The sequence below is a fragment of the Stenella coeruleoalba genome (genome assembly GCF_951394435.1).
Source record: "Stenella coeruleoalba genome assembly, chromosome: 8".
Taxonomy (NCBI): domain Eukaryota; kingdom Metazoa; phylum Chordata; class Mammalia; order Artiodactyla; family Delphinidae; genus Stenella; species Stenella coeruleoalba.
In genome coordinates, this window is record NC_137154.1 from 28,356,890 (window position 1) to 28,501,068 (window position 144,179).

At 36.6% G+C, this 144,179-nt stretch overlaps 1 pseudogene across 1 annotated transcript; it reads left to right on the plus strand.

The window, feature by feature from the left end:
* Positions 1-60,920: 60,920 nt before the first annotated feature.
* Positions 60,921-115,795, plus strand: LOC307190374 (homeobox protein NANOG-like; annotated as a pseudogene). Its single transcript has 3 exons — positions 60,921-60,988; positions 111,337-111,394; positions 114,578-115,795. The product of its transcript is annotated as a homeobox protein NANOG-like (transcript).
* The last annotated feature ends 28,384 nt before the right edge of the window (positions 115,796-144,179 follow it).

Below are 144,179 nucleotides of genomic sequence, written 5' to 3' on the forward strand. Positions count from 1 at the left end.
GTGCTCTACTTTGGAGTTTACCTCATTGATTTTCACCACAACCCATACAAGTATAGAAATTTACCCTGATTTTATGCATTAGGACACTAGGGCACATACAGGCTAAGTGTTCCACCTAGAAACGAAACAAAGACAGTAAGGAGCAGGTCTGTCTGCTCCTTTGAAGGTAGCATTTGACGGTTGATGTGGTAAGAAAGAAAAATAAATGTAGAACAGTATGGTAGACAAACTCCAAGGCAGTCCCCAGATATTCTCATATTCTCTACTGTGGTCGCTTACACAACTTTTCCTTGGAGCCCTGGACTGCCAAGTGAGCAGTCTACTCTGAGAGCCTGACTACTCTGAGACCACTATGCTGGGAACACATGGAGAGGCCACATGGAGAGACCATGAGAATAGTTGAAGAGAGAGGCATGCCCAGTGACTTCCCATCTATTCCTGTCCCTAAAAGGTCTACTCATCTCAGTTGAAGCTCTAGATGTTATGGACCAACGACCAGTCCAGCCCAATAATTCCTAACCACATTGAAAATTCTGGAGCAAAATAAATGATTGTTTTTATTAAGGCACTAAGTTTTTGGAGCGATTTGTTGACACAGCAATAACAAATAACGAGGACAGGGAAGCCATGCATGTTACTTATCTATTGCTGTGTAATACATTACCCCCAAAGTTAGAAGGTAAAACACACGTACTTTTATTATCTCTGCTTCTGTGTGTCAGGAGTCTAGTCATGGCTTGTCTGGGTCCTCTACTTCAAGGTCTGTCACTAAGCTTCAATGAAGGTATTGGCTGAGACCTTAGTCATCTCAGGGGTCAATTGGGAAGAATCTGCTTCCTAGATCACTCATGAAGTTGATGGCAGAATTCACTTCCTCACAGAGTGTTGGACTAAGGCATCCATGGCTCACAGGCTTTTAGCCAGAGGACTCTCAGTGCTTTACCACACGGACCTCTCCATATAGCATCTCAACTCAAAGCAAGCAAGAAAGCAAAAGAGAGCACCAGAAAAAGAACACTACAGAAGTCACAATCTTTTGGAATCTAATCATAGAAGTGACATCTCATCCCATTTACTGCATTCTATTCATGGGAAGCATGTCACAAGATCCAGTCCTCATGCAAGAATAGGGGATTACTCAAAGATGTGAATACTAGGAGACAGGGATCATTGAAGACCATTTTCAGAGTCTACTTACCACAGTATGATAAATCCAAATACTTGTTAGAAGCAGTTCATCCTTTCACCTTCTAGAAAAATAAACAGAAGGGTTTTTTTTTTGTTTTTTTGTTTTTTGAGAAATAGTATTAGCCCCAGGTTTCAATCATGATTCCAAACTGTAGTGGATGTTGGGCATAGGAAGGAAAATTATTTTAGCTTCTCTGAGTCTGTTTGCTCATCTTTAAATGCCAATAATAGTTTTTTCTTCACAGAATTGTATGAATATTAAATGACTGAATGTAAGTGCAAATATCTCTTAGAGCATCTGGAATATGTGAGGTTCTTTAAAAAAAATTTGTTAGACCTGATGATGAGACTGTGTGTTAGATTTATTTGAAGAAGAAATCTAAAAGTGGACATTTAAAAGTATAGACATGGCCTAGAATCCATGTAGTCTGCATGTATGTTCAGGTACCTGCTAGCATGGTAATCAGAAAATATTTTTTTTGAATGTAGAGACAAGAAAGAAATCAGTTCTAGTTTTTCAGTTTTCAAGAGTCCTCTCCATTCTATTGTGTGTCTTGTGGAAAGTAAGTTACTAAAAGATGCTATATGGTGATTTCTTGGTCTCAGAATTTAACACTACAGGTTGTTAATGGTGCCTTAGAGGAAGTACTGAGCCCATTCAAAGGAGAATGAAGTGGAAGTAACTATGAGTTCTTCTAACATTTGAGCAGCCAATGATCTTCCATAGCATGAACATTAGAGTCTAGATAGAAGATTTTTCTCTGTTGAATTCTAGAGTGAACCAGAAATCAAACCAACAGTGCAGGGCTCTATGTCCCTTATGTTGTCCTCTTAGCTTGAGTTAAACCATGGATGCATGGAATAAGGGAGTCTCCTAGGGTCTTTTATCCATGCTGGTGAACCAGGAGAGCAAGTGAAGGTTGCCAAAGAGGCCAGAGGTACTGCCTTCAGCCAGTTAAGCAAACTACAGATACTTGAACATCAACCATGTGTTAGAAATCTGGGACACAAAGGTTTTACATAGCAAAGAAAAAAAAAAAGATCATCAGCAATAACAAAAACTGTAATAGAAAGTAGTATGGGCTGTAGTAGAGAAAGAGTCTGAATGAAGTGATGTGAAAACATACATGGGAAACAGTTAATTCCACCTGAGAAAATTCAGAAAAAAAGGAGCCACATTTGACATGACAGTTGAATGGAAATTTGCTGAGTCTGGACTGAATACATCAACCTGTTCCAGATCACACCTGCACTGAAGATATATTATCCATCCTTACCTCCAGTCCTGTACCTATAACTATTCAGTGATTTGCATGGGAGTCTGGAGCCTCCTGGCAATGAATATATGAACTTCAGTCCATTCATACTTGGGGGTAAGAGACATATGAAAACGTCTGGAGGCCTATGGGGATGGTGAAAGGAGGACACAAATACAGAAGTCTCAGTAGAGGATTCATCCAACTCGAGAAAGGAAGGATTTAGCTCAGTGAGCCAGACTCCACAGTAGAGCCAGAGGGTCGTATGGGAAAAGTGTCTCTAGGAAAAGTGCATTGCTTTTGTACATGAAACCAGCCAGAATCAACCATCTGAGTAGAGTCTATGCTTCTTAGGAAAAGGAAGTAATATATCTATAAATATTAAAATACTTTTAACACCTAGATGATCCAGCCAGCTGGCTGTGGAACCCTATAAATGAGCAGAACAGTGAGATCCAGGGAAAAAGGAAGAGAGTGTGCTGAAGTAGATAGAGAAGTGAGCACCAGAGGTGTCAGAATTAGAGATGACAGTGGTGCCAATACCAGCCAAAGGGAATGTTAGTGTCCTGGAAATAGGTAATTGCATGAGTAAGGTCCATCATAATGTGAGATTTCATTCCAGAAGAAGACACACAGCAATGCTACAGGAAAAGACACAAGAAGGAGCCTGGACTGAGTACTGGAGATAGGGTGACCAACTATAAAAGTTTGCCCAGGGACTGAGAAATGTTTTAGAAAGGGGGACTTTCCATGCTAAAATGTGAAAGTCCTCAGCAAACTGGGACAAAGTGGTCACATAAACCAGAAGGATTTGTAAATATAGTGCAATACCAATGGGAACCTTCTAAGATTTAAAGGAGGAATATGACCTCAAATAATTGAGGGACAGGGTTGTTGCTGAGAGCCAGTATTTTGCAGATGGAAGATATCAAGCCAATGAAGGCCAGGGACACATGAAGTGTGACCTCATTTCTATACTGACTTATGAAATCTGGGATAATTCAATCCATCTTCAACTTCCCTCTTCTCAAATCTAAAGAGTTGGTCCACTGACTGGGCTGAGCGTGTAGTCAAAACATATGAACACAATTTTTACCTAAGACTATGATAAATGCTGGTCCAAATGCCAGGCCCCGCCTGGATTAGTAAGGAAAAATAGAGGCCCAGATGTTATGGTAGGTGAGGATGAGGTCTAACCTGAAGCTTCCAAAGCCGTGGGTTCATGATGGGGGTCATGAACTTTGAGATAGGGCACTGATCTAGGGAAACAAGATGAATAGCAAGCAGGCAGAGACCAATTGTCATGGAAGGAGGGGTCAGTCATGGGAAGACTGTTGATAAATTACAAGAAATGAACCAGTTTTTACTTAAGTCTCTTTTAACAGACCGGCTGTGGAAGGTAAATGAATAGGCTGCCCTGTCTTAAAGAGCCAGAGGTAGGGGTACAATATGAGTCTACTTTGGGGGAAAATCTGCAAGTATTAGCACAATGTCTGGGCACAGATTAGGTCTTTAGTAAATGCTGACTTTCTGTCTTCATTCTTCCAGAATATGAAGGAGAGCATAGCATTTTCCTGAATTAGAGACCTTGTACCTAGCTGATCTGATTCTAGTCCATTCTTCATGCTCTTCCAGAACTATCATCTTCCAAAAATAATAGATGACCTTTTAAAAATCACTAGGCATTAATTGTCGTTTAAAAAATAAGATTCAAAATTCATAGCATCCAAGGCCCTTTTAAACCTGACTCCGATGTTCTCCAGGACTGACTCCACCACTCCTTATATGAACTGCTAGTTACAGACACACCAACTCTCCTTCTTGCCTTGAAAATACCCTATTTTCAAGAAAGGAAAAACAAGAATGAAACAAGAAAGAACATGAAAGAATAAACTTAACAAATAACTTGGAAGATTTACATGAGAACAATGAAAATACTACCAGGGGACACAAAATTCAAAGCAAATGAAATGAAATACTGTATTCTTGGAAGGACTCACATAATAATGCTAACAACTCATTAATTCATTCATTCCATAAATTGAATATGATATTAATACAAATTTCATCCATTACTTTCTTGCCGGATAAATTTCATATGAAAAAATAAACAACAATGTCCATGACATTGTTTGATTGATTGAGGGAAGGGATGGTCCTAACAGACATTAAAACATATTGGAAAGCTAGAATAATTAAAACAGTGTAGTCCTATTACACATATAGACCAGAAATTCCAGAAACAGTACCAAATAGATATGAGCTTTTAAGTATGTGGTAAATGTGACATTGCATCTTGGTGAGGAACTGATGGCTTATTCAATAAATGTTGGACTAGTCACCTATAAAATAATAGAATTGGATTCATAGTTTACTCCTAAATGAACTCCAGATTTAAACATGAAGTATAAACTGCTAAAAATATTAATCAAATAAATGGAGAATAATTAAAAAAATATTTTTCTTAGTATTACACAAAGTCCAGAAGTGAATTGGAAAAAAGATAGATAAATTCCACTAAAATGTTTTTGAAATATTTATTAGAAAAGCACAATAAAGGCAAACGTGAAACTCTGGGAAGCATTTGCTAATCATATCACAGAGAAATGGCTGTGAGATCTATAAATCTGTAAGAAATAGTCTAAAGGTTCAATAAATAAATGAGCAAAGGAACTGAACAAACAGTTCACAGAAAAAGAAATACGAATGTCTCTTAACCATATAAAAACCTGTTCAACCTCACACATCAAAAAAAGAATGTAAACTAAAACTCTCCTAGTCTTCATATTTACCTCTCAGATTGGAAAAGGTCAAAGAGTTTGATTACACACTGTGGGTTTGCCAGAGTGTAGGAAAACAAACCTCATAATTCTCTAGCAGAAGTGTAACTAGGTCTAACTTACATGAAGAAAAAAAAATTGGCAATCTCTAATAATTTCATTGCTTCATACATACTTTCAAATTTACTAAAAAGAAGGCTTGCAAATGTCCATCGAAGGGGCTTCCCTGGCGGCGCAGTGGTTAAGAATCTGCCTGACAATGCAGGGGACACAGGTTCAAGCCCTGGTCTGGGAAAGTCCCACGTGCTATGGAGCAACTCAGCCCATGTGCCATAGCTACTGAGCCCACGCGCCACAAGTACTGAAGCCCGCACGCCTATAGCCCGTGCTCCGCAACAAGAAGCCACCTCAATGAGAAGCCCCTGCTCGCCGCAACTAGAGAAAGTCAGCACGCAGCAACAAAGACCCAAAGCAGCCGAAAGTAAATAAATAAAAAATAAATAAATTTTTTAAAAAAGAAAAAAAAATCCAGTTGAATCTATGCAGAATCCTGTTGCAGCTCTTTTATGTCTTTATTTTTGTTGGAAATTTAACGTAAAGAATCCAGTTATTTCAGAAATGGTAGAAATATGATTCACGCATGAAATCTCTTTGTAACAACTTCACCACCTCCCCAAAGGGCTTGTTCTGTGCATTTTAACTGTTAAAATTCTCTTCAAGTTGATCTCCAGATTTCTGGCCTTTATTCTGCCCTCTGAAGTTGTCACAGATTTCTAATTCTACCAATTCAAAATGGTATACTGCTAGATTTCAGGTTATCAATCACCTGATTTAATAAATAGACTTTTTTTCTTTTTTTTTTTTTTCAGTCTTCACTCCAAACAAACATAGCTAAAGTGAGTTTTTCTTTTGGGAAGGTGGGTGCAATCACAGCTCTCATCAGTCTTGATTAAGCACAGATCGTTATTCCACATGCCCTTCCTTGCTAGAGTCTGCACAAAGCTTGTTTCCTTTTCGAAGCTCCTTTATGCATGGCACATACAGAAAGCTCTAAGAAGTGGAGACTCACGTTTCACCTGAGGATGAATGAGCAACTCACCCAGGGCAGTGCCTTAATCAGAAATTTTGCTATTTAGCAAAGGAAATGTCAGCTCTGCAGCTACCCCAGGAAGAAGCATATAATGAGCAAGTAGAAGGATCTCCTTTTGGTGATGGTTACACAAGTGTCTTTGATGATGAGAACAAAGAGATGCAAATGAAAACTAGGGACAGCCTTCTGTCTATAGATGTTTCTGGCATCTGGGATCTTTTTCCTCAGCTTTAGTATCAAAGAAGTACATCGAACAAGAGCCGCACAACCAGGTCCCTCAGGGGCACCTGGTTACCTGTTGAAGTGACCAGACAGATGCTCAGAGAAAGATGGAAAATGTAAGAAGTTGATTTTACTGGACCTCCATGGAGATGGGGGGAAACGTGGTCATATACGGAAGGCTGGCGATTCATTCTCTCCACATGACACAGTTGAATAACTGAAAATGCTAATCAAGAATGTCCTTGGAAAGGAAGATCTATTAGCAAGTGGTGATGTCTTCCTGAACTCATTTCTACTCCTAGGGGGAATTGTTTAAATAGGTCTTCATCATACGAACAACTGTCCAGTCTGGCTATAGTAGCATTGAAAGTAGCAGTGAAACAGGACACTTTTTTCCTTGGAATCGTGGATTTTAAGTCTCAGTCCTGGGCCTCAGTAAGTGTTCAGTTCAGGCAAAAAAAAAAAGACATTCACGATTATTGCAATAGAAGAAAAAGATTGAAATCAACTCTACGGAGACAAAAGGCAAGAGAGGTTGTAGGCACTGGGGTGAGCTCTTGGAAGGTAAAGAAACTTTTTAGTGGGGGGATTAGTCAACGTAATGAGGCCTCTGAGTTTGCTACTCGGTACTTATCAAAGTTAGGCTCCTACCCTCCCCCAGAGACTGGAAAACCAGAGCACTATCTTTCTTGATGATTACGTTTCAAAGGGGTGGCTCCCAGGTCCTTGAGACTCAAGACATTTCTGGGTTGTAAAACTGGAAAGAGGCTGGGAGAAGATTTATATCTCAAAGGGGCAGAGAAAGATTTACAATTGCAAGTTTTCTGAAATAAATGCTCTAAGCAAGTGGAGGTCAGGGACCTATGTCAGGAAGGAAAGCACCTGAAGTCTAGTCAAGCCGAGGAGAAACTTGAGGCCATCTTGTTCACTGTAAGGCATAGGGAACTCTATTTTCAAATTCCTGATGGGACTAGAGAGGAAAACAATTCTAATTTTGAGGAACTCAAAAAAAGTCAATCTTCCTAACCAAGTATGGAGGATCCTGTTTAGCTCAAAGCTGGACTGTGAACATTGTCTAGAACAATAAAGATTCTGAGAATGAGGCCTCCCACCTCTTGGCAGACAACAATTTCTCACCAGGTTCCCCATCCCTGACTCTGTCACCTTACCTAAAACAACTCCATGTAAAGACAGTTACGCCTTAGAGACTGGCCTGAAAAGAAAGAGAAGGAAAGGGAAGAAACGATTGGTGGGCATCTAAAGTTAGGTGCCTATGCATACTGTCTCATTTAGTTCTGTCAGCAATCTTAAGAAGTATTCATTACTAACCCAGGCAACAGATGAGGATGTTGAGGTTTGGGAGGGTAAGTATTTTGCTCATGGCTACACAGCTAATACATGCCAGAGCCAGATATTAGCTCAATTCTTTCTGGCACTTAAGATATGTCTGTTTTTTGAGCAGGTGTGTGCGTGTGTGTCCTGCGAAGTGTGGGGCAAAAGGCAGGTAACAGTCCTGTGTTCTGCCTTAAGCATAGTGATCATAGTATGAGAAGGGAAGTATGGGCCAATCCAATGTCGGTCTAGTCCCTGCTTTACAGCCAGAATGATCCTTTTACAATGCAAGGCACAGTAGGTTTCTCCCCTAATTAAAAACAAGGTGGCTTTCCACCTTGTTCAGAATGAGACCCAAATTCTAACCTGAGCCTACAAGGCGTTCAACATTCCATGCTCTTGTCTCTAACTACCCTCCCCCTTGCTTCCTGTGCTTCAGTGTGTGAAACCAACACATATTTCCTTGGTAACACTAAACATGCTCCTGCTTCAGGCCCTTTGTATCAATACTTGCTATTCCCTCTGTCTGGAACACACCCCAAGATAGCAACATGGCTCACTCCCTAAGCATTTTATAATATGTAAAGGCTATTTTATTTCTTTTTTCTGTGAGGTGTCTATATATTGTATTTATTTAAACTGGTTTTTTTTTCTTCTTTTTTGTTTTTAGGAGCTCTTTATGTATAAGGATGTCAGCTCCTCCCCTTTTTATATAATATATAAATTTTCTGTAATATTCTATAAGTTAAAAAATATGTCATTGAGTATATTACTCTTTTTTATAATTATTTCTAGATCAAATCTCAGTTAAGATCTCCTTACTTATAAATTGTAAAGGAATACAGAGTTATCTCTTCTATTACAGTATAGTTTTATTTTTATAGTTAGATTTCTTTCTTTACCTTGTTTGTGGTATAAAATATCAGGGACAAATCTAGATTTATCTTTCTCAAATGACTAATTGTCTTAATACAATTTCTTAAAAATTTCTCTTTCCCCCCTTAATTTGAGATGCCACCTTTATAATATCAAATTGCCACATGCACTTTGGTTTATTTCCGATTTTCTGTTGTATTTCATTGGTATCTCTTTTTGATCAAATAACCGATGCAGAGTTAAGGTATTTGACCGCATCTGCTGAACAGTGAAGAAGTCAGCAGCATCTGTTCCGAACTGGCCTGGGATTCCCTTGAGGACTGAGCCTCAATGCACATTTTACGTCAATATTATACTGGATGTTTGTTAAAACTTTGGATTCCCGGGCTCTGATTCCTAAGAAAGTCAGAACCCTTAGGGGCAGGGCCCAGGGGGCCACATTTAAAAATAAGTTTACCAATCATTTTCAGGCAAGGTTTGGAGATGGAAAGAAGACAAATTCAAACATTTTTCTAATGGGTATCTATTTTATCCTTTGTCTACCTAAATGCACAGAAAAGCATTTTGTTTCACCATATAAGCTGCAAAACCAGGAAGGAACTGTTATAGCTCAAAATGCAGCACGTTTTGACTACCACCCAAATCAATAGGTATGATTTCCTTTGACATCCCTTAATGACGTACTAATAGGAGAGATAGAGGTAGGCCAGGCAGGAGAGTTAGCCAAGTGGGCAGAGCCAGGAGGATTAAGTGCTTAATTGAATTTCTGTCTCAGTTCTGGCCAAAGTATTTTTATCAGCATCAACACATGAAGAGAGCCTAATCTGTACATCCAGAAGACCAGTGCCAGATGGGTAGCGGTCATGGTGCTAACATGTTCACCAACCATATTTACAATTAACAAATTAAGATAAGTTACTTTGCTTGTAAAATCATAACAAAGGTGAAGACAGAACCAATCACAGGAAGCCAGTTCCTCACAAAAGGGCTTATGAGTCCAGTACGTCCATAGTTCAATGTCACTTACTCCTGCTGCAGGATACATAAAGTCTCTCTGCTTATCTAATGCTTGAAGTCTGGCTGAAGCTTCTGGACATTGCTCTAGCTAGAGGCCCAATACAGGAATCGATCTGCAGTGGCTGTCTAATCACTGGGAGGAGGAGAGAGATGATCCTTCCTACGTGATGCTTAATGAACCAATTTAGAGACACACCTAGACTAGACGTCAGGGTTCTGTAGCCTTTTCTCATACCCTGGAAGAATGTGTAAATGGTTTATTTATAATAGGAAAACTTAGTTTGCATGAATTGAGTAATTTTATATTCAATCTTTCAATGGTGAATAATTCTATAATAATTACAAGCAATTTGGGGTTACAATTATATAGAAACCAGTAGACTAAATGGAAAGCAAAAGAGGGTAGTTTTCAAGAGTTACAGAAATTAGATAGAGTCATAGGGCAAATTCTCTCTTGTCCTCCCTTTAAGAAGCAGCTAGCATTTCTTAGAGGGTGTAATGCCAGATAAGACTCTTGCCACTAAGAAAGAATAACCTCTCATCCCCAACCTTCTTCATAGAAATGGACGTGGTGATACTTACAGTGGACTGCAGTCAGAGTAGTCAGACTTGAAGAAAGTCTAGAAGACTTCCAAGTATAGGTCAATAACATGGCACTAAAGTGGGCTAAAGGTCCAAAACTTCTGTGTGAGGAGAGGAGGACCCAGAGGGACTCAGAAGAGATAAAACTGAGGACTGAAAAGAGGAGATTTATCCTCAGGGTCTCAGTACCATGATTGCCAAGGGTCAGTGGAATGGCAGAGGGTGTGAGACCAGCAGAAGTCAAAGCAGTTGTGGAAATAAGCTGGTGGTGGTTTTCTATGATATATTGGGGAGAAATAAGGACAAGAACTTAGACACAGATATGTAAGGGATGCGACTATTTAGTAAGAGGTACAACACAGGTACTGATCAAAGAGAACAGACTCCAGCACTAGGGCCAGTTGGACCTTGGAAGCACAGATGTGCTTGGCTGCTGGATTGTGGGGATCTGTAGGGGATGTCAGGGGCAGGGTTATAGGGGTAGAAGGACACTTAAAGGCTCAGGGCAGTAGCTAGCTCTTTACCAAATGTACAGCAGTATTTCAGTAATTATTTTGGTCATTGATGTAGCTCTATTGATACATACAGACAGACTATCAGAGTATCAGAAGATATGCATGCTGTTTTGTGCTGGTGTTTGCTGTGTATATGAGTATACAAGGCTGCAAGGAGGCTGAGGTATTGTTACATCTGTGTGTTTCAGAAGATGTTGGCTAGAGGTGGGATAGATGAGCCATTTGATTTAAAAATTTCCAGATTAAAATTTAATTTTATTCTCCAAGAGCGACAGTTCATACAGTTCTAAAATGTGTGAAATACCAGATAACAAGAATTGACAGAAAAGAAGTTCTAAAACAAATTTAGACACACCACTTGAGTTTGTGCAACACTCCATTTTTCAATGACACTTAATATATTCAAAATCAACTTAGAAACTCAAATCAACTTCCATGGAGTCTCAGTTCTCAATCACAAGTAGCATATGGGTATTTACATTTGTCCTTTACTACAATTTCTAGCCTATCTTTATATTGTGCTGTTTATTTCCACACAGTTTGTCTCCCTTGATCTTCTTGAAAACACTGTAAACTATTTCAAAAATAAGAAAATAAAGGAACCTTATTGAAACTTTCTTACTCTGTCCCATTTTATCATTGGAATAACGCACTGAGGTGGACATTTTACAGGTGAGAATATTGAAGGATTTGAAGATGTTTTGTAAATAAAGGGAAGAACGGGGTTGGCAACCTGCTTGTCTGATTCTTTTTCTGTTATTCTCCGCCAGAAGCTAGAATATTTCAGTGTTTTGTGACCCATGAAACCTAGCTAGTTAAAGTGAACTGGACCTAGAACTGTTCAGGTGCTCCAAAATCTAGAGCATTTACTGTAAAGAGGAAACTTCTAGAAACTTCTCCATCTTCAGGGAAGCTTCTGAGCATTTTGGTGTTACTCTTCATTGCTCATTGTAAATGTCCATTCTATCATCCCCAGGTACTACGCTTAATAGATCATCTGTTAGTCTATAAACTGAGGAGGAACATAGCTGTAAAGAATGTACTTGTACAGGTGCCTATAAATTCCTCACAGAGGTGAGTCCTTATGACTGGAGTGCTTCTAAGGAGGGACAGGGAGAAATGCTTCTAGTGAGAGAGACATTGAAAACATAACCAAGGTGACAATCAGTATTGGTGGGTGTACCAGTGAGCATTCCTTGTTGCCTTACCATGAAATATTCCTGCTGAATAATGAAAAAAATGATCAAGCTTATGTAGTGTTAAATTGCAAAGGACATATGACATGATACAGACTTATATGAATTAATGTAAAACAGGCCTGGCTCTCTATATAGCTGATTATGTTACCTGGAGCACTGAGGTAGTACATTTTGCACGATTTAATTCATTCACTATATGTTACATTGTGGAGAGCTATGACAGAAATATTGACTAGTCACCAATATTTAATAGCTGGCAATCAGTAGTTTTCTCTGGCGTGGAGGTAGGGGATGGGATCTATTTGAGCAAATTCGTCCTCCTCAGCAAGCTTTTACCTTATGTCTGAACCTTAGTTTCTCTCTCTGTTCTTATACTTTCCAAAGTGAAACTGACACAAAAGCGACACGAAGCCCTAGCCCCCTTCCTCTGCCCAAGCCCTGTGGATCCCTTTGAATTTCCTTACTGCTGCCTCATTTCACAAAAGGTTTAAAAGATGTTCTAGGGAAACAACCTTCCTGCCACATCTTGTTGCCCTGCTCTCGTTTTGTGGCTACACTTTTCAAAAATCATCACCTCCTGTGGAAACAAATTCATCATAAACCTCTTGCAATATACCTCCAGTCCATGACACTCTGGGGCTGACATTTATTCATAGATTGACTATAAATAGGCAGCGATTTACACTCAATTAGATGTGGAGGGAAATCTGGGGTTGCAGGAAAGTTTCCACTCACTCAGTACGCAGGGTCTGTGTGATGGCTGGCCAACTGATGTTGCTGCCATTTGTTAAGATTCCCCCTTATTTGCTTTCTATTCAGACACTCCTAATTTGTGCAGAGTCTAGGGAATAACTTAAGACATGGTAATTAATTGGAGCATAACATTTTGGAGAAAAAAAGATGAAATTATTTACTTCTTTCCTTTTCTTTTTAAAAATGTCTGAAAAAATGAGACCATATTCTCATCTTTTAACTTCCCCTAAATTGCAATAGTCTGATTAACTTAAAATCACCAAGGATATGTCTTCCCTAAGAAAATGAAATCCAAATATTAAGCTGCATGCTTTGGTCACCCCTAAGAATCAAAAATTGATTTCAACCTGGGCTGGGTAAAATGAGCTTGTGGCTTTGGAGAATGGGAGAAAAGGCATGTAATAGTCAATGGGGGACTTTGATTATATAGCGTCTAATCACTTCTGTTCAAAAAAAATCTCATTTAAAATGAGAATGTTGAATCCCTAAGCTTCCACAAGACCTAATAGTGATTAGCTCACATGAATCTAAATTGCTGCTAAGTATTGATTATTATGAGGAGAAATCTAAGGAGAGTTTGATTAAATTAAGGCAATGAATGGTGTTATTCAGCCCAAACAGGGGACATTTACTTAATCCAGTAGTTTCAAATAGAATCACATTTCTATATACACATATAGATCATGTGCATTTTTAGTTTATGAAGCATTAAAATGGCAAGAGAATTACTCAAATGGCCCTGAACCTAGTTTTATCATGGCAAAGACATTTTGAGATCTTGCAGAACAGTACATTTCAAATTTTAATGTCTATCTAATCACCTGGGGATCTTGTTAAACTGAAGATTCGTATTCAGTAGGTCTGAGGTGAGGCATGAGATTCTCATTTCTAGAAACTTGCCTGGTGATGCAGATGATGCTGTTTCTTGGACCAACCATACTTTGAGTAGTGAAGTTTCAGGACGACTCGTTCATGATTCTGAAAATCAGTTACCACTGTATGAGGATAAGCTAGTTAATACTGTGTGCTGAGTTATATAATGCCTGATAACTATTGGTATAATATAACCATTTATATAGAGAGAGAATGTTTCAAAAGTAAAAGAACTAGGAGACAGCAGAGACTACTGTTCTAGTCTTGCCTCTGCTACAAACAACCATTCCTAATATGTGTGTAGTACTTTGCATTTTACAAAGCAAGTTTACATAGTATATGTCACATGGTTTTATATTGATCCTCTGAACAGCCCTGTGAAGTAAGTCAAGCAGGCATTTTATTTTCATTTTCCTCATGAATATCCTGAAACTAAAAGTTGATGTGATTTGCACAGTTTCACATTATTATTTGGCAAGAAAGCCATGACTCAAACCCATATTTCCTGACCACAAGTCCAGCGTTCTTTCTACTAGCAGTGATTTTGCATAGATCATGTAACTTCTCTAGTCCTTCTCTTACTTATGAAACGGGTGATCCCGGTTCAACTGGATCAGTGGTTATCAGCCCTCACTGTACAACTAAATTACCTTGGAAACACAAGAAATCATACCAGTGAGCGTCCCCTCCCAGTGCAGTTGAACCAGAGCCTTCCTGAGCTGGGCCAGGTTACCATTTCTTTTCATCCTCTAAGCTGATTCTGATACATAGTGACGAATGAGAACCAAAACCATTAGATATTCAGGAAAGCACTTTTCAAGATAAGTTGTGTTCCTATCTTCTTCAGGAAAATCTCAATGGCCATGGACTCTAACTTAGTAAGTATGGATACATCTATCACTGACTTTGTTAAAAATGTGAAATTGTGGTTTAGCAAGCTTTTACTTTTTGTCTTATTGCACAGGCCTTGAAAATTTAGGTAGATTTCACTTGATGCTTTTGAAAAAGGTCACTTTCACTCAAACAAGTGAAGATTTCCGTTTGCTCCCTGTGGCCACACTCTATGCAACACCAGTATTTCGGAGTTTTCTATTTTTCCTTTGAACTTGGCACTGAATATGTAGGCTTTTATTTGGGCTTTCGTTGGAGTGGGTGTCTAAACCCTTCTGATTGCTTTCTGGCATGACTGCTGTTCTCCTTGTGGCTGCTGTGATTTCAAGGAGGATTTGGACACAAAGTATGCTTATCTAGATGACCTAAGATTTCTATGTCAGAAACTGATCATGTAAACGGTTTAGAAATAGTCTCTTCTCAGAGTTAAAATTTCAGTACTAAGTCTCCTTGATGTAAATTTTGGAAAAGTTCAGGTTGTTGGAAGCAGATGGTTGTTCTCTCTTACAGAATCTTTTGCTTTTCTCTAGTTGTCACGAGATCAAGAGGACAGAATTTTAGTCAACAGCTTTCCCTAGTAGATTCCATTCTGTTGATCATTTTTCAAAGTTGAAGAGACAGGAGGAAAATGAAGGCTTTGAACCCTTGGGAGGATCCAGGGGGGATCTGGGCCTTTCTGGGGGGTAATCCTTGATCCTGTGGCCTAAGAGGGTTCCCAATAAAGCCATCTCTTCTGGAAGTATCCTAATTCTGAGTGATGTCACTGGGTCAGTGATGAGCCTCTGAGTTTCTCTAAGAAGGGTTCAGACTTTGAGGTAAAACAGATAACACAGCTCATTTAATTTCAGTAGTGGAAATTCAATCACATATATAATATCCTTGAAAGGATATTATGCAATCCAAGTCTTGATTCCCAAACTTTCTGACTTGTATTTTCTATAACTAGGCAGTTTATTCAATAAGGAAATAAAATGCATAATGCTCAAAAGATGACTACAATATCAGTTTACTTGGGCAGAGGGTGCAAAACGGTCTTTTTTACAGCAGACCATCAGTCTTGACGTTCCTTAATGTTTTACTCTGACCACCTAGTCTTTCTTATAGTGTTTGTTTCAGGGGATTCATGAGGTCCAGAGATACTTTTTTCGTTCAATTTTACTGTGAGATTTTTAGACCCTGTGTAGAATTATCTGATTGTCATTATAAAATACACTTTTATTCACCCCGAGAAGAATTGTCCTGAAACACCCCATTGCCTTTTCTAATTTCTAGATTTTCCTGTTCATTCTTACGATGTCTTTAGTAACATCGCTCCTGAGCCCCATGGACCACACAGAGAACAGAATCTTTTTGTCTGGGAGATTCCAGGTGTATTTCCTTCATCTCCCTCCCTGATAAACAGCTTTGTCTGAGTCTAGCTGTGCCTGGCCTCCCACAAAACATGTGGCTGCCACTGTTCTGGGGAGATGGTTACTGTGTTCACAAGGTATTGGAAATTTCTGCTGCTCCATTAACTCCCCTATTTGTATCTTGGAACTTTATTTCCTAGTGTTCTATCTCTGAAATTGGTTGCTGTTTCCCTACAGGGGAAAGTATGGAGTCAGCGACTGATATTAAAAATATAAATGGTAACAAAGCAATTGCTCTCATTTGGAATTAATAATATTTTATTAAAATTTGTAAGAACACTCAGCTGGTAGCGTCAGAGCCAATTACTCATGTGTACGTCGAATGTGCCTTTCCAATTCAAAGTGTGCAATAACTCTTTTTGAGTTAAGGAAAATACATCTGTGTAGTAAGTTGGAGGATCTAAGTTTTAACTCTTCCTGTGCCAGTCTGAAGCCTGGAGTGATGTGAAATGTAATAACGGTTTAAACATTAAAAATAGTAGCTGGGCTTCCCTGGTGGCTCAGTGGTTGAGAGTCCGCCTGCCGATGCAGGGGACACGGGTTCGTGCCCCGGTCCGGAAAGATCCCACATGCCGTGGAGCGGCTGGGCCCGTGAGCCATGGCAGCTGAGCCTGCGCATCTGGAGCCTGTGCTCTGCAACGGGAGAGGCCACGGCAGTGAGAGGCCCGCGTACCACAAAAAAAAAAAAAAAAAAAAGTAGCCATTTAACTTTTCTAAGGGAAACATTTAGATAGAAGGGTCTGCTAACAGATGGTGTCACATATTTATTTCATTCTTGGAGTATTTGCCCTTTTGTAAGGGTTTAAATCACAATACAACCTAGGTTAGAACATTCATAGATTTGTCTAGAATTAAATATTTGATAGGAGAATGAGATAGAAAGAGACAAGCTAGTTGTATCAGGTATATACTTTCTGTCCTTTCAGATCTACACTCCAGCCATCTTGAGTCCCTATTTTGTTTTAAGGGTCTGAACTTTATGAACACCATGAAGGAGGCCCTATGCTTTCTGGCTTCTGATAGCATTTGACCAATAAGAAGTTATGGCAAGAGATGAGAGGAAGGGATGTGGGCTCTGAGCAGGCTGTGTTTTCCCAAGGAAGGTCCCTGTTCCTTTCAAGATGGCTCTCCCTACAGGACTCTCTCCATTCAGTGCTGGGGACCCCTTTTCCCCTCCTTCTTCTACCCTAGAGGTGATAGCAGCTCTGCAGTTACTAGTTTCATGGTTCTGTACTATCCCTTGTAATTTTCTTATACACACGGGGGCGCTATTTTCTGCAGGGACCTTGCATGATTCACCAGAGTTAACATAATACAGGTTTCAGTGGATGAGATATCTGTTTATCTTATCTCTAAGCTTAAGATAGGGGAGCCTATTAACCACACAGAACTTCCAACCTTTAAGAAAAATGGACTTGCAATACCAGTAGTGACTAACATGAGTGGTGAGTGATAAATAGAGGTAAGAAAGTATATATTTGTAACATTTAAGGACGATATGCTGTTGCTAGGCATTGATAAAACCATATAGTTGCTTATAACTGGTTTTCATTCTAATTGGCCAGGAATTTGTATTGAGAAGTATTTTGAATATCACCCTGGTTTCACTGATAACGTATTATTATTCATGTGGGTAAATTGATAACTTGGTAAACTGTTTTGTTTTGTTTTTCCACCTGAAAATTGACAGAGAAAAGCTTTAATCAAGCCTCAGGAAGCTATAGCTTTCAAAAACACTCAACTTGGTTCAGCACCCATCTGCAAGAAACAATCCATTTACAAAATACATTCATGGGAATTGAAAAAGAAAAAAAAAGTAAGCCATAATTATAGCTTTATCATGAAACTCCCAATAGCTAACATTTACAGAGAGATATCTATATACTAGGCAGTCACTCTGTATCCTTCATGAACAGTATCTTATTTAATGCTTCTCAGCAAATATGGAGTACTATTATATTCTGCGTTTTCAGTTCAAGAATATAGAGCTTAGAGAGGCTTAACTTGCCCCAAAACATGCATTTAATTGGCATCTAACTGGACTTCGATCTGAGGACTCTCCAATTTCAAAGCCTGAGTCTCAACCATTATGATGAACTGCTTCCTTGAACTTTTCTATAGTTTAAAGCAATTCTTATGTTTTTGTACAACAGTGATCAAGAAAATTTTAATGATCATTAATTAAAGTAGGAAGGATTACTTGCAATTATATTAGTATATACTTATTTCTTGACATTGTCACCTATATTGGCTCAGTAGATACTTTTGCGTTGCTTATGAAATATAAAGTATGGAGTAGAATAACAGTCCAAGCACGAACTGAAGGTGCAGCTGTGGGAATGTTGACAGAACACATGTGAGGGTAATCATAATAAAATAATTGACAAGATTATTTAATTAAAATCTAGACTCAGAGGGGAAATTAGATATTGTTTGGTATAATCCCTTCTTTTATACAATAATGAAATGGAAACCTAAGATAGTTCAGTGGCCTCCAAAAGGGCACTGTGGAAATATCTGAGGACAGTTGGTAAGAAAAGGCTTCCTACAATGATTCCATCCATTCCAAAACAGAAGCCAACATATTTTAGTAAGTTTGAAAAAAAAAGTGATTTTAACTTTAACAGATGAGAGTAAATATCACTAGATAAGTGTCTTTGATCTCCCCCACTTTTATTGAGATATAATTAACATATTGCACTATATAAGGTTAAGGTATACAGCATAATTTGACTCACATATATTGTGAACTGATTACCACAATAGGTTTAGTTAACATCTATCATCTCATATAGGTACGAAAAAAAAGGAAAAGAGAAAAAAAGTTTTTTTTTCCTTATGATGAGAACTCTTTAAGATTTACAGTCTTAACAACTTTCTATAAATATACCATACAGCAGTGTTAACTACAATCACGGTTTGTACATTACATCCTTAGTACTAATTTATCTTATAACTGGAAGTGTATACCTTTGACCACCTTCATCCAATTCCCCTTCCCCTCACCCCCCACCTCTGATAATCACAAATCTGATCTCTTTTTTTTTAGATTTCAAATATGAGTTAATACAGTATTTGTCTTTCTCTGACTTATTTCACTTAGCATAATGTCCTCAAGGTCCATCCATGTTGTCACAAATGGCATCTGTTGATAGACACTTAGGTTGCTTCCATGTCTTGGCTAATGCAAATAACCCTATGATGAACACTGGGGTGCAGATAACTCTTAGACATAGTGACTTTGTTTTCTTTGGGTAAATACCCAAAAATGGAATTGCTGGATCATATGGTAGTTTTATTTTTAATTTTTTTTGAGGAATATCCACACCAATAATGTGTGGATATAATGGCTATACCAATTTACAACACCACTGTAAGGGTGCAAGTGTTTCCCTTTCTCCAGTCTCAGCAGCATTTGTTATATCTTGTCTTTTTTATGATAGCCATTCTAACAGACCTGAGGTGATATCTCATTGTGGTTTTGATTTGCATTTCCCTAGTGATTAGTGATGTTGAGCACCTTTTCACATACCTGTTGACTATTCATATACCTTTGTTGAAAAAATATCTTTTTAGGTCCTTTGCCCATTTTTAAATTGGATTAGTTTATTTTTTGTTATTGAGTTGTATGAGTTTTTATATATCTTGGATATTAACCCCTAGTCAGATATATGTTTTGCAAATATTTTTTCCCATTCTGCACTCTGTAGGGTTTTTTTTTTCATTTTATTTGTCATTTCTTTTGCTGTGACTAAGCTTTTAATTTGATGTAGTTCCACTTGTTTATTTTTAATTTAGTTGCTTGTGCTTTAGGTATCATATCCAAAAAATCATTGCCAAGTCATGTGAAGGAGCTTTTTTCCTGTGTTGTCTTCTGGGAGTTTTATGGCTCATAGTCTTATTTTTTGTATACAACCAAAATAGCAGACCTGGCCTTGGAGCAAGTCCATTCTATTTCTGTTGCAACAAATTCTCTCCTTCTCATTCCTGCCAGCTCTTACGGGATTCACAAAGTATGTTTCATATTCTGAGCAGTGGCTCATAAATATAGGGAGAAAAGGAAGTCAGTAGATAGCAGGTCTCTTCCAGGGGCAAGACCTACTGCCCGCAGGGGCACTCAGTCAGTCATTCTGACTTTGGTAATTGAATGCTGTATCCATTTCATTGCCACATTATCATAAAAAAAGAGTACCTAAGGAAATGTAGTATACGAGCCAAACATTTGTTGGATGAAATTGCTAACTTTTTAAATAGACCCTAGTTTTGTTCTTCATTATATTTTTATTTCTGAAATGGTAATTTCTGTATTTTAACCCTGTTCCATTTATTATTAATGGAAGTGACAAGTGGGAACTTGGGTTTTTCTGTCAAGGACATAAGTGGTTCATTCTCTGCAATTAAAAAAAAGTGCTGGTATACATTTTTCTCTTTCATGACATTATTGAAACCTGTGTGCCTAAACAAATTAATGTCCTATTCTCAACAGACTCATTTGGAAGATAGAGCATGTTCACTGAGCAACAAGAAGCCCATGGGGAATAGAAGCTGCAGGGATGAGAGAAGAGGCATTTTATAGCTAATGTTATCAATTGTTAAATATCATATTTTATAGAAATAAAAAAATAAGATATGTTTTCCCACTGTAACAAACTTACCTTCCTTCCACTTTATCCTATACCTCACCTCCCTCTTGCAATGTATGCCCTTGGTCATGAGAAGAGGTAGCAGATAGGGCTTGAATGCACAGTCTCTACAGATTGATGGTAGTGGTGGGGCAGAATTTTTGAACTTTTTGGAATCCCACATAGAAACATAAAAAGGAGCTAGATAGCAAAATCAAAAAGCCATGAACACTTAACAACAAATCTAGGTACAAGTTATCCTCATAAACCTCAAAATTGATGGTAAGAGAAAACGACCAATAGTTATAAATTTTATTTGGTATCAGAAAGCAGAGGACTGCAATAAGGAGTATAATAAACCTGAACACGAGAGAACCCCTAAAATAGCCAAGAGGAGTTTACTGGGAAGAATGGTGGGCTAATTGGAGAATGACAGCTGAAATGGAAGAAATTTTGCCCTGTCTGATAATGAGTGAGACGATAGGATCCTCAGGAAGGCTTGAAGGAGCTGAATCAGTCTAAGGTCTGTGAATTCTCAAAACTGACCAAGCAGGGCTCCCTTGTAGGACAGGACCCCATACCAAGAAGAAACTGCTGGAAGTGGAAAAAAAAAACTGAGCAGGATAGGGGAGAATAGAAATGGAGAAAAGAGAAGTTGCAGATGGGGAGAGAACAGAGACAGGAAAGTTCAGAAAGCAAGCTGCTATATTCTTTTACTCTGCATGAAAATAAAAGTAGGTGGAGCTATGTGAAGTTATAAAAACTATCTTGCATATGTCTTCAAAAAGTTCAGGAGAACTAATTTCACATAAAAATGAGCATTCAGTGAGTATCAAGGTCAAATTCTATATAAGTTTATTAAAAAAGAGAATAAGGAGCAAAATATCTTTACAGACTGTGTGAGATACAGTCATGATGACAAAACAGATTAAAACTGAAACCTGTTCCAAAATTACTAAAAGACATTAAAAAAATGATAGACAAGAAGTCACACTATAAATCATAGTTACAAAAACTCTGATATGAGATACTCAAACATGAGGAATGAACTAGAAATAAAAGAAAAAATAATTTCAGAAATGAATACTAATGTAGTAGAAACACAAGACTGAATAAAGACAAAAGTAATTCCTGTATTAATTATCTACTGATGCCTAGTAAATCATCCCCAATTATAGCAATTTCAAACAAAACACTTGTTTCACGGTGCCTGTAAGTTGGAAATTGTGCATAGTTTAACTGGATGCCTCTAGGTCAGGGTCTCAAGGTGAAATTAACGTGTCAGCCTGAGTGAAGTCATCTCAAGGCCCTGTAGGGGAGAATAGACTTTCAAGCTTATTCATATGTCTATTTCAGGCCTCAGATCCTCTCTTCTGGCTGTTGTCTAGAAATAGATACCTTGCTAGGTGGGCCTCTCTAAGTAAACAAATGAGGGAATGAGAGGAGGAAAGGAAGGTGGAAGTCACAGTCTTTTTATGACCTAACCCCAGAGTGGCATCCCATTGGTTTTGGTGTATTCCATTTATTAACAGTGATTTCCTAGATCCAGCCCACACTCCAGAGAAGCATGTGAATATACAGAGGTAGGGATCATTGGGAGTCATTGATATCATAATGCCTTACAACAAATGAGAGGCAAAAAATTAAAATAAAAGAGAAATGAACAAAGAGATAAAAAGAGAAAATGACAAGTATTGAAGATAGGCGATGAAGAGTCAACATATGGCTTACAGGACTCTGAAGAAGAAAATCAAAGCAAGGGATCACAACAAATACCAAAAACGATAATTTAAGAAAACTTTCTTGAATTAATGGGTATAAGCTTTCAGGATTTACAGCTTCTCACCTAATTAAAGGTAAGATAAGCATTCATTATATTCCTCCTGATGAACACACCACAACAACCATTGTCAAATACCCATCACTTATACTATTATTTAGTGTTTTCTTTTTATCTTACATTAAATCCTGAATTTAGAATGCCAGCTGTATTTTTCTAAAATACATTAAAGTAAATAATTCATAGATTTTTTTGTAAGTGTAGATATGTGCTACCTAAAACCAAATAGTATACTAATGAAATAAGAGTACCACACTTTGGGAAAGTCTTGTCTAGCACATAGTAAAGGTTCAATAAATGTTAGGTTATTTTGACAGAGACTAGGTAGTAGTTATAAGTGGTTATGTTCGGAACTATTCCTGACATTGGAAAATCCATGTCAGAATTAATGTCATAAATGCTAAGCTAAGACATTCAGAAGTGCAGATGTTAGCATGATGATGGAAGGAACAGACTATGCAGGTGAATTTTGTGGATATAATTGTGTTTTCATGCATTCACTGTTAAGAATAGAAGTTTCTCTCTTAGCCCTTAGCTTGGCTTTTGATATAGTTTAGTGAGGATAAATGGTGTGTGCTGAAGTCTGGCATTTTCAGTTCTCTCTAGCTTTGTGTCAATTTCCAATGTGCCAGACAGATATATTTATATGCAATACTCACTCATAAATTATTTCAGAGTGTTTTCTATTTCGGAATAAGTCTTCAATGTATTTGATACTGATAAGGATGAGGATGTTTCTGTTAATAGGTGCCAGCATACACCACACTTTCAGCCAGTTAATAGGTGACCATGTAATCATTTGTCAAGCAGTATCCTTCACCAAGCTGACATTTGCATCACCAATAATTTTGCATAATTAGGTTGCAATTTGTCTTATGTGGAATTAGGGCAATGAGTAAAGCTTAAAGGTATATGAATATATACATATAATTATTTCATTGAAATTAGTCCTAAAGAAAAAAGATAACTGGTTAGAAATGTAGACAGAAATGTGATGCTTGGGAGAAAATTATCACGTCTTCCAAGAATTCTTAGTAGTGAAGAGAATGAATACAGACATAGAAAATCATAGACTTTAGACTTCAGAGAACAGGTAGAACAGAGAACAGTTACAATTTGTCTTATGTGGAATTAGGGCAATGAGTAAAGCTTAAAGGTATATGAATATATACATATAATTATTTCATTGAAATTAGTCCTAAAGAAAAAAGAAAAAAGATAACTGGTTAGAAATGTAGACAGAAATGTGATGCTTGGGAGAAAATTATCACGTCGTCCTAGAATTCTTAATAGTGAAGAGAATGAATACAGACATAGAAAATCATAGACTTTAGACTTCAGAGAACAGGTAGTAGTGATAAAAAGTAACTTGATTAGGGTAGAAAAATCCTGTCCCCCCCCCGAATACAGAAGAAACTAACAAGGTGAAAGAGGCAGAAAAGCTATGGTCCATGGTTTTACTGTAAGAGAACAAAGGGAAAAAATTTTTTCCATTTCATCAGTTGGCACCTTTGCAAGTCCCTGATTATTAGAATTTCTGGGTCTTTAGTCCTTGACCAGGTTATAAAGTGAATAGGTTAAAAAGATTCTAATTTAAAGTGTGTGTATTTTTTATACTTCTTTTGGACTGTAGCTTCATTTTCACTCCTTTTTGAATTTTCTCTCTATGGAAATCCAGAGGAAATTAAGTCTTTACACAGTATTCCAAAATTCTGCAGCTAGGTTATTTATCTCTTCCCATTTCTCCGTCTCTAGGCACCACAACAGACATCCATATAGGAATGTTTGCGATGGCAGTGTGAATTACATATGAAATTTAAAATGCCTCTCTGCTCAGAGGGGAAATAGCTATTCCAGGTAATCACTGCTCCTGGGTACAGAGAAGCAGATCAGTATAACGGAGCAGTAGATACGAGAGTGGCTCTTTGGAAGTGAACGTGGAGCCGAGCTTTTCTCCACGTATAAGCATGGCCTAGCGCCTCACTCATTATAGACCACCAACATTTGACTTCACTAATGTACAAAGATCTCCTCTAAGGTATGAGGATTTTGTATGAAGTTATTTGTTCTTCATGAAAAGATTCTGTCCATCCCTGTCTGGGTCCCTTTGGGCTGCTATAACAGAATACCATAGACTGGGTGGCCAATAAACAATGGAAATTTATTTCTCACTGTTCTGGAGGCTGGGAAGTCCAAGATCAAGGTGCTGGCAGATTTGGTGTCTTGTGAAGGCCAGCTTCCTAGTTCACAGACAGCCATCTTCTTGCTGTGTCCTCACGGCAGAAGAGGTGAGAGAGTTCTCTGGGGTCTCTTTCATAAAGGCAAAATCCCAATCATGAAGCCTCCACCCTCATGATCTAATAATCTTCCAGAGGAACCATGTCCTAATACTTTCACATTGGAGGTTAGGATTTCAACATATGAATTGTGGGTCCAAACATTCTGTCCATAGCAATCTTAATTTCCTAAAAGTATATACTTGTCACTAAAGTCTTAAATGTTCCTTGAGGTTTCTTATCATCTTAAACAAAGTTAACTTCCCCTTTGCATATATTCATGTAACCTACATTTCTGTTTGAAATAATTTATTAAAATTGTAAGTGAATGATTCTTCATACAACTTTCGATTTCAGGTATTTTGCCTTTGCATGGTCATATTTAACACCTGAACTACAAGAAGAACTCAACAAAAAATTTTTTTTTGAATGAACATGTAAATAATTAATTAAATGACATTCACTGGTTCAGTGGCAGGCAGGAGCCTTCCTCTTTGACCAATGAACTGCTACAATAAATGGAAGCAAAGTATAGCAAAAAAAAAAAAAAAAAACAAAGACGTTCGATCTGGGGTTGGAACTTTTGGGTTCAAGTGCTGGCTCTGTTAATTTTTAGCTTGTGCTGGGAAAAAGACACTCTGAGGGTTAGCTTCAGCTGTAACATGAAGACACTTTCCCACACAGAGGCTTCCCTGTTTTTAAAAACTATTCAGATATCCTAAAATGTAGACTAGGGCTCTTTACAATGGAAAAAAAAAGTGTATGATATAATACAATATTGTCCATACAGCCAGTGACCTGCACACAGTTTGCAAAGGTTTCTTAATATCCCCCAAATGTTGTTGACTAAAACATAGGAGAAAAATTATGAACTTTTGCTGTCTTAAATATTAAAATGCATAGCATAATAATAATAATAATAGTTACCAAAACTTCAAGTTCACAATAGCTTCACATGGCCCTTAACGGAATTTCAGAAAGAATACTGCTAACATTTAGGTTTCTGAGCTCCTCTGTCTTCCCAGCTTGCTGTGCACAATGCCAGTGTTGAAGGCCAGAGATTAAAATTAGGTTTTATCTGAGATAAAATGGGGAATTCTATTTATTTCAACAAACAATTCTTCAATATTGCCATATGGATAACTCTATATGAGACGGCAAACAAGTTAGTGAAAAAGTACAACAGGCACTACTTTGAAAAGGATCTATATATAAACAGTGGTACAGAAATATCTATAAGGTAGGTAGAGGCTCCTTTCTCAAGATAATGATCCCAGCCCCGCCCATCAGAGAGTCTCAGAGAATTTTGGCTGTCTCTGAAAGTAAAGATGCTATAATGGCCTTGGTGGAAATCAGGGAATACTGAATTCCAAGCTCTGGAGAGTAATCTACTTTCCTTTCTAGTCTGTTCTTCATCAAAACTTACTTTACTAATCTTGTTCCCTCACAGGATGCTATTCAAAGATAGTTTGTCGGTTCAGCTAAAACAGATTCCAGAATGGTGACTCTTGAGGCAGATTCTGGAAGACCTGTTTGGTTTGACTCTATGAGTGTTAAAAATAAATGGAGGGTTTCCCTGGTGGCGCAGTGGTTGAGAGTCTGCCTGCCGATGCAGGGGACACGGGTTCGTGCCCCGGTCTGGGAGGATCCCACATGCCGCAGAGCAGCTGGGCCCGTGAGCCATGGCCGCTGAGCCTGTGGGTCCGGAGCCTGTGCTCTGCAACGGGAGAGGCCACAGCAGTGAGAGGCCCGCGTACTGCAAAAAAAAAAAAAAAAAAAAAAAATGGATTTGATAGGCAAAGAATACACTCTCAATGTCACAACATTTCCCACGATTCTCTGATAGTTCTACTCACAATGTTACACATTTGTTACCTGCCTTGACTTTAAGCCAAGTATTGCTTTTCCTGATAAATATTCTCAATTTTAACAATGACTGTCTATTAAAGGGGGAAAAATACCTTAATCAAAAGAGGGTAAATTGAAAGGCAGAACTAAAATTTCAGTGGCTTATTGATTAGGGGAAGTATTTTTGTCTTGAAACAACATTTGTATTCTCAAATGTCACATCAAAATAGGTGACCATCTATTACTACAATTGTCCAGATCTAAAGAAATATTTAGAGTCAGGTCAATAGTGTGGGCCAGGTACTAGACACTGGGAAGGAATATGAGAAGAATGAGTAGACTAATCAGTATTTTTAACTTCTAATCTTTCCTTTGTTTACCTTCAAAAATCAATAGGAAAATAAATATGAAACAGTTCTGTTGGGTAAAAGGACTGCCCATGACTAATTCAGGCAGAAGGGCCTAGAGCAGAGAGCGGGGACCCCATCTGTACATGGTGAAGGTAAGCTGAGTATAGATAAGGATCTGCATGAGAATCACTTTGATATTTTATCACCAAGTTTGAAAAACATTATAAAAGGCCACACAAAAACCTACACATGAGTATTTGTAGCAGCTTTATTCATAATTGTCCAAACTTTGAAGTAACCAGGATGTACTTCAGTAGGTGAATGGATAAGCTGTGGTACATACAGCCAATGGAATATTATTCAGTGCTAAAAAGAAATGAGCTATCAAACCATGAAAAGACATGGAGGAAACTTAAGTGCATATTAATCAGGGAAAGAAGCCAATCTGAGAAGGCTCCACGCTGTATGATCCCAAGTATATTGCATTCTGGAAAAGGCAAAACTGTGGAGAGTAAAAAGATCAGGGTTTTCCAAAGGATGGAGAGAGGGAGGTGTGAGGAATAGGTGGAGCACAGAGGATTTTTATGGCAGTGAAAATGCTCTGGATGATACTGTATGAGCTGGATCTCCAGTTATCTTTTTTTTTTTTTTTTTTTTTTTGCGGTATGCGGACCTCTCGCTGTTGTGGCCTCTCCCGCTGCGGAGCACAGGCTCCGGACGCGCAGGCTCAGCGGCCATGGCTCACGGGCTCAGCCGCTCTGCGGCACGTGGGATCTTCCCGGACCGGGGCACAAACCCGTGTCCCCTGCATCAGCAGGCGGACTCTCAACCACTGCTCCACCAGGGAAGCCCTCAGTTATCTTTTCTCATGTAAACTCCTCTTTATTGGCTTTGTTTATCTTTCTGCTAGAGCAAAAGTTTCAGCAACTTATTGAGACAGGTGTATAAATGGTACATTTTTTGAGCTTTTGTATTTCTGAAAATGCCTTTTTTTTCTATCCTTTATTGTTTTTCACCTGGTTATAGAATTCTAAGTTGGAAATAATATTACTTCAGAATTTTGAAGTTTCTCTCTCTCATCCTCTGTCTCTTTTCTGAAAGCATATAGAATTTCCTCTTTGTATCCAGTGTCTTCAGATTTCACAGTGATAGGCCTTGGTATGGATCTATTTTCATCCATTGAGATGGGCACTTGATGTGTCCTTTTAATAGTTCAGTTCTGAGAATTTTCCTTAAATTATTATTTTTTTGTTTATTTTAAAAAATTATTTATTTTTGGCTGCATTGGGTCTTCGTTGCTACACGCAGACTTTCTCTAGTTGTGGTGAGTGGGGGCTACTCTGTTGCGGTGCGCAGGCTTCTCATTGCCGTGGCTTTTCTTGTTGCGGAGCACAGGCTCTAGGCGCGCGGGCTTCAGTAGTTGTGGCACGTGGGCTCTAGAGCACAGGCTCAGTAGTTGTGGCGCACGGGCTTAGTTGCTCCACGGCATGTGGGATCTTCCCAGACCAGGGCTTGAACCCGTGTCCCTTGCATTGACAGGTAGATTCTTAACCACTGTACCACAAGGGAAGTCCTTTTTCTTGTTTATTTTATATCCTCTGTGTTTTTTGTTTGGTTTTTTTTTTTCTGTTCTCTCTTTCTGAAATTCCTATTATACAGACCATGGACATCCTCTACTGATGCTCTAATTTTCTTTCTTTTTCACTCCTATTTTCCATTTCTCTGTTGATTTTGGAATGTTTTTTCAAATTTATTTTCCAATCCTTTTATTATTTAAAAGTATTTTCTTTTCAAGTATCATGTTTGTAAACTCCAAGAGTTCCTTTTTGTTTTCTGAATATTCATTTTTTTCTAGTATCCTATTCCCTTTTCCCCAAAAATGCAATATCTTCTCTTATCTCTATGGGAATACTAATAATTGACAAGATTTTTAAAAAATTATTCTTCCTGCATTGACTTCTGTTCTTTCAAGTCACTTTACATCCATATGTTTTGGTTCTTATTTTTCATATTAGAAGTTTTCATCTGCTTTTTGAAAAACAGGTATGAAAATTAGAAAACAAACCATAACAGTAAGAAAATATTTACAAGTCATATATCTGATAAAGGACTTCTATCCAAAATATGTAATGACCTATTAAAACTCAATAATAAGAAAACATAAAACAAAATTAAAAGTGGACAGACTCTTTAAACTGACACTTCCCACAGAGAAAAAATATGTATCAATGGTAAATAATCCCAGAAAGAGATGCTCAACATTCTTGGTCATTAGGGAGATGTAAATTAAAACCAAAATGAGGTACACTGAACACCCGCTGTAATGAGTATAATAAAATAGGTTGACCATGCTAATCTATTTCAAGAGAGTGTGGAGAAAAATCCACTCGAATTTATTCTAATTTGGAAAATGATTTGGTTGTTTCTTAAAAAGTTAAACATTCACCTACCGTATGATCCAGTTACTCAACTCTTAAGTTTTCACCCTGTAGAAATGAAAGCATACATCCATACAAAGACTTATTGAATAGCCGAAAACTGGCAGTGACACAAATGTCCATCAATGCATAAACAGAAAAGTTGTAGTACATCCATACAACAAAATACTGCTCAACAATAGAGATAATTGACTACTGATATAGGTAACACTGTTGATGAATCTCTTATCCTGAGAGAGACCAAAAAAGAATACATGTTGTATTGCTCCCTTTATATAAAATGCTTGAAAATGCAAACTAACCTGTAATGATAGAAAGGAGATCATTTGATCTAGAAGGAGAAGGCCTTGAGAGTGGATTAAAAAGGAAGAAGAAACTTTTGTGGGTTATCACAAAAGTTTATGATTGTGGTGATTACATGGGTTTATATAAATGTCAAAACATCAAGTTATTGCTTTAAACACATGCAATTTTCTATGTAAAATATACATATGTGAAAACATAAAGCTGTTTAACCAAAAAATTTTCTGAGTCTCTACCTCTGCTCCACGTTCTTATAATATTTATTTCTTTCTGTACCAGTATTATCCTGCCTTAATTATTATAACTTTATAAAAAAATTATAACTGTTAGGGCAGACCATCTACCAGACATTTTGGGTATTTCTGGATGTTACACATTCAGGTTAAGTACAAAATTAGCTTGTCAAATCTCATAAAAAATTAATGAGGTAGGTTGTACTTTAATTTTGGAAAAACTGACAGCCTTACTGTCATGAATTTTCCTATTCATAATGAGATTTTCATTACTTGCTTTGATTTTCATGCATATCATTCAGTAGTATTTTATAATTACTTTTTATAATGATTTGCTTTCATCTTGTTAGATTCCTAGTTAGTTTCTTAAAGGTGTTTCTGATATAATGAATATTTGTTTTCTAACTCTACCCTTTTCGTTATTATTTCTGCTGACTCTGCTATTTCATTGACCTCTGTATATTGATCTAGTTTTCCAGCAAAATAATGGATTCTCATAATGATTTCAATAATTGATCAGCAAATGGACAATCTTATAATCAAAAAAGAAAGCCAAAAAATTTTTTAAAAATGAAAGCCAAAGTAAAGTTTGTTAGTTTTTCCTCTTTTTATAATCTGGAAAGGTGATAATATATAAGGATTATCCATTCCTTGGTAGTTTGGCCAGAATCACAATTAACACCATCAGGTGAATATTGGGACATTGAAAATTGATGATTTTGATTACAGATTCTTTATAGCATTTGATTTATTTAAACGGGCTGGGTTTTTTTTCTGTTATCATTTTTGATAGTTATATTTTCTCTAGAAAAAAAGCTCATTTTATCTACACTTTGAAGGTCTTGAAATCATAAAGTTGTTCCTAATATCATCTCGTAAAGACAAAAGGAAAGCACAAAAATATCATTTTTCAGCATTCACTTCAGTAAAATGAGATATTTAAAATCTTGATTTAATTCCATTGACATTTTCAATAAAACAGCTCTTTTGGTTAAATAATTTTAATATTTGCTTACTGTATCATTTATTCTATTGGCAGTTATTTTCCTAGATTCTTAACAGCTTTTTTCCTAATTCTTGAATTTAATGCTTAGTTATTTTCTTTTACTCTCTTTTAAAATGAATGCAGTTAAGGTGAAAATTTTACTTGTGGCCAATTGTGCTAAGGATAATCTTAAAACATAGATTTGTAGTATCATTTGGCCATGCTTCCCTTCTTTTTCATAGCCATACCATGGTAATGGCAAGGATTAATACTCCCATCTTACACAGGGTAGACATGCTGTGAAGGACTTGGTACTTCACATCACTCACACATTTGTGAATGTTCAACTGGAAAAACGACTGTCTGACCAGTGCTCTGAATATGAGTGTGTACTGGGAGTACAATTAGGCACAACAGCAAAGTCTCTGAGGCAAGGCCATGCCTGGAAATACTCTTTAGGATAATTCAATCCCAGCCCTTCTTGGGATTTTGGTTTTGAGCAAGGGCTTTGTGATTAAAAAATACTCTTCAGTGTTTAATTCTGTCTTTGAATCTCACATGACGTATGTTGTGGAACACAATTTAATCTTTCTTCTTGGATCAGGCGAGCTGTGGACGGGATGGAGTCCTGACTTGCCTGTCTACCTTGTTCTTCATGTGCACAATATCTGAATTCACTCTGAGAACTGGATAATCAGAAACTTAAAATTCAGGAGAAAGGATCAGGATGACATTATTAGTTTAAGCTTGAACTTCTCCATCAACTCTAAACACATCAAAGGAAGACAATTTTTAAAGAACATGAAAATGATTAAGATATGCTAAACTGAAAACAAGAAAAATATCTCCATGGACCAGAAAGGGAATAGAAGATCAGAGTAGTAAGTTAGTAATCAGGGACTGGAGCCAGGACCTGCTGTGTACTCGGGGTCTGGATGCAGCTAGGCTTTGCCTCCTGCACAATAATGGGAACCAAAACTCCATGTGCATGGCAGGAGAGCCGGGTCAAGCTAATTGCACGAAACCTGGGGTAGGGGCAGGGCTCACTAGCCTATGAAATATGGTCAAAAGAAAGTTGTGGCTACTGCCTGGCACTATGGCTTGTGTAAATGTGCACGCCTGCAATGTTGAAGAATTCAAAGTCTTCTAACAGGATCTGAAAGGAAGTTACCCTACATTCAGTGACTGATTTTCAGATGGACCCATGTTTATGAGAGAACTGGAACCTTGAACCATTATAAAAATTGGTCCTGGGCTAGAGTTCCCTTGGGAACCAGGTTGTGTCTCTGAAAGAAGGTGGGATTTCTATGGCAACCAAAAAAACTGATTCCCCCAGATTGAGGTAAGAGAGATGGAAGGAGTCTTTATCCAGAGAGTAAGGTTTTGTGCCTTTTCCCCAGGCAGAGTCCAGGGAATAAATAGCTGTGCAGCTCATCAAGGGCCACAGAGATGAGTTCTTAGATAAGATATAGATATATCCAAGCCTTCATCTGTGTTGTGGACATAGCAGAGATCTTCCAGACCCACGGAGGACAGAAAGACAAAAGTTACCTTGAGATTAGTGATAGATGATTATGTGAGATGGTAGACATCTCAAAGGATACTGACGAACGGTCTCATCCCCATCCCCCCATGCCTTGCCTTGGAACTAGGTAAGCACCTTAGACACAATCCAACATGAAAGGAATGCTTCCATTTGACTGACATTATTTTCTGCTGCTCTGAAACATTGTGAGTTCAAAATAGAAATTATGTTGTATTACAGAAAAATGTTATCTGCCTTGCCTACTAAGATTCATACCAGATTCCAATACAAATAATTCGGCCAAGTAAAATATGATGTTATGTTAGTAGGAGGTTAATGAAATGAACAGAGAAGCCTTTGAAGCTAAACAGATAGGAGTGCCATGGGTCCAGCTATGCCATTGAAAGTCATCTCTGTCCTGGCTGGAGTTTGGCATCATTTATTGATGGTTGTTGCTCTGACTTAAGCTTTTATGAGAATGTCTCTGATCCTCTGGCTAGCTGAGATTTCCAGAGTGGTAGCAATGGCAGACATTCCAGTTATGTCCTCCTGGTGAGATCCCTTTTTGTTTTTGCAGGGAGCAATTTTTTTGCATCTCCTTCCCCAAGAAAGCAGAGGTTTCCTTCAGATTAGCCCATCTCTCACCATCTTTTCTGAGGTGGTGTAAGGAGATAATAAATTTGTCATCATATTTGTGGTATTGGGAAAATTTTACTCAGTACAAAAGCAACACTTTATCGCTGAAAGCTGCAGATGGAGTATAACTGAGCCTCCCTCTTCTAAATCCTTATATCACCTTAGATATAAACAAAAGGTGCCCAGTATGAAACCCTCAAAGGGCTGATGGTTTCCTGGGGTGCCTTTCCCAAGTAATTTTAGTAAAAAGGAGACACTAATTATACTGCCATTAAACTTGACACAACTTTCCACTCTCCTATTTCAGCCTACGTCCAGAATCCCTTCTGCCCATGTCCAAGTTTGCCTAGAAGAAAAATAAAATTGGTCTCCCTAGGGAGCCTTACAGATATTTTGATATTTATTTGACAATTGTAATTTAACAAACCAACAAACAAGAGGGAGACCAAAGGAGCTCAGAACAATTTGTAAAATCTTGAGTCATCTTATATTTTCATTTTCATAAGATGATGTTCAAATAATTAATTGGAAACATAGATCGTTAAAATATGTCAGAAGCTGAACTTTTTTTTTTTTTTTTTTTTTTTTTTTTTTTGCGGAACGCGGGCCTCTCACTGTTGTGGCCTCTCCCGTTGCGGAGCACAGGCTCCGGACACGCAGGCCCAGCAGCCATGGCTCACAGGCCTAGCCGCTCCGCGGCATGTGGGATCTTCCCGGACCGGGACACGAACCCGTTTCCCCTGCATAGGCAGGCGGACTCTCAACCACTGCGCCACCAGGGAAGCCCCAGAAGCTGAACTTTTAAGGAAAAAATTCTGGTTTTTGTTTTTCAATTTCTTGTGCTGTTAAGTCATCAGGGAAAAATAAACTTTTTTTTTTAAGCCCCATATTCTTTTTTTTTTTTTTTTTGATACAAACTGCTGATTTTATTCACATTTTCCCAGTGCAACTTTTACTCATTTGTGCATGTATGTGTGTGTTTATTTATTTTTAAACTTTTTATTTTATATTGGAGTATAGCCAATTAACAATGTTGTGATAGTTTCAGGTGCACAGCAAAGGGACTCAGCCATACATATACATGCATCCATTCTCCCCCAGACTCCCCTCCCTTCCAGGCTGCCACATAACATTGAGCAGAGTTCCCTGTGCTGTACAGTAGGTCTTTGTTTTAACCCACATATTCTGGGAGAGGAAAGACAGTGGTATATTTCTAGGGCCTGAGCAAGTGTGTGTACAGTGGAGAGGGGAGCAAAATATTTTGCATTTCAGGCTCAAAGAAAGAATTTAAGTTCAATTGGTCAGAAAGATGGGGGATGAAGATTGGTGTTTGGAGTTGGGGGCTAGAGAACAAGTTCTCAATTCCCAGGGTGGTCAGGTAGGGAGTTGGGTGTTAGGCATTAGAATGATCCATGCAAGCCCGGGCACGTCAGCAGTAAGCATGATTGAAGACCAGAAGTCTAACTATAAATTTTCTGACAACATAAACCCCGGGATGCTTGGACAATCCTGGAAAGGGAGAGGTATTCACTAAGAGTGACTGGTATGGATGACTTGTCAACTTTGGCAATCAAGGGCACAGAGCTAGATTTTGGAAAAATAGATTTAGATTTAGAAAAATAAAGCAACATAAATATTTGTGCACATTCATACCTAAGACAAACAGAAAATAAAGTATCAAGTAAATGTTATGAATGTCTAATGAAAAATTTTTTTTTTCCAAAACCAAATTTTATAGCTATAATTTTTATCTCAATGACATGTTAATTTCCCAGCTCTCAATTTCTTGGAAAAATTGGGGCTTTTCTTTGAGCTTAATATTTATCTCTGACTTAACCTCCTTCAATCATACTTACTTTTATTTCTGTAATATTGCTGTAAGCACTGTTAAATCCTCATCTTTCTTAAAAACTTCTGAGGTCTTAAAATTGAATAATAAACCACCAAGGGTAATTGTATATTCACAGTGCCTTCTATGCTAAAATCTTTGAATGTGTTTATTTAGCAATGGATACCATAACCGAAAACTCTAAAACACCTAAAAGAAAACATAGGGGAAAATCTTCACATCATTGGTTTTAGCAATGATTTCTTGGGTATGACACTGAAAGCACAGACAACAAAAGCAAAAATAGACAAGTGGTACTACAGCAAACTAAAATGCTTCTGCATAGCAAAGGAAACAGTCAATGAAGTCAAAAGGCAACCTATGGAATGAGAGAAAATATTTGCAAATCATATATCTTATAAGGGGTTACTATCTAAAATATATAAGAAACTCCTACAATTTAATAACAGAAGACCCAGTTAAAAAAATGAGGAAAAGACTTAAATAGTCATTTCTCCAAATAAAACATACAAAGCCAATAGGTATATGAAAAGATGTTCAACATCATTAATCATCAAGGAAATGCAGATCAAACCCACAATAAGATATCACCTCACACCTAACAGGATGGCTGTTATCAAAAAAAAAAAAAAAAGGAAAAGAAAAGATAACAAGTGTTGGAGAGAATGTGGAGACATTAGAATATTAGAAATGTAAAATAATAGCTACTATAGAAATCAATATGGAGGTTCCACAGAAAATTAAAAATGGAACCACTATGATCCAGCAAGCTCACTTTTGGGTACTTCTTTAAAAGCATTGAAATCAGGATTTCAAAGAGCTATTTGCATTCTCATGTTCATTGCAGCATGATTCACAATAGTCAGGATATGTAAACAACCTAATTGCCCATCGACAGATGAATAAAGTACCATACATACAAACAATAAAATATTATTCAGCTTTAAAAATGAAGGAAATTCTCTTATATTTGACATGTATGAACCTTGAGGACATAATGCTAAATGAAATAATCCAGTCACAGAAGGACAAATATTACATGATTCCACTCACATGAGGTATCAAAAATTAGTCAAACTCATAGAAACAGGGAGTAGAATGGAGGTTCCCAGGGACTGGAGAGCAGAGGAAATAGGGAGTTGTTATTTAACAGGTATAAAGTTTCAGTTGTGCAGGATGAATAACTTCTAGAGATCTTCTCTACAACATTGTGCCTATAAATGACAAAACTGTGTTGTGCACTTCAAATTTTGTTGAGGGGATAAATACTATGTTAAGTGTTCTTATCACAATTTTTTTAAAAAAGAAAGAAAAAAAATGAATAGCAACTTGAGTAATTAGGTTGGCCTTCTAATTCATTTTCCACATTATCTGTGTGGACTTTGTTTAACTACCAACCTCTTCCTTGAAGACAAAATTGTCCCAGACACCCCATGGAAATTTTTTCTCACCTGAATTCCCCCTGGCCCTTGTTATCTACAACATTCATTGTGTGGTATTGTTTACTACATTTTCAGTAGCTTATTTGTCTACATATATATATATATATATATATATATATATATATATATATATACTTTTTTAATTCTTGAGGAATAGAGTACCAAGAATCTTGCTTTTTTACCTCTTCTTTATTGGACGTTGCCTGTATGGAGTTGCAACATTTTGTTGGTTGATTAATTATCTAAACAATTTCTATTCAATCTCTATTAAGTTACAAACCCTGACTTGGATAAACCTCAACTAGATAGTAGAAAAAACATTATTCATGATTAATAACAAATTTTCACATATCTTTAAGTTAAAGTCCTATTACTTATAACAAGTTTTATCTCTTATGGGGAAAGAAGTATATGGCATAGTGGTTTGTTGCATTAAAAATTCATGAATAATTTTGGAAAGTAACATGACTTCTCTCTGGGCTTGGGATTCCTCATCTCTCAAGTGAGATATTTATATCAAGTTGGTATCTGTTATATTAATACTCATAAAATGAGTTGGTGAATGCTTTATTTTTATGAAGTATTTGTTAGAAGTTTTTATTCCTTAATATTTGGGGAGCTCACCTGTAACCATCTGTTTGTGGTGTCTTGTTGTTAGATGATTTTTCACTACTGATATATTTCTGTAATGACTCAGGTTTCTTATTTTTCCCTGATTCAGTTTTGTTGCTTAAGGTTATTCTGGGTATCTATCCATTTCACCTAAGTTTTTAATGTTATTTGTCTAAAGTTAGCTCAGGATAGTGGATGCGCAATAACTTTTTGGTGAATGAATGAATCAGTGAATGAATGTTAGACTCAAGCATCCAGAATGAAGCCTGTATACATCAAACCATACTTCACACTTTTAGAACTGAAACAGGATAATAGTAAACTAATATTTAATAAGCAAAAAGTAAAAGCACAAGTAAATGCACGAAACACGGACAAACATTCATTTTCATTGATACTAAGTGCATTTTACATTGATTTGTTCAGTTCCTTTACCAAAAAAAATGTTCTCACAATTCCTTACTTTTTCCCTCTCATGCCTCAGAATAGGAATTCAACATCAGCATAATCTTTGTACAGGGACAGGATGGTTGTCTATTCTGGACATAGCTTTTAAAGTAACTTATCTATTTTTATAATCAATCCTACCCATCATTGTACCTGCAATTCCTAAATTCCATACTTCTCTAGCATTTCTTGAGGCAAATTATTTTGCTCTTTGGTTATAAAATCCCTTGTACCTCAATTCTCTGTTTAAGCTTTCTCTGATCTCCTGTGTCAGATTCCTGTCTTCCATCCACTTTCTGTCTTGTCAAAATTTGTTAAAGTATTTCATCTTTTAGTAGCCCTCTTCTCTATTTTGGCTTATATCTGTTTTATCCCTTTATTATTATTTAGTTGAGTCTTTACAAAAAGAGGAAAAAAATACATACAGTAAATTAGCCATCTTCTCCAAAAAGCATAGTTTATTCTTTAGTTATTATTTTTTTAGCATTTGTATTGTACTCCATAGAATGGATATTTATTAACTTTATTCAACCACTTGCTCCTATATTCATATTCTCCATATTTTGTCCACATTTTCAGCTACAAGTGTGTGTGTAATTTATATATATATATATGCATATGTATATAAATATGTATATATATAATACACATGTAATTTATAAACATATAAAATATCTCATTACTTCTGCCTATGCACTATTGGAGAGCATCCCCTAACTGAGGTTGTTTTTTCATTTATCTTCTGTAATATTACTGTGACCAGCCATAAACAGACTACTTTGGCAAAATATTGTATCAATTCACATTCCCAACATAAACGTATTAACACATTTATCCACGTCATTGCCAGTAGTGGGCGGTACTACCCTTTATAATGATCTCCAACCTGATAAAAATGTATTTGTTTCATTACTTTAAATTTTATTTACCACAAGTGACACTGAGCACCTTTGCACATATTTTTTGGACATTTTTATTTCCTCTTCTGTGAGTTACCTATTTGTATCCAATGACAACTTTATTATAAGGTCATCTGTCTTTTATGAATTATTGGAGGAAACTTTTCAAATAGTATGCACAAAAACTTTTTGTCATATTTTTTACTGTAAACATTTTTTCCAATGCCGTGATCTTTCTTACAACTTTTATAAGGTGTCTTTTGCATACTAAAGGTATTTTTATAAATGTCTACATATAGCCAGTTTCTAGATGTACTGTCACACTCAAAACAGTCTCTCCCTATAAGTTTTATAAAAAGTCTATTTTCTATAAACTACAAAGTTCTATTTGGGCTTAAAATATTTTAAGTATTTATTTTCATTTTTTCTTTTTTGGCCACACCACACAGCATGCGGGATCTTAGGTCCCCAACCAGGGATCAAACCCATGCCCCCTGCAGTGGAAGCGTGGATTCTTCACCACTGGACTGCCAGGGAAGTCCCTAGTTTCAATCTTAATAATCGATGTATGTAGTTTTTACATTTTGTATATGATGTGAAGAAGAAAATCAAGCTTTAATTTTTTTTCTAATGAGAAATCATTTATTCCAGCAAAAGAACTTAAATAAATAAATCTTCTTCCTGTGAGTTAAATTGCCATCTTTGTCACATGTTAGGTTTTCATATCTACTTTATTCTATTTATTGATTCTGATTCTGTTACAACACTATTAAACAATTTCTGAGCCAGCATCACAGGGTTTTGTATGTAAGGCAATCGTCTAGTTCATGTAGTATCAAAAAGCACATCCTTCTTTAGTATTCTTTCTGTTTTTAGTATCCTTGGATATTTGAGGATGTTTACCTCTCCATGTTAACTTTATTTTAACCCATTTTTTTAAATTGAATTTTGTGCAGAATTGCATTCATTTATATTTAGAAATAATACATTTAGAGGACAGGCAGACCTTAAAAGCCTTCATAAAAACATCAAGGAATTTGAATTTTTTTTCTTGAGGTCAGTGAGTTTAAGTGCATTTCCTGAGATCCAAAATAAAAAGGCTCTGGGCTTCCCTGGTGGCGCAGTGGTTGAGAGTCCGCCTGCCGATGCAGGGGACGCAGGTTCGTGCCCCGGTCTGGGAAGATCCCACATGCCGTGGCGTGGCTAGGCCCGTGAGCCATGGCCGCTGAGCCTGCGCGTCCAGAGCCTGTGCTCCGCAATGGGAGAGGCCACAACAGTGAGAGGCCCGCGTACCGCAAAAAAACAAAAACAAAAACAAAATAAAAAGACTCTGAGAAACAGAGAAAATATAGTCATATTTGAAATTTAGAGGCACTACTTCGTTTACAGGGTGATGGGTGGTTGAAAAAAGGAAGCAAGATCTGATTCAGGAAGCCCAGGTTAAGTAGCTGTGGTTATCTTCAGGTGAAATAAACAGGAAATGAAGATCATCTCAACAAGGGATGCAACAGTGAGGATAGATAAGTGGATAGTAGAACTGAGTGTTGGGCAGGGAATAAGTGAAGCATTACGATTTCTAAATTTATTGACTTGTTTACCACATCGTGTGACCAAAATGCAATACACTATCTACAGTGTACGGTATACAGTGTAGCCACAGGGCATGAATGACGTGTAAACATGTTTATGACAGAATACTACATTCAAAAGGCAGCAAGCAAAATGTCATGAACAAAATAAGTACAACTATGTAAATAAAAACAATATACAGAAATATTAAGGGAATATATCGAAAGCTACCCTAAATAAAAGAAAAATGCCTAATTATGTATGTAGTCAACTGTTTCACAGAAAACGATAAAATGACAGGAAATTAGAATATGCTCTTTTTACTATGGCTCACGATACTTATTTTTAAAAGATATAATTTCTTGAGTATTTTTCATGTGGCTGACACCCTATGGAACAACTACCAATGTTATTTTTTCATTTACTCCTCACAGATCTCCTTTCAACCAAGACTGATATCAGTCTCCTCTTTTGTAATTTATTTGCTTATGAGTTGAGGAAGCTGCTGCTTACAGATATAAATTACTCGCTGAAACTCATTCATGCACTAACAAGTAACAAAGCCAGAACTGATGTGCCAGCTAATGTGGGATAACTTTCTTGTTTTGTTTTGTTCTGTTTTTCTTGAATCCTTCCCCTGTACTGTATACATATTCAGTCTTAATTACTGTCAATGTCATCTTTTGGTACCTCAGAGAGGAGACAGCAGTTACAGAAGGATAGAAGAAGATAGTTTTAAAAATACACAAAAGCAAAATACAGCATTATTTACAAACATACAAAAGCAAAACAAAGCATTATTTATAAGGGTCACGCACTTTAAAGAACCCTAATTACTATCATGAACAAGAGCACCTGGTACCCAGTGAAGGTTCAAGGAAAAATTTCATGGTTTTATATATATCAAAATCTATGAACCTACCTGGGTAAAGGCAATGTTCATTTTGGTCATAAACATTTTAATTATAAATGTGAATGTCCTCACCTTCAACCATAAATCCACCGTTATCTTTGCTCTTCAGTTGGGGTTATTTGGGTCATTTGGAAAGTGCAAAGTAGAAGGAATCACATTTCTTTTCATTCATTTTTTTTGTATAATTCTGAACTGAGCTCCACAGGATGTTTTTCAGTATCAGTGAACCTCCAAAATCCCTTCTAATATTATACTTAGTGACCTCTTTTTCTCTTTTCAATAAACATGGATGAAATGACTTTTCAGGCAACTGAGTTATTCAGGGAAGCAAACATGATAAATAGAGCAAAGAGTATAATGAAAAGCCAGAGGATTTAAGACAATCATCCAGTTCATGCAAATGTACATGAGACAAGGCCCTATCGTCCACCTTTCAATTAGAATGAGCTGAAAGTCAAAAGCTGTGCTGAGTGCTGTCAGCCAATTAGTATTTGTATTTTCAGTATTAGTCCAGGCTCTGTGAATAGTGCCCGTATCACTTAAGATAAACCTGCTAGTCAGTTAATTTGTGCTAAAAATAGTTAACTAAAGAAGAGCAATTTCTCTTTTCTCTTTGACATGCAGTCAAGTACCTTCTAATACAAGGTGATGGGTTTTGGGCAGGAACATGGTAAGAGAAAAGTGCTCAGTAGTGAGCTCAGTTGGGCTCAGCAAGTGGGAGAAAAGAATTATGATAGGAGAGAGGGAGCCAGGCATTGTGGCAGAAGGATTTTGGACACCATAGAAAGGCCAGCTCTGCCTCTGGTTAGCTGAATGAGCAAGTTTTTAAACCTATTTTAGCCTCAGTTTCCCCATTGGAAAGTGGTGTTAAAAACATCTACTTTACAGGGTTACTGTGAAGGAAATGCCAGAACAATACCTGCACGTAGTACCTACTGATAAACACTGGCTTCCATCTTCATCTTTCTTGCTCCTCCATCATTATCCTTCTCTCTCTAATTAATTATATTTCTGAAGAAAGAAAAACTACATTCAAATGATAGGAAGTCACCACGTGCGTGCATTGTTACTCTTTCTCTTGCTCTGTGGTTTGTCTCCTAGTTCTTTCTTTCTCAGTGAGCTCTGTTCACACTCCCCTCCTCCAGTTCTTCTGCCATTTGCTACCCATGACATTTTCCAAAAACTCATCATCTCATGATAATATACTTGTCCTGGTCCATTTCTCCATTAATTGTCTTCAGATAAATTATCTAGTGCCCCAGTATAATAAATAGTTTGCATTTTGACCATGGCCTTGAGGAAATAATTCCTTAACTCAAAAGCTCTGAAGGATACTGTCTTCCTTGCTCTTAGCTTCTGGGACTAGGAAGACTTTGAAATCCAAGAAGCCTGCTTGTGAATTCCCAAATTGAGTTCCAAGATTGGGAAACTCCCAGCCTGAGAGGAAGGCAAGAGAAGAGCTAGTGGCATCTTTTCCACGGCTGACAAATATTGAAGGTGCAATGCAGATTGGGAAAAGTTCTGGAATAACCGTTAAGAGTTGGAAGTTCTAGCATTCACTCTGCCCATATTTTACTGTGTGACCTGAACAAGACAGTTTTCTTCAAAGAAAAAAACGTGCACTTGGATTCAAGGATTCCTAAGAAAACAATTCATATTTTTATGATTCCATAAATACTATTGTCAGGTTTATTTTATGTAAAAGCACAACTATAGCACTTGTCACTGTGCTAACCAGTTTACAAATACGAATTTATTTACTCCTCTTAATGGCTCTATAAAGTAGGCACTATACTTATCTTCATATTATGGATGAGGAAACTGAGGCCCAGAGAAGTGTAGTAAATTGACCTAAATCACACAGCTTTTAAGATGTGGAGCCAGGATTTGAAAACACCAGATTGGCTCCAATATTCTGTTCTTAACCACTATACTTGGCTCACTTAAAAATAAAATATTTATATATCCTTTTACATATATTTATATGTGCATCATAATCACTATGCTGTACTATACTGAAAAGGAACACATTTTGAATCCATTCTGTCACCTGCCTACTGTGCTCATGCCTGGAGCTGCCCCTGACCCTAGGTCATCATCAACTCTGAAGAGGAACGTTGACAATTCTGCTATCTTGGTCAGTCCATATGGCTGCCTCATTCTTCTTTTCTGAAAAGTGGGAGGAAATATAACATTTTAAAATAATTACCCTGTCTTTTCCAAGATCGCAAAGACCTTGTAGGCTGATAGTTAAATGCTTTTTTCACCACAGTCTTAGAGAATAAAGCACATTTTTAAATGTCTCTGGGATGACTAGCAGATGTTTTTCCTTCAAAGAAGCTCTTTTCTAATTCGTTCCATGAAGCAAACCTGCTGCTTGGCTTTTGTCTCTTGGGAGGACACTGCCCAATATGTCACCAAAACCAAGACTGCCCTGCCACAGACATGTAGTGGCTGCCAGCCAGTAATTTATTTTAAATGTGACCCTTGAGTTTCTGTACAGAATCCAAAGTCGTTTTCTTACTCTGCTCCTCAAAATATTTTAAAACATGACAATGAAAGAGCTGAGGGAGCATAATGTCATGCAAGGACATTTACTCCATACAGTGGCCCTGCTTATCCACAGCTTCACTTTCTATGGTTTCAGTTACCGATGTTCAACTGCAGTCTGAAAGTATGAAATGAAAAATTCCAGAAATAATTCATAAGTTTTAAATTACGTGCCATTCTGAGTAGCATGGTGAAATCTCACACTGCCCCACTCCATACCCCTGGGACATGAATCATCCTCTTTGTCCAGTGTGTCCCGCACATTAGTCACACTTAGTAGCCATCTTGGTTATCAGATCTACTGTCACAGTATCTCAGTGCTTGTGTTCAAGTAACCCTTATTTTACTTAATAGTGGCCCCAAAGTGCAAAATAGGGATGCTGGCAATTTGGATATGCCAAAGAGAAGCTTTAAAGTATTTCCTTTAACTAGACAGATGAAAGTTCTCCACTTAATAAGGAAAGAAAAAAATTGTATGCTGAGGTTGCTACGGTCTACTGTAAGAACAAATCTTCTATTGGTGAAATTGTGAAGAATGAAAAAATTTATGCAAGCTTTGCTGTCACACCTCAAAAAGCAAAAGTTAGGGCCACGGTGCATGGTCAGTGCTTAGTTGAGGTGGAAAAGGCATTAAATTTGTACAGTAAGATATTTTGAGAGACAGAGCACATTCACAAAACTTTTATTACAGTATATTGTTATAATTGTTTTATTATTTGTAGTTGTTATTAATCTCTTACTGTACCTAATTTATAAACTAAACTTTATCATAGATATGTATTTTAGAAAAAAACATAGTTTACATAGGGTTTCATACTACCTGTGGTTTCAGGCATCCACTGGGGGTCTTAGAACATATCACCCACCTATAATTGGGGGACAACAGTACTATTTCTTCAAGAAACTCTCTGACACTCAATTTCCTGATTTTTAAATTGGGAATAATGACTCAACTTAGAGAATTGCTCTGAGTATTAGAAAAGATTACATATGTAAATTGCTTGATGCAGTATCTGGAACATAGTACAGTGGACTCACACAAGACTAATTTGGTAAACCACAAAATTAAGACTATTTTACACTAAATGATGACCTTATTCTTAGGATTTTTTTGTTTTTAGTCTCTCCTGAATTTGAGAGTCAACATTCATAAGGCATACCTTGCTTAATTGCACTTCATTTTTTTTAACATCTTTATTGGAGTATAATTGCTTTACAATGTTGTGTTAGTTTCTGCTATATAACAAAGTGAATCATCTATACTTACTCATATATCCCCATATCCCCTCTCTCTTGCGTCTCCCTCCCATCCACCATATCCCACCCCTCTAGGTGGTCACAAAGCGCCGAGCTGATCTCCCTTGCTATGTGGCTGCTTCCCACTAGCTATCTATTTTACATTTGGTAGTGTATATATGTCCATGCTACTCTCTCACTTCGTCCCAGCTTACCTTTCCCCTTCCCCATGTCCTTAAGTCCATTCTCTACATCTGCATCTTTATTCCTGTCCTGGCCCTAGGTTCTTCAGAACCATTTTATTTATTTTTTAGATTCCATATATATGTGTTAGCATACGGTATTTGTTTTTCTCTTTCTGACTTACTTCACCCTGTATGACAGACTCTAGGTCCATCCACCTCACTACAAATAACTCAATTGCATTTCTTTTTATGGCTGAGTAATATTCCATTGCATATATATGCCACATATTGCACTTCATTTTATTGCTTTTTGCAGATAACTGCGTTTTTTACAAATTGAAGTTTTGTGGCAACCCTTTGTCAAGCAAGTCTATCCATTTTTCCAACAGCATTTCCTCACTTTGTGTCTCTGTGTCACAATTTGGTAATTCTCACATTTCAAACTTTTCCCTTACTATTATATTTTTTGTGGTGATCTGTGATCAGTGATCTTGGATATTACTATTGATAAAGATTATGACTCACTCAAGGCTCAGATGATGGTTAACATTTTTCAGCAATAAGATATTTTTAAATTAAGATATGTACATTTTTAAAGACATAAAATTAGTTTCCTAGGGTTTCCATAACAAAGTATAACAATTGGGCAGCATAAAACAGTAGCAATTTATTTTCTCACAGTTCTGGAGGATACACACCTGAAATCGAGGTATTGACATGGCCATGCTCTTTCTGAGATCTATAGGGGAAAATCCTCCCTTGCCTCTTCTAACCTCAGGTATTTGCTGGCAATCCTTGATGTTCCCTGGCTGGTACATGCATCACCCCAATTTCTGCCTCCATTGTTACATGGCTTTTTTCTTCCTGTGTGTACCTGTCTGTGTGTCTGTGTTCCTTTCTTATAAGGACATCATTCATATTGGATTAAGGGTCCATGCTACTCCAGTATGACTTCATTATAACTTGATTTCATCTGCAAAGACCATGTTTCCAAAAAACATGACATTCATAGGTACCAGGGATTAGGACTTCAGCACAGCTTTTCTAGGGGGACATAATCCAACTCATAACAGAGACCATTATCTAAGAGATGGGAATGAGCTCTTCACAGATGAACAGAAACACAGCACGCTTTACCTAAAGCTGAGGCCTTCTGGAAGTGCCCCAGTATTAGTTAAACATTTCTGAGCCCCAATCCTATCTTCCACTATTATTTCTACTTTTGACGTTTGAGTTTTAAGAATAAAGTATTTTGCTAGAATAAAAAAGACATATTTATATGCAGATTTGAATTTGTGCAATAGTTTCACATTCATCATCACATTTTATTCTCACAACAGAACTGTGAATCACAAATTATTATTGTTGAGTTTAAATAGAACTTGTCTTCTACACCAGAATATGAGATATTGAAAAATGAAAATTCTAAGCAGATCTGCACATTATTGCCTTATCATCTTATTTATTGACCTTGAAGAATATCATCAAACTTCTTAACACTCACTGACTCACCCGCCTGTCAATCAGCTCTTCGGTGGGTCCTCCCCATGGGAGGGCCTGCCCCTCTCACAGTTCTTTCCCAAAAAGAAAAGAGAGGAGCGAAAATGGAACATCCAGGTTATTCTCCATAAATTTACCATTCCAATGAAGTCATTCCAGTTTTTTCTGGAACAGAACAAATAAAGGGATAGAAAGAAGCCAGAATTATTACCTTAACTATGTTCCCTTCACCTGGAAGGAAACATCAAAAGTAGCAAAGAAATATTTGCTCCCAACATTTATTACCCACTTTTTTTTTTTTCAGATAAGAAAAATGAGGCTCCATGTGATAAGGTGATTTATTAAGTTTTTCGGGTTATTTCCAACTTTTGTATCTCTTTCCATTACATCACAGTTGTCTTCTCTTTGTAATAAATATACTTATTAAACATAATCTGGTGTCTTCATTTTACACATGTGGTATGGATTCTATCAGTTTCAATTCTTAGACCAGCAGAACCTGCTGTCACATATCTCAGATGATATAAGTAATTCTTGGAAATTAAGCTTTGCCATATTTTTCTGGTCAGAATATATCAGGTTGGCATTTTGAACTGCATTTGAACTCTTAAGTGCTAAAAATAACTGACTCTTGAGAAAATAAATCCTTTCTATTATCTTAAGCACAAAAGTTGAACTTTCTCAAAAGAAGTTAAGGATGTTGAGTTGCCCTTTCATAGCAGGAGTCTAAATGTATCCAGCAATTAATTATGCTCCTCTTAATACTAGATTTACTTCGTAGCACTTTACAAGATCATAAAGTGTAAAAATTGTATTAATTTTCTTATCTATATTTTCCATTAGAATCTGAGCTCAATTAGGACAGGAATCACATTTGTCTTGTTTACCCTTATTTCCAAGCATAATTTCTAATAAATAAACACAAAATTAGCTGAAGAAATATATATACAAAGCAGTGTGATTGTTTTTAACACGTTGGACAATATAATATTTATGTTTTACACAGGTGATTCACTTATCTTTGACAGTCTTTAGACACTAAAACATTTCTGACCGTTTTAATGTTCTCACTCTCAGATTCAGAGCTTATTAGTAAGAGCGATGATGCAAATGTGGGGATATATGTCCCGTCTCCATGACCATTCCCATTGTATTTATCTTCCAATGTACCATGTTCAGTTTTGTTTGTTTGTTTTGTTTTTTCAACAGTTCTTAGGATCATGTCTGTCCTATTTAGGATTAATCCATTCATGCCTTAAAACAAGTATTTGGAGATACTTGATTAAGTAAGTTAGTGAAGTGTATTGAATTTCTGCAGTATTCTAAGCACTGGAAATAATTATCTATTAATATTAAAATAATGTTTAAAAAAGTGGAAAATTTCTTTTTGCCTTAATGATTTAATGTTATTATGCCTTAGATATTATCATTAATCCATTTGAAAAGTTAAAAACAAAAAACTAAAATTAAGAAAAGTTGGGAAACTTTTCTGATGTTTCACAACCTTCTGTTCCTACTTACTGGCTCTCATTTTATTATGAACAGGAACCTATACACATATAATAAGCTGATTAACTGAATTGTCTTTAGAGGTTAAGTGATTTGGATTTGCACTCTAGCTGGCATCAGTACTTGTTTGTTCTATGACTTCTCTGAACCTTAGTTTCTTCATCTGTGTGTTGGAGAAATAGTGCTTTAATCATGGCCTGTTGTGTTGGGTCTTAGCATATTGACATCATGTATTTGTAAAAGAAAGTTAAATTCCTATAGGGTCATCCTGCTTCCCAGTAGTGGTAATAAGTCAGTAGTAGTGATATGAGAATTGGGGAAAGTATGTGAATCAAGGGCAAGGACTCTCATAGCAATTTCTAAGAATTCACTTTCTTTCCATATGGATAGTTTCTTGTGAATGTAGCCTGCTGTCTTCTGTGGATCATTCTTGTAATAGCATCTGTGACCTTTTACCTTGCAGAAGTCCCTTTGTACTTGGCTGCTCACATTTCCCACTTCAACTGGCCATCCACAAGCATTTTGCTGCACCACTTTCTGCAGATACTACTTTTCTTAACATGACCTTTTATGCTTTCCTTGGCAATGTATAAAAATCCACTGCCAGGGCTTCCCTGGTGGTGCAGTGGTTGAGAGTCTGCCTGCCGATGCATGGGACACGGGTTCGTGCCCCAGTCCGGGAGGATCCCACATGCCACGGAGCGGCTGGGCCTGTGAGCCATGGCCACTGAGCCTGCGTGTCCAGAGCCTGTGCTCCACAACGGGGGAGGCCACAACAGTGAGAGGCCCACGTACCGCAAAAAAAAAAAAAAAAAAAAAAAAAATCCACTGCCAGGTGAGGATTTAATCTTCATGTTCCATCAACAGTGCTGCCCACCAGACACAATAGCATTATAAAATATCTTGCTGTCAAGAGGTAATATTTTATAGCTTCTTGAGTTTTTCCCAGATTTCTAGTGTACTTGTTTGCCCTTCAAACTTTTAGTGAATGATAAATACCTTCCTAGAATAACCAATAAACATGCAGATATCCTACTGAGCAAAGAGACAGTATCAGTTCATTCACTATGGGAGCCATGATGTTTGATTAAGTGATCATTGGGTCCTAAGATCTAAAATATAGGAATGGGTAAGATGAGATTACTCTCCTAGACTGGGACTTTGGAGTGCTCTTCAGAACTCTCTCTGTCACTTCTTTTTCTTCCTCTCGTTTTTTCTTTTTCATCCTCAATATCTATTGCTTTTCTTCTGGCTAGATATAGTTGGAGGCACTCTCAAGATAAAAACATCAGTTAGGAAAATAAATTCAAGTCTCCAGTAACTAAATGCAGACAACACAAAGACCAAGGAAAGATGCCAGCAGAGGAAGACCACAACAGAGCTCGTGATTTCCAAAGGTTTTCAATTATGTCCCATCAGTCTTAGCAACTTCATTCATTGCCCCTACTAGTTTGTTATTGGCTATATTTGCAAGGCCATATTTCTTAACATTTAAAAGCCCTTAAAAGTATAATCTCTTTGCCTCTGAAAATAATAATCTTAATATATGCTATGAAGAACATTAAATTTCGTTTTCCCATCTGTTGACCCTTTGCAGTAGGCAGGATAGGAAATTTTGTTTCAATTTTCCAAATGAGACTTGGAGAAGCTAAGTGACTTATGTAAGGCCACAGAGCTAATAAGGGCCACAGCTGTTCCTTGTTTCAGTTCACACACTGTATGTTCTAAGGACACTCAAGGGGGTTCCCATGAAGCTCCTTAAAGTGGTGTTGATATTCAGATATGCATCTAGGGAGCCACGGTCTCATAGATTGGTCTAGGTTTCTGTATCTAAGTGTCTGGAAGAGCCTGATATGCTTTGGCAAGCATATGTAATGCAAGCATATGTAAAGCAAGTAATGGTAGCATTACTTTTGCTCTGCATCTTCTTAACTGTGCAACACCCAGGTAACATCTGCATCAGGAAGCATCCCCAGGATGAAATTGCAGCCTGGGGGATGATTCATTGTCACAGTCCTGCCTGATGTATATCAGAGCTCTAGGAAGAGGTGTTCAGGCCAGCACAGCAAAAAAGACTTGTGTCAGAAATTGTCTTTCCTGTTTTAGATTTTTCTCACTGCCTAGCATACTGAGGCAGTTGTTTTAACATTCAATATATATCTTCAGGGAGAGAATTTTATTCTAGAGTTGCTATGAACATTTTAGAGGGGCTATAATTGAACACCCACTGGTGCCAAACACTTGGCTAGGTGCTTTAAAATCATTATTTTATTTAATGTCCGTAATAAAACTATGAGGAAGTTATGTTTTGCATACAGTTTATCATATGAAAATTGTACCAAGGAAGTGACTAACTACTTTGTATAAGTAAATCAAGTTTAGGGTTAGCAAGGACAAAATTCTAACATAACCTAAATGCAAGGGCTTGTCCCCTGTTAACCTATAATGGTTTATTAATCCAATTGTTCTTAAATCTAACTTTATGTATATATCTAATTTCCTGTCATTTTTCCCTATGAAACATCTTTTTTCCTTCTTATTTCAGCCTCATAGCTAGTGTTATAATTTTGAGGCCCCAAATTCATTGCCACCAATCATGTCACCATCTTTTCTCTAGTTTATCATTTTTTAATGTTTGAGCTTTCAGCCAATGCATCAATGCAAGAATCCATAGTTGGACAAGTGTTCTTGCCATCAGTGGACTCTATTAGTACAATACTTCCAATACTGGGTTCTGCAAAATGTTAACATCTTAATGTTGACTTTTTATGTTATAATATTGGAATTCACATCACTAGACAATGATGATGATTACTAAAGTTTAAATTTATTGAACGTCTGCTAAATATTTTCTAAAATTACATCATTTAATATTTGCAACAAGCCTACAATTAAGGAAGATTATTCACAGTTTTCAGAAGTGTAATCTGAAATTCAGAAGAGTTAACCAGTACAGAGTTGGGCAGATAATAAATAATGAAGCTTCCGTTTGAATAGAGTTCTGTCTGATTTTAAAGTCCATGCTGCCAGGTCCAGTGATGCCTTCAGTTCTCAAAATCGAGCAGTGTTTTCATGCAAGGATGTGTCACCACCTTCTTTGTTTTAGAAATTTCAAGTTCTGATATAGACCTAAGCTATAAACAGAATGTTAGCTCTGAGGAGGTTTTAAAATCCAGAAAGATATATCATTTATCTAGTTTTTAATATTAAAATATTTTTGGTAGATCAATTCCATTTTTTATCAGGAGCAAGAAGTAGTCCTAAAGGAACTGGTACAAACAAAAAATTGGCAGCCGAGGCAATTTCTCACCCTTTCTGAGTAACCCTACTGCATCCAGTATGTTTTTGAGGCGGCACAAAATCTCTAGCAATGTAGAGAATACAAATTTACATTAATAATCAGGGCCTCAACCCAGTCTATTCATACTCCAAATTTATCATAGACATATTTAATGAATGCTTACTCTGAGGAAATTGGCTTTCCAGCAGAGAATTCTGCCTCAGAATTTCAGGATCTATTTGAGAGCTTAGCTAATGTTTATGTATTTCAAGACAGGCATCAGCTATAAATTCTGGATTAATATACATGGGGCAGAGACAGAAACAAGAGTGAAGAACACAGCAAGCTCATCATTATTCAGCTATAAAAAAAATTTACATGCTAGAGTTGGAAAGGACCTTAGAGAGAGGTGGGTCTGACCCTCTTATCGTATTTCTATTCATTATAACAGTAATAAATTCTTAGGAAAGAAAATCTGAAGACTCAGAAAAGCAAACCAGGAGAAAGAATTTACCCTTAGTCTTAACACCCAAACACAAACGCTGGTATGCTGGCAGAATTTTTATCCTTTCCTTTATTTCTATGAAAAGGTGATTTTTAACTCAATTTAAATCAAATTATATATACAATTACATTCAATATGTATATTATTTTTTACTTAATATTATGCCATAAACATTATTCTATGGAATTATACAGTTTTTCAAATAACAATTTTAATGCCTAAATAATATTCTACTTGGTGAAAACATCATAGTTTACTTAGCTAATCTCTTAGTATTTGGATATTTCTACTGTTTTCCAATTAGGTCATCATACATAATTCTACAATGATCATATTCAAACCCAAAGCTTTTAGATTCTTCACATTATTTCCAAAATTAGATTCTGAAATGTGTAATCACTAGGTTAATACATACATATAGTCAAATTGCTCTTCAAAGAGTTTTACTACTAGTAACGAAATGAAAACCTCAGTGTCTACATTCTTAGTGGTATCACAGAACACACATACACACACACATGCAAAACACACAAATTTAATGGTCAAAAAAAATTGCTTTACTGTTTAATATTACTGTATTACTGCCTTTAGACTTAGCAAGGACAGCCCTTGAACTCTATAGGACCACCCTGGCCTTCCTCTAGCCATGCCACTCTCCAAGAGACAAAGATTTCACAGGGCCAAATAGACTTTGAACACCAAACTCAAGTTACCCCTTTTCGACTATGCTGTGGGTGCACTACACTCTGAAATTTCATGTTCAGTTGAACCTAAACTCATTTCCAAAGGCTTTTGGGACCTCCTTTCCAGGCCAGTATTCCTAAGGACAAACTGCTCAAGGAGAGGGCAAGAGACAGCTCTTTGTGGAGACAGTGAGGTACAGAAGAATCTAGAAAAAGCTTGATCATGGGGTCTCGGATGTACACGCATGCATATGCTGAGTGTGGTTAGAAAGAAGAGAGGAAAAGCTCTGCTATCATCTCTCTCCGTGCCATTATGATCCAGAACAGAATGGTGAGGAATATGATAATTCTAAACTCAAATTTGGTTTTACAGGTCCTTATGGAGACATTTTCGTCAAAGCAGAAGGATAAAATGCAATTATTTTCACAGTTTGTTTGCTGTGTTTAAAGCTCTGAACTATGTAGACATACTATGTGGATCTCCGTTTGTCTTCTTACCCTGGGCTCTATAGATCACAGGGGCTGACCTAACTTTTTAATTTTATAAATTAAATGGATAATATACTAGAAATGTCTATTGTCCCAAACATTAATTTCTCTAAAAGAATAAGAAAGTTAATGAGCCCTAGGTGAATATATAAGGAAATTCTACCAAACCTTTAATGGTCAGATAAAGGCAGAACAAAAAAGAAAATTACAGACCAGCATCACTCCTAGTTATCTCCATAGAGGCTAGAGGAAAAAAATCTTTGGCATTCTGTATTCATTGCTGATTTTAAAATAAGGAACACACAAGAATGTGGGAATTGGGATCAATGGATATGTTCTTGGCCTAGCGAAAACTATATAAAGTCAAAAAATAAATTAAAAACTAGGAAGAAACATTTATAATATACAAATGGGCTAATAATGAATCAGTATATATGGACTATTAGCCTTTTATCCATGATATATTTTGCATATTATGTATATGTATATATACATATATATACATAAATTATTTCTTTAAAATTGAGAGGGAAATGACCCAAACCTGATACAGTAATTAGCCAAATAAATGAAAAAGTAATCCACAAAAAGCTATCCAAGATGGCTCCAAAACATGTGAAACTTCACTCATAATAAGAGAAATGCAAATTTAAACCACACTGAGATATCATTTTTCACTTCTCACACAGCAAAAATTAAAGCTTGACAACACCTTCTCTTGGCAAGGTGGTGGGGAAACAGGCATTCCCATACATTGCAGGTGGTACACCTTTATGGAGAAAAATTTGCTAAGTCTGTCAAAACTATATATGTGTTTGACCCAGCAATTCAGCTTCTAATCATTTACCCTGTAGACACTGCAAACAATGTGGAAATAGATGTATACAAGATTATGAATTTCATTGTTGTTTGGAATTACAAAACATCAGAAGAAACCTAAATGCTCATATAGAGGAATTTGGTTGAATAAACTATGGTCCACCCACACAATGGATTACTATGATGATACAATAATTAGAAATAAAATGATGTTATTTTTAATATATTGTTAAATTGAGAAAAGCAAAGTAAAAAGCAAAATGAAACATATATTTAATGCTAGCTCTTTTGTAAGAAAGAAGGGAAAATGAGAAAAATATATATATATTTGCTTATTTCTTTCAAAAACAAAAAACAGCACCATAGACACATGTGTGAAAGATAAACCAGAAACCACTTTGTAATTATCTTTACGAAGTTTTTGAAAGCAAGGTGGAAGGCTTTAAGGTAGAGGCCTAATACATTTCTATCTTTTTGTATTTCAAGACCATGTTTATACTTTATATACTCAAAAAATCAATCAATCAACAAAGATGTGGGAAAGAAACAAATGGAATACAAACAGAAACTCATAAATTTAATTGAATTTCAAATGAATAACATAACTACACTTAATGAGAGTGTGACAACTAATACAAAAGGTAAACTTTGAACTTTTTTTTCACTCTGTACTATCAGACTCAAGATTTAAAGAACTGTAAATAAATATTAAACTCCAGTTGCTAAATTTGTTCATAGATACAGTATGGGTTTATATTTCTGAGCTTACTTTTTCTATATTCTAGAATTGATGAAATAAGTAAAGAAGAATGTTAAGCATATGGAAAGAGAGAAGATGAAATTTAAGTATATGGTGTTGGATTTGAATTTGGGGTGTCAGTATAAATTCTTGGTTTTAAAGATAGGTTAGATAGATATAGATATAGTAGATATGTGTATATTTGTGTGTGTGTACGTTACATTTATTTTCCAACTATGTCTCACCTCAAAATCCTAGAAATATGACACCTTAGTAGCAATGAGCATACCTTGCACCCAGGTCTAAGTTTCATGATAATAAACATAAATGGGAGAAAAAGAGCAAAATAAAAAATAAAACAAATATAGAATAAATAACTGAGTTTGAGGATTACTCAAATTTGGCAACCAAATTGAATTGGCAACCATCACAGTAACAACTGAATTAGGTGAAAATCATCAAGCTACTGGGTAAAATTTGTTGAGAAACAGGACATTTACATACTCTCAAAGTATCTTTTCAAAAGGTTTTTATTAATTACAAGGGAAATCCAGTAACTTTGCCATGGAGATCTGGCAGACATCACCTTAAGGAAGCAATCAAAATTATCACCATTAATGGGACAAACCAATATCATGTACCTCCATATATTATGCACTAAAAAAGTCACTTCACTTTTTAATATTCCTCCCAAAACTGAGTCACCTAAGTCTTATCACAAGGAAACATGAACCAAGCCCCAAATGAGAGACATTCTAGAAAATAACTATCCTGTACTTTTCTCAAATGTTAGTATGGAAGACAAAGAAAATCTGACAACCAGTACTTGGTCCTGGATTGGACCCTGGAAGAGCAACAAAGGATATTATTTCTGAAGATTCATGGAATGTGAATAAAATCTATAGATTAGATAATATATTGTGCTACTATTGGCTACATTATTTTGATAATTGTGCTATGATTACATAAGGGAATATTATTGTTCTTAGAAAATGCATGCTAAATATTAAACAGTAAAGCAACATTATGACTGCAACATTTTGCCAAATTATTCAGAAAAAATTATTACACAAACATATACACACATACGATGGTGAAGCAAGAATTACAAAATGTTAACAACTGCAGCCTCTGGGTGAGGGTACCATATGTTTTTTTGTACTACTCTTACAGCTTTTCTGTAAGACTGAAATTATTTGAAAGCAGAAAGTTACAGTAACAATGGAAAGAACAGATCAAGATGATATTGAAGTCTTCCAGGAAAGAACATCCTTCTTTTACTTCAGGTTTCTGAAACTTGGGTTTTAGCCTCACTGAGTATCTGCAAATGCTGAAATGTGGCACCCCAGAAGTGAAAGAAAAAATAATACCAATGTCTGGTGTGATGAGAAAGGTGAGATCATTGCCCAACCCCATTAATAACTGCCTTTCTTCAGATGTTATTTATATAGGACAGCAAGAGAGAATATCCTCTCAGATAAAGGCCTATTAAAAGCAGAGTTAGATCTAATTAGTGGATCTAATTGATTGCTCATCAGCCTACACATGGCAGCCCATGGGTCATGACAGAGTTGGAAGGTATATCACCTGAAGGAGAATACGATTTTGTTTAGTTACCTCAAATGACGTTTTACCGTGCATTTCATTTATATGCTGTCTTTTGGGAGCCACCCTTTTATAATTACACAGTGCAAACTGGGAAAGGTTGAGTCATGGCTTTCTATTTGAGGTCTCAATATGCCACCGTGTTTAGAGGACTGTGTATCTGGGGGTCTGTCTGCCTTTGAGGAAGTCCCAGCCTTATCACAGTTCTAGTACCCCAAGACCTTCTAAATAGGGTCTATTGGGGCCTTGCCCGGGCTGAGTTTCTGACCCTAAACCAGGACAAGATTAAGAACTTTACCACTTTAAACATTAAAGCCCTAAGTGTACTCCTGCCATCTTGGCCACATGCAATGTATTTCAAAATGAAGACAAAACTACACTGTAAAATAAACATAAAGAAGTCAAACAGAGTTCTAATTTTTACTATGATTACTAAGACAATACTTTTTTTTAGTTATCAAACATGGAATAGTTCATTTCTTTTCTTTCCACTGTGTCCGTGCTTGTCATTGACCTAAACTTAACTTACCGTTCATCTGCCTGTGCATAAGATAGCATCATACCAGCCTGGGAATACACAGCTCCCAGACAAGAGCTTCTCAACAGGGGAACTGAGGAAGGACAGAAGGATGCTTATTTCCCTGAGATGTATCAGAATCATCTAAAGTGCTGTTTCAATGTACCCATGCCTAGCTGAGACCCTGATGCATACATGTCAGAATGAGTAAACCCTCCAACCTCCATTCTCTGTTAAGAAGGACTGCAACTTTTGAGGCACCATTACCAATGAGTTTATATGTAATATCTCAGCTCTGTGAATGCTGAGGGATCAAATGGGGAAAAGGTTAAGGTCTGTTATCCTAAAGATCCTCTTTTAATGCCAAGGAGAGTGTAGCTGTGCGTTCTTATAGCCATGATTCCTTTGTGGGACCTCTAGTCTGGCCAGAAAGTACAGTAAAATGAAAGTGATATCTGAGTTCCAAAAATCCACAACTAGAATAAAAGAGGTTGAGGTTTCTTTAAGAGCTGAGATATTTGGAAACAAAGGAGTATATCTAGGCTTTAATGATAAAAACCTCCTCAGATTTAAGTTCTCTCCAACCCACTGCCTACCTTCTCCTGTAACCTGCTGTCTCTGCCAGGCTTGCACTTGGCCTCTGCTCTCCAGAAACCCTAAGGCTGGCTTCCCACCCCTTCCATGCCTAGCCTGACTTTTGAATCTCTGTGGAAATCTTGTTTTCAAGAATTAGAAAATGACTTGACATTTACTAGGCTATAGTTCATTGTTTGTCTTTCTGAGTAAGTACTATTTAAGTAAAATAACAATGACTATTTCCCCTAAATTTCCACGTTGTTGATGTTGAACACCATAGTTAACATTCCTGGATCAATTAAAAGAACTCGATGGATTCTGATATAGGCACTGACTTTTTTCCTTAAAGGTACTGATTGATTCACTGGCCTGTGCTCTCTTGTGAGCAAGTTATATCCATTTTAAACCAGAATTTTTTTTTAATTGAGGATTTCAGTGCTTGCTGTAGTGCCGACTTAACAGATATGAGTCTTTTATTTGACATTCTTCTAAGAAAAGAAGTGTATTAACACACCACATAAGGAAATCAACCTAGCACACCAGGCTTTGTCTTTAATGCTGTGAAACTGTCTTTACCTCTAAATCATGTAGCTGAAAATTACTCTTTCCAAGCAAAGAAAATGCAACTTCATTTATATTCACAGGCATTTTTGTTGGGAAAATTTATTCATCAGCAACTCCTAAATCACTGGTAAAGATCCTGCTAATGTTCATTTGGGTCAAGTGAGTACTACAAATTCTTATTAATATGTGACAAAGCTAGAGTTATATAAAGAAACAAGAGGTTTTCTGCAATTTGACTCATAGAATATAGGGTTAGTGCAAAGATCCAAAGTTCCAGTAGAAATATTACCATGACATCATTCTCATCCCGAGGTCTATTTGACATTAATGAGTAACGCTGGCAGCCATTTTGAATCAGGAGCATCAAGGCTATGACACCCTGAGCCCTCCCAGCTGTGACCTCCAGACTTCAGCCTACTTCAGATCTGCTTTGCCTACAGCAGCTCTATATATGTTGTAAGGGTAATTAATAAAATTATTATTTTTTGCTTCTCTTTTTCCAGTGTGAGCTCCTCACCACAATGGAACTGCTGTCAAAATGTCCTAAGAGCTTCTTTTTTCTCAAAGCAAGGTTTCTTGTTTCTAGGTCTCCCCTGAGTTTCTGAGACAAAATTTATTTTTTTAATTGGAGAATCCAAAAAGTAGAATATAATTTGGTTCTAAGTCCATTCTGAATTTTGACATCCCAAAATGGCCTTGTAAATATTTGCACATAAAGACTTGGTTTTATTTTGGGTAAGTTGTGGGGATTTTATTTATTTAAAAAAAAATTCCAATACTAGTAATAATACCTACATACAGACTTTACATTTATCTGAAATTTATATTTGTTCATTGACACAATCAAGTTCCCCAGTGAGAAATTCCTAATAAATTGGCAAATTTTTTTCTATCTTTCACGCACCTTCAACTTAATAGATTCAGGAAGACATTTTTCTATAACAAATATCTAAAAATTAGATGGTATTTTAGGAAAATGTTACAATAGCAAATTTTTGTAGATAAATGGCGTCCATAAATAATTGATGTCATCAATCCACAAATCTTTTGAGAAAATCCTGGCTAGTGATGCACTACTTCTTTATTTGCCTATATAATTTTATTCATGCAATCCATTTTCATAAAATACCTTGTATCCCTACTCAGCTTCTCCCATCCTTCAAGACTCAGTTCAAATTCCATGTCTTCAGACTTCATGAAATTCCATTTTACTGCCTAGACTCACAGTGGTACAATGTTTTTTCTGTCTGAGCCATTCTCTTTACTTTTAGTACTAGACTCACAAGCTCTGGAATCAGACTGATCTAAGATTTGAAAGTTCTTCCGCTCGCTGATAGGTGAACTTGGGCTTTTAAACCCTTCAAACATCTATTTTCTCTTCTGTAAAATGATGGTGGTAATACTTATTTGAGGATAAGTGGGATGACGGGTGTAAAGGATTCAGATTCATCATAATGCCTGGGCCATAGAAAATAATAAATGTTGCCTTATCATTATGACTGATAGTCTGACTTTACCATAGTTGGAATAAAATATGGGCACATCTTTTTAATATTCAAACTAAGACTCCAAGATCTCTATCTAATTTTCATGAGCTTGTCTTTCTTTGTTTCTCAGTCCACCACTGTCCTTAGTTTTATAGTTTTTACAATTCACAATAGCCATGTTAACTCAGGAGACTTTCCAAGCTCACTGCAAGATCTGCCTGGAATATGCCCTTCCCTGGTATTAGAGAATAGTGGTAGTCACCCTCAGTCAGGCATGAAGCCCACCATTTCCCACTAATGATATTTTAAATTTCTTGAAGATAAAAGCCCACCTTGAAACACTATTAGCAAGTAGTGCTAATTAACTTTATAGCTGTAATTTGTTGCTTTCTTCCCAGATAATCTGTAATAACTGTGATATCCCCATAATCCCCCATTGCCTTGCACATAGTAGTTGTACAATAAATATTTTACTTTCATGATCATCAGCCTGCAAACAAGGCCTTTCTTCACTTTTACTTTCTGTCTCTTCCATTTGTCTACCCTCTTGGGTGAAGTTGTTAATAAGCAGTGAAATGTCCATAGCTGGGACTCAGCCTAGGGCTTAGAAAAGCCATATGGCAAAGGAGAAATCCCTGAGTGATTCACAATTGGGCTTGTTTCTATTATGACTCAGCTTCTATTTTATTTATTGATTCTGGGTTAGGATGGAGTTCTACCTCAGGAGAAATACCTCAACTTTTAAGGATAAAGTGATAGTATATTTTTTTCCTTCAGCCCCAATATTAGACCTAAGGGGTAAATTCTATTTTCTACCTTGAAGCAAAGACAACAGAGTTCATGCTCATGTATCATTGATTGTGGGTAGTACACTTTGCTGGTCAGAGATAGAGGCTCAATTAGAAGACAAGTACACAAAAAGGGTCTGAGAATTTTTCTTGAGTTAAACTGCCATGCAGTTGCTACCAAAAGAAATTTAAAATAATATTTTAAATATCACCAAATTTTACTAAAAAGGAAGGATAGAGAGAAAGAGAAAGAGTTTAAAAAGACAGGTTGGCAGCCTGCTATTTTTTTCCTACAAAGTCATAAAGTTTAATTCAAAAATTTCCTGGAATTTATAGTGCCAGAGGCTAAGCTAAAAATAATTTTCCCTCATTAGATCTTGTAGTTTAACCTCTGAAGTGGAGGGTTTGTGACAGCTACATCAAGACTCCAGCTCACAAAAGCACTATTCAAAAAGGAAAAGAATGAAGAGGAACTGTTGCTATTAAATGACCCAGAGAGAATCGAGGAGACAATGAAGACTATTTCTGTAGCTTTCTGGGACCAAGCATAGGGTGGCTGGGCTGTTCCAGGTGAATCACTTCTGTCAACTCCAAAGGTATCATGTGCTAAATGAGCCTGAAATTCTATCTGGGAGCAAAGCATTGGAAGTTAAACTTGACAATGACAGGAATCTGAGGGGGCAAAAGAAGCACAAGGTTTGCTCAATAACCCCAGTGAAAATTAATAATCAGTCATTGTCTCCCTGTCACCTCTCCCAAACACTGAACAAAGCTTTTGTATCATGCCCTTGGAATGGAGAAAAACAGTCACAAAGACTTAAACTCCAAGTTACTCTTGAAAATCTGAGACTAGGGGAGAGGGGTGGTTTTATTTTTGAAATAAAGATTTCTAAACCTTAATATTGTTTCTCTCTGTCTTTCTTTAATTTCATGGTCCCAAAAGGTAAAATGCTTATTACATTATTCTGGTCAGATTCTAAGATTCTATGCTATCTCTTCAGTCATATTTATCTCATGCTACTAATAGGGGAAGAAGAGAAGAAGACCACTGTATAAGTTGGATTCATTCAGGTGAACCTAGCCACTTTGAGTGATATAGAAGAAAAGAATTTAATATAATGGGAATTACACCATACACAATTGTGGAAGCAGGTGAAAAAGTCTATGGATATTGCTTCTATGTCCGGTAAGAGCCTAAAGATGCCACAGATACACAGAACCAGTAATTGGGAAGAAAAAACTGGACATAAAATTAGGGAGAGTGAGGACAAACTGGAATCTATGAAAACAAATTGGAATTAACACCTGTATCTCAAAACCTTGAAACTTGATGATGTAGATAATGTGCAAAAGACACTGGTACTCTTGAACTTGACCCAGGATTCAGAAAAACTGAAGGAGAGACTTGATGGAAGCTGAAGGAGCTGTGGGTTTCCAGATACTGCCCCTCAGCAACAAGGTGAGCCAGCAGATTAATAAAGATGTGTGTCATCTGTCACAGCTCCTGGCCCTACATCTCTGCTCAGAGCAGAATGGCTGGTGCTTTACTTCTGCCTTCCAGATATCATACAAGTTTCTCTTGAAGCCAATTCTAATTTTTGAAAAACCATAGAGGCAAGGAGATTCTAGGAAACATAGTCTAGCTTAGCTACATAGATGCAATTCAAAAACCACCACAGCCCAAATGTTCAATATCTGGTTTTCAAGGCACTGTACCAATTTCTAGCTCATCTACCTTTTATGTTAAAACAGTGAACTTCTCTAAAACTCTTCAAAATGACAGAAATCAGATTCAAACTAGACCAAGTATTTTGACTTCAGGAAATTAATTAACCCTTGAATTTTCCTTCATTAACATTAGACTATGCACAATTGAATACTTTTTACACTATGTATCAGTCAGGGTTCCAACAGGAAGCACATGGCACACTCATCATGAGCTGTGAAAGAGAGCTCAATAAAGGAACTTTTCAGAAAGATTCGTTGGCAGGGATTAGGAAAATCGGTGTTAGTAAAGCTAGTAAATTCCCCAGTACTGGCTGTAGTAGGGCTTCATTATGGTCTCTAAGTTTGAAGATGGAAAGAAGAGAAGAATGTTGAAGGGAGCAGAGAGAGTAAATACTCCAACCTCAATCTCTTTCAGCCTCTTATTTCTTGTGCTCTTCATTCAGTGACCCCTGTTCACTCAACTCAGTTGGAAACCAATGAGATGAGGTGTCCTTCTATGCAGTCAACAGAAGTCAGGATCCTGGAGGACACAGCAGGATGAAGGGTGGAGATTGATCCAGAGGGGCAAATGGAAAATATCTAGCATACACAAATTATTCTAGGAGTTAAGCATTAATAATATTTTAAGAAACTATTTTGCTTTTATACAGACTCATAAATATCCACTAAATTTTTTTCAAGGTCATGCCTAAACTTTTCTTAATTACTATCTAATAAAATATTTCTATGCTTTCCATCATGGACTAGTTTTCAAATTCTGGATATATAATGAACCGATAAAAAGAACCAAAGCAAGACCACAGCTTTACCAGCTTCTAGTGGGGATGTTTGACAAGGGATGGAGGGGGGGGTATTGATTGGCAGAGGTACAGTCCCTGGGCCACGAGTAGATAATCAAAGCATTTGCTTCTTTAATAAAATATCAAAGGCTGCTATATGCTTCAGGTATTCCTGAGACTAAAACTAAAGTGAACTGCAAGTGCTTCACAGCAGAAAACAGGGAAATAATTTTGTGAATCTTTTGGATTCTTCCTGGTAAAACTTTCCCATTCTTTTTCTAAGTATCCATTTTCAGGTTTTCTACAATGTAGAAAGATCTACTCTAAGGCCTGGAAATTCAGATTTTCTTATCTTTTATTTTGGTGGTGCAGGGGGAGATTTGTTAGATGTTTAATCAGGATCTCAGTAGTACCTTCCTCATGCCTATGGTAAGTAGGCCTTACAGGTAGCAAGAGGAGGAAGAGATAGCATCTGTCTTCTTACCATTAAAACTGAGGTTTAGGCTCTAATCCCTCAATGAGTTGATTGCCAGGAAAAGAACGTATTAGCAAGGATGGATATTAGTGCTAAATTAAGCCCTTCCTTAGGCTCCAGGTCCAGTTCAAGACAGTATCTATGTCAGATTTTAACACAACTACACAACACAAATTCATGGCATATAGTAGAAAGAGAATGAAGAAACTGAAGCTTCTAGGTCTGGGTCCAGCATTTACTATCTGTGCAACTTTGGGAAAATTGCTGAACTTCTTTAAACTTTTGTTTGTCATCTATAAAATATAGATAGATAGATAGATAGATTGATTGACTGATAGATAATTGCTTCACCAGGTTTCTGTGAGGAATAATTGAAATAGCATGTATAAAACACATATCAGAGTATAGGCAGTTAAGATGGGAGCTACTGAGGAATTCTGGAAAGGTGGGGATATGGTATCCACGTGCTGGATACTTTTTCCTGTGCTTATAATGTTTATCAGACAGAACTGCTGTCTAGAAGAGACCGCTATGTTACATGTATGGTAACAGAATTAGTGCAGATGGTCCCCGACTTATCATGGTTTGACTTAACGATTTTTCAACTTTACAATGCTGCAAAAGCAATTCACATTCAGTAGAAACCTTACTTAGAATTCTGAATTTTGATCTTTTCCTGGGCTAACCATATGAGGTCCAGTACTCTCTTGTGATGCCGGATAGCAGCAGCTTCCAGTCAGTCACGTGATTGGGAAGGTAAACAACTGATACACTGACAACGATTCTGTACCCAAACAACCATTCTGTTTTTCACTTTCAGTACCGCATTCAATAAGTTACATGAGATATTCAACACTTTATTATAAAATGGGCTTTGTGTTAGATGATTTTGGCCAACTGTAAGTTAACGTAAGCACATTTAATGTAGGCTAGGCTAAGCTATGATGTAACCTAGGTGTATTAACTGCTTTTTTGACTTAGAATATGTTCAACTCATGATGGGTTTATTGAGACAAAACCTCATCGTAAGTCAAGGAAGATCTGTATGAACTTCTAGCTCAAACTGTTTAACACCAAAAATAAGTAGGCCTTTCTAGAGTAGTTGATCCAAATTCTGTTCTTCCTACCTGATGTTTAAAAAGTCTTCAGGACTAAATGTGGGAAATGTAAAGGGCTTATGCATGATAAATTCATGTGATGTGTGTGTGTGTGTCCTTAGACTTTAGCAGATGTGCCTAAAACACTCAGGTTTAACAAGCATGTATAGCGCTAAGACAGTGATTTAATTGATTTACTTAATTAACGAAAAGGAACAAAAGCCTCTCTATTATAAAGTTAATGCCTAGAGCTGGGGAAGAGAACCAACTCAATGAAAATATTAAATACCCAAAGACTAAGTAGATAGTAAAAAATGGCCCATGCCTACAGTGCTGTCTTTGGGAATTATTTTCTCAAGACACAACAGAGGATCTAGAGGGTTTTGGAAAACATGTTTTAATTTTATTTCAGTATAAAAGCAGTGAATGATGGGAAGTGAAATGAATAGAAGTCATTTGATTAAGGTAGAGAAGAGGGTAATTCCTTAAAAAATAAGATATTAGAACCAAGCTAATGATATATGAAATGGAAGAAAATGGATCTTATAGTACAGGATAGTTAGTGATGATAAATCAAAATTATAATTGAGTAATCATAGTCCAGGCATACAAAAATGCTGGTGGGTGGCCATTGAGGACCTGGTCTCAGACTTGTCTGCTCCACTGAGAACTTGAGCTATACCTAACACAAGAACTCCTGCTGCTTTTAAAAGAGCATCTGCTAGCTACAACTTTGTATCTCAAGGTTGTTCCCCCTTGTAACTATACAACCATTTCAGACCCCAACCAACACTTGCTTAACAAGCACTCTTGGTTCTCGCCAGCTCCAATTATAATTCTTGATAAACAACTCATGTAATTAACCGTGGCCTTGCAGATCTTGCCTTTATAATCTTCCTCCATTTTGTAATATGGTGGAACACAATTCAAGTGCTTCTTGAATCTGTGTCTCCCAGGCTGCAGTCCTAACAAGCCCCAAATAAATGCCTCTTTATTCCAATCAGGTTTCTGTTCCTGAAATTTGTTTCACAATAGACATTGAGAGGAAGGAAGAGAAAATTTGTTCAGACCTCAATAGGGAAGACCAGATTAGCATGAACTATTGAAGCAATATTAAATGGGATTCTATGTAACATGGCTATTAAGGTGGAGATTTAACAATTGTCTCTGTCCTCAGGGAACATATTCAAGAAAGTTACAGAATTAGGATATTAAGGAAAGTCACAACAAATTGGAAATATATCAGCAGACAGCTAATCAGTCCAGTTCTAGAGTTGATGTTGGAACCCTTCAAGATAGGGTAAACCAGGTCAGGGAGGTGAAGAATGAAATGATTTGTCTGAACAGAATTCATCAATTTCACGTACCTTTTTCTATGGGAGACTACACATTTCGAAATCTAGAGGAGCATTTGAAAAACAAACATCTGATCCAGAAAACCATTGGAAAGTAAAAAACAAAAGGGCTCTGAGTTCCAGCAAGCAGTGTGAGTTCTAGGTATGTTTGAGGAGGAATGGAACCAAAGGAACAAGCATATGAAACTGCTATAAGTAGGACCCTTCTGAAAGAAACAGGAGAATAGACCCTACACTAGCCAAAAGGGATACAGCAGAACAAATGCTACTCAAGGCACATAACATCAATAGCTGCAGTAAGCACGTGAAGTGTCTTTGGAAGTGCGTGCCAGATGTATGACTCTTCAGGAGGTGCCTAAAATACAGATTTCAGGAACAACTGCAGCTTTTGTCCAAGAATCTGTGGAGGGTGATTCTCTAACTGAAACAAATGAAGAGATGATGCTAAGAGCTAATTTCACAGTCCTAACAATCACAAATTAAATGACCGTGTTGGTAGGCACTGTAGCAACCAAGCAAAAATCCTCGCTCACAGGGGAAGGAAGAAGCCAAGTGTGTTATCAGGACGAGCTAGATTATCCTCTGCTAACAAATTAACTCCTGCATCTCAGTGCCTAAAAATAAAAGGGCTTAATTTGTATTAATATACAATGGAAAGGGCCCTGTTCTCCACATAGATATTCAGGAATTCTGGCTGATCTTACTCGTTGAAGCAAGAGGAAGGAGTTGCTGGAGTTTGTCTCAGTGATGTTTTTACTGCTTCAGGCTGGGAAAGACTCATATCACTTTTTATTGTCCATATTGTATTGGCCAGATCTAATCACATGACTCCCTTCAACTACAAGGTAACTGGAAAGCATCAGTATCCATGTGCCCAGGAAAGAGACAAAAGTTTTGGTGAATACTACTTATGTTTGGCACACCATGTTGCTAGGATCATCCCATATCCAGTGCAGCACTGGTGAGCTAGAATCACAGAGCTCAAAAGGAAATGAAAATTAAGAAATTTTGAAAATGGTGGATGGGAAATAAAAGACACATCAGTAAATAATCTTGGTGATGAAGACTACCATCATTGCAAATCATCACATACCCCTCTGAGAACAGAGAAATTATGGCTAGGTGGATCTCCTCCCTCCCAACAACCATACGGGTAAACACATTCTGCCAAAATTAGTTTCTTGGCCGATTTATTTTAAATACACAGATGATGGACTCCACACAGTTATCATAAATGACAGAAGTCACAGGGAGATGAAAATCAAGACTATTCTCTTTCCGCTCTCCTTCACTCAGTAAGGAGTCACTCCTCTGGCCTTTGTGAACATCAAGTATAGGGCTTCAAAAATATAATTTCGCCCAGAGCTGGGGACTGGTTCATTTTTAATATTGTATTGCTGTGGGATTTGTGGCATGATTATTCAATGAACTCTGGGTTCTTTAACAAATGAGACCTATAAAAGGCTGTAGTTGTACTAATTCAGTTTGGAGTTGCTAAAATAACCATAAACTTTCTCGTAGTACTCACCTCAGATTGCAGTTTCTGAAGAAATTAAGTCTACCCAGGCTTAAAGAAATTTTTTGCCTAAGATTAAGTAGAATGCTACATATTTTTAACTTTAGTTTTGAAAAAACTTAGTGAGCTATTTGTCACCTGTTAGTTATTAAAATTTCCAAACTCTGAAAGAATCTTGCAATGAGCAACATACACTCACTATTAATAGATCCATTCAAAACTTGTTAAAGCTTCTCTCTCTCTCTCCATTTTTATCTCTAACTTTATTTGTCTCCCTCTCAATCTTCTTGTTGACCATTTCAAAAAAAGTTGCAGACATCATGATAATTAACCCATTAAAATGTTGCATATATAGGGACATACTCCTCAATAACCAAAATAACACTATTATATCTATAGGAATTACAAAATAATTTCCTAATATTTATTATTGAGTCTTTTTCATGGTATCAGGTTTTATGTTGATATTTCAATCAACTTCATATTTGATTGAAATATCAACATCTCTTTTAACATAGAAAACTTTTCCTCCCCCCTCCTTTTATTTTTAATGGCAATGACTTTTCAAGATATGAGGCCAATTTTCTCTCATGTATCTGATTGTTTTCTTACAGGGTTATTTTATGTATTTCTCTGTCTATATTGTTTCATTTCTTTTAAAATGAAAGTTAGATATAATAGCTAGTTTATGCTCAGGTTAAATATTTCTTTTGTCAGGAATATTTCATAAGAGTTGTTTACTTCATATTACACCACATCAGGTGAAACATATTGCCAAGTATTTTCACAATTAGTGATTCTAAATTTGGTCATTTGTTGAAAGAGGTGACAACCAAACTTCTCCATTATAAAAATAATATTTCCATTTGCAATTATCAAGTCGTCTGTTTGGTGATTTTGGCAGTATGCAAATATCCCATCCACATCGGTTTTTGCCTTCTTTTAGCATCCACTGATGATCTTTGCCTGACACAATTATTCTATTTGATGTCCAAATGGTACTTTAAAAAAATCTATTATACATTATTTCTTAGCTGTCATATTTCTGTAAAAAAAGGTTTCCTTTTCAATTGTTAATGAACTATATTTCCTCATAAAAGGCAGAAAAATAATTACAATTTTTCTTTTTTTTTTTAGAGAAGGAAGTTAATGTAACACAGTCACCTTTGGTGATGGAAAATATGCTTTTGCTGTTCCTTTTTTGATTACTTTTCAAAGAATCCAGTAATTCATGTGTCTCTTTATTAGTCTGTTATCTAAACTTAATTTCTATTTTGTTATTAATGAGTCTTTATAATGCTTGTTTTTTAATCTTTTTTGTTCTTGTTGGATGTTTATTTTTATTTTCTTATTCTTATTGATATAATTATTTAAGGCTATGCAGTTTCATCTGAGCAATTCTGCTATATTCTGTATATTCTAAAATATATTATTTACATTAAAATTATTTTCTAAAATTTTAGAAATTTTGACTTTTTAACTTAATTTTTATCTTATACAGGGGTACAGTTGAGTTACAATGTTGTGTTCGTTTCAGGTGCGCAGAAAAGTGGTTCAGTTATACATATATCCATTCTTTTTCAGATTCTTTTCCCATATAGGTTATTACAGAATATTGAGTAGAGTTCCCTGTACTATACAGTAAGTCCTTGTTGATTATCTATTTTATATATATTAATGAGTTTATGTTACTCTCAAATTAGTAGTTTGGGATTCACATATTTTAATTTCCAAATGAAAGAGACTTCTGTTTGATTTTGCCATTATTTTCTAGTTTTATTACACTGTGATCAGAGAATTTTTGGTATTATTTTTTCTTTATAAAATTTATTGATATTTTCTTTGTGTTATTATGTGGCTAATTTAATGATCCATTAAAATTTATGGATAGTATCATGAAACTTTTAAGCAGCTGTATTTTCTATTTATTGAGGGTTTGCATTTTGATGAATATCCACCTTAGATCCTCCTTATCGATTATGTAATTAGGTCCTCTATAATCTTACTTATTTATTTGCTCATTTGACTGACTTGGACCATAAAGGTATGTTAAAATCTCCTTAGATTAGTGTGTTTTTATTTTGCCTTTCATGTTCTGTATTTTGTTCTATATGAAGGTCACAGCTGTGTTATTTAGTGCATAGATATGCATAATTTTATCTATAATTTTATTGTGAATTGTAAACTTGAGTATTAGAAAGTGTATGGTTGATCATGTTTAATGCCTTTTGGTTTGAAATCTACCTTTTAAAATATCAAGATAGTAACCTCTCCTTTTGTTTTTATTTATAAGGTAGGCATTTGCCCAACACTTTATCTTGTCTTTTGAATCATTTTGTTTTACTTTAGACTCATACACAGCTAGGCTTGAGCTTTGTTTTATGAGCCAATTGGAAACTCATTTTCTAATATATATGGTATAGTCATTTTGGGGATCTCTCTCGTTTTGTCAGATACCTTTATGATATACTTAGTGTGTATTGTGTTATAGTTACCCTGTTTCTTTGTCAGTGTGATCTGTTTCATTACTATTTCTGTCAGCTTTTTTCTTTTATTTGTTTTGGTATTAGGAAGGTTTATATTTTTGTTCCAGTTATTCCTTTTACATAATAATTTTATAATATCTCTTTGTTACCATTTACCTTACTTCAGCTTCTACTACTTGGTTTGTCAGTTTTCACTTATATCATTGGACTGTCACCTTTTCCTCTGAAAAATTCTGACTCATATTCTATTTTCCCTTCACTCTCTCCCTTCTCCACCCATTTTTAGTGGTATTATTTCTAATTTGTCAGAACATGTAAGATTCATATATTACCCTTCCGCTGTTATCCTCACTTTGGTTTTGATCTTACTCTACAAATATGTTCAATTCTTAAAATTTTCACTTATTTTCCTAAAAAGCTATTGGTTGAGTGGAACTTATTTTTAGTAGATTCCATAGGAAGGGCTTGTGGGTATGATTTTCCATAAATTTCCTACATTTGTCCATGCTTAGATCAGTTTTATTGTACCATTAATACTTGAAGAATAATTAATATTTGGCTGAGTATAACACAATTGTCTCAGAACATTTTTCCTTTGGGTTCTTAAAAATGGTGCTCCACTATTGTCTTGCTCTATATTGATGTTGAAAAGTCTGACACCAAACTAAATTTTTGTTTTGTTTTTTTGCCCCCAAACTTTATTTATCTTCTAATTGGAACTTTGTACTCTTTGACCAACATCTCCCCATTTCCTCCACCCCTCAGCCCCTAGTAACTACCATTCTATTCTCTGTTTCTACAAGTTCAGCTTTTTCAGATTTCACATATAAATGATATCATGCAGTATTTGTCTTTTCCTGCCTGACTTATTTAACATAACTTAATGTCTTCAAGGACCGTCTGTGTTGTCATAAATGGATATTTTGTTCTTTCTCATGGCTATCCATTCACCCATTGACAGATACTTAGATTGTTTCCATATTTGGCTATTGTGGAGTAATGCTGCAATAAATATGGGAGTGCAGATATCTCCTTGATATCCTGTTTTTATGTCCTTTGGATATATACCCAGAAATTGCTTGATCATAATATAATTCTATTTTTAATTTTTTTGAAGAACCTCAATACTTTTTTCCATGGTGGCTATAGCAATGGACATTCCCAATAGTGCACAAAGATTTCTTTTCTCTACATCCCTGTCAATGCTGGTTATCTCTCTCTCTCTCTCTCTCTCTTTTTTTTTTTTTTTTTTTTGATGATAGGCATTCTAATAGGTATGAAGTGATGCTTCATTGTGGTTTCGATTTGCATTTCACTGATGATTAATGATGTTGACCATCTTTTCTTGTAACTGTTGGCCATTTGTGTGTCTTCTTTGGAAGAATGCCTATTTAGATCCTCTGCCTATTTTTAATAAGATTTTTGGGGGGTTTTTTGTAATTGATTTGTATGAGTTCTTTATATATTTTGGATATGAACACATTTAATATTAACATAACAAATATATGGCTTTCTCATTCTGTAGGTTGCCTTTTCATTTTGCTGATGGCTTCCTTTGCTGAGCAGAAACTTTTTAGTTTGATGTAGTCCCACTTATTTATTTTTTGCTTTGTTGCTTGTGCTTCTGGTGTCATATCCAAAAAATCATTGCCAATACCTATGACAAGATTTTCCTATATGATTTTTACTCAGAGTTTCATGTTTTCAGTTCTTACAGTTAAATCTTTAATCCATTTCAAGTTAATGTTTGTGACTTGTGTAAGATAGGAGTCTAATTTTATTTTTCTGCATGTGATTATCCAGTTTTCCCAATAACACCTGTTGAAGAGACTATTCTTTGCCATAGAGTATTTTTGCCTCCCCTGTCAAATATTAGGTGATTGTACATGCAGGGGTTATTTCTGGGCTCTTGATTCTGTTCCATATGTCTATTTTTATTCTGGGACCATATTGCTTTGATTATTATAGCTTTGCAGTATAGTTTGTTGGAATTTTGATAGGGATTGCATGGAATCTATAGATGGCATTGGGAAATATGGACATTTTAACAATTGTTCATTCTTCTGATCCATGAAAATGGAATATCTTTACATTTGTGTCTTCTTAAGTTTCTTTTATCAGAGTCTTTAGTGTAGAGATGTTTCACCTCCTTGGTTAGATTTACCTCTAAGTATTTTATTTTATTTTATTTTTACACTATTGTGAGTGGGACTGTTTTCTTTATTTCTTTTTCAAATATTTCATTGTTAGTGTATAGAAATGCAACTGATTTCTGTATGTTGGCTTTATATCCTGCAACTTTACAGAATTTGTTGATTAGTTCTAACAGATTTTTGGTTGAGTCTACAGGATTTTCTCTGGATAAGATCATATTATCTACAAATACAGACAATTTGACTTCTTCCTTTCTGATTTGGATGCCTTTTATTTATTTATTTTGCCTGATTGCTCTAGCTAGGACTTCCAGTATTGTGTTGAAAAGGAGTGGTGAGAGTGGGCACCCTTGACTTGTCCTGACTATAGACGAAAAGCTTCAACCTTTCACTCTTGAATATGATGTTAGCAGTAGACTTGTCATATATTGCTAAGGTAGTAGCAATGGGTGTGGTGACAAGAGGGATCATATTTTACATAAATTTAGGAGATCAAACTGACAAGATTTGCTGATAGACTTTGGTATGAGGTGTACAAGAGAGAAAAGAAAAGGAGGCAAGAAAAACTTCAATTATTTTGGCTGTGCCAGTGGAAGAATGGAGCTGCCATTTAATGAGCTAGGGAAGCATGGAATAGAGCAGGTTTAAGTTCAGAAACTATTTGGTTTTGTTGTTAGGTCTTAACATCTACATGTACATGCCAGCTACACAGTTGGATATAAGATTCTGAGGTTCAGGAGGAAGGTCAGGAATAGAGATAGAAATTTGATAGTTTTCCTGGCTAGACAAAAGAGGTGAAATGAGTATTATTTATCTCACTTAAAAATTACCAGAAATAGGATAACACTATTTTTACTTTTTCAATATTTGGAGGAAAACTCCTTTAGGCGAATACTCTTTAAGAGAAAAGATTATTCCATTTAGTTTTGTGTCTCCACCTCCTAAATATTGAAATTTCTGTTAAATATATCTTGAAATAATAAATACATAAAAGAATTTTGAGTCTACTGACTTTTTAATGTCAGCAGGTTTTTTTTCGTTTGTGTCTTTTACATATACATTTATCTATTCTTTTTAAAATTAATTTCCCATTTAGGTTATTACAGAATATTGAGGAGAGTTCCCTGTGCTATACAATAGGTCCTTGTTGGTTATTTATTTTAAATACAGTAGTGTGTACATGTCAAACCCAAACTCCCCAAAACTGATAAACAATCCTCTAATATTCAGGTGTCATGAGAGGTACAAAAATGATTCAAAAGCAGATCCTGATTTTAAGATGTCTATATCATCCCACAGTTTATATGGCATGAATTTCATTCCATGGCTGCATGAAGAGATGATTAAATTGTTAATTAGGCAGAAACAGAGAATTTTTTTTTACCACATATTCAGGGGTTTATGTTTCTCTGTATTCTTTTAGTCATGGATCAGAGATTCAACCTGATGAAACTTAGTGTGTTTTATTAACAAACACAACAAAATTATTGAAGTAAATGAAGTAATATGCCAAAATCATGTCAAAGCAATATGCATTTACAAAAGCTCATGTATCCCAAGACTCTTTCAGCTTTGTAGTCATTTTCAAATTATCTCCATCTTAAACCTATATTCTTCTCACCACCATAGCAACCCAGATGATTCAGAATCTATTCTCTTAACCATAATGCTATAATGTTTGTCAGTGGATATGGGTTCACATGATTTTGGTTTCAAACTCTTAGCCAGATTAAATATTAGTTTGTTTATATGTGATGTGAGTATAGTTATAGTAGTTACCTAGTGATGTTGGTAAGAACATAAGTGGGAAAATTTATGTAAAACATACTGTCATATACATGGCAGCCATATCTTAGTAATTATTATGAATAGTCCAAATTTTTTCTTTAAAAAGTTACAATTTGAGACTTCCCTGGTGGCGCAGTGGTTGAGAGTCCGCCTGCCGATGCAGGGGACACGGGTTCGTGCCCCGGTCCGGGAGGATCCCACATGCCGCGGAGCAGCTGGGCCTGTGAGCCATGGCTGCTGAGCCTGCGCGTCTGGAGCCTGTGCTCCGCAACGGGAGAGGCCACAACAGTGAGAGAGGCCCACATACTGCAAAAAATATATATATATACAATTTAATTTTACCTATATTGAGGCTTATTTTCTCTTTTTTTGTTCAAATTATTTACTACGTTAACAGCACATTAAGAATACGCCAATTAGGGCTACAGGTTTCAAACAACTGAGTAACTTACATCACAATGGAATTAATAGGAAGAATATCAGGTAGCTCACAGAATTGACAGAAATGTTGGTGAACCAGGTGTGGAAATGGGCATGAATTAAGAAAGGACAGGCTATGGAAAAGTCTGCCATGACAAGGTCACAAAAAGAGTTAGATTAAGAATGCTATTACTGGAGGGGATTCCCTGGTGGCTCAGTGGTTAAGAATCTACCTGCCAGTGTAGGGGACACGGGTTTGAGCTCTGGTCTGGGAGGATCCCACACATTGTGGAGTGGCTGGACCCCTATGCCACAACTACTGAGCCTGCACTCTAGAGCCCACAAGCCACAACTACTGAAGCCCATGCACCTACAGCCCGTGATCTGCAACAAGAGAAGCCACTGAAATGAGAAGCCCACACACTGCAACGAAGAGTAACCCCTGCTTGTCACAACTAGAGGAAGCCTGTGCACAGCAACAAAGACCCAATGCAGCCAAAAATAAATTAAAAAACAAAATTCCTAAAGAATAAAAAAAAAAAGAATGCTATCACTGGACACCCATTACTATGCAACTGCATCTTTATGTCATTTCTCCATAATTCAAAGTCCTCAAATTTATATATACCATACATCTGTGTTCTCAAATTTGGCTGATCATTGGAATCACTGGAGGGAGGGGAGGGTTGTGTTAAAAATACATGTCAAAAAAGAAAACTACAGGCCAATATCACTGATGACCATAGACGCAAAAATCCTCAACAAACTACTAGCAAATAGAATCCAACAGCACATTAAAAGGATCATACACTGTGATCAAGTGGGGTTTATCCCAGAATTGCAAGAATTCTTTAATATATGCAAATTAAACAATGTGATACAGCATATTAACAAATTGAAGGGTGAAAACCATATGATAATCTCAATAGATGCAGAAAAGGATTTCAACAAAATTCAACACCATTTATGATAAAAACTCTCCAGAAAGTGGGCACAGAGGGAACCTACCTCAACATAATAAAGGCCATTCATGACAAACCCACAGCCAACATCATTCTCAATGGTGAAAAACTGAAACCATTTCCTCTAAGATCAGGAACAAGACAAGGTTGCCCACTCTCACCACTATTTTTTTATTTTTTGTGGTACGCGGGCCTCTCACTGTTGTGGCCTTTCCCGTTGTGGAACACAGGCTCCGGACGCGCAGGCTCAGCGGCCATGGCTCACGGGCCCAGCCGCTCCGCGGCATGTGGGATCTTCCCCGACCGGGGCACGAACCCGTGTCCCCTGCATCGGCAAGCGAACTCTCAACCACTGCGCCAGCAGGGAAGCCCTCACCACTGTTATTCAACATAGTTTTGGAATTTTTAGCCATGGCAATCAGTGAAGAAAAAGAAATAAAAAGAATCCAGAAAAGAAGAAGTAAAGCTGTCACTGTTTGAAGATGACATGATACTATACATAGAGAATCCTAAAGATGCTACCAGAAAACTATTAGAGCTAATCATTGAATTTGGTAAACTAACAGGATACAAAATTAATGCACGGAAATCTCTGGCATTCCCATACACTAATGATGAAAAATCTGAAAGAGAAATTAAGGAAACACTCCTATTTACCATTGCAACAAAAGTATAAAATAGCTAGGAATAAACCTGCCTAAGGAGATAAAAGACCTGTATGCAGAAAACTGTAAGACACTGATGAAAAAAAATTAAAGATGATACAAACAGATGGAGAGATATACCATATTCTTGGATTGGAAGACTCAATATTGTGAAAATGACTATACTACCCAAAGCAATCTACAGATTCAATGCAATCCCTATCAAAATACCAATGGCATTTTTCACAGAACTAAAACTTTTTTTTACAATTTGTATGGAAACAAAAAGATCCTGAATAGCCAAAGCAATCTTGAGAAAGAAAAACGGAGCTGGAGGAATCAGGCTCCCTGGCTTCAGACTATACTACAGTAATCAAGCTACAGTAATCAGGACAGTATGGTACTGGCACAAAAACAGAAATATAGATCAATGGAACAGGATAGAAAGTCCAGAGATAAACTCACGCACATATGGTCACCTTATCTTTGACAAAAGAGGCAAGAATATACAATGGAGAAAAGACAACCTCTTCAATAAGTGGTGCTGGGAAAACTGGACAGCTACATGTAAAAGAATGAAATTAGAACACTTCCTAACACCATACACAAAAATAGGCTCAAAATAGATCAAAATCCTAAACGTAAGGCCAGACACTATAAAACCCTTAGAGGAAAACATAGGCAGAACACTCTATGACATAAATCACAGCAAGATACTTTTTGACCCAACTCCTAGAGAAATGGGAATAAAAACAAAGATAAACAAATGGGACCTGATGAAACTTAACAGCTTTTGCACAGCAAAGGAAACCATAAACAAGATGAAAAGACAACACTCAGAATGGAAGAAAATATTGCAAGTGAAGCAACTGACAAAGGATTAATCTCCAAAATATAGAAGCAGCTCATGCAGCTCAATATCAAAAAAATAAAAAACCCAATCCAAAAATGGGTGGAAGACCAAAATAGACATTTCTCCAAAGAAGATATTCAAATTGCCAATAAACACATGAAAGGATGTTCAACATTACTAATCATTAGAGAAATGCAAATCAAAACCACAGTGAGGTAAATCACCTCACAGCATTCTGAATGGCCATCATCAAAAACTCTACAAACAATAAATGCTGGAGAGAGTGTGGAGAAAAGGGTACCCTCTTGCACTGTTGGTGGGAATGTAAATTGATACAGCCACTATGGAGAACAGTATGGAGGTTCCTTAAGAAACTAAAAATAGATCTACCATATGATCAAGCAATCCCACCACTGAGCATATACCCTGAGAAAACCATAATTCGAAAAGAGACATGCACCACAATGTTTATTGCAGCTCTATTTACAATAGCCAGGACATGGAAGCAACCTAAATGTCCATCAACAGATGATTGGATAAAGAAGATATACACATATATGCATTGGAATATTACTCAGCCATAAAAAAAATGAAATTGAGTTATTTGTAGTGAGGTGGATAGACCTAGAGTCTGTCATACAGAGTAAAGTAAGTCATAAAGAGAAAAACAAATACCATATGCTAACACATATATATGGAATCTTAAAAAAAATGGTTCTGATGAAACTAGGGACAGGACAGGAATGAAGATGCAGATGTAGAGAATGGACTTGAGGACACGGTGGTGGGGAGGGTAAGCTGGGACGAAGTGAGAGAGTAGCATTGACATATATACATTACCAAATGTAAAGCAGATAGCTAGTGGGAAGCAACTGCATAGCACAGGGAGATCAGCACGGTGCTTTGTGTCCACCTAGAGGGATGGGATATGGAGGGTGGGAGGGAGATGCAAGAGCGAGGGGATATAGGGATATATGTATAAAAATAGCTGATTCACTTTGTTATACAACAGAAAGTAACACAACATTGTAAAGCAATTATACTGCAATAAAGGTGTTTAAAAAAATACAGATATCTAGGTCTCATTCTCAGAGCTTCTAATTTAATTGGTATAGAGTGAAGCCTGTGTAATGGGATTTTTTTTTTTCTTTTAAGCTCCCTGGATGAGTCTAATGTGCAGCAAAATTTGATATTTATCACTTCGGATGGTAGAGCTGAAGAAACAGCTGAAATACTCAAATGACTCTTACATATATCATATGTTAATCAGTTGATTCATTAATAAATTATTATTTTCAAAAATAATTAACATTCCTTTTAGAAAGGTAAGAAACAAAGATAAGCATCTCATGAAAATTACCCATAATCTCCTGTTAAAGGGTAACTTCTATAAATATTTTCATTTTTCTCTCCAGATGTTCCACTTTGTGTGTGTGATGTGTGTGTGTGTGTGTGTGCGTGTGTGCATGTGTGTGTAATCTCATATTCTCATATGTACTTCGGTTCATAGTAGTTGAAGTTTCATGGTTGCTCTCTCTTCAAAATAGAATTTTTCCTTGTTGAGTTTTGTCTTCTAAAGAGAAGGCCTCCAAAGGTTAAGGATTAATTCAGCTAATGAACTGTGAATATTGGTAAATCGACATTTCAAAGGGCAATGACATTCAGTGATGCGCTAAAACTCACTATCTTAGTGAATTAATGTTTGTGTGAGTGCTAAGTCATATTAGAAGCCACAGATTTCCTTCACTTGCCTCTTTCCTAATCTCTTTATCTCAATTGTAGACTCTTTCTGCTTACATTCATTTTCCTTTTCTTTGACAAATGAGAAACGAAGAGGCATTTCGAAACTTGTGCTTTATTGGATTCGTTTAATGGACTTTTTTCTAAATGTAAAAAACAGAAACGTACTTTTAAATTTAAACTACTTTATAATTTATTAAAAAATAAATTGTATAATTTGTAAGAAGTTGTTTATATAAGGGGCCCTATCTAGAATGATATTTATCGCCCTTCTTCAAAGCATAACCAAGATGTTAAATTCATAATCAGTGTTCAGCTGATTTAGATTTTCCATATTTGTATAGTTTTAATGTGTTAGTCTCTGTGCTCTGACTGTAGTCTTAATACTCAGAGTCCTTGTTCTTTAGCTGCTTGTCGATAAGGCACCTGTGCTCTATAAAACTTTTGAACAGTATATGCAATAGCTCCATCTCTAATGGAGAAAAATAAATAAATGGTGTGTGTGGGAAGGAAAAGGTATATTTGAAATATTAATTAACAAAGCAAATACAGGCACTTCGTATTTATGCCAGGGCTGACACATAACTTGTAACAAGAAGCTAATTAGTAGAGGCACGATAAAGACCACTTCTTGAAAGCTCTCATTTGATAAGTAAGAAAATTAAAACTCAACAAGATAAACTAAACATCTCTTATTATATATATTGTTAAAAATAAAACAGAACCGCAATCTCAGTTTCCTAATTCCCAATTTAATAATATTTCCACTATAGTGCAGTGGCAGCTCTAATTATCACAGATCTGTATTCTATTCTATTCACACCATCAGAAAATTTGGGCTATAAATCAGCTGCAGCCTTTAATAACAGCAAACCATTGTCTGATTGATTTGAAATTCCACCAAAGAAGACAGAAGATGGAGGGGGGGTGAGAGTATGTTAAGGTGATATAGTATATTGATGAAGAAGAAATCATCTGTACATCGTCAATGCATTTTTCATGAAACAACTCAGTAGCTAAAGATTTGATGGCAAAAAAATTGCAATGATCTTATTACTAGGTGAAAATCACCAGTGTGAATAATGGAATGGTAATGAAGCAGCATTTTTAGAAAACATGTTCACTAGGAGGAGACTCTGTGGCATGTTACCTAGTGAGAACTGCCCTAAAATCACTTTTAGGATAGTACCTAGTGGGTTCTGGGTTAAGCCATGTAACCAGGTTAAATACAGTTCATCAATTAAGAGACATCAAAACTACTGAGAATTAATAGATAATCTCAGCTCCCAAAATGTCAATGCAATTTGCTTCAACTTTATTCAAATTTAGTTTCCTCCAAAATGTTATAATAAAATTGTGATCATTTAAATTAATTTTTTAAAGCCAAAATATCCAAACTTTGTTTCTGTTCATTAAACCACAACTTTTCTTGAAATAAATGTTACAGTTACAAACCTATATTGTAATATTCATTATGGTTGGATAGAAAATATGAGCTAACTAATGGCCCGTCGCAGATTAATGGCCCGTCGCAGATTGAATAAATTAAAACATTCAGTCCTGAGAATCATAAAAGAGAAAGCAAAATGAAAGTTATCACCGAGGGAAAAAGAAATGTGTTAAAGCCTGTTTTGTATGGTGCTGAGACATCTGGATACAAAGTACTAACTCTGGTTGAACAGCTGGACCCTGGACCTGTTCTGTGCCAAACATCTGTATGATTAAGGGAAGCCAAGCATGCGGCTGTTGTGGCATCTTATGACAGGAATAGTGTCTTCTGGAAGTACTGCATTGCAGCTCCTTTTTTTTTCTTCTTCTAATTTTACCCCGAGAGATGATTGATGTGAGCCAAAAATGTCCTATTTGGCTGTCGTGCCATGTGCCTCAGCTGTGGTAAAAGCGTTTTCAAGATGTGATCAACATCTGCTCTCAATACACAGTCTGTACTCAGGGGGCATCCTCTGAGGGTTATCTTTGTGCCTTAATTCAAGAGAACCTGTTTTTCCTTTTGACGCATGGCTAAAATGAAGCTAAGTGACAGCAAGAAACCTGCCCAAGTTCACATAATAGTGTGGCACCAGGGTTCGGTCTCAAGTCTACCATTTCCTTACTCCAAAAGACATCTTCATTTAAAATAAACTATCAGTATTCTATATTTATATGGTGATTTTTAATTTGTAATGTGTTTTCTCGCCCATTTCTCTTTCTTGGCATAATTCACTCTCCCTATGTTAATATTGTATAAATGTTAATATTGAATCCATGTTAATATTGAACTTATTTATTTCTGTAGTGTGCTTTTGAAAAAGGCCCAAATCTTTTAGGTTGGAATATATACATTCAAATAGAAATGGTTTGTGTTTATAGTTAGATGACATAAAAGCATAAAAAACTTATTAATTCCTAGGAGTTAACACATGCTTCTCTGGAAATCCATTAACGGCAGATGTGAATTTCTAGCTTCAGATTCAGATTCAAAACAATGCACACATTGATTAAATGATTTTTAATTGTTTTTCTGTTGATTAAAAAGCACACATTCATCTTCAAATACAAGTCATTGGCAATCCTTGCAACATTTTATTTTGGCTTCAATGTTAAAGAATATCAAAATGGCATATGACAACTTTGAGGTGTTAATTTTGCATATCATGGGCTTCTGTTTGCTATTATTTATAAAGGCTAGGCTTGCATTTGGAAAGCACAATTATTTATTTATTTACATATTTATTTTATTGAAGTATAGCTGATTTACAATGCTGTTAGTTCCTGGTTCCAGCAAAGTGATTCAGTGATATATATATATATATATATATATATATATATATATATATATATATACACACTTTTTCAGATTCTTTTCCCTTATAAGTTATTATAAGATGTTGAATATAGTTCCCTGTGCTATACAGTAGGACCTTGTTGTTTATCTATTTTGTGCATAGTAGTTTGTATCTACTAATCCTAAACTCCTAATTTATCCTTCCCCCCCCTTCCTGTTTATTATCCATAAATTTGTTTTCTAGGTCTGTGAGTCTGTGTTTTATAAATAAGTTCATTTGTATCATTTTTTAAGATTCAAAAAATAAGTGATATCATATGCTATTTGTCTTTCTCTGACTTATTTCACTTGGTATGATAATGTTTAGGTTCATCCATGTTGCTGCAAATGACATTATTTCCTTCTTTTTTACGGCTGAGTAATATCCCACTGTGTGTGTGTGTGTGTGTGTGTGTGTGTGTGTGTGTGTGTGTGTATCACATCTTCTTTATCCATTCACCTGTCAATGGGCAATTAGGTTGCTTCCATGTCTTGGCTATTGTAAATAGTGCTGCTATGAATGTTGGGGTGCATGTATCTTTTCAAATTAGAGTTTATCTCTTTTCTGGATATATGCACATGAGTGGGATTACTGGATCATATGGTAATTCTAATTTTAGTTTTCTGAGGAACCTCCATAGTGTTTTCTATAGTAGCTGCACCAATTTACATTCTCACCAGCAGTGTAGTTGGGTTCCCTTTTCTCCACACCCTTTCCAGCATTTTTTATTATTAGTCTTTTCTATGATGGCCATTGTGACTGGTGTGAGGTGATACCTCATTGTAGTTTTGATTTGCATTTCTTTAATAAGCTGTGATATTGAGCATCTTTTCATGTGGAAAGCACAATTCTTAAGTTCATCAGTGATTAACCTGAAAATATTTATTAACCTATAGCTATACCTAAGATATTGGAATAGGCCCTAGTGAATTTGTCACACACACACACACACACACACACACACCCCATAATCAAGCGAACAAATAAACATGAGGCATGCCCTTATATATACAGGGGAATTGGACATAAATATAGGAAACAGAGGTTTTCCTTCTGTCAGGTTTTCCTGACTTCCTTATCTAGTCAATAAGGAGGAAGACATTTAGAGGTGTATAGTAAGCCAGGTCAATTAAAAGAAAGAGAGAAAAAACAAGGACAACAAGAACAAGAGGAACAACAACAAGGACAACAAGAGAATTTCACACACGTGTACATCATCAGTAGAAATTGTTTTGCATCAAGAGTAGTTGCAATGAATCTAGGGAATTTAGTTTATAGCCTTTCAGCCTCTTCATTATAGGAAAGCATCCCAAGAGGCAGAAGAAATAGAGGTTGAATGAGCCAATTCTTAGCATCCATCCTAGGGCTGTAAGGCAATTTGCAGTTATTTGGGTTAGGGCTTGAATGCCAGACCATATATATATATATATTTAAACTAATAAACTATATTAGTTTAAAACTAATATATAAATATTAGTATGTATATTTATATAATGTAATATATATATTTGTATATTAGTTTTTAACCAATATAGTCATTAATGCACATCTAAACAGCTGATAATGCCACCAGGACACAGCTTGTCCTTTGGTTTATCATTGAATTTGGCCAATGAGAGGTACAAGCAGGAAATCAGAGAGTGGAAAAATAGAAAAGTCGAGGTATTTAATCTCTTGGCTCCTTTCCTTCCCAGGCACAGGCTGGCATTGGCTGCCTTCCTTCATGAGGGACAAAGCATCAGTGGAACAACACTTCCTTAAAGCAGCAGGTCTCACCTTATTCTGGTAACCACTCCCTCTCCTTGCATCTTGGGATGGTAGTGACTTCCAGATGTTTTTAACCTGAGGATGCATCACCGTCTGTCATCCCTAATTTGATATCCCTTACCCTGCCCATACCTCTGTAAATAGTCCTTTCTCTTCAGTAATCTGTATTGATTGAGCCATCTCACTCCAGCCAATGCTCTAGACATTATAATGTGCCTAATTCTTTCCCATAGCATTATATGTGTCTTTTAATTAAATGTTTATATACCATAGGTAAGTAACTGAGAGAAATAAAGGGTGTAATTGATCTTTGTAACAAGCTGAGGACAGTCAAGATACCTGAGTGAGGTAGCATATTTCTTTCTTCCCTTGTCCTCCCAAATGTCTCCATGCAGCCCTTTGGATGCCACTCTCCACCCTCATCACTCACTGTACCATTATGATTCATCCACCATGGCCCACAGATCATGCTTCAATACTAAAAGCAATGCCGTAATAGCATCTATTGAATATTTGTCAGACACTTCTAAGCATTTTACATGTACTAACCCAATTAATCCTTAGACCAACACTTTGAGGTAGATCCTGGTATTATCATCCCTTTTTACAGAAGAAGACACTTGGGCCCATGGCAGTTAAATAGTTTTTACAGAGTCATACCACTAGAAATGGAGAAGGTGGTATTCCAACCCAGGGACTATGGCTCTAGCATCTGTTCTTATCACTATGCCCTACTAACTCTTTTTGTTTAAGATGTACAACATGATGATTTAATATATGTATACATTGTAAAATGATTACTACAATCAAGTTAATTAATACCTTCATCACTTCACATAATTAACTTTTCTGCATGTGGTAAGGACACTTAAGCTCTACTCTCTTAGCAAATTTCGAGTATACAATATAGTATTATTAACTATAGTCACAATGCTATACAATAGATCACTTAAAACTGAATGTTCGGGCTTTGCTGGTGGCGCAGTGGTTGAGAGTCCGCCTGCACGGCTTCGTGCCCGTGTCCGGGAAGATCCCAAATGCCGCGGAGCGGTTGGGCCCGTGAGCCATGGCCGCTGAGCCTGCGCGTCCGGAGCCTGTGCTCCGCAACGGGAGAGGCCACAGCAGTGGGAGGCCCGCGTACCGCAAAAAAAAAACAACAACCGAATGTTTGTACCTTTTGCCCAACTTCTCCCATCCGCCCCCACCTCCCCACCTGCCCAATTCTACTTTCTGGTTCTGAGTTTGTTTTAGATTCCATATATAAGTGAGATCATACAACACTTGTCTTTCTGTATCTGGTTTATTTCGCTTACACTATACTAACTCTTAACATGACCATATTTATTAATGGGACCAGCAGATAAACAATTCCCTGTTAAAATTGTTGTTTTTCTTTTTGAATTTGCAAAATGTATAGCACATACCCTAACCAAGACATTGTTAGTGGAATGGCGCTTTTGGAAAAGGAGGGACAACAGAGGAAGATGTGTAGAGTAATCATCTCCCTGTGACTTTTGGAAAATCATTCAACTTCTGGAAAATCATTCAACTTCTGCATTCTTAAGTTATTTGTCTGTAAAGCAAAACGGTTGAATTAAACCCATTAAGAAAAAAGAACACTTCTAAAGCATGAATAAGATAATCAGGAGATAAGGATGAAGCTGAACAAAATTAGTAGGGGATTATTCCAGCCAAGATAAGAAATTTAAGGAAAATTAATGACACGATAGAATTTCAAGCTAAATTAGAAGCAGCACGATATAAAAACAGTAGTAAAGAAAACAGAATTTGACTTTAAGCAGGCTAGATAAAAATAATTTTTTTAAAAAAAGCAAAGAACTGGACAGGCTGGAAACTGAAATCTAAAATATAGAGAACCAAACAAATGAAATACAGAAAACGTCCAAATTTAAACGGAATAAAGTTTTTCCAAATTAAAAGAAAGAAAAAAACCTAGAAAATAAAAAGACTCATTGATTTCCAGAAAAAAAATCAAACAAATATAGAAAATGGGTAAAATAATCCTGAGGTTTTCAAATTGCAAATAAAAAGAAACCTCAAAATAAAAATAATCCTATAAGTGTCCAGAGAACAAAAGTACCTGTTGTAGAAGAATATATAAATTATCTGATAAAAATATTCATCTTTAAACACATCATTAAAAACACAAAAAATTAATAAATACAGCATCCATTAAAAATTAGAAAAAAATCCAATAAAATACTTTAAAAAAACCAATCGTATTACCTAAACATGATTTGAAAAAGTTAGTGAACTGCAAAGTAATTGGTTACACAATCAATACATACAGAAAATAATATTTAAGAAAAAATTATTCTCATTAAAAACTATGGGTAACATTCTGTATTTTTTGAATTATTTAAAACATTTTTAAATGAATTTTGTCAATTCTATTACAAAAATATCCTCATTTTACAATAATGAAAGAGGAAAATTATTCTAATAATACTATTTGCAAACTTATGGTAAGATGAATTTTTGGACCATGAAGACATAGGCAAGATACCACTCTTTACATGGTGGCAATTTACTTAAATTGTTGGCAAACTACATTCTTGTGGAAACTGACTATGAAAGTCCAGGCCTACAAACCCAAAGAGATCAACTGAAAACAAATGCTTCATAAAACAGTTGATAACTTCTGTGTTCTGAAATGCTCTTAATATACTTGTCTTGTTCTATATAGAACATACCTGGTTAGGAAAAATTTTAAATTAATAGAGATAATTTTATAAACAAAACCTCTCCTGAGAATTACCTGAAGATCTTGCCACTCATATCAGTAAGTGGAGTTTCTGACAAAGGAGCAGCATTTCCTTACCTAAAATACTGTTATGCAGTGTTACTTGCCTGCCTGTTTCAGAGCATTTATTAGTCTTTTTCCACAGACCTTTGTTAACTGTGGCTGTCAGTAAGTCATCACAATCACTGACAAAAATTGTCAGCTTTCAATGCTCATAAATCTGTTTGTCAGTCCTCTCACCAGTGAATGGAGCACTTTAACAATTCATTTTTGGGGAATAAATTTGGAGGACATAGGAAATAGAGTCAGTATTTTTGTCTTTCCAGAGTCGTTCCACCATGCCCCATTTTCTTTGAGGAACAACTCCTTCCCCATTACACCCAAGTGTTTCCAGCTGGGTTTACCAATCACCATATATCACCCCCCCACACACCCTGCACTATAGTGATTCATCGGATTATGGGCATGTGACCCAAACCAAGCCAATGGGAACCTTCTTTGGGGATTGTTTTTCTAAGTTCCTTTTCCTCTCTGGAGGTGGAATTGTAACCGATATGGCCTCTGCCTGAATAAAACCACTACCCAGGGAGAAAAAAAGACCAGAGGAAGAGAAAAAGCATGGTGGATCTAGTTCTAATTCTGACAGCCCCTAAATTTGCTCTTCACCTTTGGGAGAATCATTGGTTCTCCCTATGATTATATTAACCCAGATCTAGTTTTCAAGAAAAGAACTCGGGCTTCCCTGGTGGCGCAGTGGTTGAGAGTCTGCTTGCCGATGCAGGGGACACGGGTTTGTGCCCCGGTCCGGAAAGATCCCACATGCCGCAGAGCGGCTGGGCCCGTGAGCCATGGCCGCTGAGCCTGCGCATCCGGAGCCTGTGCTCCGCAACGGGAGAGGCCACAACAGTGAGAGGCCCGCGTACCGCAAAAAAAAAAAAAAAGAACTCATTTCATATTATCTTGAGGTATTCATTCATTTATTCATTCATTCATTGTTACAGTCAAGAGCTGTTCTGTGTGTAACAGCTTTATTGCATAGGCTGGATCTGACAGATGGGTTGGCATTAACCTCTTTTTCTCTTCTCTCACCGTTAAATGTACTCTATGGACTTCCTCTTCTCTGCATCCAGAAGAGATTTGGGCAGATCCAAAAGCCTTTCCAGTGACTCTTAGATCATTGACTGTCCAATCTTAACCCAAATTTAAAGCTTTTCCTCCCACTTCAAGTTTTAGCCTGGTGCAGGTTTGGAAGCCTGGTGCAGGCTTGAAAGCCTGCAATGGAGTGGTGAAGAGTAGTCGGTTTCATTTCTTTTTCTATCTCTCATTTCTTACTCCCCACCTTTCTAACAAATACTTCTGACTCCTTGAGTATTGCTTAGGGAGGGAGATGATTAAGGTGAAAGGTCATGGTCTCACCTGGCCAAGCTGCTGAAATCTGATACTGGTATCCTCAGAAGGTGAAAGCAACACTGTCAAGACTTTTTTCTTGAGTTGCTTGTAGAGGTTTTTCAGAAATTCTCTAAGATTTAGGTCCCTCCAGCTACACTTGCCTCCTCATAGATTATGCCTCCTCGGGCTGCCCGGTTTTGACTCCTTCATCAGCCAATGGGCTTCCATAAATACACATCCTTGTTGAGGTCCCTTTGTCTCTTCAGAACATTGTCTTGAGAAAAGTTCATTTGAAGACAACCCCAGCCATTCCCTTCCGCAGAGACCTCATTTGTTTACCCCTCCAAAGAAACACACACACGCAGCCCTTGGTGGCCGTGCAGTTCCTGTTTATGGCAGTCACCTCTCTGTTGTACTTGCCAATAGGGACAGCTCCAGTCACATCCTCGTACTTTTAGACATTTTCTAGCAATTTTAGATATCTGGACGACTGCTCCCTGAGGTCAAATTTGGCTGCAGTCTAGTTTGTTTGTTTGTTTGTTTTCCTGCACGTACACTGTTTAATTTTGGTTTGAATACCCTTAGGTAGGGCATATAATCCCCAATTGCATAGTTTCCACAAATATTATACTATTGCAAATTTCATTTTCTTCCTGGACTAATAGATCTCTGATTTAAAGAAGAAAATATTTGCCCAGATCCACTATGAGAAAAAATAGCACACCCTCTTCACTTCCTGGAGATTCTATCACTAACTTAAAGGGATTTCTCAATATTATAGCAATATTTCTGTTCTGACCAGTTTGCTTAGTATTTTTCATTACCTCAAGGAAGACATGAAGACATTCAGTGAGACCTGAAATTCCTGCAGAATGATCATTTCTAATGGATAAACTATTCTAAAGAGGGTTGAAGTGACGTGAAAGCTGAACTAGTGTACAAGTCACCTTAACAATACATGGATCAAAGGCCATCATTTTCCCAGTTTTTGTCAAAATAAGCCTGATCTCTGAAAGATAAATGTCACTTGAGGAGAAAAGTGTGACCATTAGTATTTCTGTGTGTTTGGAGTGTGGCTTCTTCCTTCTCTGTTATGAACTTTATATTCTATTGCAAGAGCCAGTCATAGGCTAGGGCAGAGAGAATTATTAAAACTCTTCAATGGAACTATTAGCAAGATAAACCATGTCATCATATACAGGACATCACCTGAAGAAATCACTGTATTATGTCACATTAACTCACATTGGTGGTAGGAACAGAAGGTCTTTCTAAAGTAACTCCCGCCATGGTTGGCTTACTAGGATATAAGTCACATTGGAGATAAATGTGGTAAGAAAGCAAAGAGCCACTAAACTTGTCATCAAAAAACAGCCAGTTATGTTTGTAAATTTTGCTTAATTTTTTTTTTTGTCGTACGTGGGCCTCTCACTATTGTGGCCTCTCCCGTTGCGGAGCACAGGCTCCGGACGTGCAGGCTCAGCGGGCATGGCTCACAGGCCCAGCCGCTCCGCGGCATGTGAGATCCTCCCGGACCGGGGCACGAGCCCGTGTACCCTGCATCGGCAGGCAGACTCTCAACCACTGCGCCACCAGGGAAGCCCTTTGCTTAATTTATAAAAGTGTATTTGGTAAAAGTTTCAAATAAGAGGGAAAGAACTAAAATGAAAAGTTAAATTCTTCCCCTGCCTTAAACCTCCACTACCGTTTCTCAGAGTGTGCTGCTTCCAGCTACCATTTAGCTATTTCCAGTATATCTTTCCAAAAATCTTCAGCATTTACCAAAATTGTATAGTTTTTAACTAGATGAGATAAAATATGCATGATATTATTCATTAGTTTACTTTTCATTTTGCTTAATAATGTATCTTAGCAAGCATTCTAAATCAGCATAAGTAGGTTAAATACATTATTTTTAATAGACACATAAAATAGTTGCTAACTTAGGAAATCATACCTACATATCAGGCCCTTTTAAAAATTTTACATATATTAACTTACTCCTTGAAATAGCCACCTATGTTAGGTATTATTATTATTCCAATTTACAAATGAGAGAAAAGTGGCAGAGAAAGTTTGAGTAATGTATTCAAGATTGCATAGCACAGGTAACTGACATGACAAGCCAGAGAGCCTGGTTTCTATACTGCCTCTCATAATAGTCCTCTATTAAATCATACTAACGGACCACTAAGTTGGGATATGTGTGTGTGCATGTGTGTGTGTGTGTATGTGTGTGTTTGTGAAAAAGAAAGAGAGGGATGGAGTGGGGAGAGAGAGAGTAAAAGAAAGAGAGAGAGAAAGAATGCTTGCTTTGTTCCAATACAAGTAATGTAGCAATGAGCATTATGATATATCTATTGAATTAATTTCTAGCATTGGGATAGCTGATCAAATAGCATATGCATTATATATATAGCATATGCATTATACATATATGTATATGTACATCCATGTATCTATGTCTTAAGTGCATATATATAGCAATTACATAAGTATCTTAATTATATACATAACTTAATTACTTATATATACATACTAAAAATTTATTCCAAATATTGTACCATTGTACCAATTAATATTCCTGCTAGGAAACTTTGCCACTATCACCAACATTCTTTCATACTTTTGAAACATGTTAATAAAGGGTATATATTTTCCAATTCATTTCTATTTAATTATGAGCAAGGTTGAGTATCCCTAGACTGTAAGCTACATAAGAGAAGCCAAATATATTGAGGTTATCTCACAGATATCTGGTGCTGTATCTCTTTGGGATGCTAAGTAAATATTTTGTTAGGAAAAACTCCCACAAGAAAACGTAATATACTCACTTAAATGCATGATTTTCAATTAAGTTTTTAGCATAAACCTCTTTGGCTACTAAGAACTGCTTATGTTCTGCCTGTTTCTCCCTCCTGTTTTGATCCCAAAGCAGATGCAGGTTGCAGGTTTCATCTGCTTCCCTACAATGTCAAGACATTAGATATTAGAACTGAATGAACTAGTTGAATGGAATTCCATTAGAATAAAGATCATTTCTCCAGATTGTTCAAGTCAACCAAGGGCAAAGCAGATAATAAAGGGCCTGGTGGTAGAAGAGATAAACTGCTAACACATGCTCTGATCCAATCTGATAATGTGAACGACAGAAGCACTTGGCAATTAGAGTGACTTAAAACAGAAGCCCAGATCAAACTAGATCAAATTGATTCTGCCCAAGATGGCAGTAACCAAGTCATGCCTGGCATGGGACTATTGTATGCTGGGAAATTGTTAGAAAGAAATTTGTGGAGTTTCAAATTGGGAGAATGGATTTTTTCAAAAAATCAACTTTCCAATAGCTTGCCTTTAACTGAGAGATTGACTAATTTGTGTAGAGGAAGCTTGTGTTGAGATCCACTCCTTCGTAAGAATTCTAGCATTTGTATATTCTAATGTATATGTATCTGGCTAACAGCCCCATGGCTGCTCTCTAATTGATAATCACATGACTACTGCTTCTTATATAAACGGTTTCTTGTTTCAAACTGAAAGTCTTATTTCAGCCTCTCACCATTTCATGAAACAGTTCATAAACAAATGATAGATCACAAGCATTTACATAACTAAGAAATCATTTTAAGTTTCAAACTATTAAGCCTTCCAACCATGCCTGGTATAGAAAAGATTGACTAATAATCCTTGCTGTGCTCCTGGTGAAATTATTGAATAATTCAAATAAGAGATGATTTAAAGCAATGGTACTGAAAGGAGGCAGCTGGATAAGTGACTTGTTGATTTATTAGCCTGTAGTTTCTTCTTGCTGCATATGAAAATATTGAAGCAAGAATAATGCCATTTGATAATCTCTGTAGGGGAGATTCTCTTTCAGGATATGTCACCCGAAGGTGTTAGCGACCAGAGCACTTTGTCTTGTTATGTTGCTAGACTGCCTTGTGTATTTCATGGTGAAAGAAGCAAGTAATCACTCAAGACTTTTTATCATAGGAATTGCATGGAATTTTGTGGAAATTGTCTCTTCACCAACTCCAGAAAGCCTTATTTTTGCATTTACTGCTCCCAAGTTCTCTACACAGTTACCCTCCCTCTCCTGGGTACCCTCTTCACATACAATATGTTTTGTCATTTTTAAAGGACATTCCTGTGCATTATGCCATTTAGTTAGTCTGACTCCTCTTCAAAACAGGAATCTAAGGCTCCAACTTCCAGATACCGAACAAAGTAGAGTTCAGGCATTTCCAACACCTTTATCCAGCTATTACAAATTAAGGTGGACTTCATTCTTCACATGATTATGAGGGAAACTGTTAATAGATATAGAGAGAGAGCTATATGTATTATGAAAAGTCTTGCTATGATAGAATCCCTATTTTTTATTGAAGTATAGTTGAGTTACAATATTAATGGTCTGCTTGTATTTTTTTCTCCCTAGTTTTTGTGTATCTATTGTAGGTTTTTGATTTTGGTTACCTGGGGTTCATTTATGTTGACCTATAACTATATCTACTTGTTTTAAACTGATAGTCACTGAAATTCAAACACATCCTAAAAGATCCACATTTCTTACTCCCTTCCCCCACATTTTATGTTTTTGATGTCGTATTTTTACATCTTCATGTCTATCTCAGTATACTTGATTTCACAATTTTTGTCTTGTAATCTTCACACTAGCTTACTGAAGACAATCTACAGCCTTTACTGTACACTTGCCTTTACGACTGGGTTCTTCTTTTCTGTAAATTCTTACTTCTTGTTGTGGCCTTTTCTTTTCCACTTAGAGAAGATACTTTCACACTTCTTGTAGGATTGGTTTAGTATTGATAAACTCTTTTAGTGTTTGCTGGTCTGAGAAGTTATCTGTCCTTCAATCCTGAATGATAACCCTGCTGAGTAAGAGTATCCTTGGTTGTAACTTTTTCCCTTTCAGCATTTTAAATATATCATGCCACTCTCTTCTGGCCTGCAAAGTTTCTGCAAAGAAATCATCTAACAGCCTTGTGGAGGTTCTCTTTTATGTCACTCTTTGTTTTTCTCTTGCCTTTAAAATACTCTCTTTATCTTTAAATTTTGCCATTCTAATTATGATATGTCTTGATGTGGCTGTCTTTGGTTTCATCTTGTTTGGAATTCTCTGTGCTTCCTGTACCTGGAAATCTGTTTCTTTCTTCAGCTTCAGGAAGTTTTCAGCTATAATTTCACCAAATACATTTTCAACCCATTTATTTTTCTCTTTTCCTTCTGGTACTCTTATAATGCAATGGTGAGTATGCTAGATGTTGTCGAAAAGGTCCCTTAAACTATCCTCAGTTTTTTTTTTTTTTTTAATTTTTTTTTTTTTTTTTTGCAGTACGCGGGCCTCTCACCGCTGCGGCCTCCTCCACTGCAGAGCACAGGCTCCGGACGCACAGGCCCAGCGGCCATGGCCCACGGGCCCAGCCGCTCCGCGGCACGTGGGATCCTCCCGGACCAGGGCACGAACCCGTGCCCCCCACATCGGCAGGCGGACCCGCAACCACTGCGCCACCAGGGAAGCCCCCTCAGTTTTTTTAAAATTTGTTTTTCTATTTACTGTTCTGATTGGGTGATTTCCATTATTCTATCTTCCAGATCGCTTTTGCATTTGTCTGTATCGCCTAGTCTACTGTTAATTTCTTTTAGTTTATTTTTATTTCAGTTATTGTATCCTTCATCTCTGACTGGTTCTTTTTTATATTTTCTAGTTCCTTGTTAAAATTCTCACTGTGTTCATCTGTTCTTTTCTCAAGTTCAGTTAGTCTTATTACTAATGCTTTAACTCTTTATCAGATAAATTATTTTTCTCTGTTTCATTAGTTGTTTTTTTTTTCTCTTGTTCTTTCGTTTGAAACAAATTCCTCTGTCTTCTCATTTTGTTTAACCTTCTCTGTCTCTATGAAATTAGGTGAGACAGTTACCTATCCCAGTCTTGAAGGAGTATCCTTGTGTGGGAGCATCCCTAGGCAGTCTGAGGATGTCCAGCAGGTTTGGAGGGAAAGCTGGATGTGAAGTGAGCATGGGTCACCTCCTTTCCCTTTGGTGTGCTGGCAGCTATCACCTTGGTGGGAGGTAGGGCTGGAGATGGAGGAACTAGAGCCAGAGCCAGGTGTGAACCAGGGCTTCTCCTGTGCTCAGTAGCTGTCACCACCTAATCCAGGTTAGGGTTGGGTCTCAGTGTGCTGGAGCAGAAACTCTGAGGGTTGGGTCTGAGATGGTCCTGTTCCTTCTAATTGTGTGCTCCCTGTCTCCCTCCACTGGCACCCAGTGCTGGCCAGGGCGTGCACTGGGAGGGTTCTGGCATGACAGTCAGAGCTCCAGGCAGCTTCCAATCAGCTGCCTTTGCTCTAGCCAGTGGCTGCCTTTGCCCTGTTCAGATGTTGGGCCGGGTCTGAGTTGGCTCCAAAGTGAGCACTGTTCTTGGCAACAGCAGCTGTTGCCTTAGTGAAGAACTGCGCTGCAACAAGAGGGGTCAGAGTAGGCAGCCAGTGGGAGCCTGGGTGTGCACTGGGGAAGTCGTGGGAAACCAACCAGAGCCCAGGTCAGTTTTCAGTCACCTTCTTGCACCTTGCTTGTGTGCAGGAGTCTCCTTTTCTTACAACAATTCCGTAAGTTCCACTGGTTTTGAAATCTGCTAAGTGTACTTGTCTTCCCACTGTCGGACTTGAGGACTGGGGTGTCCAACACAGCTCGAGCCCCTCATTCCCCAGGAAGCATCTCTGAGCTCGTGATATCCCCCTCCTCTTCTGTGTTCCCTTCTAGGGGCATGGGTCCCACATGATTGCTTCTCCTCCCTTCCTACTTGACTCATGTGGGTCTTTCTTTACAGCCTTGGTAGTAGAAGAGTCTTTCTTCCATTCTCCAGTTTGTTTTCAGTGAGTGTTGCTCCACATGTAGACATATTTTTGATGTGTTCATGGGGAGAGGTGAGCTCAGTGTCCTACTCTACCATCTTGAGTCCTCCCACTGGGGATCCCTTTTTTTGACAAGTCAGGTCATAGCAAACCACTATAAAATATTAGGGGAATTAGAGTTTTTAAAAGTATTTACTGAGTCCATATTTATGTCAGTCACTGTAAGTCCTGAAAGCATTATTTTATTAAGCCTTTCAAAAACCACAGGAGGGAGATACTATTGTCATCTCCATTTTTAAATCAGGAAACTGAGAGTCAAAAAAAATTAAGTAGCACTGAGCCCCAAAAATGTTAGATCTAATCAAATAAAGTCAGTAAAGTTGCAGGATTGTAAAATTAACACACAAAAATCAGTAGCATTTCTGTACAAAAACATCAGTAGCATTTCTGTACAAAAACAATGAATTTTCTGAAAAAGAAATTTAAAAATTTATCCCATTTACAGTAACATCAAAAACAATAAAATACTTAAGAATAAATTTAACAAAGAAAGTAAAAGATCTCCACTCTGAAAACAAGACACTGATGAAAGAAATCAAAGAAAATGCAAATAAATTGAAAGGTAACCTATGTTCATGAATTGGAAGAATTAATATTATTAAAATGTCAATACTAACACAAACCATCTATAGATCCAATGCAATCCCTATCAAAATTCCAATAACATTTTTTAAAGTAGGAAAAACCCTCCTGAAATTTACATGGAACCACAAAAGACCCCAGATAGCCAAAGAAATCCTGAGAAAGAAGAACAAAGCAGGAGGCATTATACTTCCTGATTTCAAGTTATATTAGAAGGCTATAGTAATTAAAACGGTATAATATTGGCATAAAAGCAGACAATGGAACAGAATAGAGTTTCCAGAAATAAACCCGTGCATATTTGTTCAATTAATTTACAACAAAGGAGCCAAGAATACTTGATGGAGAAAGGAGAGTCTCTTCAATAAATGGTGTTGGGATAATTGAATATTCACATGTAAAAGAATAAAACTGGACCTTGACATTACACCACTCACACAAATTAACTCAAAATGGACTAAAAACTTGAATGTAAGACCTGAAATTATGAAACTCTTAGAAGAAAACATAGGAATAAAGCTCCTTGGCAAGGGCCTTGGTAATGATTTTTTGGTTATGACACTTAAAACACAAGCACCAAAATAAAAAATAAACAAGTGGGACTACATCAAACTAAAAAGCTTCTGTATAGCAAAAGTATCCAATGCCAAAGTGAGAAGACAACTTACAGAATGGGAATAAAATATTTGCAAACAGTGTATCTGATAAGCACCAAACACAAGCACCAAAATATAAAAAGAACTTGGACAACTCAATAGCAAGAAAACAAATAACCCAATTTAAAAAATGGACAAAGGATTTGAATAGATATTTTTCCAAAGAAGATATATGAAAGGCCAACAGGTGCATGAAAAGATGTTCAACATCACTAGTCATTAAGGAAATGCAAATCAAAACACAATATCACCTCATGCCTGTTATAATGGCCATCATCAAAAAACACAAGAGATACCAAATATTGGTGTGGATGTGGAGAAAAGGGAACACTTGTGCAGTGCTGATGGGAGTGTAAATTGGTATAACCACTATGGAAAACAGTATATAAGATCGTAAACAAACTTAAAAACAGAACTACCATATGATCCAACATTATCACTTCTGGGAATATATCCAAAATAAATAAAAACACTAACTTGAAAAGATATCTGCATCCCTACATTTATAGCAGCATTGTTTGCAATAGCTAAGACATGGAAACAACCTAAGTGTTCACTGATGGATGAATGAATAAAGAATATTATTCAGCTACTAAAAACTGGGGAGTTCCTGCCATTTGCAACAATATGGATGGACCTTAAAGGCATTACATTAAGTGAAATAAGTCAAACAGAGAAAGACAAATACTGTAGTGATCACATATATGTGGAACCTAAACAAAAGCAAAAACAACAAACAAACAAATCCTAAACTTAAAGAAATGAAAGATCAGATTTGTGGTTACCAGAGTAGGAGGGTAGGAAGAGAGGGAGTTGGAGGAAGATGGTCCAAATGTACAAACTTTGCTATAAGATAAATAAGAACTAGGGATGCAATGTAGAGCATGATGGTTATAGTTAACACTGTTGTATGATATACAGAAATGGTGTTAAGAGGGTAAATCCTAAGAGTCCTCATCACAAGGAGAAATTTTTTTCTTTCTTATTTTTCTTTCTTTTCTTATTGTATTTATACCCAATGATGGATGCTAGTTGAACCTATTGTGATAATCATTTCACAATACATGTAAATCAAACCATCATGCTGTATGACTTAAACTTATACAGTGAGATATGTCAATTATTTCTCAGTAAAACTGGAAAAAAAAATTAAGTACTGTCTTCAGTTAGAAGTGATCCAAAAATTACGGAAGAAAAATGAGATTGCTTTCTGACATTTATATTGTAAAAATCAACACACAATTAATGAGAGCTGAGAGCTGAGAATTTCTTTTAAGGACAGAGAGTTGCTCTTAGCAAACAAGAACTGACTACTCTTGATTGAAGATGTCAACATTCCTGAAGAAAAAGAGATTAATCTGCCAGGAGGTAGGTCATAAAATTTTAGTAAAAGCAAACGAATACAATAGCCATCCAACCTATATTCTAAGGGAAAGAAAGCAACGAATGTAATAGCCATCCAACCCATATTCTAAGGGAAAGAAAAATTAGGCAATGAGATTTAAACATTCCACTGTTGTTAACAAGGGCATCCATGTTGTGGAGATGAATTTAATAAACTACGTAAATCTGATGGTAATTACAATTCTGTTCATCTACTGTTCCTTGTTGAGATTCCACGTAGCATTCTAATTATAATTTGCTTTCCCATGTAGTCTGCCAACAGAGATAAAATAATAAGGACTCACATACTTAAAACTACATGACAACTAGTTTTAAGCAGAAAATTAAGAAATTAACATTCTGATTTTTATCTGCTAGTGTCATTAATTTGGTTAATGCAATTTTTCCCTGAGAAACATATCTGCTCTCTCAATTTAGTTTATTGAGCTAGTATGCTTGAGGGGTAAATGTTGGGCAGTGCAAAACTCACAAATGTAAGAAATTAATAACTACATGATCTATTTCCACTAAAATTATGGAGAAAACTTCCTGAAATTATCTGTCCTACCTGAACTTTTTAAAGTAATAATATTTGAGCACCTAATATGTTTCAGGCATTGTGCCAGATTCTCTACATGTGTTACTCATCCAGGTTTCATATGAAACCTGGTGGAAATGTGTTATAATATGCATTTTATAAATGAAGAAATTGAACATCAGAAATACTGAGAAGGTTTATTTTCTTCTGGCTTAATGTACATCTGTGCCTAATGGTATACTTCAAGTCAATTATATTTCAGTTCTAACAATTTAGTGTCCCTGAATTCTACTCCTTCAAGCCACTGTGTTCTCAAATCCATGAATCTGACACCAACTCCCTTTTAGTGACCTACGATAGAAATTTGGTTGTCAATCTCCTTGCAATGCACAAAGCCTCCTTGCCAAACTCAGGAATGTTTAGAAAACAAATAAGGAATCCCAATGTTGGAACAACCCAAGAAGAAAGTACATCTAAACCAAGCAAGAGGTCTATGATAAAACACTAAAGATTTAACTAGATGGTATTTGCCTTGGCATGAGAATGGTTAATGAATGAATGACAAAGAAAACACAGAGTGAAAGAGCTCAGAACAACAACAAAAATTAGTAACTATGAGAAAATTATTCCTCAAATAGATCAGATCATATATTTTTCAATCCTGTCCCTTTATATTACCAAAATTTTGGTTGCCTATCAAAATGAATAACTCAAATTCCCTCAAGGAGGGGTGGGGGTCTGAGTGGTTCATTTACAAAACAATTGCCACAGAGACTGAGTAGTTCTGATGTGGTGTTTGGCCACCCCCAATTATCACTTAATTTGTCTGGGGAAAAAAAAGCAAAAACAAAAACTATCTTCAGTCATCAGCAATAACTAGGCAACAAATTGGATCTTGCTGCTCAATACAAATCATATACCAGTCAATATGTGTCAGTGGCTGTGCTTAAAGACCAAATAAAGAGGTAACTTATGAAGATCTTCTTGTTCTTTCAGTTATCCTTGACTTAAAAATAATAATAAAAATAATTTTTAAATAACAGAGAGGAAGGTGAGAAATAGTCAATTCTTATTTTTAAAGTTATATCTTAGAGCTTGTTCTTTAAGTCAGTCTAAAGAATTAGATTTTCATACTAAATATCTCTGGAAAGAGGTTAGCTGTTGCTACTGAATTTTGATAACCTTTAGGTAAAGCAGCTGTAAAGTAACAGATACATTTTCTTTATATCATGGATATTGGCCATAGCTGGACTTGCTGGTGAGAAAACAACACATTTATTTATTCAGTGATTGGTTACTTAATGCCTAATCTGAATCAAAGGCCAAAAGCGAGGCATTGGGAACGTATTGTAGAATAAGAGAATGTCTCAGTCAAGATAACTAGACCCAAAGAGCGAAACAAATTAGTACATGAACAAGTAAAATGTAATGATGACACTTTCACGGGTGTTTATTTATCTTCAAACCCATCAAGATGTATACATTAGGGCATCCCTGGTGGCGCAGTGGTTGAGGGTCTGCCTGCTGATGCAGGGGACGCGGGGTTTGTGCCCCGGTCCAGGAGGGTCCCACGTGCCGCGGAGCGGCTGGGCCCGTGGGCCATGGCCGCTGAGCCTGCGCGTCTGGAGCCTGTGCTCCGCAAGGGGAGAGGCCGCAGCGGTGAGAGGCCTGCGTACCGCAAAAAAAAAAAAAAAAAAAAAGATGTATACATTAAATATGTACAGCTTGTTTGTATGCCAATAATACCTGAATAGAAACACAACAAAACGCAATGGGACGAGGGACTTCCCTGGTGGCGCAGTGGTTAAGAATCTGCCTGCCAATGCAGGGGACACGGGTTTGATCACTGGTCCGGGAAGATCCCACATGCCACGGAGCAACTAAGCTCATTCACCACAACAAAGTCTGAGCTCTAGAACCCGCAAGCCATAAATACTAAGCCTGCCGCGCCAACTACTGACCCCTGCGTGCTCTAGGACCCACATGCCACAACTACTGAGCCCGCGCGCCTAGAGCCCGTGCTCCACAACAAGAGAAGCCACCACAATGAGAAGTCCATGCACCGCAACAAAGAGTAGCTCTCACTTGCCGCAACTAGAGAAAGCCCACACGCAGCAACAAAGACCCAACACAACCATTAAAAAGTTTTTAAAAATTTTAAAAGGCAGTGGAACGAGTTCTATTTCTGTAGTCCTACCATTTATGATCTGTGCAACCTTAAGAAAATTGCTAACCTCTCTCATTCTGTTTTTCTCTATATTTATTACAATTTGAAATATGTAAGTATAGTGGATTCAATAGTGTTCCCTAAAAATATATGTCTATGCCTTAATCTCCAGAACCTGTGAATGTTACCTTACTTAGAAAAATGGGTCTTTGCAGATGCAAATAAGCTAACGATCTTGAGATGAGCTCATTCTAGATTATTCGGGTGGGTCCTAAATCTAATGACAAGTTTCCTTGTAAGAGACACAGAGAAGAGACAGAGGAGAGGATAAACCCATATGACCATGGAGGCAGAGATTGGCGTTATGTGGCCACAACCTCAAAGAAGTTGGTAACTACCAAAAGATGGAAGAAGATAGGAACGAAATCTCCCCTACATCTTTCGGTGGGAGTGCAAACCTGCTGATACCTTGATTTCAGACTTTTGGGCTCCAGAACTGTGAGAAAATTAATTTCTATTGTTTTAAGTCACCAAGATTATGTAATTTGTTATGGCAGCCCTAGAAAACTAATACAATTAGCAAAGTGCTCAAGACATTACCTGATACCGGGTAGGCATTCAGTAATCATACCTGGAATGATGAAGATCATGATAATTTTCTTTTATAAATCAACAGATACAAAGTATTCGTTCAACATGCATAGTCCTATGTGAGACTTATTTTTAGATTGTTCTGACAGGCTTATATGATACATTTTTAAAACATTTACTTTAATGTGCCTTTAATTCTATTGGCAAGTTGGTCTGGGATGTTTTTATCTATACATACACACTACTTTATCTATTATAGACATTTTATTTTGCCTTTTAATAAAAAGTAAGGGAAAGAGAAAAGAAAGATGGAGGAAAGGATTAAAAATTATTCAGCAATTATAAATACATTTAAAAACTCATTTTGAATGTCAATAGCTGGTACATTGATATAGGAAAGGACAAAGCATAATATCGGCATGTACAACTCACTGGGTCAGAGAGTAGGAATTGGTTAGTTCAGAGCCAAGAAAAGCTAATTATAAATATAATTAACATGGTTTTCATTGAGTTCATGGAAACTCTTCAAGGATGGCATCCATTTAATTCCCTGTGAGTAATAGGACAGGGAGATGACATACTATCAAGGCCACCAATATCTCATGTTAGACTGGAGGGATTGTTTTGTGTATATAACATACTCAAAATTTATGGGTGTAAGATTTCAAAGCCTAGCCCTAAACCTTGGCATTTAAATGTGAAAGCTTAAATAATTGCACAATTTTGAGAGATTAATACTCTACTAGCAAGGGAACTAAAGTGAATTTTGTTCTTTTTTTTTTAAGAACTACAAGGTTTTGATGATTTTGTGTGATATACTTTCAGTATAGCTAGACATATTTACAGCACGTAATGGAGGTGTTTTGAAGAACGACACTTATTTTACCACAGAAATTGCTTAATGAAGAAATTACTTTCTTGAAATTAGTAAATTAATTACCTATAAGCAAAAATCAGTTAGGAATATCTACTTTTAAATACATATTCAGAATCCTAAAACTTTTCAAAACCTTTGCCCAAATAATCCATCTTTTATTTGAAAGAAATAACCTCTAACACGAAAAAGAGCTTTAAAATCCAATATTTCTATTACAACAGGGAGTAAAGTTTAAACCTCCCAGTCGAATAACATGGTAATGGCTATACAGTTGTTATTATGTTTCATAAAGTAGTGGAAAAGAGGATTGAAGAAGGGAGAGTTATCAGAAATCAATTTGAGTGAGTGACTGAAGATGAAGCTGGGAAAGAACTAATCCCATGGAGAAAATAAACCAAATATCCCAAACTTCACCAGGTAGTAAAGTTTTAGGGACAGAGAAAGGGGTGATTCTAAATCGGTCATTTGTTGAAATAGTCTCGGCTATTCCCCTAGACTTCTGTCTGTGTTCCCAGTAAGAGAATCATTAGTAAAAAATAAAGGTGATTCACCTCTCTGGTGTCAGGACACAACTACTACTTTGGTGTAACACAAGAAGTACCATTATTTCCCACTCTGTGGCAGATCAGTCTAGTATCTGTGGTGGCTCCTGGGAATCTGTGGTAGACCCTGGTAGGCTATTTGCACACCTGGAAGTAGACAAAAGTAGCAGTCACACCACTTAGTAGAGCCTGTAGTATTTGCCAGTGATTTTCTGTAAATATGGAGAAATTGTCCACCATTCCTCCAAAATATTCTGGAATCCAGGAAGAATGATGGTAGCCACAGGGCACAGAGCTACCTGGTAGACACCATGGTGGTCAGAGAATGTCAGTGGCCTTTGGAAATCACATGGATGCAGATTAGATCCATATTCATGAGGAAATGTGAGATACTATTATGTGACCACTTGGGAACTATCCAAAATACACTCCAGGACCTTATCAGGCTCTGAAGACTTACATAGGAAGACAGTGGCAAGAGCCAGTGAAAGTTGAATAAATAATGAAGTATGACCCCATTTATACCCACAGGTCTTGAGGAGCTTGGTAGCTAATATGTAAATAATTACATATTTTAAGGATAAAATATGTAACCATTAAATGTAATTTTCAGAAAGAATTCTCAATATAAATAAAAAAGCTTTTTGCAGTTATATAGATAAATAAATGTAAGTATATCTAGGTATGTCTGTGTTTCTGTTTATTATTGCAGCTGACTAAAATGCTAAATGGATTTTAACCATATCTAGAGGTTGTGACCTAAAATATAGGCTATATGGAGCACATGAAATTAACTCTGAATGGATATATGTAGTACTTCAATTACTTATTTTGTACAGTATTATGACACTGACATTTTAAATCTCTCCAGGAGTAAAGTCTAGGAGCTTGTTAATTTAATTATTTTAATCAATTTTAATGGAAATTTTGGTGGGAGCTGAGGATGCCAAATGTTAATTCATTTTTCTAAAGTTATTCATTTGTTTATTTAATCATACTTCCTGATTTCAAAATAATAGGAAGCTATAGTAATTAAAAGAGTATAGTATTGGCTTAAAAACAGACCATCAATCAATGGAACAGAAATGAGATTCCAGAGATAAACCCATACATATATGGTCAGTTAATTTATAACAAAGGAGCCAAGAACACTGAGTGGAGAAAGGAGAGTCTCTTCAATAAATGGGGATGTGAAAACTAGACAGCCACATGCAGGAGAATGAAGCTGGATCCCTATCTTACACCATACACAAAAATCAACTCAAAATGGATTAAAAACTTTCATGTAAGACCTAAAGCCATAAAAATTCTAGAAGTAAACATAGGAGGCATGTTGACATTGGTCTTAGCAATGATTTTTTGGATATGACACCAAAAGCAAAGTCAATAAAAGCAAAAATGAACAAGTGGGACTACATCAAACTAAAAAGTTTCTGTACAGCAAAAGAATTCATCAACAAAATGAAAAGGCAGCCTATGGAATGGGAGAAAATATTTGCAAACCATATATCCAATAAGCACTTAATATCCAAAATATATAAGGAATTCATATAATTCAATGCAAAAAAGTAAATAATCCAATTAAAAATGGGCAAAGGATCTAAGTAGACACTTTTCCAAAGAAGACATACAAATGGCCAATAGGTACATGAAAAGATGCTCAACATCACTAATCATCGGGGAAATGCTAATTAAAACCACAAAGAGATACCACCTCATACCTGTAGGATGGCTATTATCAAAAAGACAAGAGATAACAAGTATTGGCAAAGATGTGGAGAAAAGGCAACACTTGTGCACTGTTGTTGTGAATGTACATTGGTGCAGCCATTATGGAAAACATTATGGAGGTTCCTCAAGAAATTAAAAATAGAACTACCACATGATTTGGCAATCTCACTTCTGGGTATATATCCAAAGGAAACAAAACCATTATTTCGAAAAGATATCAGCACTCCTATGTTCAGAGCATCTATTCACAATAGCTAAAATATGGAAACAACCTACTTGTCTGTCAATGGACGAATGGGTAAGAAAAATGTTATATATATATATAACACAATGTAATTTTTTCAGCCTTTAAAAAGAAGGAAATCTTGTCATTTGTGACAATGTGGCTCAATCTTAAGGGTATTATGCTAAGTGAAATAAATCAGACAGAGAAACACAAACACTGCAGAGTATCATATATGTGGAATCTAAAAAAAAAAAAGTCAAAATCATATAAACAGAAAGTATAAAAGTTGATTTCAGGGAATTAGGGGTAGGAGAGTTTGCTAAAAGTGTACAAGCTTCCAGTTACAAGAGGAATAAGGTCTAAGGATCTAATGTATAACATGGTTAACTATTGTTGATAACTCTGTACTGTATAATTGAAATTTGCTAAGAGAGTAGACCTTAAATGTTCTTAATGAAAGAAAGAAAGGAAGAAAGGGAAAGGAAAGGAAAGCAAAACAAAGGAAAGGAAAGAAAAGGTAAACGTGATATGATGGATGTGCTAATTAACTCAACGAAGGGAATCCTTTTATGATGAATATATATAGCATATCATCATGTTGTACACTTTAAATATCTTACAGTTTTATTTGTCAATTATACCTCAATAAAGCTGAAAAAAAAAGAGCTAAAAAGAAATCTGAAACTTCCTGAATTTCACTCAAGAAGATGACTACTTAAATATTTGTGAGAAAAAGAAGGCTTTTAAAGACACATGGAAGTGATATACAATGGAATAAATGTTTAGTGACCTTTCTGAAGAACTCTGCTCATCAAGCATAACTGAAGTTGATGCCTGACGGGAGGCATGTTTGAGCACCCAGTGAGATGTCAGTCATCCTCCAAGAACTGATGGAAAGGCCCCACGGCCAGTGGTGTCCTGGAGCAAATCATGTACATCTTTTCTCAACAGTAAATTCTACCAATCAGAGCTTCAGGTATTTTGTGTGTGTGTGTGATATAACTGTTAAATGCTTACTAGTGCACTACTGCCTATTGCTGCCCATTGGGAGCTGCAGGAGCTTTTACTGGAATTGAATCCACATTGTAGCATAAGGTACATATGCCTTAAGATATGAAAAGACTTGCCATATATGTTAAAACCTTGTGGACAGAGAAGACAAGCAGTCGTTTCAAATATAAAAGTCAAGTCAAGTGAGCTAAGGAGTATAACCCTGATTCCATGTCTGAATTCTGCTACTAATGTCAATACCTGAAATGAAAAGATGAGCCTAAAATCGTAAGCTCTATCAATGAAAAGGTCATACTGAAGTCTGTTATTAATTCAACAAAGCCCCCAAAATTCTTAATGGAGATAGTACATTTAAAAAAGGGTGGAGGAGGCTACAAATACATTAAAATGAAGGACAAGAGTAGAGGGAAATGAACACTTATCTGCCACGTATTTCTCTACTTTCATTTACCTACTATTACTGACGAGTGTCATATTTGCCATTACTAGTGATGTCACATTTGCCACTCCAGATTATAAGCATTGATTTGTAACTGAGTTACTTTTCATGAGAACTGTATGTATTATGCTTCAGGGTGACTGACAGCAAGGATTAAATCATACAAGTCTCTGAAAGAACAATAATTAAGACATAAGATTAGTCATAAAGTAGAAGATTTTTACAGTTCTGAATTATTATAATTATAGAAAATTATTGCAAATCCAACTATTTGTTTTTATTAAGTGTTTCAGATGGTTAACCATTATCTTAAGCAATGTTGGATAATGCTTCTAGTGTTTGGTAAGAATAGAAGGATTCAAAATTTTATATATACCATGATTACATCTTTATTAAGATTTACATAAGTGGCTGGAGGAAATACATTACATTCTTTTAGGTGCAGAGATGTCTGCTTCTGGTTATGATGCCGTCAGTGGTACTGGACTAGCCTTCCTGCCATAATCAACCATAAAACCGTGCAAATTATATAAGGCAACTGTTCTCAGGTAGTGGACAGCTGGCAACAGAAGACTGTAATCACTAAGAGAAGGGAAATTCTCAAGGTAAACCTCAGGGTTGCCCTGGACTGAGGAAAATTTTATAACTACAGTGCAGCATCATGACTCTGGTACAGCAATTCAAGCAGAGCCTCAGGAAAAGACAGAGTTTAGAGTTCAGGGCAGAGCTAAAATGGGTTCAGCGAGGTATAGTACTAAAAAGGAAAGTCCTTTTCAAGTACTTGGCTGAGGGCTGGAATACACACAGGGAGGAAGAGACTACAACTCTAGTGGGAATGGCTGCTATAGGACTGAAATAGGAATGAAGATACTGAAGGCTGAGCAGTGCTGGGTACACTGGGGTCCAGCCAAAGCAGAGAGACCTTAAATCCTCATTAATATCTTTAACATCCCATTACATTTGAGAGAAAAGAAAAGGATGCCTTAGGAATAAGGATCATGCCCTAGAGTAAAGACAAAGACTAAAATTAAGCTCTGACATGATTCACATTTGAACAGAGTTTGGAGGGTAAATCCTAACAAGTTGGAGAAGCTTGGTAAACATCATGGGCTTTCCACAGATCGGCTCTACCAAACTGTAAAACAAAACCTGCCTATGCAAGTTCAAGGTGAACATTCAGTGACTAAACTGCCCACCAGAACACAAATTAATACTCTTCAGGGAAAGACAGTAGAATTTCTGGTACCTACATAAAATTCACAATGCCCCATATGTAATCAATAATGCCAGATATGTAAAGAAACAGGAAAATATGACTGATAGTTTTTTTAAAAACAATCAATAGAAACTTACTTCATTGATGGCATAGAATTGGGTATAGTAGACAAAGACTTTTAAAACAGCAATTTAAAGTATGTCAAAAACTGAAGAAAACTCTTTTAAAAATTGAAGGAAAATATAATCTTAATACATAACCACATAGGTATACCAGTAGAAAATGGAAATGATGAAAAATAATGGCATGGACATTCTAGAAATTAAAAACACTATAAGCAAAATCATTCTCTAAAGATAAATGAAAAGAGTACAAAGGACCCAGGAAATAATATCAAATGGTCCCATGATACATGTAATTTGAGTTTGGAAAGAGACAAAAGTGACAATTGGGCAAAAAAAAAATTTAAGAAGAATTTAGGTCCAAAAGTTATCAAATGTGATTTAAAGCATTGATCTAGAGATTAAGAAATTTAGCAAATCCCAAGCAAGGTAAGTATTAAAAAAAGCACAGCAAAGTAAACCATAATCAAATTTCTTTAAAGAACTTTATTTATTTATTTTTAAAATAAATTTATTTTATTTTTGGCCACATTGGGTCTTCATTGCTGCACATGGGCTTTCTCCAGTTGCGGTTAGCGGGGGCTACTCTTCATTGCGGTGTGCAGGCTTCTCATTGTGGTGGCTTCTCTTGTTGCAGAGCACGGGCTCTAGGCACACGGGCTTCAATAGTTGTGGCACACGGGCTCAGTTGTTGTGGCTTGCGGGCTCTAGAGTGCAGGCTCATTAGTTGTGGCACACGGACTTAGTTGCTCCGTGGTATGTGGGATCTTCCCAGACCAGGGCTGGAACCTGTGTCCCCTGCATTGGCAGGCAGATTCTTAACCACTGTGCCACCAGGGAAGTCGCATAGTCAAATTTCTGTAAGCTAAATAAATCTTAAATCTTAAAATCAGTTGGAAGAGAAAAGACATATTGTATATAAGGAAATAACAATATGAATGACATCTATCTTCTCATTAGAAAAAACAATGCAGAAGAAAATATCTTTAAAATGCTAAAAGGAAAAAGAAGTCCATCTACCCAGAATATATTATTCAGCAAAAATATCCTGTAGGAACAAGAGTTCAATAAAAACATTTACAGACAAATTAAATCCAAAAAAATTTGCCTTTAGTTATACTGAACTACAAGAAATGCTATAGCATGTTTTCAAGCTGAAGGGGAAACATGCCAGTTAAAAAGCTCCGAAAGGAATGAAGAGCCCTAGAAATAGTAACTAAGTGGATAAACACAGAAGTACATGTTTGTTCCTTTTCATAATTCTCTTAAAATAAAATAACTGTAAAAGTAAAAAGAAAATTGTAACATGGGGTTAATAAAGTATAAGAAGTTGACAAGAATATTGTAAGTTGTTATATTTCAGAAATAGAGATTTTGAAGTGTAAAACGTAATAAGGAAAGTGTAGGGAAATGGGAAGAGAGAATTGAGAAGTGGGAACTGTGAGCAGTGAAGTGGTGAAATATTGACACGAATATATGGATAAATTAAGGATGTATATTGCTAACCCTAAAATTATCACTAAAATAATCAAAAGAAGTATAGATAAAAAGTCAATAGAGAAAAAAGTGGAATACTAAGAATATTCTGCAAAGGAAAAAAAAATGTTTTCTTTCATTACTCACAATACAATACTTCATTTCCAACACTTTGCCGAACACTTCTGACATTTCTGATCATCAAATGCCTGGGGGGTCTCCTCTCACCAATAAGTACTCAAACACCACCTACTCTCTTACAGTTTAACTCAATTCTTACACTATCTATCTGTAGATAACATCAGATCCCACAGGTTAAGGGCTCACCTCCACGCAATTAACACTGTTCCTCACTGCAGATGCTAAATGAAAGTCCAAGGTTACCTGTGCTTCTGGCTGGCCAGCTCTAAATTGGAGGTTCAACGACCTCCTCCTTGGGTCAATTAATTTGCTAGAGCTGCTCCCAAAACTCAGGGAAAGGGTTCACTTACTAGATTACCAGTTTATTATGAAAAGATATAACTCAGGAACAGCCAAATGGAAGACAGGCTTAGAGCAAGGTATGTGGGAAGGAGCACAGAGCTCTTCTCACATTTTCTCTCTGGGCTGCTACTCTCCCAGCACCTCCACATATTCAACAACCTGAAAGCTCTCTGAACCCCATCCTTTGGAGGTTTTATGGAGGCTTCATTATGTGGTATGATTGATTAAATCATTGGCCATTGGTGATTAATCCAACCTCCAGTCCCTATCCGCTCCCCATAGGACAGGGCAGAGGGTGAAAGTTTCAACCCACTAATCAAAAGGTTGGTTGCTCTGGCATCTAACCCCCATCCTTAGGGGTTTTTTCAAAAGTTACTTTATTAACATAAACTCAGGAGTGGTTGAAAGGGGCTTGCTGTAAATAATAAAAGAGTATTTTCACCTTTAGAACTCTAGCTATACATTAGAAAGTCCAAGGGCTTTAAGAGCTCTGTGCCAGGAGAGGGGATGGAAACCAAATATATAAATATAAATATATATATATATACACACACATATATACATATGTGCATATATATATCTTACTAATATTACTAATATTATTATAAATAATAATATTGCATCTGTTGATGCCAAAGATGACAAGAGAGGTGCCCTAACCTATACAGAAGACAAACAAATTAAACTAAAAATATAAGGATTGAATTAGAAGAGAAAAAACTGTTAGAATTTTCAGATTGATAGATATGGTTATTTCATGGAAAATACAAGAGAAGCTACAGATAAATAATTCGAAGAAACGTTCGTCAGTATGCTAAACACTAGATAAGCGTACAAACTGCAGTAAAAATCTGTACAATAGCAACAAAATGAGCATATGTAAAAAAGATACGATTTACATTAGCAAAAAATATGAAGAAAGTGAGAATTAATCTAATAAAATAGGTGCAAGTTCTTACACATATAATTTAAAAACATAAAAGAATGCTGGAATAATGATATAGATAGTTCATTTTCTGGATAGTAAAACTGTATTCACTATTGTAATGATTTATGAAATTTCAATCCCAATGAAAATCTTCCAAGCTGTTCTAAAATTATGTAGAAAAGCAGAGTCAAGATAATTCAAGCCATACCCGAGGAAGCAAAAGGTGAAGGAGATAGGGATATAGCCTCCAAAACATTGAGACTAATTATAAAGCTATAGTAATTAACATATTGTAACATTGGTACAGGGAGAAATAAATATAATCATAGAATAAAATAGTCCAGAAACAAACCACTGCATATATAGCCATTCAATATTAGAGAGAATGAGCATTGTAGAACACAGAAGAGGAAAGATTTTTCAGTCATTGGTGCTGTGAAAACTAGTTATTCTTTTTTTTTTTTTTTTTTTTTTTTGGCCGTACGCGGGCCTCTCACTGTTGTGGCCTCTCCCGCTGCGGAGCACAGGCTCTGGACGCGCAGGCTTAGCGGCCGTGGCTCACGGGCCCAGCCGCTCCGCGGCATGTGGGATATTCCAGAACTGGGGCACGAACCCGTGTCCCCTGCATCAGCAGGCGGACTCTCAACCACTGCGCCACCAGGGAAGCCCAAAACTAGTTATTCTTGAGAAAAATTATATTGGCTTATTACTTCACGCTATACACCAAAATTAATTAAGAGTGTTACAGAGTGTTAATTACAAAATTAATTAAGAGTATAGGTAGAAAAAATTTTCATGCTAAAGTTAACATTTCAAGATTATAGGGGAAGTAAGAAATAGTCAATAAATGGTGCTAGAAGAGCTATACACCATTAAACATATAAATTTAGATCTCATATTTTATATCACACTAATTACTTAGATATGTGATCATTTTAATAACCAGGAAATATAAGAAAGTGAGTTTTGAAATTTGAGTACTGGGAAAACTTTTAAAGCATAATAGAAGATATAAAAAGATTAACTATATAAAAATTTAAAACTACCTAATGGTAATGGAAGAAAAATAAACATAATTAATACATATGGCAAACTAGAAAGATACAATATTTGTAAAAGATAAAAAGATATATATGTGTGTGTGTATACATATGTATCTTAAAAGTCAGTAAGAGGGGAAAAAAGATCAAAAATACAAATAAAGAATTTGAACAGGCAACTCAAAGAAGCAATATATAAGAATAGAGAACATGAAGATGTTATTTTTAAGGTCATTAACCTTCAAAGAAAATAAGAATTGGCTTTTGTTAGTGTTGTTATTGTGTAGACTGACAAAATATGGGATATTAAAAGATTTTTTATGTAACATCTTTATTGGAGTATAATTGCTTTTCAATGTTGTGTTAGTTTCTGCTGTATAACAAAGTGAATAAGCTATACATATACATATATCTCCATATTCCCACCCTCTTGCACCTCCCTCCCATCCCTCTAGGTGGTCACAAAACACTCAGCTGATCTCCCTGTGCTATGCAGCTGCTTCCCACTAGCTATTTTACATTTGGTAGTGTATATATATCAATGCTACTCTCCCACTTCATCCCAAGTTACCCCTCCCCATGTCCTCAAGTCCATTCTCTATGTCTGCAGCTTTATTCCTGTCCTACCCCCTAGGTTCATCAGAACCTTTTTTTTTTCTTTTAGATTTTATATACATGTGTTAGCATACGGTATTTTTTTTTCTCTTTCTGACTTACTTCACTCTGTACGACAGACTCTAGGTCCATCCACCTCACTACAAATAACTCAATTTCGTTACTTTTTATGGCTGAGTAATATTCCATTGTATATATGTGCCACATCTTCTTTATCCATTCATCTCTTGATGGACACTTAGGTTGCTTCCATCTCCTGACTATTGTAAATAGTGCTGCAATGAATGCTGTGGTACATGTCTCTTTTTGAATTATGTTTTTATCAGGGTATATGCCCAGTAGTGGGATGGCTGGATCATAAGATTGTTATTTAGTATTGGCACAAGTATGGAAAAATGAACACTTTCTCACATGGTTTGTATTATTTAACTTTAATATTTATGTTTTTTCCTGAGGACAGTTTGAAAGCCTTAAATAGTTTAGAACTTTTGGCTAGGATTCTCCAGTTTTAGAGTTTTGCTAAATAAATTGTACATATGAATAAAAAGGTTCCTTGTGGTAATGGCTAGAATACAGAAAAATTTTTTTAATTACATATCCTTCAGAAGCAGATATAACATGATATATCTATACACTAAAATACAATGATCCATTAAAAATCTTGGAAATTTAATCTATGATATATTCAATCAAAACTTTATTGTTACAAATCAATAATATATGTGATATTTGTTGATTTAGTATTTCATTATAAATTCTGTAAGTATAACTAAATATTAATATCAATATCTTAATTTCATAGCGAGAGAAAATCAATTAAGATCTTTTCACTTGACAACAATTTGTTACCTGAGATTAGGGTTTCATTTTTCTTATGGGATTATGTGGTTTCTCATTATCCTTTCTTAGTCTTCTGTGTCTTCTAAAATTACCACAATGCATATGTTAAATTATTCCCTTTGGTAATTAGAAAATATAAATACCATTTATTAAAAAGTAAAGCCATTCCACATCTTACCTCTTATTTTCACTAAAAGTAAGCAATTTACCTTGGACTATGTGGCTTCAGCATTGGAAGCTTCTGTGAGCTTTCAGCTGTGTCTACATTTTCTATGATTATTGCCCAGAGCGCTAGCAACTGAAGGTAAAGATAAATAAATTGCTCACATTCCTTTAGCTAAGGCTTTCTCTAGATTTAGGAAGTAAATTGAACAACGAATCTGGCTGTTTTTGTCCCTTTGTAGGTGGCTAAAGACCCTCACAGCCAAATTACTCACAGAATCCTCTGCTCTGATACATGTGGTCAGTGAAATGGATGAAGCCACTTTCTGCTGTCTGTTCATTCCAAATGAAACAGAGCATATATTTTGAGACATTTATGTTTAAAGGTTTTGTTTAACTGGAGCTTTTCAGGATAAGTATTGTGGTTCTTTTTAATGGGGAATCTGGAGGAAATAAAATGTAATCACCATTATGGCAAACTCTGTGCTAATTATTTTATGAAATTATAAGAAACAAACTTTGCTATAATCTTTTTAGAGAGGTACCATTTTCTTGATTGTATAAGTAGGAAAATGTAACCAGAGTTTATCTGAGTAATACAAGTGTCCATCCAGGAAGTGACAAAAAGTAAAATTTACAACTAATTGTTTTTTAGTTTTTAAATTTAAACTTCCACAATCTTTTTACACTGGTTGAAGGACTAGGAAAGTGATTGACATGGTTATAATTGTCTCTTTATTTTTCCCCAAATGGGTGAAAAGTCTATCTTGTTGAGTGACAAAAGAAAATAGCCCTGCATCTCCTTTTTTTTTTTTTCCCTCCCTCTGCATTGCATTTTCCACAAGGCAAGAAGACCAGTTTCTCTTGTAATTTATCTGGGACTACTGTTTTGTATAAACTCAGTTACCTAGGTCAGAAGAATTTAAAGAGGAACTCCTTTTCAGAACATAGAACAAAAGATCACCTTTATTTAAAAACTGGTTTCAGGGCTTCCCTGGTGGCGCAGTGTCTGAGAGTCCGCCTGCCGATGCAGGGGACACGGATTCGTGCCCCGGTACGGGAAGATCCCACATGCTGCGGAGCGGCTAGGCCCGTGAGCCATGGCCGCTGAGCCTGCGCGTCCGGAGCCTGTGCTCCGCAATGGGAGAGACCACAACAGTGAGAGGCCCACATACCGCAAAACAAAAAAAAAAACAACAAAAAAAACTGGTTTCAGAAGATCCAGGAAATTGCTTAAATGAGATTCTTAACCTTTTATAGAAAATAAAGATAATAAGAAACTTCCCTTAGAGGATAATAGTCAATTTTTTGTCTTTAGATTAACCAAAGGAATCACAGCATATGGGAAGAGTATATACATCAAAGTCAGAACTTGACTCAAGTTGAGAGTCCATTATTTACTGGTCGTGCAATCTGTGTATTTTACAAAACTCTTAATCTTTAGTTCCAACATCTGTAAGATACAAATAATAATTTCTACTTAAAAGATATATAACAAGATACATGCGAAGGCATCTTCCTGAAATGTTAGATGCTGGATAAGTGTGCTGTCCCATGATAATCAGAAAATGATAAACCCTTCCCTCCTATGAAAATGATGGTTACAGAAAAGACTTTGTGTTAGAGACTAAATTAAGTGTTTTTTTTTTAACATCTTTATTGGAGTATAATTGCTTTAAAATGGTATGTTACTTTCTGCTTTATAACAAAGTGAATCAGCTGTACATATACATATATCCCCATTTAAGCTGCCAGAGAAGTGGTTTGTATCTCTAACAGCCAGAGGATTCATTTTATTTTGAATGGATAGGCTACATTATGTGATGGTAAGGAACAACCCGCTTCCCCTCAAATTTCAGTGGCTTTTAACAACAGAGGTTTATGTATTGTACATGCTTTGTGTCTCTCATGACTCGACTAGGGCAAGTGTTGTAATCTCCTTGCAGGCTGTGGAAGCAGCCACCATTTTAAATGTTGCTCATGGCAGTGGTAATGGAAAAGAGACAGTACAGGAAATTGTCACTAGTTTTTAAAATATTCCGATTCTAATGGCACCTGTCTCTTTTGCTTACATTTCCTTGGCGAAAGCAAGTCTTGCTGCCACACTCACCCTTAATGGGGCATGGAAGTTCAAGTCTACATATAATGAATAGGTTTATTATTTTATTTTAAAAGGAATTTGTAAATTATATGTCAAAATCACAGCAGTTTTAATTCATAATAGTAAAATATCAATCAATATAATGCATTGTTTTTAAACGCCCTTTGGGTGCTAAATGTAAAGGGTTTCTGAGACCTAAAAGTTGGAGGACAACAGACTGAAGCTATTCACTCTCCCTGAAATGTCCTTTCTTCTTTCTCTTGTTGCTGCAATTCTGTATGTTCTTTCAGGATGAAATCAAATATTACTTCTATGAAAACTTTCTTAGATTACACTCCAACACCAGGAAAACTTGTTCCTACCATACCATCTATTGCCTTTATCGTTCATTTCTAGCATACAGGTGTAGTGATTTCAGAATTGTTAACCTGTATCCCCAGGGGAAACAACTTTCTCGACTAAAGTGTGGAGTGTATGTACTGTTGCTTTGGCATTTAGGATTTCAGACTCCACTTATTTTCAGGGTTAGGTCAGCACCTTTTACCTGCACTCCTGTCAGTGAGGTTGTTTCATACATTTGTAACCCCATTCGATTCTGCATTCTATTCTGGGATCCCTCAGCCTTCTAAATAATACCTTTTAAGTTGTACACATTAAAGTTCACTCTTTGTGCTGTAAAGTTTCATGGATTTTGCCAAATGTGTAGCAGGTACCCACTGTCACTGTATCATAGGGAATAGTTTCACGACACTAAAAAATCTCTTGTGCCTCCACTCTGTAACACCTCCCCACCACACATACATACACACCCACCAAACACACACATACACGAACCTCAAACTCCTGGCAACTACTAATCTGTCTATTATCTCTGTATTTTTGCTTTTTGCAGAATGTCATATAAATGCATCAGTATATAGCCTTTTCAGGCTGGCTGACTCCCATTAGCAATAGGCATTTGTGATTCACCGATGTCTTACATGGCTTGATAGCTCATATCTTTTTATTGATGAATAATATTCCATTGGGTGACTGGGCTCCAGTTTGTTAATTCATTTACCTATTCAAGAAGATCCTGGGTGCCTCCGTTTTTTGGCAGTTATAATAAAGCAGCTATAAACATTTCCATGCAGGCTTTCACGTAGACGCACATTTTAAAATTAGTTGGGTAGATATCAACAAGCACAATTACTGGAATGGTATGGTAAGGGTATGCTTAGTTTCGGTCATTTTCCTACATTGGGCTGGTAGGCTTCTGTTATCACACAGGTGACTTCCCTTCATCCCATATTTTTAATACTTTTATACCTGGAGATCTTCACCTTTCTCTAAGCTCTTCTACCTAGATTCTTAAGCCTGGACTTTTTCTATCATCTATATAGCCCTTTGGTTTTCTCCCTCTCCTTCAATTCAACAAGACGAGTGTGGACCCAGCTTGTCCCCAAAGCCTGCGTGGCCCCGAAGCATCCAATTATAGGGAATCTTCACCAATGCCTGAGATTTATGGGTCTGAAGAAAATTATGTGTCCTTGCAAATGTCATCTGCTGAGACCCACAACGTGGAGACTGGACAGTCCTGATTCTTCCACAAGCCCCAGAGTAAAACTACTGGCCACGGCTGCAGACAAGAGCACAGAGAAGAAGGAAGAGAAGGTCCTGGTCAAGAAACAGAAGACCAGAACCGTGTTCTCTCAGACCCAGCTGTGTGTACTCAATGATAGATTTCAGAGGCAGAAATACCTCAGCCTCCAGCAAATGCAAGAACTTTCCAACATCCTGAACCTTAGCTACAAACAGGTTAAGATCTGGTTCCAGAACCAGAGAATGAAACGTAAGAGGTGGCAGAAAAACAACTGGCCAAGGAATCGCAACATTGTGTGACTCAGGGCCCAGCAACTACAGAATACCCAGGCTTCTATTCCTACCACCAAGGATGCCTGGTGAACTCTTGCAGAAACCTGCCCATGTCGGGTAACCAGACCTGGAATAACCCAACGTGGAGCAACCAGAGCTGGAACAGTCAATCCTGGAGCAATCACCCTTGGAACAGTCAGACCTGGTGCCCCCAAGCTTGGAATAACTAGACTTGGAACAGTCAATTCAACTATGTTGAGGAATTCCTGCAGCCCCAGAACCAGTTCCAGCAAAATTCTCCTGTCAGTGTTTTGGAGGCCACCTTGGAAACTGATGGGGAAAGCTATAACACAATGCAGCAAACTGCTAAGTATTTCAATTCCCAACAGCAAAACATGGATTTATTCCCAAATTACTCTCTGAACATACAGCCTGAAGATTTGTAACGATGGCTGTATTATTCAATCTCAATTTGAGCCTTGACGGTATTACTTCCCTAGAATTTTTCTTTTACAATTACGTATCTCTCTGCCTTGAAAAGCTGCTTTTCATTGTGCCTTTTGTGTCAGTTTGGGGGTGTATGATTGGTGACTAATCAAAGAGGCTTCAGAAGCATTGGCTTCTACAGACAACACGATAAAAGATGACTGGCGGCTATAGATAACTAGGTTATAATACTATTTTTTTAGATATCTTTAGGATCTAGAACCTAACCTCAAGAATAGGGAGCAAAAGTACAAAGATGTGTGATGAAGGATAATTCGTATTTTCTGGGGTGGGGAGGCTTTACTTGTTAAGAACCTCAGTTGTTAAGGTGAAGGGTTAAGCTACAATGTGCTTCACTGATTTCCTCTACCCATTTTTGCTATTTTACTACAACCCCTAACTTTTTCACCACTCTAGTATGTGTAGAAAGATGTTTTTATTTGTCCACATCATAATACTACCAGTTGGCTGGTTCGTTTATAAGTACCAATAAAAAAAAAAAATTACCCATTTAAAAACAAAAAAAAGAGCATGCTTAGCTTTGTAAGAAACTGCCCAGCTATCTTCCAAAGTGGCTATACCATCTACACTCCTAACTGCAATGCATTCCTGCTGCTTACCAGCAATCCTTACCAGCAAATAATATTGTCAGGTTTTCTCTATTTTATTCTTTCTGGTAGTTGTGTAGTAATATCTCCATAAATTTTTTAAACATCTTTATTGGAGTATAATTGCTTTACAATGGTGTGTTAGTTTCTGCTTTATAACAAAGTGAATTTCATTTCTTTTTATGGCTAATATTCCATTGTATATATGGGCCACATCTTCTTTATCCATTCATCTGTTGATGGACACTTAGTCCATACATTTTTAATGTTTGTTTTGTGTTTATGTGAGAGCCATAATTTTAACTTTCTGAAAAGAACTGACAATTTTACTTCTAGTCTCTCTTTGGTATATAAACCCAACTTTTATGAATGTTATGGGTAACAGAATATGCAATTATATGAAAAGAATATGGGTACGTATCTGTTTGTGTGTGTCGATATAAAGCTGTTATTTATCATATTTAGTCAATTCAAATAGTAGATTTATGGATTTAATTAAAAATAAGCAAGTTAATTTGATTTTGCTTTATTTTTCTATGACATCCACCAATTAGAAGAGGAGACAATAGAGATTAATTCACTAAACCACTGATATTGATTTATTTTCCTCCAAAGCCTTAGGAAAGTACATACTGTATGAAACTATTGAGGTTATTGTGCAAAGCTGCTGCTGAATCTGAGATACTTGACAGCCACAGAATAAGGAGAAAACTCAGTGTGCTATGTGCTTTGTGCTGAGATAAGTTCAGTTATTTTCAGATCCCTTTCATTTCAGTTGCTATTTAGGATTTATATAATTTGGTAACACACTGTTGAGGGCTTATAGATTAACCTGAAATTCATAGACCTTATGGTGAAAAACTTCAAGACATTATAGGCTTACAAGAAACAGTTTTCTGGCTGATAATTATAGAATTAGGATCAGTAGGGTTTTAAATGGAGAGTGATTGGAGTTCAAATGTTATTGGGGGGAAAAGGGATAAGCCAATATGAGATTTGGGGGAAGCTCTTACTCCTTTGATTACTATTTCACCATTCTCATATGAGCTTCAGTACCAAGATAGCAATAAAATAATTCTATAGTTCTGTTCACCAAAACAGTCTGGAATTTATTTAAGGAAGTAAGCACAGCTTACTGGCTGCATTTGTTATTAAATTTTTTTTCTTTTTTAATTAAACTAATTCTTTACGAATTGACCCAACATGATGCTAGAAAAGAGATGACAAGATGATTTTACTAGAGAGTCACTCAGTATGGGGCCAATCTGACCAATATGTCCCAATATTACCAGCAAAGGGTAGCTCCATTTTTCTCACTACCAAGTCAGACCCCTCCATGCTTTGGGGGTCTCAGCATCCTTTTCCTCTTGTTTGATGAGCTGATTGAATGCAGATACAGACAACAACCTGAGTGGTGATGTAAGCTGTTGAGTATTCATTTGATTTTAAGCATCTTAATAACTACAGTATAGAATAATTATATCTCCTAATTTATACATTCATTATACATGACATCTCTGGAAAGCAGAAGGGAGAAAAATAGTACAGTCTTAATATCTGGGCTTTGTTGTCACGGAGACAGGAGTTGGAATCATGCTCTGCTGCTTATGATCTTGAGAAAGTTACATAACTTCTTAGAAATTCATTTTGTTCACCTGTAAAATTGAGACGGTAATATTTATCTGAGTTTTAGTGAGAAGTAAATGAAAGGACTAGCACTTTATAATCACTTAAAAAATAATCTCCCTGGGCTTCCCTGGTGGCGCAGTGGTTGAGAGTCCGCGTGCTGATGCAGGGGACACGGGTTCGTGCCCCGGTCTGGGAAGATCCCACATGCCGCGGAGCGGCTGGGCCGGTGAGCCATGGCCACTGAGCCTGCGCATCCGGAGCGTGTGCTCCGCAACGGGAGAGGCCACAACAGTGAGAGGCCCGCGTACCGCAAAAAAAAAAATCTCCCTCCTTCCTCAATTTGGTAATTAATAATCAGTTCTCGAGTACTTCATTGTCACTTGCCTCATGACCTCCTTTTTCTTCAAAAGAAAAAAAAATAGCATTAGGAAATAATGTTTACAGACTGATTTTATTGGGAAAAAATTAGCAAAACTAGTATAAGAAATATCCACTCCCCCGGCCACCAAAAGAAACACTGATATGTCTTCACAGGAGCGTTCTATTACATCTTTAAGGATCAGATCATTCCAATGCTATTATCTCTTCCATAGCAGCCAGATTGGCCATAAAAAAAGGAGGCAATTTAAAAATTATTTTTAAAGTTGGCGTTACTTGCTACCAAAATGTGACAAAGACTGCACAGACATGCAAAAATTATGGATTTATATTACTATAAATATTGATTAAAAATCACAAACAAAATATTAGCAAATAGAATTCAGTAGCCCATTAAAAAAACTAATACATCACGACCGATCGGGTTTTATAACAGGAATACAATATTCGGTCAACATTAGGAAATGTATTAATATAATGTATTATATAGATCTATGTATTTAAATAAATTATATGATCATATGCTTACATGCTAGAAAAATTTTTTTCAAATTCCACACCAATTCTTGATTTTAAGTGTCAATAAGATTGGAATGAATTGATCCTTCTCAGTATGATAAACTATTTATATCTCAAAAAAGGCCCAGTGTCATGCTCAACAAGGACACACTAAAGTTAGGAATAAGGTAAAAATGCCCACCACCATACATATAGCTTAACATTGTACCAAGATATTAAACAACAAATTTTATCAAAGAAAGAAGTTAGAAGTATAAGAATTTAAAAGAAGGCAAAGTGATCACTATTTGCATATGACCTGATTGTATACCCAGAAAAACCCAAGAGAATCATCTGAAAAGAGATCTTTATATGATAACATAATTCAGTAAGTTTGTGGGGTTAAAAAATATACGCAGATGTCAGCAGCTTTGTTAAGTAGGAACAACAATAACAACAAAAACAGTTAAATGATAGAAGTAAATAAAATAAATATTATTGATGAAGATACAATACTTAGGAATAATGAAAGAAATCTGCAAAATCTTCATGGGAGAAACTTGGAAACCGTTATTTTATCACTTTAATGCTATGCTGATAAAATAACACTTGGTATCCTAGGGATTCTAAAGTTCACATGTGAAAACAAATAAGAAATATTAGGAAAGCAGCCTCAGGGGAGAAGGATGAAGAATACCGAGGAAGAATTAGTCTTAAAACAAATTACTAAAATATAGTACTGGTGTTTGGATAGATCAATAGGACAATAGTCTATGGAATAACGGGGTTGTGAAGCAGACAGCTATAAAAGATAACGTTGGATCCATGATTCACATTACACATTAGTATAAACTTTAAATTAAACAAGTATTTAAATGCAAAAAATAAGCCATACAAGTTTAGAAGACTACATGGGAGGATTTCTCTATAATTTTGGAGTGAGGGTGCCTGTTCTAACTTACTCAAAAGGAAAAAATGGTAAATTTGATTACTTAAACAGTACAAAGTTTTCAAGGTAAAAAAAAATATATATATATATATATATACATAATATATATACATGGCAAAGTTAAAAGACGATCAACAAATTGGAAAAAAATTTGCAACTCATAACACAGGAGAAAAAGATGCTCTACAGGAAGTTGAGAAGAAGAATATTAATAACCTCCAAAAGAAAAATGAGCTAGGGATGTGAACACAGAGCTCATAGAAAAAGTACAAATGTCCCTTAAACATGTAAAAAGCTGCTAAATCTCACTTATGATAAAAGAACTGCAAATTAAAACTAAATTTCAGTACCAGATTTCATTTTTCAGATCAACAAAAATCCCAAAATTTGGCAACAGCCATTTTGGTGAGGTTATGGGAAAATAGACTCATTTCATTTTTCTCAGGCGACACTGCAGAATAGTGCAATGGCTAACAAAGGTAATTTGGCAATTTCTTTCTAAATGAGAAATGCTTTACCTTTTGATTCAGCAATCCCACTCCTTGGAATTTATTCAACAGATGTATCTGCACATGTATAAGATGGTATGTGCGCAAGATTACTCATCCAGTATTGTAATAGCAAAACATTAGAAACAAGCCAAGATTCCATCAACAGGAGAATGGTTAAATGATCTACAGTACATCCACAAGATGAAATACTATGTCGTTGTAGGAAAAAAAGATGAAATTCTCTATTTACATATATGAACAGTTTTATGAGATATAAGTGAAAAAAGCAAGATTCAGATCAAAGCATAGGATATTTTTTGATGTACAAGAGGAAACTTAGAATATGTGTTCATATGTTCTTATACTTGCATAGAAACACTGGAGGGATACATAACAATTAAAAGTTGTTTGCAGCTGGAGATGTGGTGTGGGTCTGAGGATAGAAGTAAGATTGAGATATTTCACGGATGAGCTTTTTTTTTAAACTTCTTTAAACCATGTGTGTTTTTTTTTTTTTTTTTTTTTGCGGTACGCGGGCCCCTCACTGTTGTGGCCTCTCCCGTCGCGGAGCACAGGCTCCGGACACGCAGGCTCAGCAGCCATGGCTCACGGACCCAGCCGCTCCGCGGCATGTGGGATCTTCCCGGACTGGGGCACGAACCCGAACCCGTGTCCCCTGCATCGGCAGGCAGACTCTCAACCACTGCGCCACCAGGGAAGCCCTCATGTGAATATTTCTTATTAATTTTTTTTTTCATTTTGGGTCTCGACAATACTTCTTTCCACCAATATCTGGGGTCAAATATTTAGGCTTCTGTATTGTCCCCTAGAAAATGCAAAATTGACCGTACACACACTGGTCCCTTCACACACATTTCACCTTTGAAAGTGAAATTAATTAATGACGTTCTCTGGCTATTGAGACCCCAGGAAACAAAAAGCCTACTTTTGCCTTTTATATTCCCCTGTTGAGTTTGCATCTGAGTGATAGAATTCTCTGGGTTTACCTGTGTTTGCAGGCAGAAAACAACAGCAAGCATCCAGCACTCATTTTCCAATATATTTCCTTCTCCACTGAATCTTGAAAAGGCTCCTCCAAGTAAAACTGGTTAGGCTTCCTTTGGTGCTTTCCAAAGATGTCGGATGCAGACTACAGCCATTGAGTTTTGTTTCATTTTGTTTTTAATTGATTGAAATATAGCACTGGGCTCCCTGACTACCGTCTCCTTTCTTTTTTTCTTTTTTTAATTAATTTATTTATTTATTCATTTTGGGCTGTGTTGGGGTACCGTCTCCTTTCTGAGAGTCTGTATCTTTAAATATTAAGAGAGAATGAACATGTTGCTAATGTTTGACAATCAGCTACTTTTTACTGTTTAACCACACATGGTCACAAATAAAAAGTGAAGGACTACTCTGAGTATGGTTAATGGGAGGTGAGCACTAAGACGTGAAGGATGCTGCAACCACTATCTGAAGAAAAAGAATTCACTCAATATGATTTCTTACCTTCATTTCAAATTCCCTCTCATTCTATATGAAATATTGAGTTAAGAGATGAAATAAATTGTTGCGACACTTCCCTTAAGAGTTCCCTTAAAAAAAAAAAAGTCTTCTCTAAAAGAAAATTATTTTGCAATTATTCATGGGGTGTTTCATAATTCCCATAACTCTTTCTGAAGTTGCAAAAGCAGACACCCAGATGTATATCAAATATCTAAAATAAAATGTTATAACTGTTATAATTCCTCTGTTAACACCTCTTTTAATACAAGAAAAATGCGATATAGGTTATGGTAAAATAAGAACCATGAATAAGAGTCACTGAGTTTCTCTGTATCAATTAGGGTAAATCAGGAAAGCAGTTTGCAATGAAGAATCTCTTACAGAAATTAAAGTTTATACAATTCGAGGGAAAATAGGCTTCAGAGGGAAGTTGGAGGAATAGAGAAAAGTCACTAATGAGCTCTCTTGAAACAGCGGCACTGGAGGACAGGGTGGAGCTTGCAGGGAGATCTGGAATTCAGGCATGTCCAGCCCATGGGGTTAGACTATAAAGGGAAGTGGTAGAAAAGTCTGTGGAAAGGTAGTTCCTCCCAATCTTGTTGCTGTTGGTCAGCAGAGCTAACAGTTGGGAAAAAGAGAGGACACAGGACAGGAGATGAAGAGAACAAACTGGGATTCATTAGCACCTCTATATCTGTCTTCTACTGCAGGGAAGAGCAAGGATAAACTCAAATTGCATGCATCTCCATGCCTGTCTGTCACTCCATCTAACCACGACAGCCTCAGAGAGTAATGGCTACCAACACACTCTGCTTCCCAAATCTCACATAAATTTCACTTTTGCACCAATAGTACGCCTGGACCATACAGGGAAGAGGATTCTTAGAAATGCAGTGTCAGCTTAGCCAATTTGACACTGAATGATAGCACCACACAGTACAATTCAATCAACAGGTACTGAGTACTTACTCTGCATCAGGTACTAATCTTATGTTCAGAGATGAAAGGCACTCTCTATCCTCACCAAATAAACCATTATTAAGGGGACAAAATATGGGAAAAAAATATTGTAATCAGGGTGGGAAGAGTAACTCTAACACTGATGGTTGGGCAACTCAACACTATACTCAACCCATTTCCCTCTGACTCATTATCTCTACCAGAGAAGATGAAAAAACTAATATCAGTTTGACAGCCTCTTTTGTAGCTAGGAGTAATCATGTGACAAAATTATTGCAAATTGGATCTAACTGGAATTCTAATTGGTGCTTTGGAAAGGCATCGATTTTTTTCTGATAATGGGAGAATGCACAGCCCTACACCATTTCTGGATTTGAATGTGGATGTGAAGTCTGATACTTTAGTGACCATCTTTCAAGTATGAGGGAAAAGCCAAGAGAATTTCAAAGGTGCTGGCCTTGACGTTGCTGATCCACTAAATGCCAACAGACTTCACATTCTAGATTTCTTAATTAGTATGAAAAAACAAACTCATATTTATTTAAGCCCTTGTGCTTTGAGTTTCCCATTACTTGCAGTTAAATTCATCCCTAACTACTTCCTCTATAAAAATAGCTATAGTAAAGAAAAAAGAAAATAAAATCAAGAACAGCTTCCCTAAGGAAGACACAGATGAATTGCTTGTTTAATGTCAAGGTGGATAAAGATAGACAGTTTTTTACCCAGGTATGTAAATACAAAACAACACAGGTATAAGCAGGTATTTTATTACATTAAAGCAAAGATGCTTTTCACAGTTCCTCCATGTCCCAGAAAGTTCAGTATATACCTTCCACCTGAAAATTAAGGGAAATAAACAGAACTAAATGCTTTTAAACCTTCCCTAATGGCATTGAGATCTGAGTAGAGCAATATTCAGTGGACATTCCATCGTTGATATTGGATGAGTGCTTTGGAGAAAAACATTCAGGACTAGAAATTGTTGGTGAGAACAATGGACTACTATTGGCTAAAGTGTAAACAAGAGAAAATCAGCTAGGGACTGTAATCAGTAGCCTAAAACATATAATATTTGTTGGTATGTGTGCCAGCACTTCTTTATCCATCAAAGACAGATTTTACTTTCTCACTAGAGTCATCTGCTGATCCCAGACTCACCTTCAGAATCCTTCTCAACACAGGACTTCAGCTAGTCACTATCAGTTAGAATTGGTATGTGAGAAAAAAAATTACTTGCAGTCATGATCTTGAAATATTATCAGAGATCTGACTTGAAAATGAAAACCTTAGGGTAATCCTTACATTTCAGATTAATATAGAAACATAGGCATGGTTGGGATAAAAGAAGAGTTTAATGATGAAAGGCTTTTATATCTGCTAGTTCTGGTTTTGAATTCTGAATTTTGGATGCTGGTCAGGGGAATTCATCTCTCAGTTTGCACCCTCTTTAAAAATGGGGTACAAATACCTAACTCATAGATATATTGTAAGTAATAATTTATGTGAAAATATTATCTGTGAAATATCTGTGATGATGATAATAATGAGTCAGATCTTTTTAATTGAACTCAAGGAGGAAAAAGCAGTTGCGAATATCAGATCACACTATCATCAAATGGAAATTCTTGGGCCATATCTAATTTGAATGGCATTTAAGAATATATATGAAATTTACTCAAAAGAACCAAAAGGTAGAGAAGCAACTCAAAACTGCAAAACAGAAATACCACATTCTTTGGATTAAATATTTTTAAAAGGCTGTTTTAAGAGTAGAGGTACTAGGTCTTTGAAATGTGCAATTATTATGCAGAAAAGGATTAATGTGTCTGTCTTCACCTTGAATTTCTAACATTTAAATTTCTAGTTAGGAATATGACCAGCAATCCCTTCTACTTTCATCAAACATGTCCCACTAAGGGATAGATCCAGATTTTGTGAGACCTCAAGCATATACAATTTGTGCATCTTTCTTTCATGAAAGGAATGCAAAAATTACAAATATAAAATTACATTTGAAAATGAATATTCAAGTAAAATAAGAAAAGAAATCACAATAAATTACTGTAATAAAAGACTCAGGCCCCTTTTTCTGAGATCTCTTTAGGCAACTTACAAGTAATTCTTAGAGATGTTTTCTGGTTGCTACCTGGCTTTTCATACCTGAAACACTGTCCAACTCAGCAACTCCCAGCCCTCACAGGGGCAGGAGGCAGTGGGGATACTGAAGCTGAAGATTCATCAGGTTCACAGCAAATCTACCTCTGGTTCCACTCTAAGTCATTCTAAGTCATAATGAACTAGCAAAGCAATAGCAAATTCAGTTCTTATTGCATTTGAATGCTTTTCTTTAAGCGTTATGCATTTTTTTCAGATGCGGACAATTTTTAAAGTCTTTATTGAATTTGTTACAATCTTGTTTCTGTTTTATGTTTTTGGTTTTTTGGCCACGAGGCATGTGGGATCTTAGTTCCCTGACCAGGGATCGAAACCGCACCCCCTGCATTGGAAGGTGAAGTCTTAACCACTGGACTGCCAGAGAAGTCCCATTAAGCATTGTGCATTGGCAACCAAATTTAAAATAACTGCTTAGTCTACTTTTTAGTAACTTAGTCCTTCTAGAGGAGTTGTTTTCAACACTGGCCACACATCAAAATGATCCAGGGCACTGTTAAAAAATACCAGTGCCAGGGCCTCACTCCAAGAGTTTCTGATTTAACTGGCCCTATTGGGGCCTAAGAATCAGTATTTAAAAGCTCTTGAGGTAGTTCTAATGTGAATCCAGGGTTAAGAATCACTGACCTAGGGAGTTGAAAGATTCTAAAATATTTATCATGTTTGGTTAATAAAATCTGCATTGTAACTGCTAGTTGAAAATTAAACAGTGTATATCTATTAATTTCAGATCGCTGAAAAGATCAAACTGTATACAGATACTAAGTGCCTACTTAAGAATGACCCAAACAGGGGAGAGAGGAGGGACAGAAAGGAAATTTGGAAAACTTCCTATTTTGTTTTGTCCTAGAAAATAGGAATCAGACAAATAAGAATGGACACAATACATATTGATACACTTTTGTCGACTACAGTCACAAACTAAAAAGGGAACGTTTAAAAATAAATGAAAAAGAAAAGCACTGAGCAAGGTAATGGAATACGAGTAGATGTTAAATATTCCTGGATGACTCAAAATTGCTAGTTGCAGCACAACTGTAGGTGGGTTTTTTTTTTTTCAGACATCAAATTAATCTGACAGCATGACAGGTTATGACATGATAAGTTCTGTCATTTTTATTTTTCTTTCTTCCTTCTCTATCTGTTTTATTTAATAGCAAACATGAATTTTCCTGGACACTACTGTAGCAATTATCATTCAGCCATTCAGTCTATCAAGAGAGAGACAGGATGGCAAAATAATTAAATAAAATAAAAACGTAGTTCAATATAAGGTAAAAAAAGAAATTACTTGTCCCACTTTAAAAAAAAAAAAGTAGAAAGTCAGTTTGGGAAAGAATAAAAAAAAATCTCCTATTTTTGATATTCAATGTGATTCCATTTAGCTCCAGAGTTGGCAAAGACTGAAAGGGAAAAATGGTGTCTGTACAGATCAAAATAAAGAGAGTCAAGAAAATGACCTAATTTAGTTGTTTTCAAAATTTCTTTTTGCTTTGGAATCCTTTATTTCAACAAAATCTTAGTCAAAAGCTCAATATGGAAAATGAAAATAGCAGAGTTGGCCTGGGTGAGAAGAAACTCGGGAAAGTTGAGATAAGACCCTTGGTGGGTTGGGATGAAAGTGCCTCATGACTTTTACACTTTCAGCAACGCTTGTAGCACATCCTCAGAACCATAAGAAAGATGTGGAAAACAGTTTGAAAGCCACTAATCCAGAGAATTCAGATTCCAGATTCTGCTGCTAACAAAAGAGCCTTTTTTTAAAGAGAAGATGATCTTTTTCACTGGTAACAATAGATATAAGCAAATAGTGCTTTTTAAATTTTTTTTTTATTTACTAATGTGCAAACTCTATGGCTCTAAAAGAATCCATTAAAATGTGGAACTGAATTTATGGCACATTTACTGAGCACCTCTATATGTTAAGAATTCTACTAGAAGCTACAGGTATCAAGGACTAAGTAAAATGAAGGAGTGGGTAGAAAGGGAAGGGAGAAAGATCTTTTAATCAATTTTATTTATTGACTATTGTTTGAGCATCTATTGTGTGCCAGACAAGGTTCTAGACACTTAAAAAAAACAAAAACATAAAATTTCCTAACAACAAATAAGCCCTCCAAAGGACTTATGTTCCATCATAGGACAATAAAAAATAAATAATAAACACTAGGAATAATTGAGAAGGTGACATCCATGGAGTAAAAGGGTTTGGGAATGTTGGATGTATAGTTACAATTTCAAATAGGGAGATCATGATAAGTCTTCTTGAGAAGGCACATTTGAGAAAGACCTGAAGTAGAGAAAGGAGTAAACTATGAGGATATCTGAGAACACTATACCAAGCAGAGGAAAGAACCAGTAGATAGGCCCTGTGTTGAGAGAGAGTTCTGTTGGATGATTGGTGTGGTAGCTAACATGATATAAGAGAAAGGTTAGTAGGACCTGGGGTCAGAAAGGTAAAGAGGTATGGATGGAGCGTGGTTAATCACACAGACCCCATAGACCATTGTATAGCTATTACTCTGAGTGAAATTGTGATCTAATCCAAGGATTTGAGCAGAGGAGTAATAAGCTTTGACTTTCATACTAAAAGGATTATTCTAGTTGCTGTGCTGAGATTAGGTAGGGTTTGGGGACAGGGTCAAGTATGGAAGCAAGAGGGCCATTTAGAAGGCTATTTGCAGTAGCATAAGTGTGAAAATGAGGGTGGCTTAGATTAGGGGGGTGAAGAGATTTAGAAGTATTTTTGGATTTTTTAAGATGGAGATAATAGAATTTCATGGTCAACTGAATGGATGGATGGTATGAGAGAAAGAGTCAGGAGCCAAGGATTACTCCAAGATTTTTGGCCAGGGAAGTTAGAATAATGGATCTCTCAATGCTTTTGCTCATGTTACTTCTTCCACTGATGATGCTTTCCCTTTAGTTTCTCCATTTTAAAATCCTATCAGTCTTTCAGGTAATAACTAATACGCTCTTTGCTTCCAGAAACCTTTCCTGTTCTCTCAAGATGAAAGGGTTGTCTTTCTTTTCATACAGCCACAGTCTTTTTTGATACCTTTCTCATGGTATATATCAATATCAACTTCATATTAGAACATTTTGTGATGCTGTCTAGCTTTCCTACTAGACCGCCAGTATTTTCAGGAGAGGAAATAAAAGTTGATAACAAGCATGGTCCCTGACATATAAGAGAAGCACAATATTAATGCATAAATGACATTTTCCAGAATATATTTGTGAGTTGAGATGTGACCATTTTTCATTCATCTGTATCCCTTTACTTACATTGGTGGTTACTTTTTTCACAACAGTTATAACCAGAATATAGATTCAATGGAGGACAAGGATTAGTTAATAAGGCTAATAGTTTGACAAAGAAGAGATGGTGGTGGCTATTTTAATTTTGTGAAGAAAAGGGCATTCACAGGAAGTGGAAGAAAGCCTATTTTATTGAACACTTACTGTTATGTGTCAAGTGCTTTATGTCTGATCCTCTTTTACCCTCAAAAGTGTGTATAAGCTATGTGCTCAGTATTTCCATTTTGCAGATAAGAGAGATGATAATCAAAGAAGTGAAATAACCTTCCAAAAGTCACATAATTCATGTGGTGCAGGAACTCAAGTCCTTTGATCCTGAAATCTATGCCTTTTCCTTTTGTATCACACTGCCTCTCCAGATCTTTGGACTTTCTTTCCACGCTATAAATTCAATGAAAATGTTTTGAAGGTTTATTTTATTTAAATTCAAATTTATGGAAAATTTAAAGTCAAGTAAACAACTCTGCATACAGGGTCTGGAGCAACTGAAGGTTACCGGGAAACCTATTGTGAAGGACACTGCAGGCTCAGGTCAGGAAGCAAAAGTATGACTCCATGGTAGTTGGCAAACACAAAGAATTATTTAAATAAGCCCCACCTCCCTGCTAAAAATGTTCACCATAACATGGAAAGAAAATTACTCCTAATTAGAAGTAATAAAATGGTTCTTAAGCAGTTGACTTGCTTTTCACACTCCTTTCTAGGAAATATCTCTAGAGGCCCTAAAGCTGTTTTGATTCTGAATGTTTTTTATTTTAATAAAGCTACTTTTTAAATGATCATACAGAATAGTAAGTTCTGAAAGACAGAACCTTCTCTGTTATAGCCCTGAAATTCAGAACAAAGTTGAGCAGTAAACTGATATTCAGAGAAGGTGTAAAAATAGAATCTTGGATCCCTCCTGGCATTAGTATTACATTTTTTTTTTCCTACAGAAGAAAAGAACTTTATGTTACCTCATAGTCTCTCCATCAGCAACTGAGATCAAAGGAAAAGAATATTTTTTTAAGTTGGCATGGGAAATGTAGCCAGAAATTTGGCCAAAGTTTTACCTTAGATTGGTTTAGGGCTGAGGTCAATCTGAGATGTTGAGAAGAGGGGAAAATTGCCATTTCCTGAAAATGCAAACTTAGTAATGATTCATCTTTTACCTAAATGCACTAAGGGCATACTCTGTGTCGAGGCCTGTGGTCAATAATTGGGATCCAGAGATAAAACAAAGAGTCCCCATCCTCAAGGGGCTCTGTCTATCTGTTAGGTGAGTTACATGTAGAAATTTGGAGACTTGGGAGATAACAGGCTGGAGGTGGTTTAACTTACTTGGGTCATTTAATACAAGGTTTATACTTTTATAAGAAGGAAGTTTCCCTTCCCAAACTCGAAAGGAAAGGAAAACACTAAATGCTTAGGACATGTATATTAAATAAATTATTCAACTTTAGAAGTTCATACTTGAAGGAGTTAATGCGAGAACTGCCATCTTGAAGCATTAGGAAGAGTGGATCTCTCCCTAGTCCTGCAATAGAATCACAGAAGCTCCATGGGTATGGCCATGGAATTTCTATTTTTAAAAAATCTTCCAGATGATTCTAATGCTCAGCCAAGACTGAAAACCATTGATTAAGCCACACAGGAGATAGGGATTTCCTGCAAAGAAGAGACAAGTAGGTAGAGAAAAATATTCAATTTTGGTTGGGGTTCTAGGGAAATTGGGAAAAAAAGACAAAAGGAGACTGAAAAGTGGAAAAGGGTGAGGAAAGACAAAGAAGGAGAAAGATATGAATTCATGTTCTTGTTCCTGAAACAATGGCAAGATTGTTTCTGATCCTCTTCTCTTTTTGTGGATTCATTTTACCAAGCAGATTCCTGTATTGGATTAAACCTTAATCTTTCCTTAAGAATGGGGATTTGCAGCTGATTTGTCTTTATATTCTTTCCAGTGAGCCATTCCCCCTTTATCTGAACCCTCCTGGAGAACAGCATAGCAATTGGAAAACACATAAGCTCCTTTCTCAAATGTTGACTTGTTACATGCCCACACACACACGTACACACATCTGTCTGTCTATCTATCTATAGAAAGAGAGTGAGAAAACACCCACCTATTCTGTGCTATAACTTCACATTCTTAGGAGGAGGCTGTGGATCCATCAAGTGAAGGTGAACTCTACTGTTATTGGTTGAATTATGTCCCCACAAATGGAATATGTTGAAGTCCTAATCCCTAGTACCTGTGACTGTGACCTCATTTTGAAACCAAGCAGGGCCCTTTGGGGGTCCTGGGCATGGAAACCTTTTTGTCCCCCATTTCTTGTAGGCAAGACTCCAACCTCCATAACTTTCCCTTAGTTCCAAAGGGCAGATTCAAACAGTTGCTAATCAAGGGAGGAGCAGGCACAAATCCACCTGAGGCAAGATTAAAGGGACAAGAGAAGCTCATCAAGATTCGGAGAATGACCACCTGAAATCCCGCACATACCTTAATCTTGTCAGCAAGCCCACTCTTGAACCGTTGCCATTAAATTCCACTCGAAACTCCCCTGGATTGGGACGCAAAGTTTTTTGAGGCAGGAGCCCTCCGTGTATCCCTTTGCCTGGCAAAGAAATAAAGCTATCCTTTTCTACTTCACCCAGACCTCTGTCTCTGAGATTCGATGCAGCACCAGTGCACAGAGAGACTGAGCTTTTGGCATCATTTTGGAAATAGAGTCTTTGTACATGTAATCAAGCCAAGATGAGTTCATTAGGGTAAGCCTTAATCGAATATTACTTGTGTCCGTATAAGAAGGGAAGACAGGGCTTCCCTGGTGGCGCAGTGGTTGGGAGTCCGCTTGCTGATGCAGGGGACACGGGTTCGTGCCCCGGCCCGGGAGGATCCCACGTGCCGCGGAGCGGCTGGGCCTGTGAGCCATGGCCGCTGAGCCTGCGTGTCCGGAGCCTGTGCTCCGCAACGGGAGAGGCCACAACAGTGAGAGGCCCGTGTACCACCAAAAAAAAAAAAAGAAGGGAAGACAGACATAGACAGATACATACAAGGAGAATATCATGTGATTACAGAGGCAGAGATTGAAGTATTGAAGCTGCAAGTCAAGGAACATCTGGGGCTACCAGAAGCTGAAAGAGGCAAAGAAGTTTTTTTTCTCCTGGAGGCTTTGGAGGGAACATAGCCCTCTGCCAACACTTTAATTTCAAACTCTAGCCCCCAGAATGGTGAAATAATAAATTTCTATTGTTTTAAGTCACCACATTTGTAGTACTTTGTTACAGCAGTTTTAAGAAACTATACACCTACCTTTACATGATAGGAAATGGATATCATCTACTTTATTAGCAGTGGATGAAATCCATAGAGGTTTATCCTAAAAAAGGAAGAAAATATGTCCATTGCATTCTTTCTTTTATAATCCATCATGTAGGGACATAATTAAATAAGCAATCACATAATGTGAGATATTTGTTGAGTGGGAAAGAACTTACAAGTTGTCACGAGAGCACATAACAAGGACTCCTAACTTAGCCAATAGAGATAGAGGTTTCAAGAGACATCAAAGAAAGACTTCCATGAGGAAGGCTATTTAAGATGATATTTGAAAGAAATAAATCAGCCAGACAACTCAGAAGGAAGGATGTTCTGGGGAAAAGGAAAATGTGTAATTGGGCCTAGACTTGAGACATCCTTAGTGTAGTTGAGATGCACAGAAATGTGGTTGTAGGCTGGAGTCTCTCATGCATGGTCCTGTTAAAGGATGTCATTTACTCACTGTGATATTTGGCCACTGTATTTTTGTCCCTTCGCCTTTCCTTGGAATTCCTTTAGCATCTCAACTTAAGATCAGAATTTCCTTGGTTTTCATTAGTCTCTTTTATTTTGTAAGCTCTGATCCAGGAATTTAAGTTCTGGAAATGAATTCCAAAGGACACTAGTATTAGACTTACCCTGGTTGAAAGAGAAAACGAGGCTGTTTAGTTTCTGCCTCTAGGTTGCCACGTCAGGAAATGTTTATAGAAGGCTAGGGGAGGACATAGACAAAAGGTCTGGAGAAGGCTTAAGGCAACAGTTCTCAAATTAACACCTGAAGAAAAATATTCAATGCATTAACATATTCTATCATTAAAAGGCTCCGTGGTCAAATAATTATGAAGAATGCTGAATTGTAAACTTAACAGACTTTTTTGTTCATTTGCTTTGCTATAAGAATCTCAGAGACTCTAATATATAAAGAAAGTTGTGAATCTCCAGAGTAAATTATAGTATCAGTTGTCTGCATTGTTTTTTGTTTTGTCTTGTTTTGCTTTAAACATTTTGCAGAATGCAGAAGATATTTGTTGCTTATTCATTTGCTTATTTTTATGTTTGAAGATTCTGATTTAGGGTGAGTCTTTATGTAAATCAGGGCTCTGACTCATACCATAGACGCCAAAATTATTAGATATTTGAGAACTTGTTTTCCTTGAATCAAGGCAACTAGAATTTGAGGAAGTGACTTAAGCTTGGCCAAAAGGATTTTCTAGCAAGATACTTTAAATCTGGAACCAACGATAAAAGAAAGCAGAGGACATCTGGAATTCGCCCTAGAGTGGTGGCAGCACCTGATAACCATTGCATTGGTGCTAGTGGTAGTTAGTGATAAGTAGCAGTTTCTTTTTACCCTGACTGTTATGGTGCTCCCAGTTGCATTGGATTCTGCCATTAACCAAGGTAGATGCTGTCAACTTAGCAGCTTAACCACTATCCTTCCAATATAGTCCTTTTTCCTTTACCAGAATGAAGTTTCTGTTGGTTACAACCAAGAATATGGTCACAGGACACCTCTGATTGTAGTGCTGCAAGGAAAATATTTTGGGGAAAAATAGTTTAGGAATACATCCATGTATGCCAAATAATATCATGTGTCATGTCCTTTTAGCCATCTCTAACCAAGGTCCAGCTTCCTCCAATAGCACAATCTCTTCTAATGCCTCCTAGAGGCTTAAGAAAGGAAAATCTATTGTAGGTGAGGAGGTGGAAAAAAGGGAATCATTGTACACTGTTGGTGAGAATGTAAATTGGTGCAGCCACTGTGGAAAACAGTATGGAGGTTCCTTAAAAAACTAAAAATAGCCTTGGGGTAGCCGTGTGGCTGACAGGGTCTTGGTGCTACGGTCTGGTGTGAGGCCTGAGCCTCTGAGGTGGGAGAGACAAGTTCAGGACATTGAACCACCAGAGGCCTCCCAGGCCCATGTAATATCAATTGGCAAGTTCTCCCAGAGATCGCCATCTCAATGCTAAGACCCAACTCCACCCAATGACCAGCAAGCTCCAATACTGGATGCCCCATGCCAATCAACTAGAAAGACAGGAACATAACCCCACCAATTAGCAGAGAGGCTGCCTAAAATTATACTAAGTTCACAGAAACCCCAAAACACATCACTGGACATGGCCCTGCCCACCAGAAAGACAAGATCCAGCCCCACCCACCAGAAAACAGGCACCAGTCTCCTCCACCAGGAAGCCTACACAAGCCACTGAACCAAACTCACCCACTGGGGTCAGACACCAAAAACAACAGGAACTACGAACCTTCAGCCTGTGAAATGGAGACCCCAAACACAGTAAGTTAAACAAAGTGACAAGACAGAGGAATATGCAGCAGATGAAGGAGCAAGGTAAAAATCCACCAGACCAAACAAATGAAGAGGAAATAGGCAATCTACCTGAAAAAGAATTCAGAGTAATAATAGTAAAGATGATCTAAAATCTTGGAAATAGAATGGAGGAAATACAAGAAATGTTTAACAAGGACCTAGAAGAACTAAAGAGCAAACAAACAATGATGAACAACACAATAAATGAAATTAAAAATTCTCTAGAAGGAATCAATAGGAGAATACCTGAGGCAGAAGAACAGATAAGTGACCTAGAATATAAAAGAGTGAAAATAAATGCCACAGAGCAGAATAAAGAAAAAAGAATGAAAAGAATTGAGGACAGTCTTAGAGACATCTGAGGCAACATTAAATGCACCAACGTTTGAATTATAGGGGTCGCAGAAGAAGAGGAGAAAAAGAAAGGGACTGAGAAAATATTTGAAGAGATTATAGTTGAAAACTTCCTAACATGGGAAAGGATATAGTCAATCAAGTCCAGGAAGCACAGAGAGTCCCATACAGGATAAATCCAAGGAGAAACATGCCAAGATATATTAATCAAGCTATCAAAAATTAAAAATAAAGAGAAAATATTAAAAGCCACAAATAACATACAAGGGAATGCCCATAAGATTAATAGCTGATCTTTCAGCAGAAACTCTGCAAGCCAGAAGGGAGTGGCAGGACATATTTAAAACGATGAAAGGGAAAAATATACAACCAAGATTACTCTACCCAGCAAGGATCTCACTCGGTTTTGACGGACAAATTAAAATCTTTACAGACAGCAAAAGCTAAGAGAATTCAAGACCACCAAACCAGCTTTACAACAAATACTAAAGGAACTCTAGGCAGGAAACACAAGAGAAGGAAAAGACCTGCAAGAACACACCCAAAACATTAAGAAAATGGTAATAGGAACAGACATATTGATAATTACCTTAAATGTAAATGGATTAAATGCTCCAACCAAAAGACATTGACTGGCTGAATGGATACAAAAACAAGACCTGTATATATGCTGTCTAGAAGAGACCCAATTCAGACTTAGGGACACATACAGACTGAAAGTGAGGGGATGGAAAAAGATAGTCCATGCAAATGGAAATCAAGAGAAAGGTGGGTAGCAATTCTCATATCAGATAAAATAGACTTTAAAATAAAGACTATTACAAGAGACAAAGAAGGACACTACATAGTGATCAAAGGATCAATCCAAAAAGAAGACATAACAATTGTAAATATTTATGAACCCAACATAGGAGCACTTCAATAGATAAGGCAAATGCTAAAGCCATAACAGGGAAATCGACAGTAACACAATCATAGTAGGGGACTTTAAAACCCCACTTTCAGCAATGGACAGATCAACCAAAATGAAAATAAATAAGGAAACACAAACTTTAAATGACACATTAGACAACATGGACTTAATTGATATTTATAAGACCTTCCATCCAAAAACAACAGAATACACTTTCTTCTCAAGTGCTCATGGCACATTCTCCAGGATAGACCATATCTTGGGTCACAAATCAAGCCTTGGTAAATTTAAGAAAATTGAAAAAGTATCAAATATCTTTTCCAACCACAATGCTATGAGACTAGATTTCAATTACAGGAAAAAATCTGTAAAAAATACGAACACATTGAGGCTAAACAATACACTACTAAATAACCAAGAGATCACTGAGGAAATCAAAAAATACCTAGAAACAAATGACAATGAAAACAAGACGACCCAAAACCTATGGGATGCAGCAAAAGCAGTTCTAGGAGGGAGATTTATAGCAATAAAATCCTACCTCAAGAAACAAGGAAAATCTCAAATAAAAAACCTAACATTACACCTAAAGCAATTAGAGAAAGAAGAACAAAAAACCTCCAAAGTTAGCAGAGGGAAAGAAATCATAGGGATCAGAGAAGAAATAAATGAAAAAGAAATGAAGGACACAATAGCAAAGATCAATAAAACTAAAAGCTGGGATAAACCGTTAGGCAGACTCATCAAGAAAAAAAGGGAGAAGACTTAAATCAATAGAATTAGAAATGAAAAAGGAGAAGTAACAACTGACACTGCAGAAATACAAAGGATCATGAGAGGTTACTGCAAGCAACTATATGCCAATAACCTGGACAACCTGGAAGAAATAGACAAATTCTTAGAAAAGCACAACATTCTGAGACTGAACCAGGAAGAAATAGAAAATATAAACAGACCAATCACAAGCACTGAAAATGAGACTGTGATTAAATATCTTCCAACAAACAAAAAACAAGGACCAGATGGATTCATAGGCAAATTCTATCAAACATTTAGAGAAGAGCTAACACCTATCCTTCTCAAACTCTTCCAAAATACAGTAGAGGGAGGAACAGTCCCAAATTCATTCTATGAGGTCAACATCACCCTGATACCAAAACCAAGGATGCCACAAAAGTAGAAAACTACAGACCAATATCACTGATGAACATAGATGCAAAAATCCTCAACAAAATATTAGCAAACAGGGCTTCTCTGGTGGCGCAGTGGTTGAGAGTCCGCCTGCTGATGCAGGGGACACGGGTTCATGCCCCGGTCCAGGAAGAGCCCACATGCCGCGGAGCGGCTGGGCCCGTGCACCATGGCCGCTGAGCCTGCACGTCCGGAGTCTGTGCTCTGCCATGGGAGAGGCCATGACAGTGAGAGGCCCATGTACAGAAAAAAAAAAAAAAACTAGCAAACAGAATCCAACAACACATTAAAAGGATCATACACCATGAACAAGTGGGGTTTATCCCAGGAATGCAAGGATTCTTCAATATATGCAAAGCAATCAATATGATACACCATATTCACAAATTGAAGGATAAAAACCATATGATCATCTCAATAGTCACAGAAAAAGCTTTTGATAAAATTCAACACCCATTTATGATAAAAACTCTCCAGAAAGTAAGCATAGAGGGAACCTTCCTCAACATAATAAAGGCCATATATGACAAACCCACAGCCAACATCGTTCTCAATGGTGAAAAACTGAAACCATTTCCTCTAAGATCAGGAAAAAGACAAGGTTGCCCACTCTCACCACTATTATAAACCATAGCTTTGGAAGTTTTAGTTACAGCAATCAGAGAACAAAAAGAAATAAAAAGAATCCAAATTGGAAAAGAAGCAAAGCTGTCACTCTTTTCAGATGACATGATACAATACATAGATAATCCTAAAGATGCTACCAGAAAACTACTAGAGCTAATCAATGAATTTGGTAAAGTAGCAGGATACAAAATTAATGCACAGAAATCTCTTGCATTCCCATATGTTAATGATGAAAAATCTGAAAGAGAAATTAAAGAAACATGCCCATTTATCATTGCAACAAAAAGAATAAAATACCTAGGAATAAATCTACATAAGGAGATAAAAGACCTGTATGCAGAAAATTATAAGACACTGATGAAAGAAATTAAAGACGATACAAACAGGTGGAGAGATATACCACATTCTTGGATTGGAAGAATCAACATTGTGAAAATGATTATAACACCCAAAACAAACTACAGATTCAATGCAATCTGTATCAAAGTACCGATGGCATTTTTCACAGAACTAGATCAAAAAATTTCACAATTTGTATGGAAACACAAAAGACCCTGAATAGCCAAAGCAATCTTGAGAAAGAAAAACAGAGCTGGAGGAATAAGGCTCCCAGACCTAAGGCTATACTACAAAGCTACAGTAATCAAGACAGTATGGTACTGGCACAAAAACAGTAATATAGATCAATGGAAAAGGATAGAAAGCCCATAGAAAAACCCACACACATATGGTCACCTTTTCTTTGATAAAGTAGGCAAGAATATACAGTGGAGAAAAGACAGCCTCTTCAATAAATGTTGATGGGAAAACTGGACAGCTACATGTAAAAGAATGATATTAGAATGCTCCCTAACACCGTATACAAAAATAAACTCAAAATGGATTAAAGACCTAAATGTAAGTCCAGACACTGTAAAACTCTTAGAGGAATACATAGGTGGAACACTCTATGACACAGCCAGATTCTTTTTGACCCACCTCCTAGAGAAATGGAAATAAAAATAAACAAATGGGACCTGATGAAACTTAACAGCTTTTGCACAGCAAAGGAAACCTTAAACAAGTTGAAAAGACAACCCTCAGAATGGGAGAAAATATTTGTAAATGAAGCAACTGACAAAGGATCAAGCTCCAAAATTTACAAGCAACTCATGCAGTGCAATATCAAAAAAACAAACAACCCAATCCAAAAATGGGCAGAATGCCTAAATAGACATTTACCCAAAGAAGATATACAGATTGCCAACAAACACATGAAAGGATGCTCAACATCACTAATCATTAGAGAAATTCAAATCAAAATTACAATGAGGTATCACCTCACAGTAGTCAGAATGGCCATCATCAAAATATCTACAAACAATAAGTGCTGGAGAGGGTGTGGAGAAAAGGGAAACCTCTTGCGCTGGTGGTGGGAAGGTAAATTGATACAGCCACTGTGGAGAACAGTATGGAGGTTCCTTAAAAAACTAAAAATAGAACTACCATATGATCTGGCAATCCCATTACTGGGCATATACCCTGAGAGAACCATAATTCAAAAAGACACATGTACCACAGTGTTCATTGCAGCACTATTAACAATAGCCAGGACATGGAAGCAACCTAAGTGTCCATTGAGAGATGAATGGATTAAGAAGATGTGGCACATATATGCAATGGAATATTATTCAGCCATAAAAAGAAACAAAATTGAGTCATTTGTATTGAGGTGGATGGGCCTAGAGTCTGTCATACAGAGTGAAATAAGTCAGAAAGAGAAAAATAAATACTGTATGCTGGAATATATATATAGAATCTAAAAAAAAAAAAAAAAAAGTTGTTCTGATGAACCTGGGGAGAGGACAGGAATAAAGACAGACGCAGACGTAGAGAATGGACTTGAGGACATGGGGAGGAGGAAGTGTAAGCTGGGGCAAAGTGAGGGAGTAACATTGACATATATACACTTTCAAATGTAAAATAAATAACTAGTGGGAAGCAGCTGCATAACACAGGGAGATCAGCTTGGTGCTTTGTGACCGCCTAGAGGGGTGGGATAGGGAATGTGAGAGGGAGACACAAGAGAGAGGGAATATGAGGATATATGTATATACATAGCTGATTCACTTTGTTATACAGCAGAAACTAACAACATTGTAAAGCAATTATACTCCAATAAAGATGTTAAAAAAAAAAAAAGAACTACCACATGATACAGCAATCCATTTTGGGGTACATATGGGAGAAAAACAAAAACACTAATTTGGAAAGATATATGCACACCAATGTTCAAAGCAGCATTATTTACAATTGCCAAGTATGGGAACAACCTAAGTGTCCATCAGCAGATGAATGGGTAAAGAAAATGTGATATATATATATATATATATATATATATATATATATATATATATATATATATAAATACACACACACACACACACACACATGCACAATGGAATACTACACAGCCATAAGAAAGAATGAAATTTTGCCATTTGCAGCAATATGGATAGACTTGGAGGGCCTTATGTTAATTGAAATAAGTCACAGAAAAACAAATACTGTGTTATATCACTTATATGTGGAATTTAAAAAATACAGGAGACTAGTGAATATAATAAAAAGAAGCAGACAGAGTTATAGAGAACAAACTAGCGGCTACCAGCTGGGGGGAGAGGGGCAATATATGGGTAGGGGATTAAGAGGTACAAACTATTAGGTATAAAATAAGCTACAAGGATATATTATAGAACATGGGGAATATAGCCAATATTTTTTAATATCTATGATTGGAATATAACCCTTAAAACTGTGAATCACAATATTGTTTACCTGTAACATATAATATTGCACATCATCTATATAGAATTTTAAAAATAAATAAATAAAAGAAGGGGAAAAAAAAAAGAAAGGAGGATCTATGTCACATGCTCCTGAAGGCAGCCCATACACTCTACCTTAGCATGTATTTCAGGAACACAGACACCAACCATAGAAAACTTCTAACCTTTCCCCCCATGAGTCATTTGTTCTTATCCTGGCTCCACTGAGAAATAATCAGGCTCTTTGTGACAGATAGAATGTTACTCTTTATTGCTTCTGCTGTATGAAACAATACAGCTGGTGTAGGCTATAAAGTTTGGCAGACCTGGGATGGAGTCCTGCTTTGGCAAATACTTGTTGATTGAAATACAGCAAGAAGAGATGTCACAACAACATCTTTCAGGGTGTGTTTCTTTTGATGAATTCCCTGAAAAAGTTGATGATAAATTATCTTCATTTTAGACATGGATAATTGTGTACTCAAGTTCTCCAAATGTTTAAGTATAGGGCTTAGCATCTCTGTTATTCAGTAACAGTATTGCTTTGGGTTAAATTACTTAACTTCCCTAAGGCTCAGGGACTTATGTGTAAAATGAAATGCAATAGTAAGGTTTCTGTTACAAATGCCAGAAAATCTGGCCTAACCTGGGTTAAGCTGAAAATATTTTATTTTTATAACTGAACAGATCAAAGATGAGCATTGATTTCAGATGAGGCTTGATCCAGGATTCAAACAATATCACTTAGATCCAATTTCCATCTCTATTTTTTATAGTTTCACTTTACTGTTTTTTCCCTCTATCCTAAGCAATTTATTTTCTTAAGATACCCAAACCAGCAACTCCCAAGGATACATCCAAGCTCAGACACAGGAGAAAATAAGAATGTTTCTTTCTGAGAAGTTCCAGCTTAAATTACATTGTCATTCATATTGTTTATGAAATGCTGATAGGCTCAAATTTGTCATATGCTTCACCTCTAGTGTCAATCCAACGGAATTTAATTAACAAAGTCGAAAAATGTGGCTCCTCAGAAAGAAATTATGGTTCCTAAACAGGGTTAGAATCAATGGATATTAGAATGCAAAAATAGCAGATAGCTACACTACCTTAGACTTCTGCTAAAGCTTGTATAAGATAATAAATATAAAACTATTCAGCGAGGGGCTTCCCTGGTGGCTCAGTGGTTGAGAGTCCGCCTGCCGATGCAGGGGACGCGGGTTTGTGCCCCGGTCCGGGAAGATCCCACATGCCGCGGAGCGGCTGGGCCTGTGAGCCTGCGCGTCAGGAGCCTGTGCTCCGCAACGGGAGAGGCCCGCATACCGCAAAAAAAAAAAAAAAAAAAAACTATTCAGCGCAATGTGTGTGGCACATGGGGGCAACTGAGCCATTTCATAATATTGCTCTTTTACAAGTGCATGATGCTTAAGTATAATCTATATTAAAGCCCTAATCATTCACATCAAAGACAAGAAGATGTGCTAAAATTATGTCACAACGCTAAAACATTAAGCTTTTCATATACAATGTGAGGTGGGAAAAGGTAAAAAAATCTTGTGTGACCATGAAGAATGTTCTACGTCATTCTTCTTTTTGATATTTCTTTTTGGAGGATCAAACTCTTGGTCTGTCTTCTCTCATGCTGCTGGCAGTAAAAGGGGCCTAGAATCTGCCACTTGGAGGGTTGCATTCTCCTAACCTATCTTGGAATTCTGTCTTGGCAACTAAAGAGGGGTCCAGGGTAAGAAGTCTGGGCAGCCTATTTGACTTGCATTTTTTTATTAAAAAAAAATATTCTTGTGGCTTCCATATTTTCTCTTCCAGCTGACTAGGAGACTCTGCTAGGGCTGGTTGCCTAATTTCAGCTACAAACATAGAGTGTTCACAGGTCTGACATTGTTTTGGTCTCTCTTTTAGATGTTCAGCATTTGAGACTATAGTCATGATTCAGAAGTTTCAGATGGCAGCATGTCTTTCTTGGAGATCCAACTACCTGAAGAGATAGCTCTTTCCTTTCCATGGACAGATTAGGATTCAAATACCAATCATGGAGATAGAGAATAGCTCTTTCTTTCTGTCCCTCAGGCTTTACTCAACTCTCCAGTTACTTTGTGGCCCCAGTGTTGAGCTGAGCAAATAAGGGGGTGTTGGCAGTGTCTATCTGATGCCAGTTCAGGAAATGAAGCAAGAAGAGGAGGCCAGTCACATTGAATCATTTTGTTTGAGAAGATACAGCTGGTCAAGCAGTTTTTTCACAGAACTGAGTTTTTGCTACCATAAAGATCTATATATTAGTTCAAACTGCCATTAAAGAATACTACAGACCGATGGGTTTAAAGCAACAAAAATTACTTTTTGCAGTTTTGGAGGTATGAAATCCAAGAGTTGATTTCTGATGAGACCTCTCCTCTTGGCTTGCAAACAGCTGCCTTCTTTCTCTGTCTTCACATGGTCTTTCCTCTGCGTGCTTGTGGGGAGAGAGTGATCTCTGGTATCTCTTCTTCTTCAAGTCACAAATCCTATTGGATAGGGCCCCACACTTATGACCTCATTTAACCTTAATTACTTCCTTAAAGACCCTACTTCCAAATAGAGTCACATTGGGGGGTTAAAACTTCAGCGTAAGAATTTGGGGCAATATAATTCAGCCCATAACAGTAACCAACAAGCAAAACCCTGAGACTACTCAAATCTGTTGTGTTTAGAAATTATCCCTCTGCTTGTCTTTGTATGGTATAATGGAATCACTGATCAAAATTTTATGGAAGAAGAAAAAATAACTTAAAGAAAAATTATGATATTTCTGTGACTACTTGTGGCATCTGAAATTTTCCCAGGAAGAGTTTTACAAAATGTATATCAATATACTCTTCACAGCAGAATTCCTCATCAGCAGCCCCTACAGTCTTTCTTCACCAAGAATCCAAGACTTCTGGAGGCAATATCAGTATGGCTATGAGATGCTTTCAACTCTGCTTTCTGTGTGGTACTTTCTAGGCCTGAGGATCTCATTAAGTAAACACATCTCCCCCCCTCCCTATCTCTCCTCCTTCTCTCTCAACACCTGTTCCATAATATTATGTGTTTTTTCCCCCTCTTACTCATTAGAAGTGAGCGCATTCTAATCTTCTCTTTTTCATTTTAATTAGATAATCACGCTTAATTTTAGATGAACCAAAGTGTTTAGAGATACAATCTGCATGCTTGATTATGCTTGATTTAGGGGTGGGTATTTACTAAAAGGCTGGAAAAGAGTCTTATCAGAGTCTGGCCAGCCTTCTTAATGTGGCATTAAGGTCTAGGAAATAGCAAGAAACTAATCCAGTGGAAAGACTCTTATTCTTATAACATGACCAAAAATTCAATAGGTCCTGAGACACTATTTGACTTTATTTCTCAGGATTCATTTGTCGTTATTTAAATGACAAGAAGAGACTTAACTCAGAGTTTACTGCGATCCTATTATGTGCCAGACAGTGTGCCAGCTGCTAAAAATACAATAGGACAAGATATAGTCCCTGACAGAAAGGATATCACAGTGTAGTAAAGGAGATAAACAAGAAAACCTTTGCTACTCAGTATCACATGGGGTAAAAAACAGGGTGGGAGTCCTGGGAATATCAATGGAGTAGAATGAACTTTCTGGAGAATACAAATATCTTTTGCTAATAATGGTCATGTAAACAAAAAATATAGTATAAATTCAATAAATTTTTGTTGAGTTAACAAATTATACTATGTTTATAAATTTCAGTTAAATATCACAGAGGTTTTAAAAATCATGCGTCATCCTAAAACCCTAGGAGGTTAACATTTTAATGTATTTCTTTAAATTTTTCCCAAATACTTCCGTGGGCATGCTTATATTCTTTTAAAATATATATACATAAGTGGGCTAATCAGATGTATATATATATATGTGTGTGTGTGTGTGTGTATGTGTATATATATATATATGTGTGTTTGTGTGTATATATATATATATATGTATATATGTACTTGTAATACATTTTTAATTACAGGTATATATATTTGTAAATACCATTTTCATTTAACATTTTATCATGGGTCTCATCATTTTATTAAGCATTCTTCAAAAATATTATTGATGTTTGTTAAATGTACCATTATATAAGATGGCTTATAACTAACAAAACAAGTCTGAAAGGTAGATTTCTCAGTATAATTTATGGCTGGAATATTACTAACTACTGAGTTTAAATGACTTCCGTAAACTGATTCAGTAAGTGATGAAGGCAGGATCACGTGCTGGGGAGATGTTGGTCAAAGGGTACAAATTGTCACTTACAAGATAAGTTCTGGGGACCTAATGTATAGCATAATAGCTATAGTTAATAATATTGTATTATATGCTTGACGTTTTCTAAGAGAGTAGATATTAAGTGTTCTCATCACACACACAAAAAAAATGGTAACTGTGTGAGGTGATGGACATGTTAATTAGCTCGATTGTAGTAATCATTTCACAACATACACATATATCAAATCATCATATTGTATACTCTTAGTATATTCACTTTTTGTCAGTTATACCTCAAGAAAGCTGGAAAAATAGAAATAAGGATAATAGTTGTTATTCCATATGGTTGTT